Raw genomic sequence first — 144,179 nt, 5'->3', positions numbered from 1 at the left:
GTAAAGGGGCAGTCTTTAGTCCTAACTCTTCAGTTGGCTAGTGTTGGGGCCCAGTTGTACTATTGGTGCACATAATAGAGTCACATCTGCAGGCAGAAAATAAGGCTACTAGATGGCTGTGTGGTCAGTTCCTAAAGGTCTCCTTAGCAGCAGATAGTAAAATCCCACAGCACCCTCACCAGTCGCAGGAATATTGCAGCTTACCATCTGGTTACACACAGTGATTAGTCCACTCTCTGCTCTGCACCTAGGTAACTGTTGGCACATCTGTACTCAGCACTCCAGATCCCATTCAGGCCACCGTTATACAGCAGTGATGGTACACACTGAACAGCGATGTGCACTCTTTGGTCTCTGGAAGCGTTTTCCTGTACTGCTTGAGAAAATGCAGCTCTTTCTCCACCTCCTGGGAAATGCAGTTCAAAAACTCTTTATTATAGAGCAGAGTTTCTCTCCTCTGGACTACAGTTCCCACAGTACAGTGCTGCCTGACTCAGTCTATTAAGCTCTTCCTGCTCAAAGCTCCTTCCTCTTGCTGATATACAGTAGCTGTTCACCACTTTAGCACCGCAGGGCAGCAGCTACAGAGAGCAACTGAAGCCAGTGTTTCTCTCACTCGCATAACTAAGAACCTGGCTACGTGTAGTTAAAAAATGTGAACTGGTTCTGAATATTTTTATAACCTGGAATAGTGAATTAGTAATATAAAAGCCTGAGAATGGCAACTGTGAAAAACGCTGTAATTGCCTTGGAGATCCAGTAAAATGCTGTCTCCAACTTGTTACTATCTGCACATGACAAGTTTGGTATGAGCCTCGTGTGTTGACGCAGTGCTTACGATGTAAACAAGAAGAATCAAAAAGCTTTAGCTCTCAAACATCCAGCAGTTCTACAATACATACCATTCTATAACCTGTCAATTATGAGATTAAATATGCCATGGTAAATAAAAACTAAAGTCACCAAAGTCAACACTCACGTCCCTTCTAGAATGCAGAATGATTGCAGGGGGTGCCATATGATCCTAATTCCTTCTCCAACCAACAATAACAGTGATGGAGTTCAACAAAGATTAAACACTGGGGTCATTAATCAGCTTTACGTGTCAGAAAGCTTTAAACACTTCCCAGCAACCAAAGCTATTTGATCATTCGAGAACAACGAATGCCTGTTAGCTACAAGTTGTTAACATTTCAGAGTAATAGGTCTATAGTAGAAAATAATACTTACACCTAACAGCCATCAAATAGGTCAAGGAATGTGATCTCAAAAAAGTAAAATAAACAAAACAAAAAAACATAAAAAAATAAATTCACTGTGAACCATGGATGCACTCGTTAATAAATTATCCTATTTAAAAATCATACTAAAGTGTTACTAAACCCACAACAGTAAAATCAGTCTGTATATGCAGTAAAGCATGCTTGTTATACCCACTGTGGAACCTAAGGGGTTAATCCTCTGCATTGAGTAAAAAGGCTGTTTGATCCTTTCTTCTCAACAGGAACCAACCAAATTTTGATCCGTGTATGGGCTAGCTGGTGGTACACAAGTCGATCTATTGAACTTGTGTACAACCAGCCTGTAGGATTTTTGCTCAATAATCAGTGCCGCTGGCTATATCCGGCAACACTGATCATTGTATTCTGCCAGTGGGATAGATTCCCCCATTCACATTGAATGGTTTGGATGGAGGAATGGGCCTGTTTTGTTCAACCCACTGGTTGAAAGAAAATAAAGGAATCATGTATGGCTTCCCTTACACCAGCTGCGTTTTTTCCATTTTGGTAAGGTTTTACATAAATTGATAAAAGCAGACAATTACAAGTACCCCGTCAGTGGTAAATGGCTTATCTCAGCCCTCAAACTGCCATTTTTTTGTGGACAGCTTGGTCTGCTAAAAGGAAGTTGGAAAAAAACTACAAACTTACTGGCAGGATCAGCAGAAGCAAATAAAGTCACTACCTCTAATAATTGTTAAGCTCCAAGCTTCATGAGTGATACATTTTTGTTTTTGTGTGAAAAAAAAAAAAAGAAAAGAAAAGAAAAAGGGGGATAATATTTTATTGGGGAGAAATCAAATGGTATGGAAACTATTATGAGGCCTGTAGAAAAAATATTATGAAAGTCCTTCAATTAAAATTAGAGCATTAGTGGTGATGGCTGCACCTGGATATATGGATATGGATGCAATATACAGTAAGGACTGATGGATATTTGTATTTTTTTAAATACATTTCTTTTGTGCATAATGGTCAATATATTTTTGTGTGTATACACACACACAAATAGAATATACTTCTTTGTACGTATATACTGTGACATACAAGGGTGGGCCCTGTATCGTACTTCACACTATTTTTTTCTAGCTCTGAAACTGAACTCCATTTGCCATGGGACATACAGTATAGAAGAGGACAATGGACAGAAACCTCAAAGAGAACCAACCATCCAAATTTACACTTTATAATAATCATCAAAAGAGTTACTTGGCATTTTCTCATTGAACGCCTTGCTTTTCTGCATCCGAGGGTTCTCTGCAACACATCAGAAATCCATGCAGGCACCAGGATTACTACATGACCTAAATACTTGCCATTAGATGCAGAATATTGTAGATATTTAATAATCAGCTTGTGTGTATGGATCAGTGACTTAAAAATTCTGAATTGACAGTCCAACAAGATTTACAAATCAATGGATAGGAAATTAGCTTTAATGAATTACTAACGAAATGTGTGACTAACCTGTATAAGGACTCATTCAGGGATCATTTACACTAGCGGTGTGGGAAGGCAGTAAAACCATGCTGTTGGGCTGCATTTTTACAAAATCTGATCCCCCTTTAGCTGGAAAGGCAGCAACTGAGGGTGTACACATTACGGTAGGAATTATACCCCCTACAGCATTTGGCTGGCACTACCGCCCACCAAATATGACCTATTCAAGTGAATGGGGACCCGCTGCAACCATGCACAATGCACTTGGATTTGGCATGGTAGTCTGGAAATTAAAGGGTTATATCACCTCCTCACTGCCTGTCAAATGCTCTCATAAGAGCAATACGAATGCAGATTGCTCTTCAAAGAGCAAGACAAGTGTAAACAAGGCTTCAGCTAACCATTCATGACCTTATACTGAAGGGTCCATTCACATCAAGTGTGTTGGGACTGCATTGGGCATTTCAGCACAGTCCCACTGAACAAAACGCAAAATGCCTTGTCCCTTGTGTGCCTGGCTCCCGCCAATGTGTTACGGTAATGTGTATGTGGAAAAAGTATGGCAGGCCGTATTTTTGCATAGGGACAGGCGTGTGAATGAGGCCTTACAGGTGTATGCATAGGGACAGGCGTGTGAATGAGGCCTTACAGGTGTATGCATAGGGACAGGCGTGTGAATGAGGCCTTACAGGTGTATGCATAGGGACAGGCGTGTGAATGAGGCCTTACAGGTGTATGCATAGGGACAGGCGTGTGAATGAGGCCTTACAGGTGTATGCATAGGGACAGGCGTGTGAATGAGGCCTTACAGGTGTATGCATAGGGACAGGCGTGTGAATGAGGCCTTACAGGTGTATGCATAGGGACAGGCGTGTGAATGAGGCCTTACAGGTGTATGCATAGGGACAGGCGTGTGAATGAGGCCTTACAGGTGTATGCATAGGGACAGGCGTGTGAATGAGGCCTTACAGGTGTAAGCATAGGGACAGGCGTGTGAATGAGGCCTTACAGGTGTATGCATAGGGACAGGCGTGTGAATGAGGCCTTATAGATGTATACATAGGGTCAGGCGTGAAATGGTTTAAGATACTCAATTTAAATCTACTTTAATCACATATGCCATGGAAAAGGATAATATTGTAGTGGGATATGTTAGAAAATTACCCCACTCTCAAAACTATCCTGTGTGTTGAAAATCTTTTACAACCACAGGTTGGTGTTTTGCCATTTCTGTAAAAATTGCCAAGTATAAACTGCAACCACAGAATGATCATCAGTGAATTTCAGTTCTTAGTCTTCATGCACACTGTATTCTATTGATGCCTTTTCTTCTAAAGAGTTTAACAGCAGCAAAAATGCGGTAAAAAGCTGTGTTTTCGCATGAGCAATCATACATGTTTACGATCCTAGTGTTAAAGTGGTAGTAAATGCTTTTTTGGTACTTTTACGTACAGGGAAGCCTGTAATAAAACGTACCTGTAGGTAATATGAATATCTTCTAATCATGCACAGTTTTTGAGATATTCGCTCTTTTTGAGAGCCGTCGCATGAGCTCTGAAGGAGGGCTCCCATGCGCATGCGCAACAGTGACGTCTTGCAGCTTAGCCAGTGAGATGGCCAGAGCTTGTGAACCCGGAAGAAAGACTGAGTGAAGATGGAAGCCTCTGCAGAGGAGGCAATGTGCTGCTGGAGGGTGTCAGTTTATCATAATGTGCAGCTTTAATACATTGTATTGGTCAGAATGCATTATCGTGGGAATGCACCTACCGTTAATGCGTGTTTAGGTGAACGCAGAAGTGATTTTTTTTCTGCCTCTAAACGCTTATGTGTGCATGGATATATAGGTTACAATGGAGGGGTGTTTAGAGGCAGAAAACAAAAAAAAAACCTCAAACACCTATAAAAAGCAGCATTTTTGAGCTCAAGTGTGCATGAGCCCTTAGTCACTTATCAAAACTCCCAGTATTAAACCACTCAATGACCAAGATATAGTCAACTACTCATTATTTTGCTGTAGTATCCAGATTTGCCAACATTACTTCTGACACAAGCTGAATTAGTGAAAATCAGATAATGTATCCATAATTGGAAGAGTGCTACAGAAAAAGCCTGATAATGTCACTTTCATCAGTTGTGTAGGCTACAAAGGTCTTTCTATTCATGATAAACATGACATTTATGGACAAATTGATGCTTTTACAGATGGAAAGCCATCTGCAAGGATAGCCAGTGATCTGTTGTCACAATTGATGCAATAACTGTCTGTCTGTGTATGGACCAGGGGTGGACTGACCATTTGGGAACTTCCATGAGATGTACCTTTCATAGGCTTTTTTGGGTGTGGGTGAGGACACAGGGGCCCCATGATCCAATATTGCCCGGGGGCCCCATGATCCAATATTGCCTGGGGGCCCCATGAGTTGTTAGTCTGCCCCTGGTATGGACATCCACATCCTGCAGACAAATGACATGAAGTGAATCCGGCGGGATCATGCACACAGGCGATTAGAGATGCATTTATAGATTAGCGTGTTTCTTCATTGGGTATGGTCAGGTGTTTGATTAACTGCACACAGGAACCTGTACAAATCAATGACAGGCTGACACTGCTGGCGGCTGTTGGCATATAATCATACATGGAGTGACCACTTGCGGTTAGGAACACACATGGGGATGAAGTTTACATTCGGGGTCCATGCCTGTCCCTAATTGCAGGTCAACCACAGTGCAAATATATGTGATCATCTGTGCCAGCCGGTCATTAATCTGTCCAGCCTCCTGTCCACAACCGAGCGGAAACACCTGGCCGTGCCCACTGCAGAACTACGCTGATCTTGGCGGAGTGTGGCCCCAACAGTCCATGCGTGTGAACCCCAAGGGTCCTTTCTTCTGATCGGGTCCACCTGTCAGTTTATTAGGTGGATTAGGCAGACCTGAAAGGACGTGCATTTGTTTATGTCTGCTTACCTTTGAGCCCATCCAGGTCCAGACCTAAAATGTGACAGATCATAGATAACCTGATGTACACAAATTCAAGTCCGGCCACCCAAAGATCGAACAAGGGTCTAGAAAAGTCCACTGCCAAAATACAGCAAACACAAGCATAGATGTCCCAGAAATGACACTTGTCCCGTTCTGCCCTGATTCAGCAGGGGATCTGTACATGGATCATGTCCTCCATGAAAAAACCCTGACACCTAAAACACACACACACACACACACACACACACACACACACACACACACACATATATATATATATATACACACACACATTTTATTTTTTTTTCCCAGACAGTGCTGGGAAAGGATTAGAACCTGCCAGTTTTTTTTCTTTTCTTGCCATCGTGTCCCCATTGGAGTGAAATTTTACAGTGGAACAGGAAATAAAGGGGAATGTCTCAATGGGGACACCTGTTCTCATGACAGCTGGCACTGAGGATTTTAAACTCACTTTATATAGATTTCATCTTATATGTTTTGTCTCTAGGACAGGAAGCGAAGGAAAATCTCCCTAAATGGGACACTGACCGCAAAAGCAAACAAAACCGGGTTTTAAGCATTTCATATTCCATTTAAAACTAAAAAGGAAGAAGTTTTGGCTTTCGCTAGACTTCAACAGGTGAACACCTTCTGCAAACAGATCAGGACATCTAAGCGCCCACAGACTTTCTTTGAGTGATTCTAATTTGAACCTAAAACAACAGGACAACGTCAGGTTGTCGCTCGGTGGAAAGGGAAGCCATGGATTAACCCTTTGTGCAGTCACATCTCTTACAAGTACAGCAGCTGTCTTTGTGTCCTGAAAAGCTCCCCACAGGATCAGATCCTCATGTTGTGACTCTGGACCATGGAAATAAATAGGAAAGACACTGAAGTCCTCTTACCTGCCGCTGCCAGGTGCACCTGCTGCTATGACAGATCTTCACCAGGATCCTGAAAGAGGACAGGGGGGCGGGCTTCATCAGGAGGTGGTGACATGGCCCCGCCCACTTCTACAAAGACTGCTGCCTTGTTACAATGTTCTCTGCTGTGAAGCTCGACTTCCAGACTCCACCTCGCTGGCTTTTGTGTTGGAATTTGCTCAGCACGATTCAGATCTATCTCTCCTGTTTAGTTCTTGACATGTCTGAGTTCATCTGAATTGGGAGAGAAAATTGAAAGCACACAGGAGGACGTGTGTGACAAGTGTTTGTGTTGCCCGTAGCAACCAATCAGCTTCCAACGGTCATGTCTGCCATGCAGATTTGAAAATAAAACAAATGCACTTATTGATTGACATGGACCCGGGCTGCATTTTCACAGGCATTTTGCCACACTGCGAACGCAACGGCAACAATTTGACCGCTGTGTGTGGATAACTGTGGCGGCAAAGTCTGTACACTTCAATAGCAGGCTGTCAGTGGCTGAAGCGATTCTTGACTGTTCACACAGCCAGCGGTTATCTGAAGTGATTGCGAATGGACGCACTTTGTGATTCACAGCATTGCAAAAATGGAGTATATAAAAAATTAGTGGGCTGTATACTAAAAAATAATAAACAATAATAAATCAAATAAATACTGCTACATAAAAAATGTACATAAATGAATTGAAATGATATAAGTCCACATTCATATATTAAATAATTAAAAGTCCCAAAATTCAATAACACAGTGTTGTGTGCTAAAGAAATCCTCCAATGAAAAGTGCATAGGTGTCCACAAATGCTTGACACAAAAGAAAAAAACAGCCTCTTACCAGACACTTTGATCTCCAATCAAGAGATCAAACGAGCAGATGGTGTTCAGATCCCACACTTACACCCTAGTTAGCCATATCAAGGAGATGAATGGACAACTGCAGGTTCACTTGAATGAATACATCACATCAGACAGCTCTCCACATCATGCAAGGAAAGGTTTAAGACAGAAGAAGAAAACATCATAGGGTGACCCGATAAACCAGCAAAGAAGTTATTAAAGTATTGCACTTATATAGATAAGGTACATAAAGGCAGTGTAAACATTTAAAACTCCCGCAGGGTCAGACCACCGGCCGGAACAAGGTGACGTCACAGAAAGCTCTGCCCAACACGCGGCTCTCCAAAAATGGCGTCCTCCGGGATTGGAGAACCAATTAATTTATGCACTTTTCTTAAGTAGCAGTATTTATTTGATTTATTATTGTTTATGATTTTTTAGTGTACAGCACACTCATTTTATATATATTTTGTATTTTCTGATGTTCAAGGAAATAGTACCAGCAGTTCACTAATTGTTTCACTATTTATTCAGAATACAGTATATATATATTTTTTATACATTCACATATTGTATTGTCTGGGGTGTAGTGCAGGTTTTTTCCCCTTTTTTCTGTCTTAAAAATGGAGTATGAATGGAGCTTAAGCAATTTTCTTCTTAGCGCACTTTTAGTATATTTATGTTTTTCAGGTACTTATATAGCGCCATCAATTTACGCAGCACTTTTACATATATATTGTACATTCACATCAGTTCCTAACCCTCAAGGGGCGTACAATCTAAGGTCCCTAACTTGCATCCATACATACACATACTAGGGCAAATTTAGACAGGATCCAATTAACCTACCAACATGTCTTTGGAGTGTGGGAGGAGACCAGAGTACCCGGAGGAAACCCACGCAGACACAGGGAGAGCATGCAAACTCCAGGCAGATGGTGCTGTGGTTGGGATTCTAACCAACAACCCTAGTGCTGCCTGGTGGAAATGCTAACCATTTAGCCACTGTGCTAGTATATAAATCTATAATGACCATGATCATCAATATTATACAATATCAGCATTTATAATGGTGGCCACACATGGTGTGATGAAACTGAACAATCAATATCCGATTCAACAAAATGATTGAATCGGATATCAAGGAGCTAGAAACCATAAAAACATCTACAAGGTCAATCAATGGCATTTTTTTGTGCTTTTGTGATTCACTTACGATCGATCTACATAAAAATACACGTGTCCCATATAGGATGTGAAAAACCACCATAGATCGACCCTATTTGGTCATTTTTTTTTTCCTCCACAATGACCTGAGTGATTCAAAAACTGTTGCTATTTGTTGCTCATTGCTCAGCCATGCCATTTTTGTCTCACTCAATATTTCATTTTATGGGTTTGTTTTTTTTAATCGGGCATCGATCATTGTGTTTTATTGCACCGTGTATGGCCACCATAAGGGCTCCTTCACACCATCTCCATGGAGCTGCACTAATCTGCAGAGAATACCGCAGGCTCAATGCAAGGGCTCATAGAAAACCATTGTTATCTATGTACCCCGTTACCCCCATAACATCATGTTGAGGTGTGGTGCACTGCATCATGAATACTTTTTACGCAGTGCAATGCACAGCACTGCAACATCCTGTAGTGCCTAGACTCAAATAAAATGTAATTTTGTGACACCGGCACCCAATCATGACTCATTTAGGGTAATGGAGTCACTTCACAACTGCCCTACCACTGCGTGTAATGTATGCAGCTGCTTTGCGCACGACAACCTGCAGAATATCTAAACATAACCTAAGTTGTCATAGTCAGGCTGGTTTATAAAGTCTAAGGCTCCGTGAACACCTATACAATTTGCATTTTGACCGCTTTGCGGTACTTTTCACAGTTCAGTCTGTGTTTTTCTACATGCGTTTTTCATGCCTTTTGCGTTTTGTACAGCTCCTGTTTTTTTTAAAGTGGAATTTTTTTTTTGTTGCTGGGCAAAATACAAAATGCCGCACAAAAACGTGGCAAAAACGCACTACCATGCATTTCAGCAGATTCTCCATTGAAATCTATGTTAGCAGAAACGCTGCTTTTTGCTTTTACAAGTCCTTGACCCTTTCTAAAAACGCCGCAAATCAAATAGGCATAGAACATCCTGCAGTGCCTAGTGCAGCGCCCAAAGTGCAGTGCGGCGCCCAATCATGACACAACTGCCCTACCACTGTGTGTAATGTATGCAGCTGCTGTGTGCACGACAACCTGTAGAACATCTAAACATAGCCTAAGTTGTCATAGTCAGGCTGGTTTATAAAGTCTAAGGCTCTATGAACACCTATGTAGTTTGCTTTTTGACCGTTTTGCTGTGCTTTTCACAGTTCATTTTGCGTTTTTCTACATGCGTTTTTCACGCCTTTTGTGGTTTGTTCAGCTTTTTTTTTTTTAAAGTGGAATTTTTTTTGTTGCTGGGCAGAATACAAAATGCAAAATGCGGCACAAACATGGCAAAAATGCACTAGCATGAATTTCAGCAGATCTATTGTAGCTAAAATGCTGCTTTTTGCTTTGAAAAAAGTCCTTGACCCTTTCCAAAAACGCAGCAACTCAAAAACGCATAGAACATCCTGCAGTGCCTAGACTAGAATAAAGTGTCATTTTGTGACACCAGCGCCCAATCATGACTTATTTAGGATCATGTGGTCGCTTCACAACTGCCCTATCACTGTGTGTAATGTATGCAGCTGCTCTTTGGTGCTGCAGCCTTTCAAGAGTTACTTCTGGTTCATGCCAGGAATCATACAGGAACACGCTACATGTTCCTCTGGGATTCAGTACGATGCGATTTTCAACCCATTCATGGACTGCTTTTAAAAATGCACTGCAACTGGATGGCATGTTACTGAGGTACCAAGTGATCCAGTGCAGGCAAACGCACTGCATTTGTGATCTGTGTTTGAGGTGTCATTAGGAATCTATTGACACCTGCAGCAGATTGCACACCTCCTGCATTTGGAACGCGGCGTGGGAAACTCACACAGAACATGGCACGTAAACAGGCATCCCAGAGGTAACATATAGCCTGCAACCCACCTGTGAAATGCCTTTGAAAAATGGTTCACTTTTCAGAGGGGTGGCAGCCACAAGTGACAGGTGTTCTTGTGGCCCATAGCAGCCTATGAGCATCCAGCTGTCATTTCTGTAGTGCAGCATTGAAAATAACACAAGCATTGTAACCCATTGATATGGGAACACAAAATCTTCCATCATTGCACTGATATTTTCTAAGCATATTACTATACAAATTAGTGATCCATCCAGGGCGCAGGACAGATCATTACTGACAAAAGTTGATTTGAAAAAAACTGTGCTACCAGGAACCTTCCCTAGTGTTTGGAATCATATGAAATGGAAGTGAAAAAAGCAAAATAGAGCTGCTCATAGGAACAAATCCGCTTCCAACTCTCATTTCTGCAGTGGGGAGGTGGAAAATAACACAATAACCATACACGTATGCAAAGGGCCATCCATGCCTGCAGGAGAAACACAGGTGTTCTGTGCATCCGTGTGCAGGCAGCCCTGTTCATGTCTATTGAGATGCAGCAGCTGCAGGGACACAGTTGATGGTCTAATTTTGACAGCCGTGCAGGTATGGGTGAATGTCCTTAAACGCAGACAGTATGTGAATTGATGCAGCATTTGTAGGGTTAAAATAGGTGCTGATGGGGCATCAATTCTGCTTACACTCCACCTGTCAAACACTCCAGAAAATCAATCCAAACACAGATCACTTTTCAGAGGCACGACAACCTGCAGAACATCTAAACATAGCCTAAGTTGTCATAGTCAGGCTGGTTTATAAAGTCTAAGGCTCCATGCACACCTATGCAGTTTGCTTTTTGACTGTTTTGCGGTGCTTTTCACAGTTCGTTTTGCGTTTTTCTACATGTGTTTTTCACGCCTTTTGCATTTTTATTCAGCTTTTTTTTTTATTAAGTGGAACTTTTTTTATTGCTTGGCAGAATACAAAATGTGGCACAAACGTGGCATAAAACGCACTACCATGCATTTCAGCAGATTCTCCATTGAAATCTATTGTAGCAAAAATGCTGCATTTTGCTTTTAAGAAAGTCCTTGACCCTTCCCAAAAACGCAGCAACTCAAAAAAGCATAGATGTGAACATGTTCCATAGGAAACTATGTTACCCACTTCCTGTCCAGCCCATGTACATAAACGGCTGGAGGAGAGCAGTGCAGGGGCTGGTGGCCATTTATAAACGGCCCCCGCATTGACTGCCTGTGCATGCTTCCTGGGAGCACGCAGCACCACGATCCGGTGCCTGTTGTGTCCGGAGGACACAGCGGAACACTGATCGCTGTACGGGACCTCTGTGTGAGATCCTGATCATCTGATCAGTGATTGGCAATCAGTGATCACATTAATAGTAGTAAGCCAGATGTCACTTCTGACACCATTGCTTACTACTAGTGAAATCTGTGAATGATCACAGAGGTCACATGGTACAAGGTTATTCACAACAGTACCATGTGACAAGCTGTGACCAATCACAGCTCTCACAGTATTTCTCAATGGCTGCAAGAATGCAGCCAGAGAGGAGAAATGATTGCTTTTCCAGCCTTTTTGGATGTAAAAGCAATAAGTGTAAAAAAAAAAAAATTCAAAATCTTCATCACCCCCCCACAAGTAGTACAGTGTCACCATGATGACACTGTACTGCTAGGGTGACAGTATGTTAAAAAAATATATAAATAATATAAAAAAAATAAAAATGTAATGTTATAATTTTGGTTATAAACTAATATGGGTTACTTTTTTTTTACTAAAAGGATAGATGAATACATTTTGGCCAATATTTATGAAGAAAGATTATTTATTTGCAAAATTGTATAAATTTTATAAAAAATTTTAAGAAAAACACTTTTTTTTCAAAAGGTTTGAAATTTTTCATTTATATAGCAAAAAAATAAAAATCCCAATGGTAAATAAATGCCATCAAAATAAAGTTTTATCTGTCTTAAAAAATGCAAAAAAAATCATATGGGTACAGTGTTGCATGACCGCGCAATTGTCATTCAAAGTGTGATAGCACTGAAAGCTGAAAATTGGCCTGAACTGGAAGGGAGTGAAAGTGTCTGGACTTGAAGTGGTTAAATGGACTGTAGTGCATTTCTGCAAAAAGCACTAAAAATGTGTGAATGGAGCCACATACTGAGGGCTCATTCATACCAGGAGACACACCTGCTGATGTGTGTTGTGCACACATGCTGCGATTTGTTGTACAATGCATCTCTGCTTGCTTTTTTTATGTATATTAATGATGAAGGTCCAGGTAATTCTAAGTGTGACAGTGCTTTGGTGTAGGAACAGATTGCAGAAACATGTGACAGATCCTACATACATTGGTGTGAACTAATAGGACATAAGGCAAATTGCATTGTCTATGTGTTAGGACTGTGCTTGCCATTGCTGCCCAACACAGCTCAATGGAGCTGCTGTGAACGAACCCCGAAGAGTTGTTGCAGGAGGAGACCTAAGTGGAAGGAGAATGTGTAAGCAGGAGGGGAGCACATAGGGGTCCATTATGGATACTGCAACAGGCAAAAAACCTATAGCGCCCCATCTGGAGAAATTTCCCATCACTTCCTGTCCTGAGTACGAGGAAATTTTAATAGGTAAAGTTTTTTTACAACCCGTCAAAATATTAAAAATGTATTATTGCATACACACAGCAACATGCTCCTAGTCCTGACTACCCTCGATGTCCATTGTAGTCTAATTGTTTTATGACTGTAGAGGCAGGTGGAGTTGCAATTATCAAACAGGGATGGTCTCATTCCAGTCATGTGTTCTCTTGGCTGTGCAAGAAAGTATGTAATTATACAGATAACAGGACAGTTTATTTAGCAGCCTATTTACGGTCAACATGTGTGATCAGACACGGGGCATAATTTGGTCTCTGGGTGGATCCATAACAAATGGACTGTAACTTCTAAAGTCATAAAGTACAGATAGTACAGAAGAACCATAGGGGTTTATTTACTAAAGCTGGAGAGTCCAACATCAGACTCCCTTCTGCATTGAAACCAATCAGCTTCTAACTCTCCAGCTTTAGTAAATAAACCCCATGCTGTCATCAATCACAATCAGATAGCTCAATGCAGTCTATGGTCTCAAGCTGACCACAGATGGATCTTCTATTTTTTATCAGATAAAAAAAAATTACCCAATTTCCCCATCCACAAAATCAAGGTGGATGAAGAAATCCCCCCCCCCAACTTTGTATTCAAAATGCACTGATTAGCGCTGTAGCCGACTGGCTGCACGCACTGATTGAATGTACATTTTCCAGCATTCCCATTCAAGGGAAGTCAATCTTTAGATCATCTTCTCTCTAGCAGAAACAGCCATAGAGGCAGGGCCAATGCTACCACTAGGCAAACTAGATGGCCAACTAGGTCGCACTGCCATCCTAGGCATGGCCTGAGCCACTGGCTTCCATTCTCTCCACCTTGGCCAGATCTAGGGGTGCGCTGGAGTGGGCTAAGCCTCCCCCAGATTTCAGTTGTGCTCCCCTTTCCATGGATGCTGTGCCTGGTCACTGAGTCCCATCCACTTACTCACGGCTGAGACAAGTCAAGAGTAACCTGGAGCAGTGAAGCCTGCAAAGGAGAAATGACAGGAGAGAGCCGGGAGGTGCGGGCTGTGCTCTCCTCCCCTGTCAGTGCAGCGATCCTCCATAAAGCAGATAACTCAGGATCGCTCTTATATCGGTGTGTTTGAATCATTCTCTAGCTCCCTGTTGCCAAGAGATGAGCAGTCATTGGAGATAGGGGGTGAGGTAATCAAACTGTGTACAGCCCAATCCAAGAGTGATCCTGTGTCATCTGCTGTATGGAGGATCACTCCACTGACAGGAGTGAGAGCACAGCACAACGCGCATCTCTACCTGGTTTTCCGCCTGTAAGTTTGGGGATTGTGGTTACAGTCCAGGGAAACTGTACACAAAAAAGAGGGGGGGGGAAGGGTAACCATCATTGTTGTTGAGATAAGAGGTTTGTGCCGGAGGGGGGATGGGGCTATTTGTGCTGGGAAGGGTAATTTGGAGGGGGTTGCGCTAGGAGGCGGGAGTGGGGGGATGTATGCTAGGAGGGGGAATTTAGGGGAGTGAATTTGTGCTAGGGTGGAGAATCTGAGGGGAAAGAGGATGTGTGCTAGGGAAGGTGAAGTAAAACTACAGGTGAAGTTTGTTTGTTTTTTTTTGGGGGGGGGCAAGTAGTTGGTCTTGCCTAGGGCGCAAAATAGTCCAGTACTGACCCTGCATAGATGTATCGAAATTCTGACGAAAGTCCCTGATGAACTGGCCAAATCTACGGCCAGTTTTACTTTCACTTTATTTAAAGTGGTTGTAAACCCTTACGTATAACCAGTGAAGTGACTGGCCTCAGCTGATACACAGAGGTAAAACAAATCCTCCTGCATAAGTTGTACCTGTTTATCTGCAGATCTCTTTCCCCTACATCCATTCAAAGTGCTGAATTTACATGGGATTTCTCAGCTCTGAAAAGCAGGAGGCGGAGAGCTGAAATTGCATCAGTGAGGAGAGCTCTGATTGGAGGGAATGGACACACCCCTCTTCACACAATACACAGGAATAGAGCTAAAGCTGTCAATCACAGGCTCTGCCCTCCCCTGTCACCTTTCTCCTCTTGGTGTCAGGAAAACTTGTCAGAAGTGACTCATGCTTATAATGCTTATAGCATAGGAACAGGGCAGCAGACATTGCTCTGGATTGAGACAAGTACACACTGTAGAGGGATATGCTTTGTTCGTGTCTGAGGTTTACAACCACTTTGACATAGAACTATAAGCAAAACCTTTTTTTTTCATTTTGTATAGAGTAGGGGAGGGTTATAACCCCTGTAAGATTTTTTTTTTTCCCACCATCATTTTTTTCGCTTTCTGTACCATAGACAAACAGAAAGTGAGAGAGACAATACATGTAATAAATGCACATTTTTTTACCTGCACAAAGGTGCAAAGGTGTACTTATCCTTTAAGGGACCACGTCAAACACAATACCTAAATGGACACATGAGGCTCAATTCCAAATCTAACACACCAGGATAGGGACACTTATTTCCAAAAAAAAGGTCATAGCTATTTTTAGTTGAATCCAATACGATTTGATAATTATAGTCATTTGGATGAAATAAAGATAATTATTCTTGTGGGAGACTAAAGCCGGATGGTCATATGCAGATCGAAATTCAACAGGTTCAGCAGGAACTGGACTAATTTTGATTGATCTATGGGCATACTGGCGGTACTGATGTTGATGTATGTAATCGACTTCAGTACAAGCAGCCAGTCTTTTTTTCCCACACAATTACTGATAGGGACTATAGTTGGCAGCAGTAATCATGGTATTCTGATGGTGGGGAAACCTCCTGCTGTCAGAATACAATAGCACAGCAGGAAGGATTCTCTCATCAACACTGACTGTGTACATGGGGGGATCAAGGATTTTCTTTCCTTCAACCCATGGTTGAAAGAAAGAAAATTGGCTAATGTATGGTCAGTCTAAGTTTAGACTTGAGTCTAAAGCACAGAGCCTCTGAAAAGAAATCTGCATTTTGATGGCTTTTTAGAGATCTTTGACAAGTGATGAGGAGGCAATGTGAAACCTCTTCATAGCCCTTTTTTAACCCCAAAGTTGCTGCCACTGAGTGCATTGCTCATGGTTGCATATGGTTTCACATGAATAGTTTGAATTTGGCAGGCAGCAGCCATAATTTTTTCTTTGGGTGTGAAGCATTGTGACTGCGGCATGCCAACACCCCCTTTGCAGTTTGCGGTTGAGGGGTTGCTAAAAACATGGCTCAACCATGTGTTTTAACCCCCCCAAACTGGAAGTCTAAGGGCCTATTCACACTACCCTAACAGCTGCAGTGGTTTAGTATGCGGCAGCTGTCCGCACTGACTGCAGTTAGTTGGGCAGTAGGGGAATTGTGCATTTTCAGCATAAAGACCCTGTTGCTGCTAAGCTAAACTGTAAGCCCCCCTTCAAATGAAAGGTCTGATCAGGTTTGCCTGTCACTTTTTAGGCAGACCTGATTTAACCCTCCATTCACCCCTATAGAAAGGTGGGAATACACAGACTTGATGTAGTTTGCACAGCCTACCTCTAAACCAATCCGGAATGGAATGGATCCTCCTCTGCCTAGGATTATGGAATCGGAGGAGAGTTGGGTGTAAACAGATAGCGAAGTCCGTTTGCTTCCTACCACTCACAGAGCAGAGCGGGCTGTGTCCATATCCGTTCTACATAAACTGAGCGGACACGGGCATGTCTTTCAACCGCTCTGCTCTGATCAGTAGTGGGTAAGAGGACAGATCCCACAGTTTATATATTATCACATGCAATATCATAGTTACATAGTTAGTCTGGCTGAAAAAAGACAAAAATCCATCCAGTTCAACCGTTGAAAAAAAAAGTTATAATCCCACACCCACAGTTGATCCAGAGGAAGGCAAAAAACCCAGCAAAACATGATCCAATTTGCTCCTGAAAGGGAAAAAATTTCTTTCCTGATTCCCCGAGAGGCAATCGGATATTCCCTGGATCAGATTTACCTATAAATGTTAGTATCCAGTTATATTCTGTGTATCTAAGATCACTAGATCACATGCCAGTCTTTGCAGGAGCACAATCCTACTCCAATAACAGGCAGGGCATGTCCATTTTGTGTTATGCGTCATTATGTACAGGGAAACTCTGGAGTGCTTTGTGTAGAAGATGCTAACTAAACAAGTATCACCAGGGACTGGTCAAAAGGCAAGACTTCTGGCAAGGGAGTAAGTAAACATTACACGGCTTGGCAGGATTCAAAGCATTTTGGCATTCTATCTTAAATGAAAATTCCACCTTTCTGGAAGAAGTGATTTCCTAAGGCAAGTGTTATTAAACCCACAACAGTAAAATCAGTCTGTATATACAGTAAAGCATGCTTGTTATACTCACTGTGGAACCTAAGGGGTTAATCCTCTGCATTGTGTAAAAAGGCTGTTTGATCCTTTCTTCTCTGCCTCTCCTCTTGTTGAAATGACCACCTGATATAGACTGAATAGTAGTCACATACACATGCTCAGTTTGGTGTGTATTGCTAGAGAGGTTTTTTTTTTCTTGGGAGAGTGCATGTGATCAGCACAGGGCCAATCAGCGCTGTCCAGTAGAGGGTCAGAGGTTTCACATCATTATAGAACAGAAAGAAAACTCCTACAAGCTTTAACCAGTGCTCAGCTGAAGTCACAAGACTGCTCTAACTGCTGATGAGAAAAGGTATTTAGCGGTTTATATTTACTAAACTAATTGCACTTCCATGTTGTGTGTACTGTGGGAGACCAGATATAGTGAATGCAGGGTCCTGGGTTTAGTAACACTTTAAGGAGTTTATTTACTAAAGCTGATGAGTGCAAAATCAAGCTGAATTCTGCATAGAAACCAATGAGCTTCTAACTTCAGCTTGTACAATTAAGCTTTGCCAATAAAACCTGGAAGCTGATTGATTTCTATGTAGAAGTGGGCCTGATTTTGCACTCTCCTGCTTTTGTAAATAAACCCCTAAGGGTCCATTTTGCTCTAGTGCAATATGTTAATGCACATTATGTCATGCACTAAAGTGTATGTTACCTCAACACTTCATATTCCTGATATGTGTATGTTGTACCACATGCATGTATTAAAAGACATCCTGTTCTCTTTGCATTGCCTCCTTTGTGTGAAATATTTGATCATGCTGCCAGTCCCACCGCTTTCCTATTTCAAAGTGACCAAGCTAGGCATGGAAGCACATTCATCTTAGTGTGTTCAGTGTTCAGGCTGTGCTGGGAGCCCAGTCTGCCTTTCCTTCAATTGCCAAGACTTGTGTGGCTGCTGTTTCTTCTCCCTCACCACTCTAAGCCTCTTATGTAGCTGAGACCAGAGGCATTTATAATGTTTAAAAAAAATTATATATTTACACACACACCCCCCCTTTTGAAAAGTAAGATTTTAATCAATCTCTCAATGAACACAAGAACAATTTCTAACATTTTGACAAAACTGAGTCTTACAGAACATTTGTTTAGCTCGTTAAAATGAAAGTAAGGTAACTTAGATCACAAATCTTCAGTTTTTCTCAAATTAGTTGATGCAAAAATGAATACACCCCACAACAAAAACTACTACATCTAGTGTTTTATATGACCTCCATGATTTGTAAGGACAGCACCCAGTCTTCTAGGCATGGAATGAACAAGTTGGCAACATACTGCAACATCTATCTTTTTCCATTCTTCAAGAACGACCTCTTTTAGTGCCTGGATGCTGGATGGAGAGTGAGGCTTAAATGGTCCCTTCAGAATTCCCCATAGGTGTTCGATTGGGTTTCAGATCAGGAGACATACTTGGCCACTGAATCACTTTCCCCCTGTTCTTCTTCAGAAATGCAACAGTGGTCTTAGATGTGTGTTTTGGATCATTGTCATGTTGGGAAAGTGCACGAAGACCAAGGGCACGGAATGATGGTAGCATCTTCTCTTTCAATATAGAACAGTACATCTGTGAATTCATGATACCATCAATGAAATGCAGCTCCTGGCACCAGCAGCATGGAACCCCACAGAAGGACACTGCCACCACCATGTTTAACTGTAGGCACCATGCATTTCTCTTTCTACTCCTAACCTTTGCAACGCAATACAGTTTTGAAGCCAACAGTTCCAAAGACATTTATTTTGGTCTCATCACTCCAGAGTACAGAGTCCCAGTAGACTTCTTTTTCAGCATGGGACCTGGAAAATTCTAGGCGGGCGTATTTGTGCATGGGCTTTAGGAGAGGTTTCCTTTGTGGACACCCATGCATGACATTCTTCTGCAGCGTACGCCGTATTGTGTCATGGGAAACAATCACCCCAGTTTCGCTTTCTACTTCTTTAGCTAATTGCAGTGAACTTGCATGCCAATTTTCTTCCACCCTTCTCATCAGAAGATGCTCCTGCCAAGGTTTTAACTTCCGTGGACAGCCTGGATGTGAGATGGTTGCAGTTCCATCTTTGTTAAATTTTTGTATCACTGCTGCTACAGTATTCTGACTAATAAGTAAAGTTTTGCTATTCTTCTTGTAGCCTTCACCTTTCTTGTGTAAAGAAATTATTTTCTTTCTCAGGCCTTGTGACATTTCTCTTCTATGTGGTGCCATTGCTGACAACATGACATGTGAAGGGGTTTTCTTTGTTAACTAACGCCCTTTTATAATCAGCTATATGCTGGACACCTGTTTAAAGAATAATTAGACTCACTTGTAGTTGAATTCTTGTTAAATAGGATTTTGTTTTCTAAAATTTAGCTTTGCTCCAAAGACCCCAGTCGCACTGGTTGCAACTTGGCATGAGATTTGCATGCCATGCGACTTGCAAATTGCATGCCAAGCCGCACCCTATTGCTTGCAATTACAGTGGTTATATCGGTGTGGTTCCAACTTGGTTGGAGCCGCACCAATTTCTAAAGAAGTGCATGCACTACTTTTGGTGCGATTTGCATAGACATCTGTGTCAGATGTCTTGCAAATCGCACCCGAAATTGGCATGTCCCCCGACTTTGAAATCGTGCTATTTCACTGTAAGTTGCTTGATTTCAAAGTCGGGCTTGGTGTTAGATTTTCATTGGGGTGTATTCATTTTTGCAATATGGTCTTGAATGAATTTGTTAGGAAAAATACTTTTTTGTGTGTGAAAATTAACAAATCTTGTTTGCAATCAATGGCCCGCATTTGTGGGAGTATTTTGTAGTATACTGTAGTGTCCCACAGAAGATATTGCTTCTGAAAGGAAAGTAAAGGTTTTCTGACAAATCTGTTGCGGTGTACTCATTTATGCTGGGCACTGTGTATGTATGATATATATACATATACATATATATATATATATATATACACACAAACACATTATACATACACACAAACATTTTGCCTATTTTAAACTGAATGGGTTGCTTTAAAAGATAAGGGTTCACATATACTGTACTTTAAGACAGCCTATTAATTTAGATTTGTCTGCAAATGCACCTGAAGAGCAAAAAAAAAAATACCTGCAACTTTTATTCCTCCACAGCGCATTGACAGTGCATGGTAGCACATTACTATGCACTGTGGTGCTCTCCAGTTCAGGAACCTTGTGGAATGTCATTGGGATGCCAGTCAAAATGAATTGTATAACAACTTGCCAATACACATAACACACAGTACATCAATGCGGTAGTGTGAATACTACCTCAAGGTGCAAGAATTGAAATGCATATAAGGAACACAACCTACATGCTAAGAGCTTAGGTTTTTCATGCAAATATAGCTGTAATGCTCTTAATCCCCCCTCCCCTATTGTCTATAGTCTCAGGACCCAGCAATCCTTTTGCTTACCTGTTTAAAGTGATTGTAATTTGTACACCCTCACCTTAGAGTTCTCAGCTGCATAAGGGAGGGAGGGAGAGAGAGAGAGAGTTATGCAGGCCATAGATGGGTCGAAAATCGGCCGATTTTTCGGCCGAAAATAAAATCGGCCGATTTTCGGATCGTTAGTGGGCGATTTGGTCGGCCGTTTTTCGGTATTTTGGCCGTTTTTTTTTTTCGGTAAAGTTGGAAAAAATCGGCCGATTTTGCCGATCGGCCGATTTTCGCGGCAATTATGCAGGCCATAGATGGGGAGAAAAACTGCAGATTTTTCTTTTAAAAAACGAAAAATTGGTTGTTCAAGTGGCCGACGTTACCATCAATGGTAAAAAAAATCGGCCGATTTTCTACCCGTCTAGAGCCGGCAAAAAGTGTCCCTGCAGAGAGCTCTGCTATTTCTCTGACAGTTCCTTGACATTTATAGAAGTTGCAACAATGTATCTATTTGTTTCCATTTAGGATACAGATGTTTTTATTCGGAAACAAATAGATACAATGTTTCAACCGCTGTAAATGTCAAGGAACTGTCAGAGAACTGTCAGAAATAGCGGAGCTCTCTGCAGAGACACTTTTTGCTGGACTGGAATTCTTCTTATTTTCATCCTACTTCTTCTTCTTCTTCATCCTCATCCTCTTCTTCTTCTTCTTCTTCATCCTCATCCTCTTCTTCTTCTTCTTCTTCTTCATCCTCATCCTCTTCTTCTTCTTCTTCTTCATCCTCATCCTCTTCTTCTTCTTCTTCTTCTTCTTCTTCTTCATCCTCATCCTCTTCTTCTTCTTCTTCATCCTCATCCTCTTCTTCTTCTTCTTCATCCTCATCCTCTTCTTCTTCTTCTTCATCCTCATCCTCTTCTTCTTCTTCTTCTTCATCCTCATCCTCTTCTTCTTCTTCTTCATCCTCATCCTCTTCTTCATCCTCTTCTTCTTCATCATCCCCATCCTCTTCTTCATCTTCATCCTCATCCTCTTCTTCATCCCCATCCTCTTCTTCATACTCATCCTCTTCTTCTTCTTCTTCTTCTTCATCATCCTCATCCTCTTCTTCATCATCATCCTCCTCCTTCTTCCTCATCCTCATCCTCTTCTTCTTCATCATCATCCTCATCCTCTTCTTCTTCTTCATCCTCATCCTCTTCTTCTTCATCATCCTCATCCTCTTCTTCTTCATCCTCTTCTTCCTCTTCTTCTTCTTCATCCTCTTCTTCATCCTCTTCCTCTTCTTCTTTTTCTTCTTTTTGTCTTCCTCTTGCAGGTCACTGCTCATGCGCAGATTTTTTATCTGTAAAAAATCGGCCGATTTGCCCACTAATTGCCGCGAAAATCGGCCGATCGGCAAAATCGGCCGATTTTTTTCCAACTTTACCGAAAAACAAAAACGGCCAAAATACCGAAAAACGGCCGACCAAATCGCCCACTAACGATCCGAAAATCGGCCGATTTTATTTTCGGCCGAAAAATCGGCCGATTTTCGACCCGTCTATGGCCTGCATTAGTGGGCAAATCGGCCGATTTTTTACCGATAAAAAATCTGCGCATGAGCAGTGACCTGCAAGAGGAAGACAAAAAGAAGAAAAAGAAGAAGAGGAAGACGATGATGAAGAAGAAGAGGAAGAAGAAGAGGATGAAGAAGAAGAGGATGAGGATGAAGAGGATGAGGATGAAGAAGAAGAAGAGGATGAGGATGAAGAAGAGGATGAGGATGAAGAAGAGGATGAGGATGATGATGATGAAGAAGAAGAGGATGAGGATGAAGAAGAAGAGGAGAATGAGGATGAAGAAGAAGAAGAGGATGAGGATGATCATGAAGAAGAAGAGGATGAGGATGATCATGAAGAAGAATAGGATGAGGATGCAGAAGAAGAGGATGAGGATGATGAAGAAGAAGAGGATGAAGAAGAAGAAGAAGAGGATGAGGATGATGAAGAAGAGGATGAGGATGAAGAAGAGGATGAGGATGAAGAAGAAGAAGAAGAAGAGGATGAGGATGAAGAAGAAGAAGAAGAAGAAGAGGATGAGGATGAGGATGAGGATGAAGAAGAAGAAGAGGATGAGGATGAGGATGAGGATGAAGAAGAAGAAGAAGAAGAGGATGAGGATGAGGATGAAGAAGAAGAAGAAGAAGAAGTAGGATGAAAATAAGAAGAATTCCAGTCCAGCAAAAAGTGTCTCTGCAGAGAGCTCCGCTATTTCTGACCGTTCTCTGACAGTTCCTTCACATTTACAGCGGTTGAAACATTGTATCTATTTGTTTCCGAATAAAAACATCTGTATCCTAAATGGAAACAAATAGATACATTGTTGCAACTTCTATAAATGTCAAGGAACTGTCAGAGAACTGTCAAAGAAATAGCAGAGCTCTCTGCAGGGACACTTTTTGCCGGCTCTAGACGGGTAGAAAATCTGCCGATTTTTTTTTTACCATTGATGGTAACGTCGGCCACTTGAACAACCGATTTTTCGTTTTTTAAAAGAAAAATCTGCAGTTTTTCTCCCCATCTATGGCCTGCATTAGGTTTCAGGGTTTTTTCATGGAGGACATGATCCATGTACAGATCCCCTGCTGAATCAGGGCAGAACGGGACAAGTGTCATTTCTGGGACATCTATGCTTGTGTTTGCTGTATTTTGGCAGTGGACTTTCCTAGACCCTTGTTCGATCTTTGGGTGGCCGGACTTGAATTTGTGTACATCAGGTTATCTATGATCTGTCACATTTTAGGTCTGGACCTGGATGGGCTCAAAGGTAAGCAGACATAAACAAATGCACGTCCTTTCAGGTCTGCATTTGGGGGGGGGGGGCAGCAGAACACTGAACTGCTGTGTGAGGAGGGGGCTGGGAGTTTCAAGACAAGTCTGATCATTGGAGGAGAGCAGGCTGTGTTCCCAGCATAGCTAGAAAGCTGACCACGCTATTCTCGCATGCCTGGTGTAGTCAGTTTTTAATAGGTAAGCAAAAAGACTGGTAGAAAAACCAAGGATTCACACAAAAAAGCAATACAAAGAGAACAGGATAGTTTTTCATAGGAGTACATGGTAAAGCAGGCACATATCAGAAATATGAAAGGTTTGGTTTCTTATTCTTGAACTCATGTGAAAGTAACTAAACAAAAAAAAGCATAAAAAGAGCAGCAATCCTCTCGGCCACGATGGAGTGTCTCTGCCCTTATCCTTGTCTTTATCTTTCTTTCTGCTCTGCTTTTTTTCCATAGCAACCCCAAATACTGTACATAGTCATCTCTTTACATTTGACTTCAGCTTTTCTCCAGGGTGACACATTCAGGATAGTTAAAACTTGGATGTGATACTTTCTGCACTAATTGAATTCCTTGTCATGTGATAGTAGCTCTGTCCCCCTATGCTTTATGGTGTTGTTATAGTTGCTATTAATATGAGCTTTGTGGATATATACTGAAGCCCTGGTTCACACTGATGCTGTGCGGAATTCGCCACGTTTTCAGTGCGAATTCTGCACTGCATCACAATCGCACCACGTTCATTAGAACGATGCGGGTGTGTATGTTAACAACACCCCAACATCGGTCCGCAAAACGCAGTGCGATGTGTAGAATCGGATTGCATAGGTGTGAATACCTATGCGATCCGATTCTAGTGCGGACCAAAAAAAAGGTCCTGCGCGTTTTTGGTGCGGGTGTGGTGCGAATAGAGCCATACAAAATGTATGGCTTTAATCACACCGCATACAAATCGCATGTGATTTGTACAGGAATGCGGTACGGTTCCTATGCGAATCACATAGGATTTACCGCACTGCTGTAATATGAACCTGGGTTAAAGGATCAGTTCACCTTTCATAACATGTTACACCCATATTCAGGCCCCTGCATTCCCATTATGACAGCTAGCGGGGGATCTTCTCCCCCCCGACAGCTATCACAAATGTTTAAAAAAAAGTATTCTGTGAATGGGAAAATTACATGTCTAGGCAGCCTTTGCAGCTGTTGGCTTGTAGTTTTCAATGAACTACCACAGTGCCGTAGTAGTGTATTGAGCCTTCCTGTCGGTATCTGCTTGCCTGTAAGGGATGTACAAGCAAGCAGATACAGTGACAGGTCAGAGGGAGACCTGCATGGCACCAGTGATCTACTGATTGCTGATGCAATACTACCTTAAAGGCTCCACAAACAAAAAATAAAAAATGCACATTTTTTTACCTTTTTATGTGCATTTATTATTTTTTGTTAAAAGATGAACTTATCCTATAATGTTGATTTATACTAAATGATGTCCTTCAGATTGCTGATAACATTCTTAGTATCTATGTCACTTGTACCTCTAATCTCTGTTCTTTAGACTTCAGATTCAATATAATAAGATTGAACTAAGAAGAGCAGTAAGAATATTGTTTCCACCTCTTCCCTTTAAACCAAACACTTACCGGACATACATGGGTCGAATTCTGAAGGAATTTTCTTTAGAAAATCCTTTCTAAGAATCTTCATTCAAATTTCACTCCATTAGTGGGTCATAGAAGCGACCAATTTTCACGTGACCATCAAATTTGAGTGATTGGGCATGTTGGAAATTTTTGAAAAACAAATGAATTTCGAATCAATGATGGGAGAATCGTGCAAGAAATATAAAAGTGTGACCTGGAAAGAAAAGAAAATTCTTGCCCACGAAAATTCTTTTGTGAGAAGAAATTAAAGGCTTGGTTGGTTGAATTTCAAAATCAATGGTGGCACCATCGCATTACAAAACGCACTACATTTCGGATTTTCTAAAGAAAATTTGTTCTGAATTTGATCCATGTATGGCCTGTATTAGTTCCTTATGTGCAATAAATTAGCCTCAGAACCTGTGTATTTAATATGTGTTTGGTTTTAAAGGGATGAGCTGGCCACCCTAAGTAAGAAACTTTCATACTGGGCTTTTCTCTTCTGATCCCTTCATTTACCTTCATTCACACCTTTAGACTGAAAGAGGCTGGAGGAGATCAGCAGCACTTAAATTCAATGAAGAATGAAAAACAGATGAAAATGATTTTTTTTGTATTTACAGTGCATTTCTGGCCCACTTGTGCATTTCAATGGAAGTGAATGAAGCAAAGCATCAACTCCTGCCGAACCAGGGGCGGACTGACCATTTGGAAACTCGGGCACTGCCCGAGGGCCCGGGGTCAGTAGGGGGTCCCATGAGATGCCCCTGGTACCTTTTTCATAGCCTTTTTTGAGTTTGGGCAAGGACACAGGGGCCCCATGATCCCCTATTGCCCGGGGGCCCCATGAGTTGTCAGTCCACCCCTGTGCCGAACACTGCACTTCTGTCTCACCGGCGATGCAAGGCAGTGCTAACAATGCAGTATTTACACCTACATCCGATCTCTATTTTAACAATCTGAGTGGCGTAGATAGGTATAGGGAATTGGTAAAAATGCGACCCAACCACCTATTTTCAATGCCTGTGTGAAAGGTTCAAGAAACAAATGTAAAAAAAATAAATATTTAATTTAACTTTCTGAAAATGAAAAAAAAAATTGTAATTTGGCAGAATGCAGGGATTCTATTTGTAACCATACTTTCTCAACAGACCCATTTGCTCTTAGAGAACTGAGGAAATTTTACATAGCAAGCGACCATGACAATATATTTACATATGAAAATCAGGGAAATGCTGCTGGGTGTGGACGCTCAGGGTTTGTGTTTTACATAATCTTTGCTATGGGTGTTGAGTTTTCAACCTCTTGTTGTTTCACCAAACAGCAGTCACAGCAGATTAAGCTCTCAGACGTGCTTATGGAATAAACATCACTTTACCTGACGAAGGGGCCACCTGCCCAGGTGAATGATGTCATTGACCTAAAATGGGTGTAAGGTGCAGTTAAGTGAACTCCTGAGCAGGCAGCAGAGGTAAGTGTAGGAGGAGGAAGGATTGATCCTAGAGGATGGGACACGTCACACAGAGCTTCTTAAGTGCTTCACAGTCAACATCTGTCTTGCTGGCATACAGTAAACTTCCTAGAAATAATCTAATGTCTTGTCCCTCATAGATAGCAGAATATGACATGAACACATTATTTACTGTATGAGTCAATGCTTAAAAAGTATTACTTTCATTTAGAATTGTCAATATTAATTGTACCTTGGTGCAGCCCTATGTACTCTGTACATAATCAAGCTGTTTCCTGCTCAGGAACACAATGCAAGCCCATAAATCTTGGTCTGCTAGAAATTCACTGTATGGCTGGATCATTGGGGAGGGTCAGAGCCTCTGTTGGGTTTTTACTGCTGTCTGTCCGCACTGGGGAAATTTTTCTTAATCGCTACCCTACAGGGCACTTATACCCCCTTCATTCCCAGGCCAGTTTTCAGCTTTCACTTTGAATGACAATTGCGCGGTCATGCAACACTGTACCCTGTTGAACTTTCTTCTGGTAGTATTTAATCACCTCTGGGTTTTTTATTTTTTGCTAAACAAACCAAAAATAACTGAAAATTTTGGAAAAAAACACGTTTTTTCTTAGTTTTTGTTATAAAATTTTGTAAATACAGTAAGTGATTTTTCTCCTTCACTGATGTGCGCTAATGAGGCTGCAGTAATGGGCACTGATAGGCTGCACTGATAGGTGGCACTGATGGGCATTGACAGACATCACTGATGGGCACTGAAAGGCAGCACTGATAGGCGGCACTGACTGGCACTGTTAGACGGCACTGATAGGTGGCACTGAAAAGCAGCTTAGATGCGCATTGATATGTGGCATTGATGTGCACTGGTAGGCGGCATTGATGTGGCACTGATGGGCACTGACAGGTGGCACTTCTGGGGCCACACTGATCATCAGGGCACACTGATCATCAGTACCCTGATGATCAGTGTACATATCCCCTCTGAGGGATGCCGATTACCGGCTCTCCTCTCGAGCTGTCAGCATGACAGCTCGTGATGAGAGAAATGCCAATAACTGGCATTTCCCTATTTACATGCGATCAGCTGTGATTGGACACAGCTGATCACATGACCGAGCAGACATCTTTGGCTCTTTCCATTGATCCACTGTGTCCAAGGGACACAGCACACCACCGATCGCCGCGCTGCGCGCTCCCGGAGCCTAGCATGCGCGGTTAGAGTGAGAGGATGTCATATGACATGCTCCCAGAATGAGAGAACCACTTTGCGCCTGTCATTACCTTATATGGCGGGCGGGAGGCAGTTAAAGTCCACTCCAACATACACTTGTGTTAAAATTAATCCTGTTCTCTTTGCATTGCTTCCTTTGTGTGAAACACCTGGTGATCTTGCAAGTGCCCTTGCTTAACTATTGCAAACTGACCACAGTAGGCATGATAACGCATCCATCCCAGTGTGGTCAATTTTCTGGGTGTGCTGGGCACACAGCCTGCCTGTCCTTCAATGGTCAGACTTAGGCTGACACCCCTCCTCCCCTCTGTTCAACTCTTCACTGGGAAGATCAGTGTACTGATGTTTCTCTGCCTCCTGCAGACACACCCCCACTGCAGTCTCCACCCCCGCCTCTCCAAGCCCCTTATGTATCTGAGAACAGAGGTCATATGATCACTTCTAAAAAATAAAAAAAAGAATGAATAGATTTTTATAATGACATATATAACGCACACGTTTTACCTTACATTTCTATTTTAAACTGAATGGGTTGTTTTACCAGGTAAGGGTTCACATATACTTTACCTTGCTGTCCTGGAAACCTCAGGTGAGAAACATTCCAACCGTATGGATATGTGAGGCTACGGTTTGTGTAGAATCTGTGGAATGACTCTTTATTAGTACTTTCCCCCCACTGGGACAATCTTTCTGCAACACAATTTTTACAAAATCAAGCTTGTTATTGGCCCCAAAAAAGGATATCCAAACAGAAGTAACTGCAACCAGTAAGTAAAATAAATTTACATCAGCACAAACTAAAAAAAAAATGATTCTAACAAAATAAAAAAAATATTGCATATATATATATATACATATATTACATATATATACCAACTAATGATACAATATTTGTGTGAGGGCCAGTTCAACCCCACGTTCCTATGTGACTCAGTGTGGTGTGATTTTCAGCCCATTCATTTGAAATTGCTGAAATTGCACCAAAAGAAGTGTATGCACTATGTTTCAAAAACGCATTGCACCAGATTGCATGGTACCGCCATACCATGTGATCTGGTGCAGGCAAATGCACTGCATTTGTGATCTGCGTTTGGTGTGTCATTAGGATTATATTGACATCTGCATCAGATCACACATCCAGTGCGTTTTGAACGCAATGCATGAAATGCAGTTTTTTTGGCACTAGTGTGAACGAACCCTTACCCCTAGTTCAAATATATGCAGCATTGCGGGCTGCGTTTTGTGCAAGCATGAGAGCCCATTCATTTGAAAGGACTCTCGTGCCCTGGGACACGCAGGGAAGAAGTCCCTGCACTTCTTCTGAAAACGCAGCCCGCACGGGAACCTCGATTCCCAGTATGGTTGCGTTTTCCAGTGCGGGCGGCGTGCCATTAGAACCAATGGCACCCACCGGTGGGTCTGCATTCCTCTGTGCAGGTTGTGCGGCTGCACAGATTTTCATGCGGATCCGCAGCGGCACCACCCGCACAAATGTGATCCTATGCAGGCCATAGACGGGTTAAAAATAGGTCAATTTTTCGGCCGAAAAAAAAAATCGTCCGATTTTTGCACTGTTAGTGGGTTAATTAGTCAGCCGTTTTTTGGGGTTTTGGCGCATTTTTTATCAGTAAAGTTGAAAAAAAAAATCGGCCGATTTTCACAACAATCACGGGTAAATCGGCTGATCGTTTTACAGATAAAAAATCTGCGCATGGGAGAATAGGAAGGAGAAGATGGAGGAGAAGGAAAAGAAGAATTCCAGTCCACTATTAAATTTGACATGAAAAAGTTTTGCGGCTGCAACAATGTATCTATTTGTATCCGAATAAAAACATCTGTATCTGAAATGGATACAAATGGATACATTGTTGGAACCACAAGAATTTTAATGTCAAATATAATAGCGGAGCTCTCTGCAAGGGACAGAAGTAATTAAATGCTGGCCATAGACGGGACGAAAATCAGCCGATTTTTTTTTTACTGTTGGTGGTAACATCGGCCTATTGAACGACCGATTTTTTTTTTTTTTTTTTTCTTAAACGGCCAGTTTTCTACCCGTTTATGGCCTGCACTAGCCTTAGTACAAACTCCAAAGGAGGCTCTGACTCTTAACCACTCTGCCCACACCACTCCCTGAAAAAAAAAGTTTTGCCTGGAACAGGTGAAGTACATCTGCTGTCATGGGGTATTTAAATCCTGAGAAACACTGACATAATGGACTGTTGTTGTTGCAAGCAGAGCATTCCTACTATTTAATATGTATTGACTGTATACTTATCTCTCTTTGTGTAGAATGTATTGCGGTTCTGAACAAAACCATCAACAATAAACATTTTAGACATTAAACAAATAATAAACTTCAATTGATTAGATGTATGATCTGTCTGTGGATTCAGGACTTGTGCCAGTTGCACCTGAAAAATACCTTCCTTTCATTACTCAATGCTAGAGACATGACAATACCAATCCATGTTGTCATAAACATTTCATTTATTGTGCAGGTTCCCTGAAATTACACTAGAAATCAGCATAATATTGCCATGTTTGTGGTGACATGCACTGATATTGTCATTACGCCTATTAAAAGAGAGTGACAGCTTGCAAACCTCTATGAATAAAGCAGATCCATTTACAGTGCATTCTGAAAGTATTCAGACCCCCTTCACGTTTTTCAATTTATTTATTTTGCCGTCTGATGTTTCAGTTGTTTAAATTCATTTTTTTTTCTCATTAATTTTCTCATTAATCTACACTCAACACCCCATAATGACAAAGTGAAAACAAAATTCTAGAAATGTTTGCAAATGTATGAAAAAGGAAAAACTGAAATATCACATTGGCATAAGTATTCAGACCCTTTGCAGCAATTGAAATTCAGCTCCCATTTCTCGTGATCATTGCTGAGCTGTTTCTACGCCTTCATTGGAGCTCACCTGTGGTAAATTAATTTGATTGGATGCGATTAATGCAGGCCATACATGGGCCGAATTACAAAAAATTTTATTTAGAAAATCAGAAATTTCATGCGCTTTGTAATCCGATGGTGCCACCATTGATTTTGACGTTCAACCAAACAAGACTTTAATTTCACTCCATGTTGCTACAGAAAATACATTTTGTGGCCAAGTATTTTCTTTTCTTTCCAGGTCACCGCTCATGCTCATTTCTTTTTCAATTACATTTCTTGCACGATTTTCCCATCATTTATTAAAAATGTGTTAGTTTTTCCAGCATGCCTGATTACTCAAATTTGATAGACGCTCGAAAACTGGCCATAGCTGAGGCCCACTACTGGTGCAAAATTCGAACAAATATTCTTAGAAAACATTTTCTAAAGAAAATTCTTCCAGATTTTGACCCATGTATGGCTGGCTTTAGAAAGGCACACACCTCTCTATAAAAGGCCTCACAGCTGACAATGCATACTGTAGCAAAGCAAAAGCCATGAGGTCAAGGTAGATGCCTCTCCTCAGTGCAAAACACATGAAAGCCCACTTGGAGTTTGCAAAAAAGCACATGAAGGACTCTTAGACTGTGAAGAACAAGATTCTCTGGTATGATAAAACCAAGAGTGAACTGTTTGGCCTCAATTCTAAATGTTATGTCTGGAGGAAACCAGGCACAGCTCATCACCTTCCCAATACCACTCCAACAGTGAAGCATGGTGGTGGCAGCATCATGAAGTGGGGTGTTTTTGAGCAGCAGACTGGTCAAGGTTGAGGAAAAGCTGGATGGAAGGAAGTACAAAGATTTCCTCAATGAAAACCTATTCCATAGCGCTCAGGACCGCAGACTGAAGGTTCACCTTCCAACATGACAATGCTCCTAAGCACACAGCCAAGGCAACACCGTAGTGGCTTAGGGACAACTCTGTATATCCTAGAGTGGCCCAACCAGAGCCCTGACTTTAACCCTATTGAACATCTCTGGGGAGACCTGAAAATGGCTGTCCACTAACAATCCCTTTCCAACCTGACTTAGCTTGAGAGGATTTTCAAAGAATAGCAGAAAATCCCCCAATCCAGGTGTGGAAAGCTTGTTTTGTTATACCCAAAAACACTTGAGGCTGTAATTGCTGCCAAAGGTGCTTCAACAAAATTGATCGTAAAGGGATTTTTTAAAAATCCCAAACATGGTATACTCACCTGCTTTGTGCAATGGTTTTGCTCAGAGCAACCCTCGATCCTCTTTTCCTTGGGCACCCCGGCTCCTCTCCCCTGCTGAGTACCCTCATAGGAAGCCACTTGCTATGGGGACACTGTTGCGGACTTGATCCCCAGCTGTGCTATGTGTGTCCATTGACACACATAGCATCCTTCCACACAGACTTTGATTGACAAGAGAAGGAGCTATGGCTTCAACTGCTGCCTCTCTGTCCAATGAGGAGAGACAGCAGAGAGCCTCTGCTCTCAGGCACAGAGTTAGATCGAGATCTGGCTCAGGTAAGTATAAGGGGGCTATGGAAGCAGAACACCGAAAGTTTATTTAACTTAATACATGGAATGCATGGAGGTAAAAAACATTCTGACCTTAGAACCACTTTAAGCTGGTCACACAACAGTAGAACTTGTTTGAATGTTCAAAGAGGAATTCTGAAAAATTGATAGAATTCTATCTTCCTATCATTGAGACAACTAATCTAGTTCCAAAGCCATTACAATTTTGAACAGACCTGTTGCTCGAATAGAATCCCAGATGTATTAAACAGGCTTCTTTTGTACCTAGAACAATATGTGTGATCTTTCCCAAACAAGTACCACCGTTACAATTTTGTTTATGCAAGAAAACTTTTCTACCCTGTGCCTACAGATTTTTTTTTTCTTCACTATGGTCAAAGTCGATAGTCGTAGGAGCATTGGCAGATAGAGATGTGGGAGTTACCACTGCCAAACTGATGTAAAGTGGTTGGAAACCTCTACTAACATGAAAAATGAACACAGCATAACTTTCTGTAGTGTGCACTTGCCTCAATCCAAAACAACTAGGTTAAATTTCTCTCTGCTGTCTCTTCCCTCTGTTATCTGCATGAGTCACTGATAATAGTCTATGTCAACTCTCAGCACCCTGGATGATGATTCGGCCTCCTCTCCAGCACACAACTGAAAGCCTCAGCTGTGTATGTTTCCATATAATAGTGTGTGTGTCCATTCCATTCACTCAGCTCTCCGGATACACTGAAGCTCTGAGCTCTAGCTATGCAGTGCGTGACATCAGATCCCTACCTCCTGCCTGGATTTGTTTCAACCCTGTGTATCCCCCCTTTCCTTATACTTACCTGAGCCCGATCTTAATCCCTTGCTATGCACAAGAGCAGCATCTCTCTGCTCTTTCCCCCCTCACAGGTTCAGAGACAGCAGCGGGAGCCAATGACACAGCCAGTCAGGAGGAAGTGGGGGCGGGACCAAGCCATGCTCAGTCTATGGACTATGGAGCCAGTTCAGGAGCAAGACCAAATGAGTGCCCCCATAGCAATCGGCTTGCTATGGTGGACAACCAGTGGGGTGGGAGGAACCAGGAGCGCAGGCGGGGGGAACTGTGAAGAGGGTTCGAGCTGCTCTGTGCAAAAAACAAAAATAATGGGTTTACAGCCACTTTAACACTGAGCTTCTTAAAGAAACCTGTACTGAAAGGCATATGTAGGATGTTGTTGCTGGCATCCCTTTCTGAAAATGCCAATTATCTGGCTATCATGGGAATTAAAGGTACCATTTTTTTTTTTAAGTAATACATTTCAAGCAGCTCAGCAAACATAGAGCAAATTAAGTATTGGGGAATATTTGGGTACAAACATTTACTTTAGATAGTATTAACCGCTGCTGACTCTGGGTCCTTCCACGCAGCTTCCTGTCAGGAAGCACATTCACTAGGCATCAGTAAACAAAAGGACAGCACAGGCGCAGCGTACTCTCCCTCAACTAGCTTGGAGGAGGAAAAAGCAGGGGTGTGGCTTGCCTTGCGGCTGTGTGCTTGATGGACAACACTGTAGCACACAGCCAGCTGGGAGAGCAGAAGCAAGGGTGGCTCCATCAGATTTTGCAAGGTACAGGAGCCACTCTAAACCTAGAAGGCAACAACAGTACTCAGGAGACCAGGCATTCACCAGGAAAAATAAATTTCAGGTCATCAAGGAGCAAAAGAGAATATACGTTTATATAACAATATTTGAAACCGCAAAATAAGTTTAACTTTAATATCTCTTTAAGGTTTCCAGACTTCCAGTGCCTGCTTGCTTGTTCTAAGTCAGTTACCAGGAATAAATTGAAGTCAATAATTCAGCATAACAAACAGGTAATCCAGTTTTTTTTTTAGAAAGCATTCAGCAGTGGTAGCCCATCTTGAATCAGTACAGGTCCGCTTTATCAGACTACCATTTGTATACTGTAAGAGTTCGGTACATTTTTCTGTTAGTTGCACTTTCATAAAATAAGGAACAATATTGTTTACTTGCGATTTACTGCTCCTGTAACACAGAGTGCCTGTCACAGATGACATTCCCTGATTACAAATGACAGAACCAAGACATTGTGCAATCATTTAATGTTTATGTATATACATACATAAAAAGCAATTGTTAGTTACATTTTAACAGCTGACAGAGTCAGACAGGAAGAAGAAAGTGCAACAGTGAAATCTATGTACATATATAGTACAACATAGGATCATTTGTATGTAGGATCACACTCAGCCATGCGTAAATACTTTAGCTCCACAAAGACTGCATAGACATACACTATATTGCCAAAAATATTGGGACACCCCTCCAAATCATTAGATTCAGGTTTTCCAATCACCTCCATGGCTACAGGTGTGTAAAATCAAGCACCTGGGCATGCAGACTGCTTCTACAAACATTTGTGAAAGAATGGGTTGCTCTCAGGAGCTCAGTGAATTCAAGTGTGGTACCGTGATAGGTTGCCACCTGTATAAGTCCATCCGTGACGTTTCCTTGATACTAAATATTCCACAGTCAACTGTTAGCGGAAAGTGGAAGCAACTGGGAACAGCAACTCAGCCAGGAATTTGTAGGCCACGTGAAATGACAGAGTGGGGTCAGCGCATGCTGAAGCACATAGTGCAAAGAAGTCACCAACTGTCTGCAGAGTCAATAGCTAAAAACCTCCAAACTTCATGTGGCCTTCAGATTAGTACAACAACAGTGGCTAGAGAGCTTCATGGAATGGGTTTCCATGGCCGAGTAGCTGTATCCAAGCCTTACATCACCAAAGCGTCGGATGCAGTGGTGTAAAGCACACCGCCAATGGACTCTAGAACAGTGGAGACTTGTTCATTGGCATGACAAATCACGCTTCTCTGTCTGGCAATCCCATGGATGTGTCTGGGTTTAGCAGTTGCCAGGAGAACAGTACTTACCTGACTGTTTTGTGCCAACTGTAAAGTTTGGTGGAGTAGGGATTCTGGTGTGGGGTTGTTTTTCAGGGGTTGGACTTTGGTCAATTAATTCCAGTCAAGGGAACTCTTAAGGCATCAACATACCAAGACATTTTGGACAATTTCATGCTCCAAACTTTGTGGGAACAGTTTGGGGATGGCCCCTTCCTGTTCCAACATGACTGCGCACCAGTGCACAAAGCAAGGTTCATAAGACATGGATGAGCAAGTTTGGGGTGGTGGAACTTGACTGGCCTGTACAGAGTCCTGACCTCAACCCGATAGAACACCTTTGGGATGAATTAGAGCGGAGACTGCGAGCCAGACCTTCTCATCTGAAATCAGTGCCTGAGCTCACATATGTGCTTCTGGAAGAATGGTCAAACATTCCCATAGACACACTCCTAAACCTTGTGGACAGCCTTCTCAGAAGAGCTGAAGCTGTTATAACTGCAAAGGGTGGGCCAACTCAATATTGAACGCTACAGACTAAGACTGGGATGCCAATAATTTTCATGTGCGTGTAACGACAGGCGTCCCAATACTTTTGGAAATATAGTGTATATTGTACCAGATGTATTTAATAAGACATTGCAAAGAAAAATAATGTTGTGCAAAGTGCAGTACCAAAGGAGGCAATCAAATTCACCTCCCATCAGTTTAAATCAGACGAGGCAATCAAAAGTAATTGCAGGTTTGTGCACTTTGCACACTGGTATTTGCCTTATTAAATAAACGTCAAAACAAAAATTAAATCTGGATATAAATAAACACAAATGCAAGAAATTGAGATGTAGAATTAACAAAATGTGAAAACCTGGTCTTTTCAGGAACATAGGACCTTTAACAAACACTGCTACAATATTGTGGTTTATGGGTTTGCTACACATAAAGGCCCTTTCATGCTGGCGATCAGGTCTGCAGGTCAGTTTTTCAGGTGGACCTGATTGGAAGCTCCATGTAGCACTATGAGCAGTCTGATGTAAACAGACTTGTTCCCATTTACACCCACTTACCACCAAATCTGTCCAGGTCTGGAGGAAAAAAAAAAAAAAAAAAGGACTTTTTATCCAGACTTAGTAGCCTGATGTGAATGGACCCAAGTCTGTTTACATCCAGCTGACCATAGAGCCATCACAGGTCCGCCAGACACAAGCTGAACAGACATTGATCTAAAAAAAACTAACATCCATCCTGATCAGCTCTGATTCTGCAGAAGTACTGCTCACGGTCCCCTGCTGAATGGAGCAGGGGGGATCCATGTGAAAGAGTCCTTATACTAGCCATGCTACTTACCTGTGCTATAACTGTCACTGGCTACAAGAATAGTAGGATCCATGAAAACTGCAAATAATTTGGCACCGTGTGATTGTCTGCACTCACTGTGAGTTATTACCATCTATAGTTCAATTTGCCTATATTCTAGAATGTAAAGCAGGCTCATACAAAACACCTTTCATCCCTACAACCCCCAATCCATACAATTTGAAAAGCCATTTTTTTTTTTTTACATTTTTATTTTATTTCTTTATTTTTTATTTGTTTACCCTGTCCCCCTGCACCATGCTCGCCTAGGTAAGAATTGATATGCATGTCACATACCTCAGGAGGCATCAGCTTCATTAGCCACTTGCCCTCCTGAGGATATACCCCCCTTCATTACCAGGTCATTTTTTGTGTTACGGCGCTGCATTACTTTAACTGACAATTGTGCAGTCATGCAACACTGCACCCAAATGAAATTTATGTCCTTTTTCCCACAAATTGAGCTTTCTTTCAGTGGTATTTGATCACCTGTGTGTTTTTCATTTTTTGTACTATAAGCAAAAAAATCCCGACAATTTTGAGAAAAAAAAAAAAAACTATATATTTTGGACTTTATGCTATTAAACATGTCCAGTAAAAAAAATGTTAAAAATCAAATTTCATCATAAATTTAGGCCAAAATGTATTCTGCGACATGTCTTTGCTAAAAAAAAATTCCAATACATGTAAATTAATTGGTTTACATGAGTTATAGCATTTACAAATGGCGGTATAGATAATGGGATTTTTTCTTTCTACTAGTAATGGCGGTGATCAGCAGCTTTTAGCGGAACTGTGGTGGACATTCTGACATTGGGGGGGAGAACTAACTTGGTGTCACTGACATCTTCAGTGACACCAATACATTGATCAGTGCTAAAGAAAAAAAAAAAAAAAAAACACTGACGCTGTACTAATGGCACTGAGCAGGAAGGGGTTAATGTGAAGGGTGATCAAAGGGTTAACCTTGTGCTGTGTGTTTTACTTGGGGGCGGGGGGTGTGTTCTTCACTATAAGCACACTGATCGGAATGGCTCTACTGTGCACAGCTATCCCGAGCAGTGTGCTCAAGCTGACAGGGAGGAAGATTGTTTGTAAACAAAACAATCTTCCTCCCTGTTGGAGATGCTCGGTAATCACCGGGCACCGGCGGGTAATTATCAGCCGACACCCGGTGATTGACATCTGCGGCCGCGAATGGTGGTGCAGGTAGGGTGCTCGCGCGTGCCCCCTAGCCAGGTGCCACCCTGTAGCAGTATATCTGCTATAGGGCAGTCCTTAAGCGGTTAAAGCAGCAGGAGGAGGTTGGACCTGTCAGTGTCATCCTGAACTAGAAAGAAACAGCCACCTCCCAACATCATCAGAGGAAAATGTCAGCTCAGGACCCAGCGTGCAACAGTGGATCAACCAACCATGGTAGGACAACACAAGATTTACTGGAAGTGCAAATATATTTTTTGAAGTCAACTGCATAGACAGGGTAACGGGGGGAAAAAAAAAAAAAGGGAGGAGTGGAGCTCCTCTTCAAGTGACACCTGCTATTGGCCAATAAATGGTATATTTTAAACTACAAACCTTTTGCATTAAAAGGATAAGTTCATTTTTACCAATAAAATTCACATTTTTTATGCATTTATTATATTTGTTAGGAACCTGTAAAGCATTGACCCATCTGCAGTCATGGGTGTAATGCCACAGTCCTGCAGACTGTGTATCTGTCTGCCCGCACCTCTCATAAAAGGTAGGCAGTTACACTCTGAACTACCTAAAGCGCTCAACAGCGCCCTGGTGGTTCATTGAGAACTAGAAGCCAACAACAGAAAAGGCTGTTGGTAGTTGTAGTTTTCCCATTCACAGAACACTGAATAGATAATGCAGCCAGGTGGGCGGAGCCCCGCACTGTCACTTTTTTCTGGATTGTGAAAGCTGGGGGGAGAAGATCCACCGCTAGTGGTCACAACGAGGGATCGAGGCAGTTCGGGGGCCGGTGAATTTGTAACATGTACTCCCTGAACATGGGTGTAACATGTTACAAAGGGTGAACTTATCCTTTAAGCAATGGCTAACAGTACAAGAATAGCATTCTCATGTTAGTTACAAAGCTTAAGATCGAATGCTGGACATTACTGCCAATTGGTTTTTTCTGGCACAGTAGCAGGTTAGTGGATATGCCCATGTAGGAGAACCCTAATGGAAGTCTGCATACTTTGTAGCTCAAGCTAGTCTGGTATTGCTCCTGGAAATGTGGCGATGCCCACTTACTACAGAGTACCTAAATCTAGGCTAACACATTCTGTACTGTTGTAATATAGAACCTTGGGCCTGATGACCATTCAGTACATAATGTTTTGAGAAATGTATACATTTAAATAATAGTCAGTTCTGTCTCATGGACTACATCACGTGACACAGTACTGAGAGATATTTATAGAGGCGTTCATTACATAGAAACATTGAAAATATTGCAAGTTTTCATTTTTGCAGTACAGTGACATTATTTCCTTGGGGCAATTCCATCTTTCTCTATAGAGATACTAAATGTTACAGAATTTAAATTTCTTGATATGTCTGACTGAACTATGTAGGTCTCAATATTTACTGGCTTCCTGCACAGAAATATGACAGATATATATATCAAATGGTTCTTATCTGTGACACCTGTTAGTGTTTCTATAGTGAGACTGATAGGAAGGTATAAATGTTATCAGCAAGAACCACAATACATGTTTACAATGTTCTTTGAAGTCCCAGAGTTCATTTACTAAAGAATTAACAGTAGAATGGTAAGTTTTAATATCAATGTGTCTCAATGCCTAGTTGAACCCTCTCAATTTATTACTGTATTTCATCCAGGCTGCGAACACAGTAATATGCAGATCTATTTTTTTTTTTTTTTTTACTCCTAAGTGCTAAATTACCCCATGTTGCCAGTACAGTATGTAGGATAGTCAGTGCTTTCATACAAAGCACAGCAGCTCCATCAGTTTGACAAGATCCCGCAACACCTCTCCAATCAACAACACTGCTCAAGGACCAGCACTTAGCAAATTAAAAAGTAGCAAAAGTGTAGCCCATTTATGACGATATCAAGCTAGGAATCATTCTACAAGAACAGAAAGAAACTTGAATGCAGAAGTTAATATAACGCCTTAGAGCTCTAGTGCTCAACATGTGGCCCGAGGGCCGCATACAGCCCTTTGGTATGTGATGTGGGGCTCTCAGACCTCAGCAGTCTGTAGGGAGAATGTTAATTAGGGTAATAGCATTGATCTTGACTAGCCCAGTTTCGTATTGTTGTCTGAATTGCTTGGGAGGACTGTCAGAAACTGCATACAGTATATTGAACATTATGTGCGGCCATTTGGTGATGTTGGGGGCCACATTTGAAGCCCCCTTTAGCTCATAAGTTGACAACCACTGCTTTAGAGACTGCAGTCCTCTACTTTTCAAGGATATGGCTAAAATAAGATGTCGTGAAAAATGTGGAAGTGGAAAAATAATACATTAATGAGCTCCTGACCATCCTGCATGTTTGTGTGAAAATGGTTAACCTATTTGACAGGATAAACTGTAAAGTTAAAACTTATCCCTGAGCCCCTTTTAGACTTATTCACAAATGTATTCATGGTCTGGCAGTTGTAACAGAATAGGACTCCAATATCCCTTCTTGTTGGCTACAAGAGTGGGCCTCCAACTAATGTAGTGGAATGGGGAAAATTCTGCTATTCTAATAACACGGAGCACCTGTACTAAAACAGGCTAAAAAAAAGTTTCCTCTAACTACTTTGTATTCTGACAGTGGCACCTGTTGCTGTCAGAATACACTGATCAGCAGCTGGAGCTTATTGGCTACAGACCGTTTTCCAACAAGTCCGTTCAGCATAGGTTAATTAAACAGTTAACTTCTGTTGAGCATGGGAGTCCACATGCTGATCAAAATCTGTCTGGTCCCTGCTGGACGGGCTGAATTTCAATCAGTGTATTGCCAGTTTAAGCTTTAACAACTACCACTCCCCCCCCCCCCGCCATTTAACAAGTTACTGGGTTATCTCATTGCGTTTACAGAACAAAGCGCATTGGAATCTTAGGCCGGCCATACATGGGTCGATTTTCTAACAATTTGTAGTTCAAAAATCGGACCTAAGAATAATCGGCCGATTTTCGCTCTGTTAGTGGGGCAATGGCACCAGCCGATTTTCATGGTTCCTCCCCATTTCGTTTATCAGGCATGCTGGAAAATTCATGAAAAACTACCAATTTTTTAAATCATTGGTGGCACCATTGGATTACAGAACGAACGATGCTTTCGATGTATGGCTTGCTTTAGTCAAAGTTACAAAAGGGAGTGATAAAAATAGCTTTTTTTTCTAACACTGAAATTTTGAAAAAGGGGTCATAAAACCTAAAGCCGACCCTGTGAATGTAGATGTCTGCAGCTGGTACTATCTGTATCATAAGGAACAAGTAGTTATAAGTATTCTGTAGTAACAAGTAGTTATTATGGCTAACACTATGCTTAGATTTTATCTGAATTTGTTCAGTGGTTTCAACTGACTATTAAAGATATTTTCACAAAGCCCCTTTCCAAAACAGGAGATCTGATCAGGTCCACCAGTCAGTTTTGCAGACGGACCTAATGGAAAGGTTCATTCATTCCTATGGGCAGGCAGGTGTAAATGGACTTGTGTTAGTTTATACCCGCCCACCTATGGGTCTGATCCAGTCCACTTAAAAAACAGAAGATATCCATCCTTTTCTGTTTAGGCGGATCTGATCAGAGGATAGTTGGGTGTAAACAGACAGCAGAGTCTGTTTACTCCCAGCCGCTCATAGAGCAAATACTGAGCAGACATGGGTGTGTCGTCCGCCTGCTCTGATCAGCAGGATATCTGTGAGCTGATTGGAACAGAATCCGTCCATGCATGTGAAAAATGGCCTTAGACAATGAAAAACCCACATGTACCATAGTTTCCGATGATCATTACCCACAAGTAAGGCTAGACATAGACAGCTGGAATCTCAACAGTTTCAGCAGGGACCTGCCGAGATTCAGACCATGTATGTGCAGGCTGAATGTACCCATGTTGATCGATCACATGTAAAATCCAACAGGCCGGTTGTACCAATGTTGATTATAATCACGGTGTTCACACAACACAGTGACTCCGCAGGAGGGATTCCACCATTATTTATTTCAGGTACTTATAAAGCGCCATCAATTTACGCAGCGCTTTTACATATATATTGTACATCAGTCCCTAACCTTCAAGGGGTGTACAATCTAAGGTCCCTAACTCACATTCATACATACACATACTAGGACCAATTTAGAGAGGAACAGATTGTGTTGATGATGGAATCAAAAAATATCTTTCCTGCAACTAGAGGCGAAAATCACTCCATCTATCACAGGCTTTAGGCTAGCCATAGATGGTCTGAAGTTTAGCTGATTCCAACTGAAATTCAAGTCATTTTGTGACCCTGCGAACACCACCAGGCTCAACAAAAGTTGATTTAAATTCGACTGAGCTAGGTAGAAAAGTGTCAGCCAAACAGTTACAGCATCCTATCCAATGCAGTCAGTGTTCATGTATTCAGGCAGCCATGGGTGCTGCAGCTGCCTGAATACAATAGCAATAGAGAGTCCTCCATCCACACTGTTTAGCATAATTGTAAGAAACATTCTTCTTGAGAGTGCATCTGACAAAAGGTGTATAATATTATGCTGTAGATAATACTCTATTGGTTCAACTCGATGGATTTGTCTCTTTTTTCAACCTATCCATGTAACTACAGTCAGGTTCATAAATATTGGGACATTGACACAATTCTAACATTTTTGGCTCTATACACCACCACAATGGATTTGAAATGAAACGAACAAGATGTGCTTTAACTACAGACTGTCAGCTTTAATTTGAGGGTATTTACATCCAAATCAGGTGAACAGTGTAGGAATTACAACAGTTTGCATATGTGCCTCCCACTTGTTAAGGGACCAAAAGTAATGGGACAATTGGCTTCTCAGCTGTTCCATGGCCAGGTGTGTGTTATTCCCTCATTATCCCAATTACAATGAGCAGATAAAATGTCCAGAGTTCATTTCAAGTGTGCTATTTGCATTTGGAATCTGTTGCTGTCAACTCTCAAGATGAGATCCAAAGAGCTGTCACTATCAGTGAAGCAAGCCATCATTAGGCTTAAAAAACAAAACAAACCCATCAGACAGATAGCAAAAACATTAGGCGTGGCCAAAACAACTGTTTGGAACATTCTTAAAAAGAAGGAACGCACCGGTGAGCTCAGGAACACCAAAATACCCGGAAGACCACGGAAAACAACTGTGGTGGATGACCGAAGAATTCTTTCCCTGGTGAAGAAAACACCCTTCACAACAGTTGGCCAGATCAAGAACACTCTCCAGGAGGTAGGTGTATGTGTGTCAAAGTCAACAATCAAGAGAAGACTTCACCAGAGTGAATACAGAGGGTTCATCACAAGATGTAAACCATTGGTGAGCCTCAAAAACAGGAAGGCCAGATTAGAGTTTGCCAAACGACATCTAAAAAAGCCTTCACAGTTCTGGAACAACATCCTATGGACAGATGAGACCAAGATCAACTTGTACCAGAGTGATGGGAAGAGAAGAGTATGGAGAAGGAAAGGAACTGCTCATGATCCTAAGCATACCACCTCATCAGTGAAGCATGGTGGTGGTAGTGTCATGGCGTGGGCATGTATGGCTGCCAATGGAACTGGTTCTCTTGTATTTATTGATGATGTGACTGCTGACAAAAGCAGCAGGATGAATTCTGAAGTGTTTCGGGCAATATTATCTGCTCATAATCAGCCAAATGCTTCAGAACTCATTGGACGCCGCTTCACAGTGCAGATGGACAATGACCCAAAGCATACTGCAAAAGCAACCAAAGAGTTTTCTAAGGGTAAGAAGTGGAATGTTATGCAATGGCCAAGTCAATCACCTGACCTGAATCCGACTGAGCATGCATTTCACTTGCTGAAGACAAAACTGAAGGGAAAATGCCCCAAGAACAAGCAGGAACTGAAGACAGTTGCAGTAGAGGCCTGGCAGAGCATCACCAGGGATGAAACCCAGCTTCTGGTGATGTCTATGCGTTCCAGATTTCAGGCTGTAATTGACTGCAAAGGATTTGCAACCAAGTATTAAAAAGTGAAAGTTTGATTTATGATTATTATTCTGTCCCATTACTTTTGGTCCCTTAACAAGTGGGAGGCACATATGCAAACTGTTGTAATTCCTACACCGTTCACCTGATTTGGATGTAAATACCCTCAAATTAAAGCTGACAGTCTGCAGTTAAAGCACATCCTGTTCATTTCATTTCAAATCTATTGTGGTGGTGTATAGAGCCAAAAATGTTAGAATTGTGTCGATATACCAATATACAGTCAGGTCCATAAATATTGGGACAACAGATCATCTAGTACTAATCTGAAGAAAGCATTTTGCCTGTCTTAATGTAGATGAGTAAATTCCACTTAATGTACAAAATATGAGATTTGGTTATTGCCCCTTTCACACGAGGTGGAAACCAATTTGCTGAGCAGGGGATCTGTCCAGTGATCCCCTACTGATCAGAGTAGAGTGGGTGGGTGACAGGTCCATTGTCCACTCAGTTTATGCAGAGAGGACACAACCTGCTGTGCTCTATGGGCAGTTGGGTTTAAACAAACCGCCTGTCCGTTTACACCGGACTACCCTCCGATCTGACCCACCTAGACAGAGGGAGATGGATCCCCTTCCTTTTTTTTTTTTTAGTGGACTGGATTTGATGTAGATGGGTGTAAACAGACACAAGTGTTTTTACACCCGCCGGTCCATTGGAATACACGGACCATCCAATCAGGTCCGCCTGAAAAACTGACAGACAGACCTGATCGGATCGCCCTTGTCAAAGGGGCCTAAGTGTGCAAATAAAATTTGCTGGAACAAAAGGCATGCCTGATAACTGAAAGAAACAGTCGCTAGTGGTGTGATCAGATGACAGTACAGTTTTCACAGCAAGATACATCATCCTAGAAGCGGAATCACCTGAAACATTCAGGTGTAGTTAAGGCAAATAGCAGTAATTATGCTGACAAATAAATACATAAAACACGCTGTATTGACCATATGCTGGTTTTATGTGACAGTAATTTTATTGGCAAACCACAGCAGCTATGTTTAAATTTGAGGTAGAAAGACAACGTTTTGGGACCAAAAAGGTCCACGGGGTGAAAAAACATTTTGCTTCAATTTCCCTGTATCAACCAATTAGATACATGAAAAAAATATATATATATTGTGTATAGAAGGCAGTATATGTTAGTAAATATAATAGCTGTAATAGTTAAGAAGAACATTAACAACATCAAATAATAAAGCTGTACAAACAAAAATAAATAAAGAAAATAGAAATTTGCATTTTAAGATGCTGATTTTGTACAAAGGTTTTATAATTCCAGTGCTAAAAGAAAAAAAAAACAAAACAAAAAATGGCATAGAGCATTTCTATAAAATAAAAATACAAGGGCCACAATTATCAGCGTCTGAAGGAAGGCTACTTTTAATCTGTGGTAACTCATACCAGCTATTTGGATCCTTTTGTTTTTTTTCCCCACACTGCTTGGACTGGACAGAATCCTGTCTATGTGGGCAATGCATACTGTCAATGATTTCCCCTCAAGCAAAGCTCACTCAAGAAGTGTGTGAAATAGAAAAAGAAGGGTGTTATCCATAGTGGCCATACTTATACAATTTTGGGGCTGGTTCACACCAGATCTGCACTACAACGCAGGGCCGCTGGTGTGTGATGTGTAGCAAGTCTCTGCACAGCAGTATATTGCAACACACTGCAATAAAAGGATGTGTGCATAATGTCATCACAGCTCACACCAACGCAGTGCATTGATGTGAACAGTCCTTATAAAAGCATGGCTCTTTTTTTGTCTTATAGTGCAACACCACCACGACAGCACCCTGCCAAATTGTAACAATACAGCCGGACAGGGCTGTACACTTGGCGCAGCCTCAATGTTCCGATTCACAGCCACGTCATTTTTAACTCGGGGTGCAGAGTTTGACAGGCAGCATCCCCTGCCGAACTCCCCCACTGAGCTCCATGGGGCTGCAAAGCAACCGTAAGCTGAAAGCTCAGCTTGCAGTTACAGAATGGTCTTGCAATGTAAAACTGCTGTTCAGCAATTTAAAAATAAAATTATTAAAAAAACAAATAAAAACAACAAAAAACAAACAAAAAAAAAACCACAGGTGTTCAGGAGATGGCAGTAGCACCTCCTGAACATTTGTCGGCTTCTGCTATACCGCCCTCTGAAAAACAATCCACATACTGATCTGCACATCACTTTTCAGTTGCAGAAAGCAGTACCACAAGTCAGAAAGAAGCCTCGCTTTCTATTCTTCAAGATACCATACACCAGGCCCAGTTATCAATAAATCAAAACTTGTTTCTATAATTATGAAGAAGAGGGCACATATATATTGGTGCCCATCTATGATAAAGACTTTGCATTGACTAACTTTATTACCTTATTTAAAAAATAAAGATTCAGCCCAAATCCAGCCAAAGCTGCAGCACGGAAAGATCAGAACTTCTATCAGGTTTGATCTGTTTTCTGTGCCCCAACTTGAAATATTTCCTCAGGGATTTTATCTCTGTGACACCAGGACATGAAATTTGGAGGGGGGTCACTGGCACAGGGAAGGCACAGACAATAATAAAACCCCCACAGAGGTAACCTTTCTTAGTTCTACTACAAATGTTGTTTTTGTGGCTGTTCGCCGATCGGAGAGATTTCGTATTACTTCCTGTCGCCACAACAGGAAGGAAGGGGAAAATCTCTTTGAGGTTTGGTTCACATCTGTGCTGGTGGTGCAGCTGCAGATCCACATGAAAATCCATGCAGCTGCACCACCTGCACAGAGGAATGCGGACCCGCGGGCGGGTGCCATTAGCTCTCATGGCAAGGCACCGGCAATGGAAAACACAAACGTACTGGGAACCAAGGTTCCCGTGCGGGCTGCGTTTTCATAAGTGCAGGGACTTCTTCCCTGTGTGTCCTGGGGCACGGGAGTCCATTCAAATGAATGGGCTCTTGTGCCTGCGCAAAACGTGGCCCGCATGGCTGCATATATGTGAACCAGGGCTAAAGGGGACACAGGCAACAATAAAACCATGACAGAGGTTTCAATCCTTCCCCATCATTTACAATACCAAATTAAAGTTTTGGCTGGAGTTATGACAAAGTCTAGCTGAAATCGAAGTCATGCTGATCGCACCTTCAATACCTCATTCAGAGTATTCTATGCAAGAAAATCTACATACTTTCCCATCTTAATCAACAACACATATGTTTATGTAAGCCACAGCAGACCTGCAAGGAAAGGGTTTAAACATAATAAAAGTAGTATATTATTGTGCAGAGGTAAAGCTGTGTAACAAATGTAACTGTAATGCATACTTTTTTTATTATCCTGAATTCAAGAAATCACGTAAGGTGGCAACACACTAAACAATAAGAATGTACAATTGTTATAAATCTTCTTTAGATTTACCAAAATCACTTAATGAGGATAAACCTCCCATCCACTATGCAGTGCCTCCCTGCACTACATAGTGGAGATTGTACATTCAGACTGTATAGTGGTCAGCCCAAGACTGAGTTACTAAAGTTGAGAATCTTCACTCAAATATTCGCCTCACTTATCCAATCATGTGAAGTATATTCCCGGTTATTTTATCTGCACATCACTGGGTATGCAGATTGAACAGGAACCTGCTTATCACAAGATAAAATCATTGATGTGAATATTCAGTTTATTGAGTTAGGTTCACACCTAAGCGTTTTGAAGAAACACAGTACAGTCCATTTAACATGATTTCCTATGCGACAGGTTCAAATCTCTGCGTTTTCACCCAGTGCATTTTTTTTGGAAAGGGTCAAGGACTTTTTTGAATGCAAAATGTTGTGTTTTTGGTTCTATAGGCTTCAATGGGAACACTGCAGGAAAGCATGTACTGTGATTTTGCGGCGTTTTTGATGCGTTTTGTGTTTAATTTTTCTTGTTGCTAGGCAAATCTAGCCAGGTGTAAAATGGACTCTGCCTCTGACGTGGTCCTCCCAAACAGAAGAGGACACAGTCCACCTCCATTTATTTTAGTGGGCCTGATCGGAACCCAGAGGTAGGCGGGTATAAATGGACACAAGTCTGTTTACACTCGCCGGTCCACAGGAATGCATGGACCATCCAATCAGGTCTGAAAAACAGACAGGTGTACCTGATCGGATCGCCCATGTGAAAGGGCCCTAAGTAAATCAACTTGTCTTTTCTGCTCTGAGACTCTGACCACTTCAGATGAAGCAAGGTTACAGACTCTGACTTCACATCTCCCACACCACAATGTACCATGCTACAGACAGAGCACGTTTGTGTTGTGATAACACAAGTTACACGTTTTGGCGCATTGAGGAGCCATTTATTTGTTGTAGTGATGTCCAATTTAAGACGTGATGGCAGCCTAGTAAAAATGAATGTGCAACCTTAACCAATGCAGGTTAACATGCACTGATGTAAATAGGCCATTACAAAAATTAAATATTGTTGGAGTACATTTTACTTGCTGTAGTTCTGCAAAACTAAAAATGCACAGTGACTGGAATTGTCAACACTACCACGTCTGTCAGCCTTCTGAAGTCGTTTAACATGCCATACCCTCTTAAAACCCAATCGTAACCTAAGCTTAATAAAAATGATTTTTACTGTATTGTAAAGTATATATAGGCTGATGCAAGGCAAGTATACATAAGACTATCTTTAGGATGTGTCCAACCTGACAACATCCGTGATAGAAAAAAAAAAATATGAACATTATTAAGTGGGTTTTATGAGGCTGGAGAGACATTTTGATTAAGATAATACATTTGTACTAATTAAGCTGCTTTGGGGCATGTTATAGGGACCTTTATACCTACATGCCTAAGGAGCCCTTCTGCCAAGGATTTCCTACATACCACTGCAGGAACCCAACTGTAATCACAATAATGGAATCAAATTCTAGAACTGAATGATTCCACAGAGCCACAGACAGGCAAATATCCCAGAGAATAAAGAGCAGAGAGATATCTACTTATCCTCAAACAAGAAGCCTGAATGCCGGGACTCACAATACTCTCTTAATGGTAATAACGGCAGAAGTTGTACTTAGAAACAAAGATCAGGCCGCTCGCACACTTTATCTGTAGATTTAGCATATATATATAGAACTTGCTGGTTTTAGTAATAGTAAATATGTACCATTAAATTTACCACTAAACTTTTGAACATTTTCTGTGTGAACAAATTAAACACACCTGATCTTACTTAATGAAATGATACCCAATACCTTGTATCCTCCTACTCATTATCAGTTGCATTGCTGTGTTGACTTCTAACACCTTATGATGACCCATTTATTAGCCACAACATATCTCCTTATTATTAACACTGTTATTTCAGAGATTTGTTTGTGGTTAGCTGAATCTGGTCCCAAAAGACCATACAACACAATCTCTAATGGCACCATCTTGTTTAAACTTCACTGGCATTTTCCAATGATGGATAATACAGCCCCCCAAAAAACTGGCCAGGCTGTATTTAGAACACCATTTCACCTCAAAAATATTAAAAACCTATAGGTGATCTTGGTAAAATAACCACTGAATAATAAGGTCCTTATCCAGGTCTTTGGTATCCATATTTTGCTATGGCCATCATGGTGCTTCCAAGCTGTTTGGTTTGGTCACCTCTACCATTAGCAGACTGTTAGGATCCATGGAAAGCTCAGGATGCTGTGGCTGTTGATGGTGGTAGAGTGTTGCCTGCATATCCACATTGATGCAGAACAGTCCAGGTATCAGTTGCCTCTGATATTCCTCCCATTTCTGCATCATGTCCATTAAGGAGGTATTGCTCCTAATCCACCTGGGCAAAGACTCACTGCCTCCAAAGACCAAGGGAACAGGAAGGCTCTGAGATCTCCTGAGCTCCAAATGGTAGTAGAGCCTACAATAAAAAAAAATGTGTGATAATAAGATATTAAAATTGCATTTCCCTTAGAAGTTCTAGATAAAACATGATCCTTTTCAAGGAGGGTCACCTTTCTGAAGGACATATGGACGTATTAGCAGATTTCATCAAAAGATATCTCCTACACTCATTTTATTCTCGTCCCCCATCTCCCCTTTCTTTAGAGATGACTGAATTTGCACTTCTTATTGCTTTTTGGATAATAACACTATATCGACTTTCAATAACAGATTATAAAATTGGATGTTATTGGTGATTGATAAAGGTTTACATTCCACAATAATTTACAATTCTCATGTGATTTAAAAAACTTTATTGAGAAAAAGAGTAAACGCCAGGGTCCATGGGCTTTTGTTCCCATCAGAAATGCCTCTCTCTCCCAAGTCAATGGAAATGCAGATACATCTTGAAGCTGGTGGATGCAAGTCAGAAGGAGGTCAACTAAAGACCAAATGCACCTGTCAGTAAGCGGTAGAGCTCTTGCACAGGGGATACTTGAAACTGTTCACCGTAATTGCTACCATTTATCTTCTGCCCAGAAAGCCCAAGTATAGCGTGTAGTCTGTCATTACAACAAATGGTATCATGTAGGGCTCCATTCACATTTAAGCAGTTCCAGATTGAGATAAAAATTGCCACAAAAAACTTGAAATGTACATCTGGGTGCTATCCAAAGTCATCACAAACACAATGCGATTTTCCCGTGATAGTTGCATGGCAAAACATGAAAGAATCGTGGCAAAAACAATGTGTAAAAATACGCCTGGCTCAGGGCCAAAATTTGTTCCAAATGGGCTGCCCTAGGCGTGACATGCAAAATCATGTAAAAATCGCCCACACAAAATCGCAAGCTCTACGTTAAGTGTGAACAGGGCCTTAATGACAGCCTGTATGCTGCACTGGGGCTACCTGGAAGGAGAAAATATGCCAGGCATTATGCTCAATGGCCTTAAACAGCCTGCATGCAAGACCCATAAATGATCTCAGAAACGTCTCAAACTAATGTGAAATGCAACGCACCGAAACACATACTGCACTTGCGCATTGACACAAGCCGAAAGCCCTTCAACACAGGACCTAAGGAGATTTGTAGATTCCAAATAGCAAGCAGCAGTGGTGTGTATGAACCCACAGCGACCACTCGCAGTTAACTGTTCATTAGTTTGCTCATTCTAAGTTGCTAAAAGGTGATTTTTGATGGCTATTGATGGCTTCCTGATCATGGCTCTCTGCCCTAGATGAGAACAGTATGTGCAGAGAATAAAGCCAATAACATTTTATACAACAATAAACATTTAATATGATGTTGGTCAAATGAAAAACCTGGAGACAAGTTTACTGCCCATATCCTGTCTTAACTATGGGCCCAAAAGAAGACTGCATTCAAATACAAAGAAACTTTTGATGGTTGAACAGATTTGATAATTAATTGTTTGAGATATATCTTGTTTTGATACAAACATATGCATGGACTTCAGTCTGTACTGGCTTTAAGTCAGTTTAGCTGGTCACTGGATTACGGTCAACATCAGGTCATAAAAACACAGCACATTTTACCTATTCTACAAGTAAATCCTTCTGCAGCAGTTGACGTAAGCCCTGTAATTTTATTAAACCCTTCTGTCTTTGATTGCTTTCCCTGCCACATGAAACCTGGGTTTATGGGCTTATAATATCACTGAAATAACATCCCTCCTAAGTGAGACTAATATCAGGAGGATAAAGCTGAGAACGTTTGAGAACTTGGTTCCTGGTTTATTCCTGCACCTTGTACAATGCAAATGTGTGTTTCTCCTACTAGTATTTCATGTAAAAGATAGTCTTATGTTATACACATAGGGGATGTCATCCTAAATAACAGATTATGATATAGTTATTCATGAACATCAGGTCCCTCTAGAGATCACATGCGCCCCCCCCCCACAACAGTTTCTATAACCTAACACTAACTCTCCTTGTAACCCTAACATTCAAGCAACCACTGTCATGTACGATCATGAACTGGGTATGCAGTATATTTTATTCTATATCTATTTTACATTATTGCTTTATTTTATTACAAGTACTTCTATAGCGCTGTCAATTTATGCTGCGCTTTACAAACACACACACACACACACACAGTACAATCACATCATCGTTTTATGCATTGTGTGTAATAAAATTAGTCAGTGTATTCAGTGTTGTAAGATGTCAGGCTTAGAGCGACACCTGCTGTCTATAATATGAAACATCCAAAAGTTTGTAATAATGAGAACATCCAGATGGGAGAAGGGAGTAGTTAAAGCGGACCTCCACCCAAAAGGGCAAGTTCCGCTTTAAGCCTTTGTCCCCCGCTCCCCATTAAAGATTGGCACCTTTGGGGAGCAGGTATCCAAATTTGACAAGATACCCGCTCCCACTTCTGCTGTGATCGCCTAGGCGATTGGAAGCGGACGTCGTCCTCCCCCCCCCGTAGTCTTCTGGGACACGTGACAGGTGCCAGAAGACTATGGGGCCATTTACAAAGCGCAATGCGCAGTGGGCACCAGGCTGTGAAGCCACAAGCTGTCACAGCCGGGTGCCCACACTGAAGATGCCGGCGTGAGGGAGAGAAGACGGCCGATGAAACCAGCCATGGTGAGGACACAGCTGGACCGAGAGACAGGCAAGTGTCTGTATTTTAAAAGTCAGCAGCTACAGTGGGGATCGAAAGTTTGGGCACCCCAGCTAAAAATTTGTATTAATGTGCATAAAGAAGCCAAGGAAAGATGGAAAAATCTCCAAAAGGCATCAAATTACAGATTAGACATTCTTATAATATGTCAACAAAAGTTAGATTTTATTTCCATCATTTACACTTTCAAAATAACCGAAAACAAAAAAATGGCATCTGCAAAAGTTTGGGCACCCTGCAGAATTTATAGCATGCACTGCCCCCTTTGCAAAGCTGAGACCTGCCAGTGTCATGGATTGTTTTCAATCATCATCTGGGAAGACCAGGTGATGTAAATCTCAAAGGTTTTAAATGCCCAGACTCATCTGACCTTGCCCCAACAATCAGCACCATGGGTTCTTCTAAGCAGTTGTCTAGAAAACTGAAACTGAAAATAGTTGACGCTCACAAAGCTGGAGAAGGCTATAAGAAGATAGCAAAGCGTTTTCAGATGTCAATATCCTCTGTTCGGAATGTAATTAAGAAATGGCAGTCATCGGGAACAGTGGAAGTTAAAGCAAGATCTGGAAGACCAAGAAAAATATCAGACAGAACAGCTTGCAGGATTGTGAGAAAAACAATTCAAAACCCCCGTTTGACTGCACGATCCCTCCAGAAAGATCTGGCAGACACTGGAGTTGTGGTACACTATTCCACTATAAAGAGATACTTGTACAAATATGGTCTTCATGGAAGAGTCATCAGAAGAAAACCTCTTCTACGTCCTCACCACAAAAATCATCGTTTGAACTTTGCAAATGAACATATAGACAAGCCTGATGCATTTTGGAAACAAGTTCTGTGGACCGATGAGGTTAAAATTGAACTTTTTGGCCGGAATGAGCAAAGGTATGTTTGGAGAAGAAGGGGCACAGAATTTAATGAAAAGAACCTCTGTCCAACTGTTAAGCATGGGGTTGGATCAATCATGCTTTGGGGTTGTGTTGCAGCCAGTGGCACAGGGAACATCTCACGAGTAGAAGGAAAAATGGATTCAATAAAATTTCAGCAAATTTTGGATGGTAACTTGATGCCATCTGTGAAAAAGCTGAAGTTAAAGAGAGGATGGCTTCTACAAATGGATAATGATCCTAAACACACCTCAAAATCCACGGGGGATTACATCAAGAGGCGTAAACTGAAGGTTTTGCCATGGCCTTCACAATCTCCTGACCTCAACATAATTGAAAATCTATGGATAGACCTTAAAAGAGCAGTGCGTGACAGACAGCCCAGAAATCTCAAAGAACTGGAAGACTTTTGTAAGGAAGAATGGGCAAAGATACCTCAAACAAGAATTGAAAGACTCTTGGCTGGCTACAAAAAGCGTTTACAAGCTGTGATACTTGTCAAAGGGGGCAGTACAAGATATTAACTCTGCAGGGTGCCCAAACTTTTGCAGACGCCATTTTTTTGTTTTCTGTTATTTTGAAAGTGTAAATGATGGAAATAAAATCTAACATTTGTTGACATATTATAAGAATGTCTAATCTGTAATTTGATGCCTTTTGGAGATTTTTCCATCTTTCCTTGGCTTCTTTATGCACATTAATACAAATTTTTAGCGGGGGTGCCCAAACTTTCGATCCCCACTGTACAGTTGCCCTTCTCCTTTGTCGCAGAGTTTGACTGACAGCAGCAGGAGCCATTGGCTACTGCTACGATCAATTTGTCCATTGAGGAGGGACAGAGACGTATTAAGGCAAAAAAACTTCAGCCTTTACAATCACTTTAAGGCTGCTTTCACACGGAGGAGTTTTTGAAGCATTTTTGCGTTAAAAAAAAAAAGCCTGAAAAGCTCAAGAAAACTGCTTCCCTGTGTATGTGAATATATCTCCAAGATTGTAAGCTCCAAGGAGCAGGGCCCTCGAACCCCTCATGTATCGCATTGCATTGTTACTGTACTGTTTCATGTACTGTCTCCCATTATAATGTACAGCGCTGAGAAAACCTTTGGCACTATATAAAATACTGTATAATAATAATAATATCTATGTATGTTTTCACACGGAGACATTTGCGGTGCAGTGTAAACTCCTGCTTGCAGCAGCTTTGAGACATGTTTGGGGAGCTAAAAAAATGCCTCTTCCTATTGAAATGAACGGTAACTGCCTCAAAAACACTCCAAAAACGTTTAAAACCAATCCACAAAACGCACTGCACATGTGCGAAGGTCTGTCAGGGTTCCCACTGACAGCTGAATGTAAAAGAAAGAATTGCCAGCAATTAAAAAACTGCATGGGGTCCCTCCCAAAATACATACCATACTCTTATTTGAGCATGCAGCCTGGGCCACGGGGACAAGGGCCTCTTCCCCACAACCCTGAGCTGTGGTTGAGGGGGTCTGCGGGCAGGGGGGGTTTATTGGAATCTGGAAGCCCCCCTTTAGCAAGGGGGCCCCCAAATCCCCCCCCCATGTGAAATAGTATGGGGTACATGGTACCGCTACCCATTCACGAAAAACCCACCCAAAAAACTAGTGTGAAAAAAGACAGGAGACAGTCTTTGACAAGTCATTTATTAAAAGAAGGAAAATAAAAGAATGTCCCCAAAGTAGATACAACGTCAATCACGATGCCCGCCACTGCCAGGTTAAAAAAAAAAAAAAAAAAAAAAGGCTCCGCTCCGAACGCTGGCTCCTAACCGTCTGACTTCTCTGCTGGCTTGACAGTTCTTAAATATGTAAGGCTCGCTGCCACCTGGTAACATCACCCGCGTGACCCTGCCCCCGTGCAACATCATCGATTGGGGCATGCTGGGTCAATTATGTCATACAGGGGCGGGCTCACATACATGATGGCCTCGCTCTTTACATATTTAAGAACTGTCAAGTCAGTGGAGCCTTCTTTTTTTTTTTTCTTTTTTCCGGTCGTCGGCAGCGGGCATCGTGGTTAACGTTGGATCTACTTCTGGGGGACATTTTTGTTTTCCTTCTTTTAATAAAAGGACTTGTCAAAGACTGTCTTTTTTCACACTACACTTTTTTTGTGAATGGGAAGCGGTACCATGTACTCGATACACATGCACGGGGGGGGGTATCTGGGGGCCCCCTTTGGGGGACTCCAGATTCCGATAAGTCCCCCCTCGCCCGCAGACCCCTACAACCACAGCCCAGGAATGTGGGGAGGAGGCCCTTGTCCCCATGATGCTTTGGGGGGGGTATAGCCTCCTCCACCCCAAAGTACCCCCCCCCCCCATATTGAGGGCATGTGGCCCGGTATGGTTCGGGGGGGTTGCTCGCTCGTCTCCCCCCCCTTTCCTGACTTGCCGGGCTCAGATAAGGGTCTGGTATGGATATTTTGGGGGGGACCCCACGCCGTCTTATTTTTTAATTGCCAGCAATTCTTTCTTTTACAATCAGCTGTCAGTGGGGAGCCCGCTGACAGCTGAAACATGAACACATGCTTTTCACTACTAAAATACTGCATGACTTGATAAAATAACTCATGTAGTATTTTAGTAGCGTTTTTTTTAGTGAATTCAAATGTGCAAATCTGCCCAATTTGAGCTACAAAAGTAAGTCACATGTCCAGGATGTTCCGCTTGAAAAATGCCTCAAAAAACGCTAGTCATTTTTCAAGCGTTTTTGAGGCGAATCAGTGTGAAAGCAGCCCAAGTACTGAAATGGATTATTGGTTTTACTTGTTCATCTAAAAATAAATGTTCATACAGTTTTACACTATGAAAATCTCCTTTTTCAGATCTCCTCTGGGATGGAATGCCTATGTGGCATGCTGGACAAGTACATGGATATATAAAGCAGTGTGGGTTGCCATTATCATTAGCTCAAGCACTTTCCGACCCTACGTTTTCACAAATGGGTCCACATAATCCAGTGACTGAATTTCTGAGGATGACACTTTGGTGAATTGTATAATTTGTCTCCACTCTGAGAATAAGTATGGAAAAATCAGGGATCTTTTTTTTCTATTTTGGTTTGGACAACTCTATGGACTATCAGGATATCATGCACCATGTGGATATGTGATGATTATTGCATTGGGGGAGATATATATATATATATATATATATATATATATATATATATATATATATATATATATATGTTTATTTTATGATTCATAACGATTTTATGCCCAGTATGTATATATAAAATTGCTGATTTTAGTAACACATTAATTTATTTTTCATTGTTAAACTCGCGTGTTAACTCACATACGGCCGTATATATACACACACAATAAGGCTGCAGCAAGCACTTTTAAGTCTGCCAGTCAAACTCATCCATTGAGATCAATGGAACCGCACCATAACTGCAAGCCAAATGCTTGGCCTGCAATATAATAAAAAACAAAACAACACACACACATTTTTTTTTTTAGCTAGGGGTCTTTGTAGTGCAAGGCACTTTATATTTTCCATTTTGTTATTTTTTGTTATCTCACTGATAATAAACCTCAGTTTAGGGGTTGTTTATGCAAGCATGGAACTATTACAATATATACATGTGTATACCTGGCTGATATGTGACTGCCCAGCTTCTTCTTAGCTTTCCTAAGAATATAGCGACATACTTTGCGCGTCTGATCTTTAATCCACCGAATATCCTCGGGCACATCAGGAAGCCATTCCAAAAGTCTAAAATAAAAAAAGAAAAACCTAGAACATTATTAAAGTCAACACCCTGATGTAATGTTTCTTTATCTGCTGTCCAACAAAGTTCAATCAACTTTCAGCTCAATATTCTATAGTGCAGTGCTAGTTCTTCCAGCAGCAACAATACATCAGTTGGATTGTGCCAATATTATTGTAACACAATATCCTCTTTGCCGTAATCAGATTGATTTTCCAAAAGAAAAAGAAAAAGAAAAAAAAAAAAAAAAAAAAAAAAAAAAAGGGAGGTCACACTGAACTGTGTGCCAAATAATTGATCTAGTCTTTTACATATTCCAAACAAGGTTTATGTACATTACAAGAAATTAGGGCTATGTTGCTAGAGCTCTTACGTGCACTTTAGCAAAGCAGTATACATGTTCCTACCATACATAAACGAATTTCTGGTAAATGCTATAAAAGGATATAGGTCTCCAGGGATATATTTAATGCTTCAAAATCTCTGCTGAGGACATTTAGCTGGGCACACCAAAATGTACTTCATAGATCTGCATGTTGGTCTTATTTCTGCCTCCCAGTATAGGGACACCACTCTGTTGCAGCTCTTCTTCCTTCCTGCAGGTGTCAGTATCCAACTATGGAGATACAGTACTTCAATCCCTGCAGCTACACACAAGAGGAATAGTGGCTGCCACAGATACACAAAAATAATGTGGAAATTAGAACAGCCCTAAAAGTGAAGCATAGAGCTCTAGTTAATGAAATTATATTAACGAACTCAATCACCATAGCTTGTTTTGTAGATGTGTGTTTTTCTGTAAGAAAAGGCAACACTTGCATTAAAAATGGTAAAAATTCCAGTCTGATAATTACCTGACTGTGAACGACACTGCAGATTCCAGAGGTAAAGTGTATGGTAGCATCAATGCAGATGCCAAGCGTACAGGCAACAGATTAGATATTGATAGGAATACACTGCGCTTCTCTGTACAGGCCTCCAGTAGTGCTGAAAAGACAGAAAGAATTTGTTCTCTATATAGAAGCAACATCTGCATCACAGTATTACTTGATCGGTAAGTCTGAATTGCCATCTTCGTGTCCAGTCCCATGTGGGAAGGACTGTTTAACCAGTGGTGTTGGAATCAAATCCCCAATTCAGTCTCCTTTAAAAATGTCATCTTATGTATCCACTCATCCTTTTTTAACCCTGTGTGAACTTCACATTAGCTGCTGTTTTAGCATGCAGTCTGGTGTATGTTTTGATAGGCAGTGCAATGAACTGACTCAATGCATTGCACTTACATTTCTTTTGGGAGTGTACAAGGGTAGTAAAGCACAGTAGTGCAACGTGGTGGAGTGACCTGCAGATCCTACCAAATTCTCTGTAGAACAATGCAACATGTCTGCAGTTTTCTACATCGCACATCTTGCCAGCACTGGCGTGTGAATGCGGCACAAAGGAAAACAATAGCAGCAGTTTCAGGAGTTTTGAGTGCAGAAAAACACCAGTCACCATACAGTGTGAACAGTCCCCTTTATAGGTACCATTTTTTTCAGTTTTGCATAGCAGTTATGTACTGTCATGTTGAGTTTTACTGATTATTTTCTTCCGCACCTACCCCCTCCCATTTTATAATTTGTCACACTAGAAGTGACCTATTAATAATGTATAAATCTATGACTCTTTTTGGTAAATTGTAAAGGAGTTTAATGTCATCCTTACCTTGATTGAGTCTCTGAGGGAGATGCTCAAACACATGTGCCTCAGCCTCCTCCACCACAGAGTTTTCTGTAGATTCTTCCTTCACCTCATTGTTCTCCTCATTCTGATTGGGTGGACTGGCAGCAGGTTGCAGGGCAAGATACCCCATAGGCTGTGGTCGGTTAAGTAGTCCTGTTGAAATAAGATACAGTATAATATTACTATGCACTTACAATGGCAACAAAAAACAAGGAATTTTGACTTCCCTGTAAATTCCATTCAGTATCTGGGAGAAGGTACAGGATGCAGGCAAAGTATTCAGAAACCCGGTGACATCCCCAAGCAATAAATAAGAAGGATGGACTACAATTAGGCAAACAGAACGTTGTCAGCAAGCCCAACAACAAGAAGGGTCAACCGATCCAACTTCAAGATGCCCCTGTAAGAACCTTGCGGCCGAAAGCTGCATCTGCAGACAATTTAATGTCCACCTGGTAAAACTTTGAACAGGTATTAACAGAGGAACGGGTGGTGGCCTTACAAAGCTGGACTACAGAGGCCTGGTGCTGGAAAGCCCAGGAAACTCCCACTGATCTGGTAGACTGGTCATGTAAAAGTGAAGATGTGTCCTTTGGAATGTAAGCTCTGTTGATCAGAGTTCTTAACCATTGAGTGATGGTAGACTTGGAAGAAGGGGGTCCCTTGCGAGGTATCCTGAGAACAGGACAAATAGGAAATCAGATTTTCTTATTGAAGCTGTTGCCTTGAGGTAGTGTCCTATGGCCCTGACGACATCCAGATAATGCAGAGAGATTTCCTTTTGATGCTTTGAAGCAGAGCATAGGTATGGTAGAACTAGGTTTTCATTAAGGTGAAAGCCTGATATCACCTTAGGAAGAAAGGATCGTCTTGGATGCAGGGGCACCACTCACAGAATGCTTTGCATTTTTTTTTTAAAAAAAGCAAGTGTTCTCTGATTGAAAGAGGTGGAGAGGAGGACAGGTGACCACTTGAGACTAAGCTCTAAGTGGTTGAGTTTTCTCAACTTTCACAGTAATGGGTGGAGATGCATTTTGATGCTGACCTGTCCACGATGCTGGACCATATATAAAGTCCAAGCTTTGCCTGTCACGGTGGACATACTCCTAAAGGGGTCTTTAGGGACTGGGTTCCATAGGGATGGACCATGGTTCTGGACCTGTAAAGTACCCTGTGAGGGCCCTTGCAGGATCCAGTGCGAGAAGTAACATTACAAGCCGTGCCCATAGTATGGGGTCCAGGTACAGCTCCCAAGGTTTTACCAAGGTGGATCCAGATGTATTGCTTCCATCTGTGGCATTCGAAGACAGTAAGGACTTGAATGAAGAATCCAAAGATAAAATAATAAACCAGTTAAGCAGCATGATTTCTCCACAAGGGAGAAGAGGTCCATCACCTTAGGACATTAGCCCTGGAGGCATGTGCATGAACACTTTGCCAGTGTCCAGTCACCTGAAGGTAAAAACCTATAATCAAGGGAATATTTTGCCTGTGTCATATACTGTACAATTAAGATATAAAAAATTATATCTCATTATAGGAGAAACATGAAAATGTTTGTATAAAAACATAAAAACAAGTAACAAAAAAAAAAAAGAGAAAATATATTATCTTTTTCTTTTGCAAAAACTACTAACCAGTTTAACTTTTTACAATTGTTAAATAAATGTTCTGATATGTGTACTTTTATGCAGATACTATATGAAAAAAATATTCAAGCCCCTTCTGCAGGAAAGCTTGAGCTCGCATCATCAAGCAATAAAGCAAAACACCAGAAGGAAAAATTATAAAAAAAAAAAAAAAATCACCAAGTTTCTCTTTAATGTAGTTTATTGGCCAATTCAATCTTTCGTACCATGTTTCATGTTACACTCATACTTCGGGTATACCATGGAGCCATTCCTCTGCCTCCCTTCCTGGCAGCATTCTGCACATTTTGGAATTTGGTGCAGTTGTGGGTCGCTAAGCCCAGGCAGCCTGACCGAACACCTGCCAATGTGTTGTAATTCAGAGGCTGGCGAGGATGCACTTTGAGAATAAAGCTGGCCATAGAAGGCTGAATCTTGGCCGGTTCAGCATTATGGGCAGGCTGAATGTACCAAAGTTGATCGAATCGATCAACTTGGGTATAACCAGCCTGCTGGATTTACATGCGACTATTGCTAGCGGCTGTTATAGCCGGTAGCAAAAAAAAAAAAAATCACTGTGTTCTCCCGGCGGCCATAGAACACAATGGCTTCATGGGAGAAATTCCTTTATCAACATCCGTGATTGCAGGAAAGAAATTGAGCATTGCATTGGCTCCTGAAAACACGCGGCGTTTTTGCAGCAACTGTGGCGCATTTTTCTGCACGACAAATGTGCCGCAATAGCGCAAACATAATTGTGAGATGACCAACACCCATAAAAGGCTCCGGAAATATTTTTTGGGCGTCGTGCATCCCGCAATTTTGTTTCCGCAATCACAGCATGCTTGTTGTGCGGAAAACGCCCCACGGTTTCAGGTGCCATTAAATTGAATGGCACCTAAACACGCGAATGCACGTTTTCACATTTTTACAGCGCATTTTCAAATCGCGGGCAGAATCGTGGCTATTCCACCCGCGATTTGAAATGCAGAAGTGTGAATGGAGCCTTACTTACCAGTTAACCTGCAGCAAAACCTAATGGACACACGTGTGCGACTAAACCCCTTGTTTTTAATGTGAACTGTTGGACAGGGTCCATTAGGTTTTGTTGCAGGCTAGCTGATAATTTGTGTTGCCCTTTCATCTGCAAAGGCTAGTTATAGGTTGGGGTGGTTTCCATTTGTTTGTACAGTCGGTTGTATTGAGTACAGGGATGTACTGGATACCTTCAGCTTCCATTGTGCCCTTGCTGGGTGTCTTGTGCATCTCTGTACCTTTAAAGAGCAGTGTGCTCCATCCAGGCACACCTGCCCTCAATCTATCTACTGCTATATGTGTTTCAATTTGGAAGACTCTCAAATTATAAAGTTAGGACCACAGTACACTGGGGTGCCTTCATGTGGCTACTGCAGCTTGCATATATTTGCAAAATGTGTGTGATTAAACCCCTTGTTTTTAATGGGAACTGTTAGACAGGGTCCCTTAGAGTTTTTTTGCAGGCTAGCTGGTAAGTGAGCTGGGAATTTGTTTTTGATGGGTATTGTCCTATGTGCTCCTTGCTGCAAAGGCTAGTTATAGGTTGGGGTGGTTGCCATTTGTTTGTACAGTTATGTCTAGATCTGCTCAAATAATGGTGATTGAAGGCTCCTACAATACTCCTAAATGTGTTTGTGTTAGTGTGGAGAAGTCTTTCAAAGTCAGCAAACTGTGATAATAGCATGGATCTTTTTTTACCGAACACCAGAACCGTGCGTATAATCGCTTCAAGTGAGCTGGCTAATTCCAAATTAACTATTAAACCTAAATATTAAATGTGGATCACTCAAGCTGTAATCTACTCATTCATATTTTAGTGTGTTTAATCTCCAACTTTGTTGTTTTTTTTTTTTGTTTGTTTTTTTTTTTAGAGCATGGAAAAGTAAAAAAGACAAATTCCAGGTATGAGACTGCAGTTATTGGAAAAAGCAAAGCATTCTCTGAATGGCGCCCATGTGGAGTGGCTGACCTCCTGTGTTCACAATGCAGCAGGGCTGTTGCCTGACCCTGGACCCAGAGGATAGTGACGATTACTGTAGTTGGAATGCCTACTGCAGTGCTTTCAGCTAACAAAGGGGTCCCACAGGTATGGTATATTCATAATGGGGAAAGAACAAAGAGAGGGCACACAGGCCTAGTGCATTACCATAAAAAATGTTTAATAAAAAATAAAGTAGGTGTTGTACACAAACGACAATATAGTCAAGGCACATTATAAAAGAACAGCTGGGTCAACACCGCGCTGAGTAACAGTCTGCAATAGGGAGTTTAGACATCCAAAAGGCTGACGCGTTTCGAGGACTTGCCTCTTCCTCAGAGCCAACTGACCAAATGTCTGCTCCCTCTTTTATATGCTCACTACTAGTTAAACCAAAGGTCACATGGGCCATCTTGGACACTCCCCTGTGCAGGTGGAGCAGTCACAGGGGCAATCGACATAGCAGTATGGTATATTCATAGTTACATTGGTCCAAGATAAGCCAATGCAAGTTTATAAAAAAAATTACCATACCTGAAATTCTTGTGTTAAACCCCTGTCAGTTTTCCCCCATCTGTGCCACAATAATCAGATTTCCCTTTACTTATGTTGAAACAGGAAATGGCAGGAAATTATTTAAAATGAGGTAGCAGCCACCAGAACAAATGTCTTCATTAGAAGGTTTTCTTCACTTTCAATCCTAGTGGCAGTGGTCACCAGGACAAAAAGACTGGGTCCCAAGTGGGGAGACAGAACGCAATAAAAACCTGGTAAGGGGGTCTACCCTCACCATGCCATCTAAATAAGAATGTTGGCTTTAGATACAATTCAACTATAATTTCCATTTTTTAAATAAATACAAGTTGATAAATACACATAAATGCAACACAGAATTACAAGTGTACATACCATTCCGCTTTAAGAAGTGCAAAGCATCCTTGTAACCCTGCTTACACATGTCCTTGAGCACCTACAAAAGGCAATGGAAATACAAATATTACACACACTATAAAAAGGGATGTATACAAACATTGATAACTTACCATACATTTTGTGTGACTATCAGCACAGGTTGCATTTTTTTTTTTATGATGCCAATCAGTCAATGTGTGCTCTGCATATTGCATGCAAGTATGTACTGACTGTAATAGTATATAATGTCTGTATGCTTTGTAATAAGGAAATGGAAGAAATGGGTTAACCGGGGTTTGTGCCACTGAACTTTTGGCAAGAGAGTGTAGTGTACTATGTGTGTTTGTATTCGGTATGTGGAAATGAAGTAGAAGGCATGGGGTAATAATGGCTGCATACAATACAATGTATGGAGAACAGTGACAGCACATGGACACAAAAATTACTCATCATACAAAACTACCTTTTCAGCATATGAAATGGAGGGAAGACACCAAATATTTGATTTTTATTATTCAAATTAAATTAAATTTGATTTATTTAAATACGGTCGCAATAAAATTCTACTAATTCATATCTGCAATTTAACCAGGCCCATATTCCTAAATATGCTAACTGAAAATAGCACCAACATGTAGAAAAAGCAAACAATGTCCTATCCCCTCCTTATTAAAAACCTGGACAACATTAATGTATATTAATTCCTATTAATGAGACTACAATTATAATGATCCAATTTAACACACCAGCCTTGTTTTGTTGTATTATATGTCTAACCTAATTTGGTTATATACCCATAAACAAGAACCTTACGCTCTTGGAAACTTAACAGCTCTTTACTTGTAAGCTGATAGAACCAGTTCTCAGGACAGCTGGTTATTTAGCTTGCCTTCACTTTACAGTAGAAGCAAAGTCATTAAAATATGGCTAGTAACAAGGCAGAAAGACTTGCATTAACAATTGGTTTTCAGAACATACATTTAGTACCATTTCTGCCAGGCTCTGTTAAATATTATATATAGTATTTATAACCATGATTACGGTTCGGCTTCACAAATATGTAATATATTTAAAAGAATATTTAAATATTTTTTCATTAGTAAACAAGGCTTTTTGTATGTTGTATATAGTGTAATATTTTATAGGTGTTTGCAGATTATGAATAAGTGGAATATAAAATATTGATGTCACATTGGCCTCATGAACCTTTAGCTACTTGGACCATTTTCTGGATGCAGTATGGATAGTATTTACAAACTGTAATTTTCTTTGTACATCACTGGATGGCGATAAAGTGCCCCATATGATAAATATAGTAAGCCCTGGTTCACACTGATGCAGAGTGAATTTGCAGCATTTTCAGTGCAAATTCCGCACCGCATCAGAATCGCACTCCGTTTATTCGAAACGTGTGAATACCTATGTGATCCGATTCTAGTGTGGACCAAAAAAGGGTCCTGTGCGTTTTTGGTGTGGTGCAAAGAGAGCCATACATAATTTATGGCTCCAATCACACCGCACAGAAATCGCATGTGATTTGTACATCAGAAATGCGGTGCGGTTTCTGTGCTAATCACATGCGATATACCGCACATATGTGATCCCAGGCTTAAAGTGTTACTAAACCCAGGACTCTGCATTCACTATATCTGGTCTCCCACAGTACACAGAACATGGAAGCGCAATTATTTTAGTAAATATAAACGGCTAAATACCTTTCCTGATCAGCAGTCTTGTGACTTCAGCAAAGCGCTGGTTAAAGCTTGAGTTTTCTTTCTGCTCTAGGAGAATGCAAAACCCCTGACCCTCTGTCTGGACAGTGCTGAATAGCCCTGTGCTGATCACATGCACCCTCCCAAGAAAAAAAAAAAAAAAAAAAAAAAAAAAACCTCTCTAGCAATACACAAACTAAGCATGTGCATGTGACTACGGAATCAGTTTGTTTCAGGTACTCATTTCAACGAGGAGGGGCAGACAAGACAGGATCAAACAGCCTTTTTACACAATACAGAGGATTAACCCCTTAGGTTCCACAGTGAATATAACAAGTATGCTTTTCTGCATATACAGACTGATTTTACTGTTGCGGGTTTAGTAACACTTTAAAGTGTATAGTTAAAAGCGTAACTAAAGTCAAAACTTTTTTTTTTTAGTTTTGGATAGAGTGGAGAAGGATTAGAACAGCTGTCAATTTTTATTGCTGTCTGTGCCCGTTGGCGAGATTCGCCCTCTCTGTGTCACGTTAACCATTATTACCAAAAGTGTAAGTACTGAAAATGAAAAACCCACACTTTGGGTTGTCACCAGTATAGTAATAAAGGGAAGTTGTCCAATTTTAGAGGGATTTCCTCTCACTTCTGGCTTTGGCCAAGGAACAGGATGTGAAAGAAAATCTACCTAATGGGCAAAAAATCCCACACAAAAACAAACAAACAAAAAACACCTTGCTTACTCTACCCAAAATAAAAAAAAGGCTTTGCCTTTAGTTCTACTTACATTTTATTCAGAATGTCATGTGAAGCAAAAACACTTCATCAGACCCAGATTGTTACTTTCTATGAGGAAAGATAAAAAGTATCCTTTCTTGTGACAGTTGAATAAATCCTGATCTGGCCAAACACTGGCAGTGTGTTTGTTTCTATTTATCATCCAATCACTCAAACCACACATTGATATTAGGTGCCTATTTACCTGGGGCTCTGGAGGGAAGAGGGCTTTTGACAGGCGGTACAGGTTACTGAGGTTAAACTGTATGCTGGTGTTGGTGACTCTGAGTTCATGAATGTTGGTGCAGCCATCGCGGGGACAAATGTCACTTTCACCTGAGAATGGTGAGACGGTGATCGTATTCTTCAGTTCATACTGAGGCAGATTATCAGAAATACCTCCATCCACGTACCTCTAATAAGAGTATCCAGGAAAAAAAAATTTAATTTTCAAGTACACAGGGCCAAGAATACTGCATGTATACCAAAGTAATGCATAAATACAATCACTGTATGCCACTGTGGGGATTTGTATGAATTTTACAAGGACTTTTCTACCATATAGTAAATGTGAACACTTGCCTAAGTCTATTTTTTAACATTAAAGAGGTCCGAACATTTCCTCTCAGTAAATAATGCGAACCTCAGGGGATGGGTTTCTTCAGACATACCTTAATGACAGTCAGAAAGTTCAGCCAAATCTAAATGGGCAGGCTGTGGCATCATCTACAGAACTGCGGTGAACACCTTCAACTTCTGCGGTCACACCTCAGAGAATGAGCTGTCTAGCAGGGGCGGACTGACCATTTGGAAACTCGGGCACTGCCCGAGGGCCCGGGGTCAGTAGGGGGCCCCATGAGATGCCTCTGGTACCTTTTTCATAGGCTTTTTTGAGTTTGGGCAAGGACACAGGGGCCCCATGATCTCCTATTGCCCGGGGGCCCCATAGGTTGTCCGCCCCTGCTGTCTAGCTAGCTGTGGGTGGTAAGAGACCTTGCCATTCACTGATCCACAGCTGGGGTTCACTTTTACTGCAATGTGATAAATTCCCTCAACATAAATGATTTGTAGAACAGACAGGATTATGCTAACGCATGATATGTAAGGACCGTTCCAAAGCTGCTAAGCATCATTGACCTGTTTGGAAGATCAGTTGGATAGCATATAGACCGATACAGGTGGATGCAGCGTTGATTCGATGCTGCATCTGTCCCCCGCAGGCTCCGAAGCTGAGAACTGAGCGATCACACACCACTAACCTTTCAGTTCTCCCTGCCGCTCTGAGTGGAGAGTGGGTTGTTGGTTTTTTCTGACTCTAAACGCCTATGTGTGCATGGATAGATAGGCTGAGGGCTCATGTACACTGTAGCTCCTAAACGGACGTTCAGGAGCTGTTCAGTGGTTTTTTCAGCAGCCCCTGAACTCTCCCTAATGTTTTCCTATGTGTCCATGTACACAGTCGTTTACAGGCAGTTGAGTTTACAGTCGTTTTTTTTAACGCATCAAACTTGCATTCAGGAGTAGATTTTACCGGCGTTACAAACATTATATGTCCAGATCCTTTTTCATCATCAGAAATGCATGCAAAGAGTTTTCCATGTATTCAAATGAAGCTAGCACACCTGCGCAGTCAGTTTCAGGTTTCATGTAAAGGCAAAAAAATAGTAGAACATGCTGCATTATGCTCATGATGGGATCCATAGTGAATTCAACCAGAAAAGACAGCTAATCTCAACACATATTGCTCTCTCTGCTTCTGCTCCCTCCATTTCTCTCAAAATGTCTGAAATAGTTAATTATTTACTATTTTTCAGTGTGTTCTGGGCATTTGGGAAGGTCTCCTGAGGTTAAGTTTTTAAAATGCTTCTAAACGCAAACGTACATAAACGCGGTATGCAAATGCCGCTAAACTGTCCGTTTTTTTAACCTACTTTTGCTAGCAATCAGTTTCCATCATTCAGAAGAGTTTTCCAAACGCCCCGTGTACATGAGCCCTAACAATGAAGGGCGTTTAGAGGCAAAGGAAAAAGAAACAAAAAAACCCAAAACACTCCAAAAAGTGGCGTTTTTAATGGCCTTTGTGCATGAGGCCTAAAATATCTCAGCCAAGGATTAGTAGCATAGATGGGCCTTCTCTACAGCAGCTGCTGTGTGATACAAACTAGACTTACTTATTTAATTATCCACCAGATGCGATGTTAGACCTGGATGGTTGCTTACTGGTGCGGGAGCATTTGAACATCACTATTTATATTAGATCACAGGCACATGCAGTCCTCTTGGACAACTTTGAGATGGTTCCATGTGAAATATACAGGCACTATTGGTGGTAAATAAATAATATCGGTCTATGCCCCTTTTTTTAGAAGGTTGGTTTAGTGTGCTTGTATACCGGCTTACATACGTATCTTTTACTATTCCCATCTGGGCTGGACTCTCTTAACTACAGTTAGGCACACACACACACACACTTTTAGGTTTTTACCTAAACATATTTAAGCTATAGTTATAGAACGGATATGGGCTGTGAAAGTGCACACTCTCAAGTTTAATTTGAGGGTATGTACATCCAAATTGGAGGAAGGGTTTAGGAATTACAGCTCTTAAAAGTAGCCATCCCCCCTTTTTCAAGGGACCAAAAGTAATAGGACTATTGAATATAATCATAAATAAAATGTTCATTTTTAATCATTTTTGTTGAGAATCCTTTACTGGCACTCACTGCCTGAAGTCTGGAACCCATGGACATTACCAAAGACTGGGTTTCCTCCTTTCTGATGCTTTGCCAGGCTCTAACTGCAGCTGTCTTCAGTTGTTCTTTGTGGGTCTTTCTGCCTTTGGTTTTTTGCCTTCAGCAAGTGCAATGCATGCTCAATTGGGTTGAGAACAGGTGATTGATTCGGCCATTGCAGAATATTACACGTCTTTTCCTTCAAAAGCTCCTGGGTTGCTTTTGCAGTGTGTTTTGGATCATTGTCCATCTGTACTGTGAAGCGCTGTCCAATCAACTTTGCTGCATTTGGCTAAATCTGGACTGACAGTATATCTCTATACACTGCAGAATTCATCCAGCTGCTTCTGTCACATGATCAAGGACCCAGTGCCACGCTTGCCCATGCCATCACACTGCCACCACCATGGTTTACAGATGACGTTGTGTGCTTTGGATCATGAGCTGTTCCAAGCCTTCTCCACACTTTTTTCTTCCTGTCATTCTGGTACAGATTAATCTTAGTTTCATCCGTCCAAAGAATGCTTTTCCAGAACTGGTCTGGCTTTTTTTAGATGTTTTTTGGCAAAGTCTAATCTGGATTTTCTATTCTTCAGGCTTATGAATTGTTGGCACCTTGTGGTGAACCCTCTGAATATGCTCTTGTGAAGTCTTCTCTTGATTGTAGACTTTAACAATAATACACCCACCTCCTGCAGAGTGTCCTTCACTTGTCTGGATGTTGTGAATGGGTTTTTCTTTACCATAGAGAGGATCCTGCAATCATCCACCACTGTTGTCTTCCATGGATGTCCATGCCTTTTTATGTTGCGGAGCTCACCAGTGCATTCTTCTTTCCTCAAAATGTACCAAACTGTTGCCTTGGCCACTCCTTATGTTGCCGCTATCTCTCTGATAGATTTGTTTCGTTTTTGAAGCCTTACAATGGCCTGTTTCACTTGCATGGACAGCTCCTTCCAACGCATGATGTAGGTTCACAGCAATAGATTCCAAATGCAAATACCACATTTAGAATCAACTCCAGACCTTTTACCTGTTTAATTGATGTAGAAATAATAAAGGAGTAGCCCACACCTGGCCATGAAACAACTTTTGATTCAATTGTCCAATTACTTTTGGTCCCTTGAAAAAGGGGGGTGGCTATTCTTAAGAGCTGTAATTCCTAAACCCTTCCTCCAATTTGGATGTACATACCCTCAAATTAAACTTGAGAGTGTGCATTTTCAGCCCATATCCATTATAGAACTATAGCTTAAATATGTTTTGGTAAATACCTGAAAAAAATAAATAAAATTGTGCCAGTGTCCAAATATATATATGGACCTAACTCTACATATTACAATACATACTTTTACTAAGCCCTTATGCCAATTGGGCTATACACGTACTATACATTCTTATGTGCCCATTAATTTATATTAGATCTTTCCATATGTGGCCTCCATTATATTCGCTAGTACCCCCCCATTGGCTACTGCTGGGTGGTACTTGTTGGTGGATGGCGCTATGCGACGTCTCTGATGTGTCAGCGGGACAATATCCTCATCCAATTTTTCCATCAATACCTGTTACTTATCACTTCATGTGGTGCAATTTGTAAGTGTTTGAGCAACCAGCTTTTCCTTAGATACTTCCAAAATGATACTATGTTACCTTACTGTTTATGCTTTTCTTATATTTCTAGACATTACATATTTAGACCCTGGAGAAGGAAATGAAAGTTCCGAAATGCGCTGGATTTGTCTGAACAACATCACTGTACAAGTTTGGTTGGGCTGCTTGCCCATTTGATGTGTTATAGACTGTCAGGTTCGATGCACACTGTGTATGCTTTATATGTGATACAGGAATCATTGTAGTACAATCTACTACTCCAAATCTTTTGATTCTTTTTACTATGCCTAGGTCTTACAATAAATATTGTCAATTTATACACTTTCTGCATACTCATTGAGGTTTTTGCATCAAAGTCCCAGGGGAATATTTCCAGTTTTTTCTAGTATATACAGTTGTGTTCAAAGTAATAGCAGTCAGACATCACTAACCTGATCAATCACTGTTTTTGGTAGAAATGATATTTCTACATGGCAAATAATTTACTAGCAGGTGTAGTAGAGTAATAGAAATCCAACAGACCCAACAGTCATGACATGCATGCTGCTGATTCTGTGTAATTGAATCACTAATTGAAAGGGGCATGTTCAAAATAATAGCAGTGTGGAGTTTTATTAGTGAGGTCATTCTTTCTGTAAAAAACAGGTGGCAATTATAGCCCTTATTTAAGGAAGGAAGGCAGCAAATGTTGTACATGCTGGTTACAGTGCATTTCTCGCTGAAATTGAAGAAAATGGGTCATTCCAGACATTGTTCAGAAGAACAGAATACCTTGATTAAAAAGTCGAATGGAGAGGGGAAAACATAAAGAAGTGCAGGAAATGATAGGCTGCTCAGCTAAAAATTATCGCAAATGCTTTAAAATGGCAACCAAAACCTGAAAGACGTGGAAGAAAGCGAAAAACTACCATTCGAATAGCCAAAATGGCAAGGACTCAGCCAACAATCAGCTCCAGAAAGATCAAAGAAGGTGTAAAGTTACCTGTGAGTACTGTTACAATTAGAAGACTCCTATGTGAAGCCAAGCTATCTGCAAGAAGCCCCCGCAAAATCCCATGTTGAAAAAAAAGACGTGCTGAAGAGGTTACAATTTGCAAAAGAGCACATTGACTGGCCTAAAGAGAAATGGCGCAACATTTTGTGCACTGATGAAAGTAAGATTGCTCTTTTTGGGTCTAGTGGCCGGAGACAGTTTGTCAGACAACCCCCAAACACTGAATTCAAGCCACAGTACACTGTGAAGACAGTGAAGCATGGTTGCTCAAGCATCATGATATGGGGATGTTTCTCATACTACTGTGTTGGGCCTATTTATCACATACCAGGGATCATGGATCAGTTTGAATACATCAGAATACTTGAAGAGGTCATGCTGAAGAGGAAATGTCCTTGAAATCGGTGTTCCAACAAGGAAACGACCCCAAACACACCAATAAACGTGCAACATCTTGGTTCCAGACCAACAAGATTGACGTTATGGAGTGGCCAGCCCAATCCCCGGATCTTAATCCAATAGAAAACTTGTGGGGTGACATCAAAAATGCAGTTTCTGAGGCAAAACCAAGAAATAGAGAAAGAACTGTGGAATGTAGTCCAATCATCCTGGGCTGGAATACCTGTTCACAGGTGCCAGAAGTTGGTTGACTCCATGCAACACAGATGTACAGCAGTTCTCAGAAACAGTGCTTATACAACTAAATATTAATTAAGTGATTCAAAGGAAAGCAAAATCTTCAAACATTTTTCAGTTTATATAGTGAATGTTTGAGTTTGTAAAGAAGAATACAAACACTGCTATTTTTTTGAACAGTCTAATATTCACTTTTCTTCAATTTTTTTTTTTAGAGGAACAACACAAAATTTGATCTATTTTTCTTCATGTTTTGATTTGGAATAGAATGTGTAGTGTTCCCAATGCATTTGTGTGTATGAAAATAAAAGCTATTAGAAGGATTTTGAGCTTTATTCACTTTTTTCAACACACTGCTATTATTTTGAACATAACTGTACATAGTGGGACATTGTACCATATGGTTTGTTTTTAAAGCTGTGTGATACAAAAAAGCTGCCTCTTTTCAGGTGACAATAATTAAGACTGACAACACTGAACTCACTTGTCAAATTCCATTTCATCATAGATCCAAGCAGTCAGAAAAAAAAAATGCAGGTATAAGTGCATGTCACTCAGACTACAATCATCATCTGCAGTCATGCAGAAATGTCAGTGATTATGTGGCTTTTAGCATCATCTGCAGTCATGCAGAAATGTCAGTGATTATGTGGCTTTTAGCAGTCATATTGATAGGTGATATTTTCCAATAAACAGAAGATACATGAAGCAATACTGCCTAATACAAAGATGCAAAGTTTACTTACTACTCCTTGTAGGCATGGAGGGATGAGTCCACAATATACAGGAATAAATGTACTGCATACACAGGCCTGAAAGAGAAGAGTATTGTGTTACAAAACTCTGGGTGCCACACATTGCTACAGTATAATGGGCTAAGATTCTCCCCAAGTGTAGCTGCTATTTCACTACTGTCTATAGCTACCCAATCACAAAACTGGTTTGAGCTTTCCTATAGCTGAGCCAAGTCAGTTGTTTACTGGGAACAGATCTGAAGGCTAAAAGGATGTTTTTTTAACCCTGACCTACATACACAATTATGCTTGAATCTGCCAGCCTGCAGTCCTGGGATCACCATTGTTTGCCAGCAATGAAAAACGGTTAAGAATCACATAAATAATTCCATCTCAGCCACTAAACATTTTGTCTGAATTTTCTAAAAGCTGTATACCACCAGATTATTGTCCACAATAAGGGCAGGAATTCACTATAGACTACAGCTTTAACACCATCTAGATTTTTTGTAGGCAACAGTACACATTAGCTAGAATGCACGCACTTCAATCTAAAGAAAACCTGTTTTACGTTAAACCTAATGAGCTTTATGCATATGTTCATGTCCTCTCATTGTTTGTTTTTCATTGTAAAACAAACTTAATTGAAGGAAATACAAACAAAAACTAAATGAGCCAAGACAGCATGGTAAGAACAGGCACTACAAAGAGACTGAACATGCCTGTTTAGTCTTCTCCTAGTCCCCCCCCCCCAGTGTCCTCCCAAACCTAGGTATGGCGAGGATGCAGAAAGAACCCCAAGTCAGAACACAGGTTAATTCCCTTCTCCTTGCATCCTACTAGGAGTTGTGCCCTTCTTACTATCCTAGTATGCCGGGACTCAGATCTAAAGTGACACTTAATATCCTTATTCTTCAAAAATAATTCATACATATCCACTATTTAACCACTTGCCTACAGGGCACTTTTACCCTCTTCGTGCCCAGGCCAATTTTCAGCTTTCAGCGATGTCGCACTTTGAATGACAATTGCACAGCCATGCAACACTGTACCCATATGAAATTTTTATTATTTTTTTTCACACAAATAGAGTTTTATTTTTGTGGTATTTAAATCGCCACGGGGTGTTTTATTTTTCGCACTATAAACAAAAAGAGCAAAAAAAAAAAAAGAAGTTTTTCTTTGTTTCGATTATATAATTTTGCAAACTGGTAATTCTTCTTCTTCACTGATGTGAGTTGATGAGGCTGCACTGATGGGCACTGTTAAGCGGCACTGATGAGGTGGCACTGATGAGGTGGCACTTGTGGGCATTGATGAGGAGGTACTGACGATGTTGCACTGATATGAAGCAATGATGGGCACTGACTGACGGCACTGACTGGTGGCACTGGTCATCAGTGCCAATCTGCTCTGTGACAGCTGACGACTATTAGCAGTACCTTCCTCACACTGTCACAGCAGCGATAACCGGCAACTGTATTTACTCGCTGATCTGCTATGTCATTGGACACTGCTGTTCACATGGTAAAAGGCCGCTGTGATTAGCCTTTTACCTCACCACGTGATCAGCTGTGTCCATAGGACACAGCGATCACAGAGATCGCTGGGTGCGTGCTGCTGGGGTCATGCGGGAGGACGCGTTCTGAGAGGACGTCATATGACGCCCTCCCAGAACTTGACAACTGCGCCTCTAGTCTGTTACCTCAATAGGTTTACCTTAATTATCTATTTACATTCATCCATCTCTGTATACAGTATACATCCATCTTCGCAGATATAAAGTTACCTGTATAAGCTCTTCCTTGGTGTTGAACTGTGTTAGAAGCACATTCTCTCCATCGGACACACGGGTCAGGGATATTCCCAGCCGCCCAGTAGAATTTTCATGTGCATCATCCGGTAGCGTCTTGTACAGGCAGTTCCGAATTATCTTCACCAGATTAAATGATGGATGCAGAGGTCCCAGAAACCGTTTTCTGGCTTCCTTAGAGACCTCAATAATGTTTGCACCAGCTTCCCCTAAAAAGAAAAAAATATATATATATATATATAAAATCACATTAGGGAGGAGTGGAGAACAAAGATGCATATGTAACAATACTTATGCATATGTAGCAATACATTATTATTATTATACAGTATTTATATAGTGCCAAAAGGTTTGCTCAGCGCTGTACATTATAGTGGGGGACAGAACATGAGACAATACAGTAACAAAACAAAACACGAGGGGGTCAAGGGCCCTGCTCTTTCAAGCTTACAATCTAGGAGGGAGGGGATAGTGGTACAGGAGGAAGTGGCTGTGGGGGGCGGAGTGGTAGGATGAGATCGGCTGTTAGGTGAGGGTGGGGTAGGCTTCCCTGAAGAGATGGGTTTTCAGGGTGCGCCTGAAGGTGAAGAGGGTAGGTGACAGTCTGTTGGATTGGGTAGAGAGTTCCAGAGGATGGGGGAAGTCCTGGAGAAGTCCTGCAGTCGGGTGTGGGAGGAGGAGACCAGGGAGCTAGAAAGTAGGAGGTCTTGTGAGGAGCGAAGAGTACGGGTTGGGTGGTATTTGGGTATCAGGTCGGTGAGGTAGTTTGGGGCAGCGTTATGAATGGCATTGTATGTCAATGTTAGTAGTTTATATATAAAAAACAGGTTGCGCTAAAATGTATACAATATATGTATCAAACCAATAATAATCAGTGAGAAAAACAGAAAAGAGATGAATCCGCTCCATGAGGACGTCAATGATGAAATGCGTAGGGCGGAGCCTTTGGATGTGACATCAGCACGCTACTGGTCCGCTTGCACGGCGCATGTGCAAGCTTAGCTGGGCTTGTTTGATTTATTTGAACACATGCTGTCTATACTGGTGTCAATTTGGACACCATGTTTGTAAGCAGGGGCGGACTGACAACTCATGGGGCCCCCGGGCAATTGGGGATCATGGGGCCCCTGTGTCCTTGCCCAAACTCAAAAAAAGCCTATGAAAAAAAAGGTACCAGGGGCATCTCATGGGGCCCCCTACTGACCCCGGGCCTTCGGGCAGTGCCAGAGTTTCCAAATGGTCAGTCCGCCCCTGTTTGTGAGTTTTGTTTATTAAAGAAACAATGCTTTTACTACATACTGCACCATGAGTTTGTCCTTTTCTCTTCCGAGTGGCTGTCTGAGCATCTTCTGTTGAGGATATTTGGCATCTTTTAAGTGGATCTTCAGTTCTGCAGATTATTACTCCTTGGAGCTCATCCTTCAATATTCCTTTTGTTGCTGTCATCTACTGATCATCACTCCCAGAGCAAAAAGCGCTTTATGCTGGTTTATCATATCAGCATATTGCTCTGGTGAGTTTTATTTAACCAATTTTGGTGGTGGATTCACTTGGTGATAATATTGGACACCATTGATTATTTGAACTTTATAATTTTGGACTTTATATTTGTTGCATTTTCTATTTTTTCTCACTGATTATTATTGGTTTGATACATATATTGTATACATTTTAGCACAACCTTTTTGTTATATATTTGGTACACCCTATACACTTTTATAGGTTAGGTTTTGCAGCTTATTGATTTATATATATTTTCCGTGGCGCTGGTTCTATTTATTTTATCTAAATGTTAGTAGTTTGAATTTAATGCGTTGGGCAATCGGAAGCCAGTGGAGGGAATGACAGAGGGGGGTGGCAGAAGTAGAGCGGTTGGTAAGGTAGAGGAGTCTGGCCGCTGATTTCAGGATAGACTGAAGCGGGGATAGCCTGTGTTGGGGTAGGTCGGTGAGAAGGGAATTGCAGTAGTCCAGGTGTGAGATAATAAGGGAGAGAACGAGTTGTTTATTAGTGTCTGGGTTTAGGAACGCACGTATCTTGGAGATGTTGCGGAGGTGGAGCCTACATGAATTGGCCAGCGATTGGACATGGGGTTGGAAGGAAAGGTTTGAGTCCAGGGTGACACCTAGGACTTTGGCTTGTGGGGTGGGATTGATGGTGGCGTTGTTGGTCGTGATGAAGATGATGGGGGGGGGCGGGGGGGGGGGGGGGGGGGACTAGGAGCTCAGTTTTGGAAAGGTTCAATTTTTAAGGAAATGGAGCGACATCCCGTCTGATATGTCGTTCAGTAGGTGGGTGATACGGGCAGAGACTGAAGGGGTGAGGTGAGGGGTGGAGAGGTAAATTTGTGTGTCATCGGCGTAGAGGTGATAGTTGAAGCCGTGGGAGTGTGTTGGTTTGCCGAAGGAGGAGGTGTAGATGGAGAAAAGAAGGGGCCCGAGGACAGAGCCTTGGGGGACCCCAACAGAGAGGAGGAGGTGGTAGCGTTATAGGTAATGCTGAAGGAGCATTGGGATAGATAGGAGGAAAGCCAGCAGAGAGCGGAGTCTCTGATGCCAAGGGAGTGTAGTTTATTAAGGAGGAGGGGGTGATCAACTGTGTCGAAGACCGCGGAGAGGTCGAGGAGTAGGACTGAGTAGTGGCCATTAGCTTTGGCAGTTAGCAGGTCGTTAGTGATTTTGAGTAGGGCGGTTTTGGTGGAGTGTAGGGGATGGAAGCCAGACTGTAGAGCAGGGGTCCTCAAACTACGGCCCACCGAGGACATCTATCCAGCCCACCGGCAGGGGCCTATTTTCCGCGAGGAAGGGACACCAAGTACAGGGGTGGGCAGGTGGCTGCTGTAGCTTATCTGGCTCCGGTCCTAGTCCCACGACGATCCAGTCCAGGAAGCGCTGCTCCTTCATTCACTCCGGCCACTCCCTCGCTCCTGCCGCTCGGCTCCGCCTCCTCACCGGTGATTGGGTGCCAGAACTGTAGCTCAGGAAAGGCACACAGGCGGCCAATCACCTGCGAGAATGCGGAGCCGAGCGGCCCCGCGAACATCGAGTGAGGGAGAGGCCAGAGTGAAGGACAGCTGACAGGTAAGTGTGCCGTGTTGATGGTGCTGCTGCAACCAGGTATGCTGGCTGCAGCAGCACCATGCTGGAGCAGGGGTCAGCAAGTTGTCATTGGTGTCAGTGGGAGGAACAGTGCCCCATCATTGGTGTCACGGATACTAATGATGGGGCATTATTCCTCCCCCTCACTGACACCAATGATGGAGCACTATTCCACCCCCCACTGACACCAACGTTGGGACACTATCCCCCCCACTGACACCACTGACGGGGCACTATTCCCCCCCACTGACACCAAAGACGGGGTACTATTCCTCCCACTGACACCAATGATGGGACACTATTCCTCCCACTGACACCAATGATGGGACACTATTCCTCCCACTGACACCAATGATGGGACACTATTCCTCCCACTGACACCAATGATGGGACACTATTCCTCCCACTGACACCAATGATGGGACACTATTCCTCCCACTGACACCAATGATGGGACACTATTCCTCCCACTGACACCAATGATGGGACACTATCCTCTTCCCCTACTGACACCAATGATGGGACACTATTCCTCCTACTGACACCAATGTTGGGACACTATCCTCTTCCCCTACTGACACCAACAATGGGGCACTATACCTCCCCCCACTGACACTAATGATGGGGCACTATTCCTCCCCGCACTGACACCAATGATGGGGCACTATTCTTCCCCCTACTGATGACAATGATGGGGCACTATTTCACTCCATAAGACACACTTGGGGGGAAATGTCTGTGCGTCTTATGGAGCAACCGGCCCAGTATTCCCACCGCCGTTGTATGTCCGCAGTCTCTAGTCATCTCCTGTACTGTGTCCGCATTTGTTCAAAGTTTTTTTTTTTTTTTTTTTTTTAAACTATAGTCCGGCCCTCCAACGGTCTGAGGGACAGTGAACTGGCCCCCTGTTTAAAAAGTTTGAGGAGCCCTGCTGTAGAGGATCGAAGAGGTTGTTGTCAGTGAGGTGGGAGCTTAGGCGATTGTAGACTAAGCGCTCAAGCAGCTTGGATGTGAATGGTAGCAGGGAGATGGGTCTAAGGTTGTTCAGGTCGGTGGGGTCCAGGGAGGGTTTTTTGAGTATGGGGGTGATGTGCGCGTGCTTTAGGGGGGAGGGGAATACGCCAGTAGAGAGGAAGAGATTGAAGATGTGGGTGAGGGAGCGTAGGATGGAGGAGGAAGGTGACTGGAGGAGTTGTGTGGGGACAGGGCCAAGGGGGTAAGTGGTGAGGCGGGCTTCTGAGAAGACCTTAGTGACCTCCTCAGTGGTAGCAGCGCTGAAAGAGCGGGGTGTTGGGGAGGTTATAGTGTGCGAGATGTTAGGTGTGGGGGGTAGGGGCAGGGCGGTTGCGAGGTCAGAGGAGGGGAGAGTTGATGGGGTAATGGTGGGAGGGAGGCAGATTGAGTATTGGCAATGTCCTTACGGATACATACACTATATTACCAAAAGTACTGGGACACCCTTCCAAATCATCAGATTCAGGTGTTCCAATCACCACCACGTTCCAATCACCACCTCAAGTGTATAAATTCAAGCACATAGACATGCACACTGCTTCTACAAACATTTGTGAAAGAATGGGTCACTCGCAGGAGCTCAGTGAATTCAAGAGTGGTACCTTCATAGGTTGCCACCTGTTCAATAAGCCCATCTGTGAAATTTCCTTGCAGCTAAATATTCCACGGTCAACTGTTAGTTGTATTATAACAAAGTGGAAGCAACTGGAAACAGCAACTCAGCCATGAAGTGGAAGGTCACGTAAAATGACAGAGCGGGGTCAGAGCATGCTGAAGCGCACAGCGCGCAGAAGTCGCCAACTGTCTGCAGAGTCAATCGCTAAAGACCTCCGAACTTCATGTGGCCTTCAGATTAGCACAACAGTGCTTAGAGAGCTTCATGGAATGGGTTTCCATGGTCGAGTAGCTGTATCCAAGCCTTACATCACCAAGCGCAATGCAAAGTGTTGGATGCAGTGGTGTAAAACACACCGCCACTGGACTCTAGATCAGTGGAGACGTGTTCTCTGGAGTGACCAATCATGCTTCTGTGTCTGGCAACCCAATGGATGTGTCTGAGTTTGGCAGTTGCCAGGAGAACGGTACTTGTCTGACTGCATTGTGTCAAGTGTAAAGTTTGGTGGAGGGGGGATTATGGTGTGGGGTTGTTTTTCAGGGGTTGGGCTTGGCCCCTTAGTTTCAGTGAAGAGAACTCTTAAGGAGTCAGCATATCAAGACATTTTGGACAATTTCATGCTCCCAACCCTGTAGGAACAGTTTGAAGATGGCCCCTTCCTGTTCCAACAGGACTACGCACCAGTACACAAAGCAAGGTCCATAAAGACATGAATGAGTAAGTTTGGAGTGGAGGAACTTGATTGGCCTGCACAGTCCTGACCTCAACCCGATAGAACACCTTTGGGGTGAATTAGAGTGGAGACAGAGCCAGGCCTTAACGTTCGACATCAGTGCCTGACCTCACAAATGCGCTTCTGGAAGAATGGTCCAACATTCTCATAGGCACACTCCTAAACCTTGTGGACACCCTTCTCAGAAGAGTTGAAGCTATTCTAGCTGCAAGGGGTGCACCATCTCAATATTGAGCCCTACGGACTAAGACTTGGATGCCATTAAAGTTCATGTGCGTGTAAAGGCAGGCGTCCCAATACTTTTGGCAATATAGTGTATAAGCGGCCTCTCGATGTTAAAGCCCAGCCAAAGAGAGGCTGCGTATGGCCAGCGAGAAGAGGTTAACCGATGGAAACAATCCATTTTCCTTATCAAAACCGTGACTGAACAGATGACGCCAGGTGAAAGGGGCCTAAGGGGAATGTGTATAAAAAGCCTAAGAAAAATATGTTAAAAAACGGCAGATAAACAAATGGAGAAGATGGAAAGGTAAACACTGCTTTAGTTGTAACAGAAGGTAATGTGCGCACACAGCTGTAAAATGGAGGTATAAGAGGCACTATTACTTCAAGGCCCAGGAGCAGTTGCACCTCAGTTGTTGCCTGTAGTTATTCAGAAAGACTCAAAAAAGTAAACTTGCGTTCAGCAGTCGATTTTATCAGTGTTTCAAATGCAAAAATCTTGTAAATGTGGCTAAAATGCGGCAAATTGCGTTTATAATCGTTTGCGTCTGAAAATTTTTTTTAACTCTTCCAGTTCCTGATACTGTCCAGAGCCTTTTCCCATCATGAAAAATGCATGCAAAGGGTTTTCAAGGTACTCAGATAGACAAAACACTGAACACAGGATGTTCCTACCAAGCTTGTCACACATTGTAATGACCAAATCACACCTCAGATCTCTCCCACCCTTAGAAACAAAATATATGTTAATGGACATTCACACCTCAAATTCCTCAGGAAGACCCCCTGGCAGGTAGCCTTAATGACTCACTCCACCAGACACCTTTCCCACCCTTGGAAACAAAAGAAATGTTAATGAGCAACTCACACCTAAGCTAATCTCAACGCATACTGCTGTCTCTGCTTCTACTCTCTGTATTTCTCTGAAACAGTCTGAAATAGTTAATAATTTACCACTTTTCAGTGCATTCTGGGCATTTGGGAGGTTCTAGTGTGCTTATCTTTAAAAGATGCTTCTAAACGCAAATGCACATAACCGTGTTATGCAAACGTGGCTAAACAGACAGTTTTTAACCTATGTTTTCCAGCAGCCAGTTTCCATCGTTCAGAAGTGTGCTGTGTACATGGGGCCTAATAAAAAACAACATTCATCTTTCCTTCACAATTGTTTTCCACTCCCTTATCATATGAGGGCGAGTTCTGGTGATTTTCCTGTATTCCGCCTGTCCTGCAGTCTTGTGGCTTGTAACTCCTCCACGCAGGAGGTAAAACATTCAGTGACTGCAATATGCGATATGCTGACACAACTGAGCAGAGGTTACAAAAAAAAATGTGTGTGTTGTGGAGACCAAATAAAGCAGAGGACGCTTGTCCTGGGAAAACCTTGTGACATTATACAGCATGCCTGGGCTTGTTGAAAACAGTCTATGCTAAAGGCCAGCAATGCACCTCAGTCTGATGTCATGTAACCAAAGTATATTATATGTAGGACTGCTATTGATTCTTTTACCGGTCATATTTTCTGCGTCCTCTATCACCAGCACATGATTCTGTTGGCTCATACTTGAGAACATTCTGGAAACAAGCAGACTCGTGGCAAGCCAATTCTGAACCGTCAGCTGCTATGGAGGTTAAGCAGACAATGGGATTTGTGACAGCAGTGTTGATATATTAAAGGCAAATAGACTGTGCACTTTGCAAGTGCAATTGTTTCGGAGATTAGTAAATGAGGGGAAGCTCTGCCGACTTATATCATCCAATCATGTGCAAGCAAAATGTATTTATTTTTCTTGCATGTGATTGGATATTCTTTGCAAAGTGAAGCTTTACCTCATTTACTAAACGCTGGAGCAATTGCACCTGCAATTGCAAAGTACACAGTCTATTTGCCCTTAGTAAACTGTGGTACAGAAAAAAGTATTATTATTAGAATATATATATTAATTCACCCAAATATGTAGTAAGGGAATGGACTTGCTTCTTTCTACCTAAAATGGCAGCCATGTCATGTAACGTTTGTGATTCGGGTACATGCAATGTATTGCACACGTTTATCCATGGCATAACTATGTACTTCGCATTTCACAACCTTCAGAGGTACTATTGCATTTGATAAACTACCATAATCTTGCTAAGCAGTGAAGTTCTCCTAAAAATGATTTTTAAGGGCTCTTTTGCATTGTCGGCCAGGAGAATGCTAAAAAGAGGTAGCTGAGCTGCGGTTTTACCACCCATCAGAATTCTGACATTACAGCCCGACAGGCTGTACACATGCAGTGACTGAGGCAGCTGAGGCTGCAGTAAGCAATTTTAAAGCGTAGCTCCACACAAAAGGGGAAGTTCCACTTTAAGCCTTTGTCTCCCGCTCCCCATTAAGGATTGGCACCTTTGGGGAGCAGATACCCAAATTTGACAGGTACCTGCTCCCACTTCTGCTGCAATCACCTAGGCGATCAGAAGTGGAAGGTGTCCTCCACCCCTCCCTCCCTGTAGTCTTCTAGGACACGTGACAGGCCATTCACAAAGCGCAGCGCTTCTCGCACATGCGCAGTAGACACTCAGCTGTGAAGCTGCAAACTGTCACAGCCAGGTGCCCACACTGAAGATGCTGGTGCCAGGGAGAGAAGACGGCCGGTGAAACCAGCGGTAGTGAGGACACAGCTGGACCCAGGGACAGGTAAGTGGCTGTATTTTAAAAGTCAGCAGCTACAGTTTTTGTAGCTGCTGACTTTTTTTTTTCCTCAAGTGGAACTCAGCTTTAAGTCTGCCAGTCAAACTTATCAATTGAGATAAATGGAACCGCACCATAACTGCAAGCAAAACGCTTGGCCTGCAATATAACACACACACGTAGTACCTCCTGAACGCCTTCCAACCATGGCTATTCAGCTCTCTGAAGTGGTCCACTGCACATAGCAAATTGCTTTTCAGAGGTCAGTAAGTAATACCACCAGTGTGAAAAAGCCCTAAATGTTTGCAGCTATATACCGGTATTCTATATATAACAGAATACTAATGTCTTGTTTTTTTCACCCAGACTAACTATAGAAGGCCTAATTTGTGGTGATCTCTGAAAAGCAATCTGCAGTGGAATGCTTTTCAGAGCACAGCAAAGGAGTGAGTGTCATCCATTGGGGAGGTGGAACTGCAGCCTCCTGAATGCTTTTTTTTATTCTGACAGTCAAATTGGGATTTTGAATGGGAATACTGCGTCACAAGAGCAAGCCTACCAATTGGCTCTTGGCTGCGGCACAGCCCTAGTCACTTGCACGGGTTGCATTCAAGGCAGCACTGCCCAAAGAATGTAACATCGGGTATCATTGTTTCTCTATGGAGAGGTAAAGCATCATGACCAGGGTACGTGTACAAACCCGTAAGCTTAAGGGTTGGGGGGTGGGGGCGCTAGTAAAATTGAAAGCTCAACCACCTATTTTTACCACTCCCCGATTGCAAGTGTAAGAAAAAAAAAAAAAAAAAAAAAAAAAAAAACTACAAAGAGTTACAATATAATGATGTAGCAGAAAGTTCTCTACTTTGTGCAATCTTGTCAAACTTGACTCAGCCCTATGAAAAACCTCCAAAAATAATATAATAAGACATACCTTAAAGTGTTACTAAACCCAGGACTCTGCATTCACTATATCTGGTCTCCCACAGTACACAAAAAAACATGGAAATGCAATTATTTTAGTAAATATAAACTGCTAAATACCTTTTCTCATCAACAGTATATAGCAGTCTTGTGTCTTCTATCAGTGTCCAGCAGAGCACCGATTAATCTTGTAGGAGGGAGTTTGCATTCTCTGATTATCTTATGAGGCTGTATGACCCCTTACCATCTGTCTGGACAGCGCCGATTGGCCCTGTGCTGTTCACATACACCCTCCCAGAAAAAAAGAAAAAACTCTCTAGCAATACACACCAAACTGAGCATGTGCAGCTTGCCTCCAGGGCTCTGTTCTATCAGCAGATGGATTGGGGATAGTAGAAGAAGGGGAGGATCAGAGAAGACAGGATCAAACATCCTTTTTACACAATGCAGAGGATTAACCCTTTAGGTTCCACAGTGAGTAGAACAAGCATGCTTTACTGCATATACAGACTGTTTTACTGTTGTGGGTTTAGGGACATGTTATATACACATCAATGTCCCTCTCTGCCAATCCCTCCACTGGCTTTCCAATGCCCAACGGATAAAATTCAAAACACTAACAATAACATATAAATCCATTTATAACTCTGCCCCAAATTACATCACCAATCTTGTCTCTAAATATCACCAAGACCATACTCTCCGCTCCTCACAAGACCTCCTACTCTCTAGCTCCCTTATCTCCTCCCATGCTCATCTCCAGGACTTCTCCAGAGCTTCCCCCATCCTCTGGAACTCTCTACCCCAATTTAGCAGACTATCGCCTACTCTGCTCACTTTTAGGAGATCTCTGAAAACCTGTCTCTTCAGGGAAGCCTATCCTGCCCTCAGCTAATAATGGAATCTTCTACTCTTCCAACCAGTCCATCCCCCACAATTACTACCTTTTGTACCATTAGCCCCTCCCTCCTAGATTGTAAGCTCCAAGGAGTAGGGCCCTCCTATCCCTTGTATTGAACTGTATTGTTGCTGTATTGTCTCCCATTGTAATGTACAGTGCTGAGCAAACTGTTGGCGCTATATAAATCCTATATAATAATAATATAAAAATGTCAAACGAAAGACCAAGAGTTAACATTTGTAAATTGTCAGGATTCTAAATTCAGCTCTGGCATGCCCAGTCATCGAAGTTTGTTCCAGGGTACTGGCAGAGCTCCATGTGTGTACAGAGGGCAGGCAGTGATCCAGGCCCAGGCCCTGTGACAGCTTATCACAGTACGAAGGTTACGAAGGAGATCTGAGGATTAAGGATTATGATCCTTCGGAAAAACCCTGTAATGTCAGTTGTACATAACACACACATTGTACCTTCATTCAGAACAGCAGCAATGTGATCAATGTGTATTAAGGAGGCAGCAATTCTGTACAGTATGTCTAATGCAGGCCATAGACAGGCCGAAAAATCGGCCAATTTTTCGTCCGAAAAAAAAAAAATGGATGATTTTTGCACCATTAGTGGGTTAATTGGTTGGCCATTTTTCAGGCTTTTTGCACTTTTTTTTAATCGGCATGTTGGAAAATTTGCGGCCAATTTTGACGATCGGCTGCGATTTTCCTGGCAATGATGGGCAAAATCGGCCAATCGTTTTACCAATAAAAAAAAAAAAGAAGGAAGGGGGAGGAGGAGGGGGAGGAGAAGAAGAAGAAGGAAGAAGGAAGAAGGAAGAAGGAAGAAGGAAGAAGGAAGAAGGAAGAAGGAAGAAGGAAGAAGGAAGAAGGAAGAAGGAAGAAGGAAGAAGAAGGAAGAAGAAGGAAGCAGAAGGAAGAAGAAGGAAGAAGAAGGATTCCAGTCCGCTATTATATTTTATATGAAAAAGGTCTTGCGGTTGCAACAATGTATCAATTTGTATCCGTATAAAACCATCTGTATCCGAAATGGATACAAATGGATACAATTTTGCAACCGCAAGACTTTTTCATGTAAAATATAATAGCGGAGCTCTCTGCAAGGGACAGAATTATGGGGTTAAATGCGAGCCGTAGACGGGAAGAAAATCGGACGATTTTTTTTTACTATTGGTGGTAATGTCGGCCGTTCGAACGACCGATTTTTTTTTTTTTTTTTAAACGGACGATTTTCGACCCGTCTATGGCCTGCATTATTCTGGAAGAGGTCAGTGTGTATAATCGTTCTCCATTCTGGAAGAGGTCAGTGTGTATAATTGTTATCAAAACCATACTACTCTGCATAAAGTTTACACCATAAAGATGGATGTATGACACATACCGGAATAGCGAGCGTTTGGGTCTTAAAGTAAACCCAACCCCGCTCCAGCTCCTGCTGCTGTGTCTCAGCCAATGAGGAGAGAAAGACCTTGGAGAGCCACTGCTCTCGTGCACATTGCTGGATTGGGATCAGGCTTAGGGAAGTATTAGGGATGGCTGACAGAGGAGCTGTACACTGAAGGTTTTTACTTTCATGCATAGAGTGGATGAAGGTTTTAAAAAAAAAAAAAAACCCTTTCAGCCTTTACAACCACTTTAATGGATTGTATTTTAGTTTTTAAATGGGAACTAGGCAAGTTCACGGCAAGAGATTTCAAAACATTCCAGCAGAAAATACTTGTGTAATCCTAAATTAGCCTGAGGTTTCAAATTCTATCACACTTCAAAAACCAGCAGGAATACACTCTGGTCAAGTGTAAATGCTGGCTTGGAGTGTCATCATCGGGGTCCAAGTACATGAGTTCACTTGACAGAGCAAATCCTCAGTCATACATGGTAGCCTTTCAGTCTGGATTATTACCACCACTGCAGCAGTTTCAATACCATGAGTGGCCTGAAAATATTCAGTAACATGCCTCGAAGGGCTCATTCACACCAGATGTGATAAAGTGTGTTTTTATTCTACATCAAAAACACATGGACAGTGTTTAAAATGGATTCCAATGGCCCTAGTTGACACCAAGTCCTAGTTGACACCAAGCTAAGCAACAAGTGAAATCAATCAAGGAACTGCTTAGAAGAACAACACAGTCACTCCCAGCGCTCAGAATGCAGCCACTGCCAGAAGGGGCCAAAAATGGATGACCATAAGTTCCACCGAGAACGCCTAGTGCAGCCCTCCTCATATAGGGGAATCCCGTAGAAACTACAAAGAGAGAGAACAGGAAGGCGCAAACACCTAGTGCATTACCAGCGATTCATTTGTATAAAATTCAATAAATGCCAAGTGAATACTCACAAAAGTATTAGAGAAAAGGACATTAAAGCAGAGTTCCAGCTGGAAAAAAAAAAAAAAAAAAAAAAAAAAGAAAGTCAGCAGTTACAAAACCTGTAGCTGCTGACTTTTAAAATGCAGACACATACCTGTCCTTCGGTCCAGCGGTGTCCTTTCTTGCCGGCACCTTTAGTGTGGGCATCCGGCTGTGACAGCTTGCGGCTTCACAGCTGGGTGCCCACTGCGCATGTGTGAGAGATGCTGCGCTTTGTGAATGGTCCCGTAGAATTCTGGGACATGTCACGTCAAGGGAGGGGGTGTAGGAGGACAACGTCAGCTTCCGATCGCCTAGGCAATCACAGTGGAAGTGGGAGCGGGCACCTGTCACGTGTCCCAGAAGACTACGGGGGGGGGGGGGGGGGTAGGACAACGTCAGCTTCCGATCGCCTAGGCAATCACAGTGGAAGTGGGAGCGGGCACCTGTCAAATTCGGATACCCGTTCCCCAATGTTGCCAATCCTTAATGGGGAGCGGGGGACAAAGGCTTAAAGCAGAAACTTCCCCTTTTGGGTGGAGCTCCGCTTTAAAAAAACACAAGATGCCACAGTGTGGAAACTGAGTGTGAAAATGCAACCCTGCCAAACTGGCGCGTTTCCGGGGGATACCCCCGACTTTAGAGCTGAGCTCTGGAGTACAGCATTGGAACATATATAAAATTATCTACTTTTTAATCCATCTAATATTTTACAAGTGATATTACAATTTTTGACCAATTCATTTTATTCAGTTAAGACGATTATATAGTTACAGAGTTAGTGTGGCTGAAAAAAAAAAAAAAAAAGACAAAAGTCACACACACACACACACGGGTTTCCTTGTACACATGCGTAAGGACGCCGCAGTAAAGGAGGGTTGGAACCTCATTTCCTGTGCATGTGCACAGCAAGGCTCTGCTAGGTCCTGTAGGCAGAGCCCTTTGATGCATATTAGACTTGAATTTGATCCAAAGTGACTAGTATTCTACTAGCCCCTCAACATTTTAAATATTGTGCCCGGAACCTAAAAAAATGCCCCTAGCTTGCATAGTAGTGCTCTAGCCCACCAGCTTCCTATCGACCAGTAAAATCATCTATCACATTTAGTACCCAGTATGGAGATGCAAAAAGGTAGGCTCATGTGTTAATATGTGATAAAAAGAAAAAAAAAAAAAAAAAAAGACCTACATTAAGGGGCCCTTTGAACCATTTGGTGTATATATATATATATATATATATATATATATATATATATATATATATATATATATATATATATATATATATATAGTTCAAAGGGCCCCTTAATGTAGGTCCTTTTTCTTTTTATCACATTAACACATGAGCCTACCTTTTTGCATCTCCATACTGGGTACTATATATACCGTATTTATTCGAGTATAACGCGCACTCGTGTATAATGCGCACCCCTAATTTTCGATTAAAAATCGGTATAAAATTTTTGTTTCACTTTTCCTCGGCTCAGACCAAGCATTGTAATTGACAAACGTTGTTGAACACGTGCGGCCATGATAAAAATCATTTATTGACAAGGTAAACACAATACCGAAATAAAATTACCGGTAACAATATTTATTTAAAATGCTTCAAAGTCAGATTCATCATCATCAGATACACTAAAGAGTTGTTCCCATTCTTCTAGAGTTAATGTATCATCAGTGTCCCAGTTGGCAGGAACATCTGTTTCTCCAGCTTCTTCGCTTTCGCTTTCTTCTGAGTCTGAATTCCACAGCAGGTCGTCTTCTGTGCCGTCCAGTTTATTGCTGATGCCTGTTTTTAAAAAACTCTTGATGATCATTTCTTTTGGCATGTCTTCCCATGATGTTTTAATCCAAGATGTCACGAGAGATAGGCCAGGTTTCTTGAGGTTTCCTTTTGCAGTCAATTCTTTGTCTTCGGATTTCATCCAGGTAATCCACTTTTCCCTGACTCTGTCTTTGAAGGGTTTGTTTAAAACAACATCGAGTGGCTGAAGAATAGAGGTTAGTCCACCTGGAATCACAGCTTGAAATGTCTTTAGACTTTTCAGTTTGTCTTTCACAGTGTCTGTCAGGTGTGAGCGGAACTGGTCCCATACAAGCATGGATTTCTTCAGTAGTGCGCCTGGTCTAGTATTCCAAACTTTATTTAACCATAAAATGATGCCCTTCTCATCCATCCATCCTTTAGGATGACAATGGATCACGACACCTGGTGGAAATTTAACTCCTTTTGGAATAGTCTTTCTTTTAAAAATCACCATTGGTTTAAGTTTAAAACCGTCTGCCATACAGGATAACGCAACCGTAAAATGAGTTTTCTCATGGCCTGTGGTTTTAATCTGGACTGTGTGCTTCCCTTTGCTGTCAATTGTCCTGTTGCCTGGTAGGTCAAAACACATGGGGGTCTCATCCATATTGCCTATCTGTGAAATTTCAAAATGAATCTGCTTGCGTTGTTTGATTATAAAGGTATGGAATGAAGTGATCTTCTCTGCTAAATCATTTGGCAGCTTCTGCGCTATCTTTGTTTTCTGGCGTATTACAAGTCCATGCCTTTTCATAAACTTTTGTGTCCATCCATTAGAGGCTTTGAAGGTTGAATCTTTGCAAAACTTTTGGGCTTGAAGTCTAATGTGGAGTGATGTGACAATGTACCCACTACTTCTTTGGTCAATGATCCATTCATAAAGTTCCTTCTCCATGTCTGGGTACATGGCTTGTCTCCCTCGTTGTGCTTTTTTGCTTTTATTCATATCTTTCAGGACGACTTTCTGTTTTCTCCATTCTCTAACATTCGTCTCTGGTACAGTGAATTCTCGGCTAGCTGCTCGATTTCCGTGAATTTCAGCATGACCAACAACTTTGAGCTTGAATGAAGCGTCATATGCAGAACGTTTTCTCTTGATTCCCTGAGTTGCCATCTAACGGGTACCAGTATATCAATAAATAATATGAACACTGAATATGATTATCAAATGAAGAACACAGCAAAACAGCAATGCTTACCGTAACGCGTGGGTGAGGAAAGGAAATGAAGAAGCGACCATACGAAATGAAGAGGCACAGGGGACGTTTTTTCTTCTTCTTTCTTGTGAGCACATGCGCCCTCAATGGACCGGCCGCCACTGCGTCACCCCACCAGTGCATCTCGCCAGTTCGGGCCGCCCACTGTACGCGACAAGGGGACGTAGAAAAAAAAACCGATCCCCTGCTTAAAGGGGCGGGGCCGACACAGGGGACGTTTTTTTTTTCTTCGCGTACAGTGAGAGCCTGCGCCTGCGCCCTCAATGGATCGGCCGCCACCGCGTCACCCCACACCAACCCTCGTTTATAACGCGCACCCAAACTTTGAGTTCTTTTTTTGGTTGAAAATTTTGCGCGTTATACTCGAATAAATACGGTATATATATATATATATATAGTGCACATGCACCTGGCCAGTCTTCAAGACAGATATCAGTTTATAATCATACAGAGCTCCACAGGTATACTTCCCCAGAAAGACAATGTGGGTGTACATAGCTCCATTCCCCTCCCTCTACCTCTCTTATTTGTGTGCCTCTTTTCTTGCCTAGGCAAGGATGACATTGTGCACATATGTGCTGAAGGGCTCTGCTAGGCACAGAACCTGGTAGAGACCTTCGACACGGGTTTCCATGTGCACATGTGCAAAGACCGCACAGTAAAGGAGTAATGCAGGGCTCTGCTAGGTCCTGAAGGCAGAGCCCTTTGATGAAAATGAGTTGGCACTGGTGGAGGAGGATGGAACCATGTTTAAGGGGACGAAGTTTCTACCACAACACATTGGATTCTCCCTAATAATAACAATAATGATGAGTACATAAAAACGTTAAAAGAATACAGATACTCCCAATATCATTTGCAATGCAACTGACTTACTAAAGGCAAATAAGCTGGGAATTTGTCCTTAGTTTAGTGAATAAGGTGAAGTTCTGCAGACTCTCATCATCCAATCAAAAGCAAAAATATTTTTTTGGTATTTTGATTGCATGTTATTAGTTAATCCTTGCAAAGTTAAATTTCACCTCATTCAATAGGTTTAGGAGAAACTCCCCTGAACAGCCTATTTGCGTTTCGTAAATCAAGCCCAATGTCTTAAATTTAGGCTATTGTAGTTGTATTTTACAAAGTTCTAATATTTACATAAATATGTGAAAAATGCTCTCAGGAGAATGCAGCACATTTGCTTTTTGAATGTCAACACAGTCATATAAAGCGCAGTGTAAACACAGAAGATAGATAAGTCGTTCTTTTTAGTGTAAAGGTTCCCATTGTATGTGACGGAACACGTTCCATAAACATTTCTAGGGAGCGGAGTTCTTGGAAAGTCACTGCCTTTATTGGCCACCAGCCAAGACATGATGTACCAAATACAAACATCCAAAAAGTCAGAAGCCTAGCCATTGCCAGCCTGGCCAATACAAAGTGCCCACACGAATATTGATCTGAATGAAACCTCTAAACACATTATTTCTCAAATATGATGAAATCTCAGATAGATTTAAACCGCTTAAAAACCACAAACGTTAGTCTGACCACAGATAGGTGTCCTATCATTTACAAAATGTTCATATACTGCAGCTCTGGAGATTTTACCTTTTTATATTGGATATGAATACCGCAGATCATACATTAAAGTGTTACCCAGGACCCTGCATTCACTATATCTGGTCTCCCACAGTACACAAAACATGGAAATGCAAATATTTCAGTAAATATAAACTGCTAAATACCTTTTCTTATCAGCAGTCATAGCAGTCTTGTAATGTCTATCAGTGTTCAGCAGAGCACTGGTTAAAGTTTGTAGGAGGAGTTTTCACTCTCCCCTGCTTGACTTATGAGGCTGCAGGACCCCTGACCCTCTGTCTGGACAGCACAGATTGGCCCTGTGCTCATCACATACATCCTCCCAAGAAAAAGAAAAAACTCTCTAGCAATACACACCAAACTGATCCTGTGTAGCTTGCCTCCAGGGCTCTGTTCTATCAGCAGATGGATTGGGGACAGTAGAAGAAGGGTAGGATCAGAGAAGACATGATCAAACATCCTCTCCCAACAAAAAAAAACGGAAACAAAACCTAACAATACACACCAAGCTGAGCATGTGCAGCTTGCCCTCAAGGTTGTCTGCTATCAGAAGATGAATTGTGAACTGTGGAAGAAGATGGGGAGGATCAGAGAAGACAGGATCAAACATCCTTTTTTTCACAATGCAGAGAATAAGCCCCTTAGGTTCCACAGTGAGTATAACAAGCATGCTTTACTGCATTTACAGATTGATTTTACTGTTGTGGGTTTAGTAACACTTTCATGTATATATATATATATATCTGCATTAAAAAAAAAAATAAAAACACATTTATGGTCAATTACAAACACATTATTATGCATGTATGAAACTACAAATTAATGGGATCACAGCAACCAATCAAATCATTTTACATTGTTATGACCTGCCAAAATCTTGTCATTGTCCTGCTCATCAACTATCAATGCTTGACCTTTGATCAAAGGACCTTTTATAAGAAGCAATGTCTAGTGTTTAACCTGTTCTGAGATGTAATAAATGCACAGACTTTCATCTACATGGAGAAAAATAAAATGTATACTCTTGTGCAACACTGAGTCACTATGTAGCATAACGTCAAACATAATTTATTGGCACAATAAACAACGTAAAATGGAACTAAACCATACCTGAGCACCACAAGCTGAGCTCACCCATCCATCCATGTCTGCATGCTTTACGCTGTAGAGAAATACCTTTGAAAACATCCCCTAGCATTTCTAGCTGTGGCCATCTTGAGTAAGGGCAGATGACTCATGTATCATTTACTTCCTAGAATCCATCTTGCCCTTAGCTCAGGCAGGAGGGTGTGCTTAGTGGAGAAAATCCCCTCCTCCAGATGAAAAAAAAAAAGAAAAAATGCCTATTTAGACTCCCGGGATGCATGACATAATTTGGCTTAGACCAGATACAAGGAAGTAACTAACGAAGTGTTACAAAAAGTATTAGGGCTCATTCACAAAAGGAATCGCACAACAATTTGTTGTGTGTTCCTGTGCAATTCACATGCAGTTCTGTGCAATGCGATTTCAGCCCATTCATCTTGAATGGGCTGAAATCTCACTGCAACAAAAGGAGTGCACGCACTACTTTTGGAACTGCACTGCAACCAGATCACATTGTACTTTTGAACCATGCGATCCACGGGACACAGCTGATGACATATCACTACACCGGCCCGTTGCCAGTGTCATGTGACCAATCACAGCAGATCACATGTCAATTGTATACAATGGATGGCTTCCTGTCACACCATCCATTGTATACAATTATGTTGTTAGCTGTGACTGGTCAAGGCAGTCACATGATACAGACAGGGCCAATCACAGCCCATCTGTATCATGTGATCAGCTTTGCCCTATCACAGCTATTCACAACAAAAGACTGACTGAATCAGTTTCATGCAGTAACAATGATTGCAAATATCAATGAAATACATTGGTATTAGCAATCATATGTTAAAAAAAAAAAAAAAACCTGATCACTTGCCCAAAGTAGTTCAATGTTACTATGGTAACATTGTATTGCTTTGGTCACAGTGTGGTGAAAAATAAAATAAAGAGAAAATTTAATAAAAAAGAAAAAAAAATCAAAATACAAAACTTCAATTATTATTTTCACCAAAGAAATGTAGCAGAATATAGTTTTACCTAAATTTATGAAGAAATGTAATTTATTTGCAAAATTTTATAACAGAAATGAAGAAAAAGTGCATTTTTTTTCAAAAGTTTCAGGTGTTTTTTGTTTTATTTAGCAAAAAATAAAAAAACTCAGTGGTGATTAAATACCACCAAAAGAAAGCTATTTGTGTGAAAAAAAAAAATGATAAAAAAAATTTCATATGGGTACAGTGTTGCATAACCGTGCAATTGTCATTCAAAGTGCAACAGCGCTGAAAGCTGAAAAATTGGCCTGGGCAGGAAGGGGGTCTAAGTGCCTGGTATTGAAGTAGTTAACTAAAAAAAAAAAAAAAAAAAAAAAAAAAAAAAAAACACAATAATCATGTGCAAGGAAAATAAAAACAGCATTTTTGCACGATTGGATGATGAAAGTCAGCAAAGGTTCTCTTCCTTCACTACTCTCCGGGGAAAACTCCTTTATGAAGTGCAACATTGCTTATAAAGTGATCAGTCTTTTTGCCTTTAGTAAATCAGCCCCTCTGCTATCCAACTCCTGCAAAAGTTGTCACTTTTTAACGCATTGCAAAGATCAGGTGGTTGTAATGAAGGGGATCAGCATAATTCTTTGTATAATGGCTCCATTATGATCCTCAGCTGAGGGGCATAATCCAGATTTGTGCCCCTCTTAGCAGATAACAAGGTAAAGCCCCTTAAACCAAGCCTGGTAATCTATTCCATGATGTGTCCCAGTGTTGCATGATACCTTGTGAAATTATTGTAATATACTTGCAATTCATTATATTGAAGCTGTGTGACCAATTCATTATAAAACAGGCCTCCACTTGAGACACTCTGCATAACTATATGGTGTATCAAGGGTTTTTTTCCCCATATTCTCCACACAAGTACCAGTAGGAACGCCATGTTCATCGACCAGATATTTGGCATCACTATCCAAATAGGTTATGAAGATAAGAACCATTACTGTGGCTTCTCATTGACAGAATGTCTCATTGTAGAGGTATGTGTTATTATCCTTCTCCCCTACTGCCTACCTCAGGAATTTGGAAGAGCAATGTAACTGAGCTCATATGATCACGAGTAGGAAATAAATACACATAATGACTGTATTATGCAGAACACAGGCAGAAAAGCCAATTTTACATTTTGCAGGGTGTATAGGTAGGACGCTGGTGTTCAGTAGCCTAGAGTAGGCAGGTTAAAAGAAGAGGACTTCTGACTAGTAGCTGTTACCACCAGGACAGTCATGGACCCTCCACACCTGGAACATATGGTTTGGGGTCTTTTGCTTGAAATCCCAGGTCCAGCAAAGCAAAGAGCCAGTGACTGCCAAGGTGAAAAGGCACTCATCATACTGACCACCATTGTGAAGGGACACACCTCAAACTGACCACCATTGTGAAGGGACACACCTCACACGGACCACCACAGTGATGAGGCACTCCTCACACGGATCACCACATGAGGGGACATTCCTCCCACTGACCAGCAATGTGAAGGGGCATTCCACACTGATTGTCATATTATGGGATAATCCTCCCACTGACCACCATTGTGAAGGGGCACTTCTCACAATGACTACCACACGAGGTGGCATTCCTCACATTGACCGCTACCGTGAGGGGGTACTTGTCACACTGACCTCCACATAAGGGGACATTCCTCCCGCTGACCAGTAATGTGAAGGGGCACTCCTCACACGGACCACCACATAAGGGGACATTCTGCCCACTGACCAGCAATGTGAAGGGGCATTCCACACTGATCGTCATATTATGGGACATTCCTCCCACTGGCCAGCAATATGAAGGGGCACTCTTGCTGGATATCTTAGGTCCAGAAAATCTTAGTCCGCTTGCAGGCAGTGCTGAGCCAAGTGATCTTCTGCACAGCACAGCCTGCCTAGTTCCTGTGCTGATGTCATCCAACAGAGCCAGTGACTGCCAAAGTCAAAAGACACTCCTCACACTGACCACCACAGTGAGGGGCACTCCTCACACAGACTACCACATGAGGTGGCATTCCTCACACTGTCCACCACCGTGAGGGGGCACTCAATACATTGACCACCCCATAAGGGGACATTCCTCCTGCTGACCAGCAATATGAAGGGGAATTCCTCACACTGGCCACCATTGTGAGAGGACACACCTCACACTGACCACCAGGGTGAGGGGCACTCTTCACACAGACAACCACATGAGGTGGCATTCCTCACACTATCTGCCACCGTGAGGGGGCACTCAATACATTGACCACCCATAAGGGGACATTCCTCCTGCTGACCAGCAATATGAAGGGGAACTCCTCACACTGCCACGAGGGGACATTCCTTCCACTGCTAATCAATATGAAGGGGCATTCCACGCTGACCGTCATATGAGGGGACATTCCTCCCACTAACCAGCAATGTGAATGGGCACTCCTCACACTGACCACCAAATGAGATTTTACTTCTCCCACTGACAACCAGCATGAAAGTATAACTAAAGGTAAACAATTTTTAAATTTGGATAGAGGGGAGAGGATTTAGAACCTCAGTCAGTTTTTATTGCGGTCTGGGCCACTGTTAAGGAGTTTCACCTTCTCCTGTCCTGGTTACCATTACCACTGAAAGTAAAAGAAAATCCCAAATTTTGGGGTGTTCCCACAAAAGTAATAGAGGGGAAATCTTCTAAACGGGGACAATAGTTCTGGTCACCTGGGGGTCCCCAAGAGATTGCCTTTATTTGCAGGGATTTCCTTTCATTTTCTGTTTTGGTTATGGGACAGGAAGTGAAGGTAAATCTCCCCAATGGGGCAAAAAAAAAACCTGACAGGGGTTATAACCCTCCCTTAGTCTATTCAAAAAAAAAAAAAAAAAGATTTTGTCTTTAGCTCTACTTGAAGGATCACTCCTCCCACCAACCACCAATATAGAAGGGCACTAGACTGATCACCAACAATGTTCTCCTCCACTGACCCTGTGTATGGGATAACTTTTCTGCACATTAAACAATGTTTCCTTTCATGGTTATTAATAACTTCAATTTCCTTGTATAGAGAATGAGGGGTATGAAAATACACTGCATAAATGCATTCTAAAAGGAAATTGGTTCCTTTAACCACTTCAAGTCCGGACACTTTTACGCCCTCCCTGTCCAGGCCAATTTTCAGCTTTCAGTGCTATCACACTTTGAATGACAATTGCACGGTCATGCAATACTGTATCCATATAAATTTTTTAGCATTTTTTGAGACAGACAAAGCTTTATTTTGGTGGTATTTATTCACTACTAGGATTTTTATTTTTTTTTGCTATGTAAATGAAAAAGTCCAAAAATTAAAAAAAAAAAAAAAAAAAAAGTTTTCTTATAAAATTTTGCAAATAAATATTTCATCACATAAATCTTGGCTAAAATTTATTCCGTTCTCTTTTTTAGTAAAAAAATAAATAAATAAAATAACCCAAATTAGTTTATAACCAAAAATTATACATTTTTAAACTTTTTATTTTATATTATGTATTGGTTGTTGTTTTTTTACATACTGTAACTCTAGCAGTACAGTGTCACCATGGTGATACTGTACTACTTGTGGGGGATGAAGATTTTTTTTTTTTTTTTAAACACACTGATTGCTTTTATACCCATAAAGGCTGTAAAAACAATAATTTCTCCTCCTCTCTGGCTGCATTCTTGCACCCATTGAAAACTACTGTGTGAGCTGTGATTGGTCACAGCTTGTCACATGGTACAAGGCTGCTGTGAATAGCCTTGTACCATGTGACCTCTGATCATTCAGATTTCACACATAGTAAGCAATGATGTCAGAAGTGACATCTTGCTTACTACTCTGCATGTGATCACGGATTGGCCAATCAGTGATCACATGATTGGGACCTCGCACAGAGGTCCCGTACGACGATCTGTGTTCCGGATCGCGGTGCTGTGCACTCCCAGGGAGCGCGCACAAGCAGGGGGCGGGGAGGCCGTTTATAAACGGCCACCCGCCCCTGCACTGCCACCGTCTGGCCGTTTATATACAACGACCGGGCAGGAGGTGGTTAAAAAGGTGACCCTAGACTTTAAAAGGAACATTTCCAGTGTGGCTGATTTGAGTGAATTCTCTGTATGTACACCAACATCATCAGCCAGATACTAACCATTGTCAAGGCAAAAACATGCCTAGTTAATTTTACATCTGCTATAGTTCTTCCTTGGGATAAACCTGTCCTGGGGGTCTCAGGTAATATCCAACCTATCAAATGTACAGGCAAAAAACATTTTGTTTTGCCTTCCTCTGGATCAACTGTGGGTATAAGATTGTATATTTGTTTCCCTTTTTATTAGTTGATGGACTTGTGTCTTTTTTCAACCAGACTAGCTATGTACGGTAAGTAGGCACATTTATTTCAGATCATAAAAATCTACATTGATGTCTGCCAACCCCTTTTTGTTTATGGTCACTGTTAAATGCAAGTTAGATTTCTGCTGCATAACAAGTTTCATTGGCATGACAGAGTTAAAGTGCCTTCCGTTTGTTGTCCTGGCAAGTGTGCAAACACATCCATGTACTAGACATTGTGTTCTCAGTGCGGGGTGACAGGAGTCTCCGTGTGTCACAACACGCATGTATCACTCTCTGCCAATGTCACCACAGGGTGACCATTTGTGCCTCAACAGGAAAAGTCTCAGCTCTCTTCAGTGTGGATCTGTCAGCATGCATAAATCAATATACTGTTAAAATTTACAAATCTCTAACCCATGAAATCTTTCATTGTATTCTGGCACAAATGCCATGTAATGGCATTCCAATACCTGGGAAAAGTCTCTTGGCACCCAACCTAAAGGAATCAGTCACTGTGTGTTGCAACTCAATGGAAAAAGCACTGGCTTTGTAAGACATTATCGGTGAGACACAGTATCGGTGCAGTGCCTTTCATTTGCATGTACTGAAGGCTTCCTCTTCTGTTCATGACTTTTATCCTGTATCACATCCTTCACTAATTTCCTGAATATAATATGCTCCAACATTGAACTTCTGTATTATTTGTGGCACATTCTGCTTTCTAAAATGTTTTATTAGGTACTGTATACCCCCTTCCTGCCCAGGCCAATTTTCAGCTTTCAGCGCTGTTGCACTTTATATGGGTACAGTGTTGCATGACTGCGCAATTGTCATTCAATTTTTTTTTTCACACAGCTTTCTTTTGGTGGTATTTAATCACCGCTAGGTGTTTCATGTTTTCTGCTATAAACAAAACAAAAAAAAAGGAGCAAAACATTTGAAAAGAAAAAAAAAGTTCTTCTTTGTTTCTATTATAAAATTTTGCACATAGGTAATTTTTCTCCTTCACTGATGTGCGTGATGAGGCTGCACCGATAGGCAGCACTGATATGCGGCATTGATAGGTGCACTGCTAGGCAACACTTATAGGCGGGCGGCACTGCTGGGCACTGATCATCAGTGCCAATCACTTCTCTAACAATTGCTGGTTATCGGCAGTACTTTCGTCATGCTGTGACAGGCAACTGCATTTACCAGTGATCCACTGTGTCATTGGACACACGTAACGCTGATCACGTGGTAAAAGGGCATCATGATTGGCTGTTTACTGTATCCCGTGATCAGCTGTGTCCATAGGACACAGCAATCACCGGCAGCGCCGGGTGCGTGCTGCTGGGGGCGCGCAGGGGACATGTTCTGGAATGACATCCATGAACAACCATGCTGTAGCCGTCCTTCAGCTATAGCGCGGTAGGGAACTGGTTAATGATGTCTATGTAGTTCCATGTCCAAAGTCACTTGGCAAAGCCAGCAGCATGACATCAATCATCTTGTTAGCTAATTGTAAGGGTGACATTTTGCAACTACTGTCAGCAGGACATTCTTCCCACTGACCACCAATGTATTGTATGATGCATTATCCCAGTGCTCCCTGATGGACTAATCATAGCAGTGGTTACCTGGGACCTGAAAATTATTTCAAGGGTTTCTCTGGGGTAAAACTTTGAGAAAGGTTGCTCTACAGTACTGCCATGGGGTAATTCACAGGTTGCTGGGAAGGACACTAAAAGGCGTAGCGTGAGCTCCTGTTTAACATTTCACCAAGTTTGCAACGCCAATGCCAATATATTATACATATATTATATGTTTAATTTTAAACTTAGATGAATTATTATGGATTATTATGGCTGGCCACTTCCTTATTGTTAACCAAACATGAGTGAACGTATCCAGCTGAATCTGACCAAAGTTACTGCAATTGTTAGATACCATCAAGACTGTAATTTTCAGCAATGTAAGCACTGAAAATCCATATGGCTGAAATGAAAGACTACAGCGAACAACATGTGCAATTTAACTTAAATTGATCCTACTGACAAGAAATGCTCAACAAAAATATCCATGCATCCTAATCACTATCCCACAATCAAAATACATTTGTATTGTGGCGGCGCTGGAGGGGGGAGCAGAGCCATCAAAAACTTTTTCCTCTCCGTTCTGTTCTTTCCCTCCATTTTGTTATATACCCTTTCATATATGACCAAAGTCGCCCAACACTGTACAGATGTTATTCACATAATACGGGGCACTTGACAAATTTGCTTTGAATCTGGGAGCTAGCTAAAAAAGTTAGGAACCATTTTTTTTTTGCTAGCGCAGTATAAGTTCTCAGCACCCAGGGCAAGGAAACTGTTGGGCACAAGCGTCACGCAATGCGATTTGCCGCACCACAATCACTGCAAAACCGCACCACATTTTAGACGCCATTGAAAATAATGGCACTAAGCCTGAATTCTGTGATTGCAGCTATTCTGCCACAATTCCAAAATGCCCAGTTGTGAATGGAGCCGCCTAGATTCACATGACAGGCTAGACATTATGTGTTCCTATTGAGGGTGTTCACACAGATGAGATCGACATGCATTGTATTTTGAGTGACATTATGAAAAAGGGTCCTGTGTGAGTTTGTAGCGGTACTTTCCAGGCTCACAAGTGAGAGTGACAAGCAGAGATAAGTGTTCACATAGGATTGCTATTGACAGGAGTTTTTGCATTGAAGTCTATAGGAGGCGAATTTGCATTGAAGTCTACTGGGGAGGCAGTGTGTGGATCCAGGTGCCAGGACACAATTTCTAGTCGCTATGGTGACCTGGGATTTGTCGAATCCTGACACAATATATGCACTATATCTAATAGGATATTCTCATTTATTATGTTCTCCCTGTGCCTGCGTGGGTTTCCTCCAGGTACTCCTGTTTCCTCCCACACTCCAAAGACATGCTGGTAGGTGAATCGTCTCCTGTCTACATTGGCCCTAGTATGTGTATGTATGAATGCGAGTTAGAGACCTTAGATCGTACGCTCCTTGTGGGTTAGGGACTGGTGTGAATGTACAATAGATATGTAAAGTTCAGTAAATTGACGGCGCTATAGAAGTACCTGTAATAAATAAAATAAATAGTAATTACCATTATGTAACCAATAAGAATGGGACTTGTACAGTTGTAACATTAATGCTTAATGCCTTTAATGTGCCTCTAATGTCACTTACTTTGGAATAATAAAAACATTGAAACTAAATTGCTTGAGTATACTAAATTTAATTTCCAAACGCAGAAAGGTTTCTTCACAGTAAGAGCTGTGAAAATGTGGAATAGACTCAAGAGTTGGTTCTGGCCAGCTCAGTGGATTGCTTTAAAAAAAAAAAAAAAAAAAAAAAAAAAAAAAAGCCTGGATTCTTTCGTAGATACACAGAATATAACTGGATACTAACATTTATAGGTAAAGTTGATCCAGGGAATATACAATTGCCTCTCGGGGATCAGGAAGGAATTTTTTTCCCTGCAGAAGCAAATTGGATCATGCTTTGCTGTTTTTTTTGCCTTCCTCTGCATCAACTGTGGGTATAGGATTATAACTTTTTTTTTTTATGGTTGAACTGGATGGACTTTTGTCTTTTTTCAGCCAGACTAACTATGTACCTATACTACAACTTCTGATTAATTGTGTCCTATCTATCCTATCAACAAGCTAAAAAAAAATTTCCAGCACCTGCAATTCAATGCAATTGAATTGGAGCATTTGGCATTAATCCTGCAACAGACGGACTAAAAAGGCACATGAGCTTGCATCTATTGCCTCTCATGGTTCCGAATGAAGTCAATTGATCCTGTGAACTAGGATACAGAACATGCTGCAGATAGTTCAGCGACAGTGCTCAGCCTTGTAATGCAGCACCTCAGGCTGTAGCAAAGGAATGGGGAGGGGATACAGAGAGGTTACTTGAGTTTAATGACCGTCAGTTACCTTGCAGGCAGTGGAGTGAGCAGGCCTCCATCCTGGCCACACAACAATGGCTCACATGAAGCTCAAAACACCGGTTATGTTACATTTACCTCCAGAGTGGAGGCTGCTGATCTTATCAAGTACCTTGTAGAAAACTTGTAGTAATAGGTTTCCTTTATTACTGAAGCATGCTAGGTTATATATTACAGTAAAAGCTTTCTAAAAGCAGAACTAAACTTATCTCCTCTCCAACAGCACGGGCCCCTCGCTGACATTGGAATCTTCTTCCCAAATGCCAGTCTTCTGGTATCTCCATTGGTCGGGTTGAGTTGATGTAACTCCACCGAGACAGTGGCGGCGATGCAAGCTGACCTGCCCACGTGCAGCACAGTTTACATGCTAGAGAAGACAGTAAGTGGGCAGGTAGGTGTACTTTATCGCAGAAGAGACAACGCATGTCTCTGCCTGTTGGCAGACTGCTCTAAAACGCCTTTAGTTCCACTTTAAAGCCTCTTTCACATTTGTGGCTGGGGCAGTAAAAACAGGCGGTTGAACCCCCCACCACTTACCTAAAGCCTACCATACAGCCTGTGGGGTTGCTCACATGCCGTGGCCAAGAAGCTTTTTCGCAGACAAATTCAATGAGGCATACTGAGATGAGAGGTGGGACCACCTTCCAAACTCATCCATTCAAGTCAATATGTTTTATAGGGACTAGTGTTTCACACTGCATTTTTGATGTACAGTCCTATATGTCCAGATCATATTTGTATACATCCCCTACATGGTGGTGTTTCCAATATGCCTGTGCTGTATATACATAAGACCTTGTGTCGTTGTCTTTACAGCACAGCTACATATATGATCGGTCATGACGTCCTTTTATCATTGTTTTTTGTTTTATGTTAGTTCTTTTTGGTATTGTCTCATCTTGTGGTGATGGCCAACTGTGGTCTTTACCTTAATGCCTAAACGTGCAAATCTTGAAATAAATCATTTTTTGAGGACTTTTTGGGTATCACTTTCTGTCCATTATGTAACCACTTTTTACTTGTGAATTCTTTTTTCACACCCCCTTTTTTTGCCCTATTACAAGCCAAATGCTTGGCTCGCAGTTTCGGCACATTAGTCCCATTCAAAGTTCAGCATTCAGAGGATGAACAAGAATGAATTTAGCCTACCAGAGCTACATGGAGATGTTGTAAGGCTGCATGAGAACTTGATTACTGTTGTCAGTCACGCAGAGCAACTGTTAATAGACTTCTGTGTCCAGTGATGTGTCCATCACTGACAGGTTCGAATAACAGAAGCTGGAGAACAGCAATAGGTAAAGAGAAAATCTTCCAAAGTCAGGTTAATTCCCCTTTTAGACAATTGTCCCCATTAGAAGATTTGCCCTCATTTTCATTCTTGGTGACAATTATAACCAGTACAGAGAGGTAAATCTCCCCAATGGGGCCACAGACTGCAATAACACTTGACAAAAGTTCCCCACGTGATCAAAAAAACAAGGTTTTGCCAGAGACATGTTTTGTCAGTCAGACTCTAGCTGCAATTTTCCAGAGAATATCTAACATTCTGCCAAAACTTTGCTACAGTACTGCTTTGACCTTGAAGAAGGGGACACTCCCCGAAAGCTTGTCCTCAAAAATCGTATGTTAGTGCAAATAAAAAAGTATCACGGACCAGGGGCGGACTGACAACTCATGGGGCCCCAGGGCAATATGGGATCATGGGGCCCCTGTGTCCTTGCTCAAACTCAAAAAAGCCTATGAAAAAGGTACCAGGGGCATCTCATGGGGCCCCCTATTGACCCCGGGCCCTCGGGCAGTGCCCGAGTTTCCAAATGGTCAGTCCGCCCCTGTCACGGACAGTACTGAATTGTTTCTGTCCCAGGGAATATCAAAAGGAAATACAACTGACCACATTTCTTTCCTACAGCTTTGATACTCTGAGCCCACTACTACTGTCTGACCAATATAAAAACAGAACGAGGGGCTACAGGGGTTGTCCTGCTGCTGTCTACTGACACAAATCCAAAAGTCCTTCCCGTTGCTGTCAAATTAGGAAAGTGTAGCAAATGTATAGCTAAAAAATATTTTATTTGTTTTTAGTAGCGTGGGAACAAGTTATACCTTTTAATTTGTCCTCTTGACAACTGTCACTAAGAGCTCAATAATACCAGGGAGGCGTGTTAACGTGTTGGTTAAGGCAGCCCATTTATTTGAATGGGCTGCCTAATGCACCACAAATGGTACATGCACCATTTCTGGCAGAGAAACACACTGCAGAATAGCATTTTCATCATGTGTTGGTGTGTCATTCAGAACGAATGGCACTACATCTCACCAATGCATGTAATGTGCGTTACAAAGACACAAAGTGATGGGAAATCCTAAAATTTACAGTTGTCATCAGAACAAAAAGGTGAGAAGAAATCTTAGGGGACACTTGTTCTGGTGAAAAATGTCTAAATCCTCATGCACACTGGACATTTTTACAGCTGCTGTTTACTGGCTGTAGAAAAAAAAAAAATGCCAAAAACTCCCCACCATGTTATCCTATATGTCCATGCACATAGACTGTAATCAACGTTTTTTCTGGCAGGGGCGTTTTTTGGCTGGAAAACCCCCCCAGAACTAGTGGGTTTCTAGAGCGTTTTTTTTACCTATAAAAACGCTCTAACATTGAAAAACACGGCAAATCGCAGAAAACCGGGTTTTTTTTAACTTTTTTTCAAGAAAGAAAAAAATTATTTTTTTGGTTAAAAAAAAAACAAAAAACAAAAACACAACACAAAAACATGGCTAAACGCTAATGCAAAAATGCTGACAAACTCACGTTTTTATGAGACTTTACACAGCTAACGTTACCAGCCTTATTAAAACGCCCCGTGTGCATGGAGCCTAAGAGTGGAATTCCTTTCATTTTGGAGAAGTTTCTTCTCTTCTCTGGCTGTGCCGCTATAACAGGTAAAGGGAATTTTTCCCAAAGGGGATCAGACAACAAAATATTAAGTGACAGAAGTTCTAATGCAGAACTGTGCCCTGCAGCACTTAAAGCAGAGTTCCATTTACCCTGTCAAAAAATAAAGTCAGCAGCTACAAAAACTGTAGCTGCTGACTTTTAAAAAACAGCCACTTACCTGTCCCTTGGTCCCATGGTGTGTCCCCCGCAGCCCATTTCACCAGCCGTCCTGTATTCCAGGAGGCTGGCATCTTCAGTGTGAGCACCCGGCTGTGCAGCTTGCAGCTTCACAGCCGGGTACCCACTGCGCATGCGCGAGTAGCGCTGCGCTTCGTGAATGGTCCTGTAGTCTTCTGGGACCTGTCACGTGTCCCAAAAGACTACAGGGAGGACACCTTCTGCTTCCGATCGCCTAGGCGATCGGACCGGAAGTGGGAGTGGGTACCTGTCAAATTCAGGTACCTGTTCCCCCCCCTACCTCCCAAAGGTGCCAATCCTTAATGGGGAGCAGTCCTTAATGTGGAACTTTCCCTTTTGGGTGGAGCTCTGCTTTAATTATAAATGCATCTGAACTTACATTTTGTCTTAGTCCCTCCATAAAGTCCCTCAAACACCTCTTACTAGGATAGAAAAGCAACAATGCTGCACTGCTCCTGCATTCAGAGCAGAGTTGCCACCCTCATGTAGACTTTGTCTGCTTGGTGATAGAATTTAATCTCTGAAACACTGTTATAGTAGCCATTATATGTCCTGAATTTATACTTCTGTGGTATCCTTGTCTGTTGATTAATCTAGAAAGCAGTTTAATCTGCAACTACTTCCATTCCTGTGCTGCTTAACTAGGCAATGCAAACTGCAACAGTCCACAGCAACCAGCCAGCTTCTGTTTTTGAAATCAGAGATGTGTAAGGGTGGCTGCATTTTGCACATGACTCTTAGCCGACTAAATAATCTTGCAGGGAAATAGCTTGATCTACACTTATGAGAACTCTGTTGTGCTGAAGTGTGCCAAAGTTCAATGGGACGCGGGCGGAAGTGGCTTCAAGTTTACAGTTTATTTCCTTCCTCTATTTGTAACAAAAGCTAAGCAAAATGATCTTTCCTTTCAAAGCATTCCTTTTAAATTTTTCAGTCAAAAGAAGTGTCCTGCAATTCTTACACAGTCAGTCAAAGGCATTAAAGCCTAAGTGCAGCAAAAATCAATAACAGAAAATCGGCACAAGGGACATCACTTACAGTAACAGCATACGTCCCTTGTGCCGATTCCTCTTCTGTCAGTAGTAATCCTCCAGCTTCTATGAGTGAAACAGGCTCTACGAATGGAGGACAGGCATTTATGGACCCTCCATTTATAGATCCTGTTTCCTTCATGGAAGCTGTATTGAACTGCTCCTATCCTTAGGACTCAGTCCCTGAAATGTACATTTCACCCTCTTAAAAGCAGAGTTCCACCCAAATGGGGAAGTTCCGCTTTAAAGATTGGTGCCCCCGCTCCCCATTAAGAAATTAACAGGTACCCGTTCCCACTTCCGCTGCGATCGCCTAGGCGATCGAAAACGGAAGTTGTCCTCCTACCCTCCCTCCCTGAAGTATTGTGGGACACGTGACAGGTCCCAGAAGACGACGGGGCCATTCAGGAAGCACAGCACTACTCGTGCATGCGCAGGGGGACAGGTAAGTGGCTGTTTTTTAAAAGTCAGCAGCTACAGTTTTTGTAGCTGCTGACTTATTTTTTTTTTTTTACAGAGTGAGTGGAACTCTTCTTTAAAGTGGAACCTGCTAGATCAATCCAGGCTTGCCCTTTTTGCAGGTATACTTATGTAAAACATTAAAAAAACTGTACTGTTTAAAATCCAGTAATACACTGTCTCACCCTGCTCTGCACATGCTCAGTCGCTCTCTATTTGTGGCACGGTGCTGAAAATGTAGAGGCTGATCTGCTGAAAGCCTAAGGATTTACTTCTGCTCAGGGGCTCATGAATTCAGCAAAAGGGCAGCCTCCAGCAAAAAACAAAAAAAAACAAAAAAACACAGGAGCAATGCTGGAGGCAATTTACAGCACATACTAATTTTGGTAGCATAATCATTACATAATCCTAAAGAACATTTTTTATTAAGTTTGCTATAACAACCCCTAAACCAGCACAATAAGGTCTGGTCAGATCTGACCCAGACAAATCAACAAAGCAGCACACAGACCACAGACACGAGTATTAGACTCCCGTAATTAGTGGTGCATCAAAACCGAAACTGAAACCGAAATGTCTGCGTAAGTAGGGGTGGGGAGGCGCAATTTTTTTTTTTGTTTTTTTTTTTACTTTTATTATTTTTAACTGTATTGCTGTCAAATAGGGGACCATAGTCCCCCTATGTGATAGCATATAAGTGACCGGGTAACGTCACAGCCTAACCCAACCCATTTGTTTACATCAGCAGTAGGGTGAATGACAGCTCCTTCTCGGAGCTATAAAATGAAGGGGAAAGAAAAGCCGGCAGTTGCATTTAAAAACTGGCAATAACATTTAGTGGTGGCAAGTGAGGGAGCCTGTCTGTATACACTGCTCCCTCACTGTATACACTGCTTACCTTCTCTCCTGCTCCCCCCCTTCACATCTGCAGTACACACAGCCCACCCAAACAGTCAGCCCACCCCTGATTGGGGCCTGGGTCTCCCATTATCGGCACCTGTATCAGCTCACCTTTTCTTATCGGCAAAATGCTGATAGGGCTATTTTCAGCTGATATTTTTTGACCGCTGGAATTTCGGTGCATCCCTACCTGTAATAAATGGAACTCTTATCAGTGAAATAAAGGCTCTACCTGTATGAAATCATTCTGTTCTTCTATTATCATTGTATTATATGATTTGATGGATTCCCACTCCCTTCCTGATATTGTAACTCTCCTTATTCTTTTCTCTTTCATGTATTATTTATTAACCAGAACCAATAAGATCAGAGTGAACAAATAATACCTGGGGATCCTACCATGAAGGTGTTTAAGGCAACATGGTGACAACGCTGTCTCCCAATTGTTATCCCGTGTCACCTTGTCATATAGGTTTCTGACCATCATTAGGAGTGACCATTCCAACACCAGGAGTGCAGCCTTAGTTCAATCTTCTATCTTGGAATAGGTCACCACATTACATGGGACTTTTTCTCTAATGCTGAAGACATTTCATAACTTATCCAATCTACTTCTTCAGTTAATTCCTCAGAATATAAAGTGGCTTGGACAAACTACAAAACATCTTCAAGCAGTCCAGGTGAATGTGACCAACTACTTCTAGATAGATCATGGCCTGGATAAAAGGGGAACCTTCACAGATAAAGTCCAATGTCCTCACCAATAGGAAACCCGGGCCTGAGAAAGGTCATTCAGCCATTGCTGCAGTCCATGTAGACAGGAAGACGCTTCAAAGATGTTGCATGAGATCAGAACACAACAAAAGGATCAAAACAAGGATTGTATTAAATTCATGTTTGCAATAAAAACAAACATGGCAACTGTTTAAAATACATGATGCTTTAGCAAACACTTTTATTAGAAAATGTTTTTCAGTTAGGGTTTACATGTACTTGAAGGCCAGCTGTTTGGCTAGGAACTGATCTATCTATTCTAAATACTGAAAAGCTCGACTGTTTCTTCTTGCTTAGAACGATCATAGCTATGCAAGTCACCTGCTGTCTAGGAACAACAGGTATTAGGTTACAGGCAGGTGACAACCGAGATTTCTGTTTCTAGTTACCACCTGTTCATCCTCTAATTGTAGGCACCCATCCTTCAGTCACAGTGAAAAGGGCATGTACTTCACTATGCAGCTGATATGTAATCTTCAGGACAGCAGCTTTCTGGGGCCCAGAGCAAAGTCTGGCCATTCTCATTTATCATGCTGTGTCATGGAGCAATATACAGTGGCACAAGAGATAAAGGGGCCCTAAGAAGAGATTCAGATAAACACATAATGCCTGCAACACCTGGACAGCAACAGCTCAGGATACCTCGAAATACATATATAAAAAAAAAAAAAGAAAATCTATCTAAAAACAAAACCTTTTCTTGCTTTGGACAGGAGTAGGAAAGGCATTTATTGTTGTTTCCAAACAAAACTCTCTTTCCATTGTGCTAATTTAATAAAGGAGCTGGGAACCTTACACAGTAAAATGTGTGAATATTCACATAAAAAGGTAAGTTCACCTCGAAACACATTTCCCAAAGTGGGCTACATGCTTCAAAATGTCCCCGATCTAGTAAAATGCTGTTCCATTCTCCAAATAAATGCTCACCTCTTCAGCCGTTTAAACCACTGTCCTCCCCAATCCATCCTGCAGATGGCAGAATGCACTCAGGGTTGAATGCATGGCTCTAAAAAAACCCACAAATGAGCACTCCAGATCTCCCTACCCACGCATGCGCAGTCTGCCCTCTTTTTTCTCTCTTGAATTTTGCAAGAGTAAAGGAGAGATGATTGCACATGCATGGGTGAGGAGGGAAACTGAGAGGATTTCCAGGACTGCATTCAGCACTGGGTATGTCCTGCTATTTGCAGGATGGAATTTTCAGGAAATCGGTATAAAGGTGAACTTACCCTTTTCGCAACGCAAATGTTCACTTTTATAGATTTACTTTCACATGATTACATATTTTAATGTGAACCTAAATGTAAAAGATTAAAAAATAGACTGAACAAAGAAATGGAGCCCAAAAGGCATTAATGGGCTGCAGTCAAAACTTGGCCTTCATAGGGTGCATTTGCCTCGCTGACCTCACAAGACTGGGGGGTCTGGGAGCACTGAGGAAGAGGATAAATCCTTGAAATGTGTCAGCCTGTCGATGTTCCATCATTTCTTTACTTCTTGATGTTTTGCGATAGGTTTGTGCTGTACTCATGAGATGAATTTGTACCTTTTATGACTCTGAGTATAATACTTACCCTTTTAAAGTAAATATATTTTTAACCGCCTCCCACCCGCCATATAAGGAAATGACGGGCGCAAGGCGGTTCTCTTGTCCTCCCACTCGCGTACGCGCCCCCGGGGACACAGCGGATCACCGATCAACGGAAAGAGACATCGGCTCTGTCATGTGATCAGCTGTATGCAATCACAGCTGATCGCATGTAAATAAGGAAATGCCGGTTATTGGTATTCCTCTCCTCACAAGCGGTCATCAGTAATCAGCATTACTCAGGTAATCAGCATTACTCAGGTAATCAGCATTACTCAGAGGGGACATGAACACTGATCATCAGGGCACTGATGATCAGTGTGCCCTGATGATCAGTGTAGCCCCATCAGTGCCACCTGTCAGTGTCCATCAATGCCACCTACCTGTGCCCATCAATGCCACATATCAGTGCCCATCTGAGCTGCCTTTCAGTGCCACCTATCAGTGCCAGTCAGTGCTGCCTATCAATGCCAATCAGTGCCAGTCAGTCACGCCTATCAGTGCCACCTATCAGTGTCATATATGAGTGCTGCTTTTCAGTGCCACCTACCAGTGCAGCCTATCAATGCCCATCACTGCAGCCTCGTTAGCGCGCGCACACACACACACACACACACACACACACACACACACATATATACACACACACACACACACACACACACACACACACACACACACACACACTTTAACAGCAAACTGCAAGAAATATATATTTTTTATTTTGCCAAAACTACTAAAAACACATTTAGAGCGGATGTAAACCATGACTGAATGATGCTTATTTTGTTACAGCAATTTGTATGATAAAGGCAATGCTTTTTTGTAATATTTGTTTTAACTTTTTTTTTTCTTCTTTTGTTGAATCCCAGTGCTGCTGAGCTTGTAAATTCCCTTCACAACCACTTCCTACCTAAATGCGATCTAGGCTTATCCAAATAATTATTATTTTGTTTAAATAAAATGATATTGCCAGATTACAGCCAATGACTTATGCCCCGTACCCACGATAAGAAAATTGTACGAAATATTTTGCAGAACCACTGATAGAAAGATTTTCTCTTCGTTGATGAGCAGGAGGTTTTAACCGATAACAATATTGTGAACAAAAAAAATCTGGTTTAACAACAGTGAAATATTTTGTCGTTTTGCATATGAACAACCGATTTTCTATGCAGTGGTATGACGGTCCTACGAAAAAAAAAAAAATCTATCACGCATGAGTGTAAACAGAAGATGACTCGGATGTTTATGTCCAAGGAATCTTCGTAAATACGAACGAAAAATCCAAATGTTAAAAGTAGATTGGCCTAATGAGATAATGAAACCAGAATTCTGCATAATATATTTTATGTATCACTATTTATGTATATAGGTAATGTAATAATATATAATTATACTCATTGCTGTTAATTGTTGTGTATATCGCTCGTTCTGGCCGGAAGGGCGTGGCTACAAGGTCACATGCACACTGCATCACTTCCACTTGTACGGAAGACGTCAACACTACGTATTGCCTGACGAACAATTTTTTGTAGACTGGTTAATGTGGGCCACAATTTTGACTAACAAACGAATGCCTCTCAGTGGTCAGATGACCGATCGGTCGATTTTCTAATCGTGTATTACCACCTTAAGGCTAAGTTCACATTGTTGCTTGCCATGAACACATACACAATCGCGCACGTTCCTGACATGCTAGAGAAACACAATGTTGTTTCACAGACAGAAGGGGCACCATTAACTTTTAATGGCACCCCTCCCCCCCCACATCAGCAAAACGTCTGCACTGTGCAATTCTGTGCAGTGCAATTTTCAAAAAGGGTTGGGGACTGCTTTCCTTGAGTCTCTGTGGGTAGGGCAGTGCACTACAATGAATGGGCTGCCCTATCTGCAGAAAGTAGCCTGCAAAAGTGTTGACCGGTCCTTGCAAAGATCCATCACAGTCCGATGTTTCTACCACCTTCGTACAGACACACACATGAATCTTAGCCAGTTAGACAAAAGGCATTTAACCTGCCAGTATGCTTTTGCTTATGGAAGGAACAACAAACAAGTAAAAGAACGCATAAACCCCAAATATGGAACGTCCCTTGTAGGAACTGAAACTGGACTAAGTAGCACAAGGCAAGAGTCCTATCCACTATGACACAATGACAAAGCAGACAACAGTTCACCTGAAATGTGCTGATCTGAATGAACTTTGAATTAATATCCAGCTTCAAAGTCCTGTTTAAACCTTGCTTACAGTGCTTCTTATCATAATCCGCTAAGATTAAAGTTGAACTCCCTTCGGGATTAATAATGTATTCAGAATTTGAACTCTGGTAATGATTTTATTTAAATGTACATTTGTGCAGCTTTGTTACATGTAATTCTCTATATCTCACATCCGGAGAGCTACAATCAGCACTGGGCTCTCCTGGGTGCTGCTCAAGCAATATGCTATCTCTATACGGAACGCAGGGAGTCACTTGCTTGCCATCTCCACCATTGAGATAACATTTAATTTTTTCAATCAATACAAGGTGTTCTCCGACTGAACAAGGTGGAGAAGAGGAGCAGATGATGTTACAAAAAAAACAAACAAAAAAAAAACACAAAAAACAAACCACACAGTTCTGCTTTAAAATGCAGTACATTTCACCCATCTTGCACAACTAGAAAAATTAATGCTCAGGATCACTTATTACTTTAAAGCGGAGGTCCACCAAAAGGGGCAGTTCTGCTTTAAGGACTGCTCCCCCGCTCCCCATTAAGGATTGGCACCTTTGGGGGGCGGGGGGGGGGAGCGGGTACCCGAAATTGACAGGTACCCGCTCCCACTTCCGGTGGCAATTAGAAGCGAAAGGTGTCCTTCCTCCCTGTAGTCTTTTGGGACAGGTGAAAGGTCCCAGAAGACTACAGGACCATTTAGGAAGTGCAGCACTACTCGCGCATGCGCAGTGGGTACCCAGCTGTGAAGCTATCACAGACGGGCGCCCGCACTGAAGATGCCGTCCTTCTGGAATACAGGATGGCCAGTGAAACGGGCTGCAGGGGACACACCAAGGGACAGGCAAGTGGCTGTTTTTTAAGTCAGCAGCTACAGTTTTTGTAGCTGCCAACTTTTATTTTTTGACTGGGTAAGTCGAACTTCGCTTTAAATGGTCATTTCACCCAAAACTGATTTTTAGTTTTTTTTCTTTGGAAGATGCTGGAGATACAAACCACTAGAAAATTAAACCGTCTGTTGTGGACATTATGAGGGATTTGCACTGTAGAAGGTTCTACTTAAAATTTAGGACAGGAACCGAGTCGGGAGTTACACAAGGAGACCTTATTGTAGAGTATCCAGGACATAAAACCTAATCCACCAGGATCCACTTGTCATAAATTAATGTTGGAAGGACTTTTAATCACTTATGGCCTTATGCACACTGGGTGCTTAGCATTTATACATGACATCCCGGCATTTAGGTGAATGCAGAAGGCACAGTTGCACCATGCAACTCTGCTGCCAAAACCCTGATAAACTTTATAAGAGGCTGCAACTGGACTAGAGTTTAGGGCATGATGCGCTTAGGGACAAATGCTGGTAATACAGGCAGTCTGTTATCCAGGTATTCGTTCCTGGGTGCAAACGTCGCCAAAACATTAATACCACTGGGTGCACTATAAAGCCCCATTCAGCTCCCACAGCTTTCAGGTGCTCAATAGAGTTTAACAGGTTGCTAGCAGCGGGGCTGGAAGGTGCACCTGTGTCTTCTGCCCGCACCTAAAACATTGAACGCCCAGTGTGCATGAGGCTTATAAATGTAAACGGATCTATTTTGAACTGTATACATTTTTCTTCTGTGGCCTATTCCTAGCCATTAAAATGCAAATCACCTGGCCATTTATTCAGTATAATCAATTTTCCTTCTGCCATGATAGAATACTTTACTGTACTTGTCAATGTGAGTAGGAGGGGGTGGGGGGAATGGCAGAAAAGATAATTAGTTAATATTTTAGGAGAAGCTATTGATATTTTGCTTTTAGCTTTAGTTTTCAATAGCAGAACTGTCTATTTCTACAAGAATAGAGTATAGGTACAGCACCAATACCATGGGCTGGTACCAGCTATTATTGGGCTTTCACAAAACACTACATGGTTACATTTTTAGTTTTCAATTGTAGACTAAAAACTTGACTATTTATGGTATATTGATACAAAAAGTTAAAAGCACAAATAGTCATTAGCAATGTATACTGTTCACTGTGCTTTTATGAATGAATTAATTCACAGCCATCCCATAGGACCATAAATATTACAGTAGAGATTATGAACAAAACTGCAGATGTCACTTTGGGATTGATTTACTAAAACTGGAGAGTGCAAAATCTGATGCAGCTGTGCATAGAAACCAATCATCTTATAACCTCAGCTTGTTCAAGTAACTGCTTCCTGACCGCCGTATAGCAGAAATTCTGCTACAGGGCGGCACGGGTGTGCAAAATCACGTATATATGTGATTTTGCATTTCCGGGAAGGGGGTACACACAAGGAGCGCGTGTCCTACCTGCGCTACCATTCGCAGCCGTGGTTGTCAACCACCAGGTCCCAGCTGGTGATTACTCGCCGGCACCCGGTGATTGCTGGGCATCTCCGACGGGGAGAACGGTTTGTAAACATCATCAATGTAGGGTCCATTGCCACATGACATCAAGGAATAGTCCACTGCTGGAGCGTAGGGGAGCACCACCTGCTACAGGAGCAGGGGATTAAGTAGGTAAAACTGCCCCCCCCCCCCCCCCATCTCCTAGACGCAAATGAGCATTTAACCTGTGTAGTGGATTTTTATTTTTCCCACAGTTGGGCATTCGGTATATTCTATTCAAGGGCCCCTGCAGCTATTTGCATATAATCGGTCATGCAGTGTTTACATGGGGATGATCAGCCGGGATACAGACTGCTCCCTGCCTGCAACTGATCACACGGTAAATCACAAATTAACACTTGCAAATACAGCCTAAATCAAATGGCAACAATCCCAGTTAAATCCACTTTAATATCAGGCAGAGGCACTAACAAACATGAAAAAGTCCAAGGAGAATGCTTATGTACTGTAACTACATTTACCAGTGTGAGATGGAAAGACAGCAATAAACAAGAACAGTGACAGCAGATCACAAATACTCATTCATGTCAATAATCATATAAATCAGCATCAAAGGATGAATTTACAGTAAAATAACTGACTAATCAATTATGTCAAATGAATATACTAAAGGTAAAATATCTGAGTAGATTTTAAAAACCAGAAGAGTCTAGCAAGTAAATGCTGAGAAGACACAAATGCTCGCTCTTTGTAATGTTACACATATACGCTGTATATAGATCTGCTTAGCCAAGCAGCCAGAAAAAGTCACTGGACAGCCTGTGTTTTGTTTGCAATAGATACACACATAGAATAGGTGATGTGAAAATATAAATGAGTGCATGTGCGATAGATAGATAGATAGATAGATAGATAGATAGATAGATAGATAGGATACTAGGCTGCATAGCCTATAGAACCAGTGTAACAGTCAGTAATAAAAACAAGTTGTGTGACCACTTTGTGTGGATTGAACAATATGAATAAATAAATGAGTGAATAAATAAAAATAATAAACAAATGACCCTTAATGATCATATTACATATATCCTGTGAATAGTCCAGTGTAAAAAACAGTGAATCACAAATAATATTTGGAATTAGTTATAGTGAATCTAAAACACATGAACTAAACAATAAAAATAGTCCACAAATCTTCTAATAAGACACCACCACTCCTTTGGGGGGGGGGGGGGGGGGGATTAGACAGGTACCTGCTCCCAATTGCGATCAGAAGTGGAAGCTGTCCTCCCCCTGCCTCCCTGTAGTCTTCTCGGATACGTGACAGGTCCAAGAAGACTATGGGGCCATTCACAAAGTGCGTACGCAGTAGGCACCCGCAAGCTGTCATAGCCGGGCGCCCACACCGAAGATGCAGGTGCCAGGTAGAGAAGACGGCCGGTGAAACCAGCGTTGGTGAGGACACCGCTGGACCAAGGGACAGGTAGGTGGCTGTATTTTAAAGGTCAGCAGCTACAGTTTTTGTAGCTGCTGACTTTTTTTTTTTCAGGTGAAACTCTGCTTTAAGCAGTGCGTTTTGTGATAGGGTCTTAGCAGTGGTGATGATACAAACTCCAATCTTGAGGAAGTCATAGATGACAAAATTCACGCTGTCAGGTGGAACTCCGCTTTAATCAAACACTGTACATTTAAAGTATGTGACATAGACACGTTTGCATGATTTCTCTGCAGGACTGCACCATTTTTGCTACAATATCACTACACACTGGTGGTTTCTTTTTAGCGGAGTAGTGGACTATTTTTATTGTTTATTTAGTTCATGCATTTTGGATTCACTATATTTAATTCAAAATATCTATTTGTGGTTCATGGTTTTACACTGGATTATTCACAGGATATGTAATATGATCATTAGGGGTCTTTAGTTTATTAACATTTATTTCTATTGTTCACTCCACACAATGTGGTAACTTAACAAGGTCACAGGACTTGTATTTGTTTATTGCTGTGGACTTTTGTCATTCAGTAACTGCAGCTCAATTACTGTATTTAATTGGGCCCAATTGGTGAAGATTCCTTTAATCCTTTTGTATTCCTAACAGTCAGTAAATTAAACGCATTTGATAAAATTAGCCAGTGGACCTCAACTGCAAACAAAACAAACATGAAAGAGCTTTACTGCTGCATACAATATATGTTATATTGTACTCAGTGTTTTATCCTGTAAATATTTCACAATTGCAACATAATATTTACAAAGCAGCACATGGGATAAGAAGTGGTTATCACACACTATATACATGAGTGCAGAGCCCAGACACAGTAGATTATGGCTCTTCCTTGTTTGACCTCTGAAAGTTGTTTACAACAATTAGCTTCATCTTGGGAAAGGAGCTTAAGACACCAGCTATGGGGCTTCTGGATTTTACAACAAGAACAAGTCTACAACTTGGCAGGCTATCATCCAAACTTACTGAAGTCACTGGAATCAACATTCAACCACTGTACAGGGATAGCAGTGCTAGAATGTGTGACTATCAAAAACAGGGAGACAGACAGAGAGAGGAGAGAGAGAGACAGACAGAGAGAGAGAGGAGAGAGACAGACAGAGAGAGAGAGGAGAGAGACAGACAGAGAGAGAGAGGAGAGAGACAGACAGAGAGAGAGAGGAGAGAGACAGACAGAGAGAGAGAGGAGAGAGACAGACAGAGAGAGGAGAGAGACAGACAGAGAGAGAGAGGAGAGAGACAGACAGAGAGAGAGAGAGGAGAGAGACAGACAGAGAGAGAGAGGAGAGAGACAGAGGAGAGAGACAGAGGAGAGACAGAGGAGAGACAGAGGAGAGAGAGAGGAGAGAGAGAGGAGAGAGAGAGGAGAGAGAGAGGAGAGAGAGACACCAGAGAAATAGAAAGAAAAAGGAAAAAGGAGGAAAAAAATATGGAGAGATGGAGGGGAAAAAACAGACATGGAGTGATAGGAGGGGGAACAGAGAGAGATGGAAGTATATAAAGTGGGGGGGGGGGGGGGGGAGAGAAAGAAAAGATAAAAGAAAAAGAGAGAGATGAGAGAAATACAGCAACGGAAGAGAGGGATTGGACAGACATAGGACTGTCAGACTTTAACAGTAGCCAAAACAAAAATCACCCAGACAGTTATAGAACACACAGACAATAGTCACTGTAGAAAGCACAGACATGGCTGTAGAACACACACACACACGACTGTAGTAGAACACACACACACACACACAGGTTTGTCGCAGAACACACACACACACAGGTAGAACACACATACGACTGTAGTAGAAGACACACACACACACACACACACACACACAGACAGGTTTGTCGCAGAACACACACACACACACACACACACGTTTGTCGCAGAACACACAGACAGGTTTGTCGCAGAACACACACAGACAGGTTTGTCGCAGAACACACACAGACACACACACAGGTTTGTCGCAGAACACACACACACAGTTTTGTCGCAGAACACACACACACACACACACACACACACAGACAGGTTTGTCGCAGAACACACACACACAGGTTTGTCGCAGAACACACACACACACACACACACACACACACACAGGTTTGTCGCAGAACACACAGACAGGTTTGTCGCAGAACACACACACACACACAGACAGGTTTGTCGCAGAATACACACACACACACAGACAGGTTTGTCGCAGAATACACACACACACACAGACAGGTTTGTCGCAGAACACACACACACACACACAGACAGGTTTGTCGCAGAACACACACACACACACACACACACACACACAGACAGGTTTGTCGCAGAACACACACACACACACACACACACACAGACAGGTTTGTCGCAGAACACACACACACACACACACACAGACAGGTTTGTCGCAGAACACACACACACACACACACACACACAGACAGGTTTGTCGCAGAACACACACACACAGATTTGTCGCAGAACACACACACAGACAGGTTTGTCGCAGAACACACACACAGACAGGTTTGTCGCAGAACACACACAGACAGACAGGTTTGTCGCAGAACACACACAGGTTTGTCGCAGAACACACACACACACAGGTTTGTCGCAGAACACACACACACACAGGTTTGTCGCAGAACACACACACACAGGTTTGTCGCAGAACACACACACACACACACACACACACAGACACAGACAGGTTTGTCGCAGAACACACACACACAGGTTTGTCGCAGAACACACACACACACACAGACAGGTTTGTCGCAGAACACACACACACACAGACAGGTTTGTCGCAGAACACACACACACACAGACAGGTTTGTCGCAGAATACACACACACACAGACAGGTTTGTCGCAGAACACACACACACACAGGTTTGTCGCAGAACACACACACACACACACAGACAGGTTTGTCGCAGAACACACACACACACACAGACAGGTTTGTCGCAGAACACACACACACACAGACAGGTTTGTCGCAGAACACACACACACAGATTTGTCGCAGAACACACACACACAGGTTTGTCGCAGAACACACACACAGACAGGTTTGTCGCAGAACACACACAGACAGACAGGTTTGTCGCAGAACACACACAGACAGACAGGTTTGTCGCAGAACACACACAGGTTTGTCGCAGAACACACACAGGTTTGTCGCAGAACACACACAGACAGACAGGTTTGTCGCAGAACACACACAGACAGACAGGTTTGTCGCAGAACACACACAGACAGACAGGTTTGTCGCAGAACACACACAGGTTTGTCGCAGAACACACACACACAGGTTTGTCGCAGAACACACACACACAGGTTTGTCGCAGAACACACACACACACACACAGGTTTGTCGCAGAACACACACACACACACACAGGTTTGTCGCAGAACACACACACACACACACAGACAGGTTTGTCGCAGAACACACACACACAGATTTGTCGCAGAACACACACACACAGATTTGTCGCAGAACACACACACAGACAGGTTTGTCGCAGAACACACACACAGACAGGTTTGTCGCAGAACACACACAGACAGACAGGTTTGTCGCAGAACACACACAGACAGACAGGTTTGTCGCAGAACACACACAGACAGACAGGTTTGTCGCAGAACACACACAGACAGACAGGTTTGTCGCAGAACACACACAGGTTTGTCGCAGAACACACACAGGTTTGTCGCAGAACACACACACACAGGTTTGTCGCAGAACACACACACAGACAGGTTTGTCGCAGAACACACACAGACAGACAGGTTTGTCGCAGAACACACACAGACAGACAGGTTTGTCGCAGAACACACACAGACAGACAGGTTTGTCGCAGAACACACACAGGTTTGTCGCAGAACACACACAGGTTTGTCGCAGAACACACACACACAGGTTTGTCGCAGAACACACACACACAGGTTTGTCGCAGAACACACACACACACACAGGTTTGTCGCAGAACACACACACACAGATTTGTCGCAGAACACACACACACAGATTTGTCGCAGAACACACACACACAGACAGGTTTGTCGCAGAACACACACAGGTTTGTCGCAGAACACACACACACACACACACAGGTTTGTCGCAGAACACACACACACAGGTTTGTCGCAGAACACACACACACACACACAGGTTTGTCGCAGAACACACACACACACACACAGGTTTGTCGCAGAACACACACACACACACAGGTTTGTCGCAGAACACACACACACACACAGACAGGTTTGTCGCAGAACACACACACACACAGACAGGTTTGTCGCAGAACACACACACACACAGACAGGTTTGTCGCAGAACACACACACACACACACACAGACAGGTTTGTCGCAGAACACACACACACACAGACAGGTTTGTCGCAGAACACACACACACAGACAGGTTTGTCGCAGAACACACACAGGTTTGTCGCAGAACACACACAGACAGGTTTGTCGCAGAACACACACACACACACAGGTTTGTCGCAGAACACACACAGACAGGTTTGTCGCAGAACACACACACACAGACAGGTTTGTCGCAGAACACACACACACAGACAGGTTTGTCGCAGAACACACACACACACACAGACAGACGTCCATACCCAGACAGGCTCCGCTGACCAGGGCGGTCGCAGTCAGGGCTCCAGCAGAGGCTCCATAGATGTTTCTGGCATTTTCCACCAGGAAAGGTGTGTGCTCCTTCAGACAGCTGGCGACTCCGACGTGATAGATCCCCAGGAATCCGCAGCCAGCGAAGGAGATGTTCCAGTGAGTGTCCAGAGGGAACATGTCCGACACCCCGGATCCCTCCGATCTGCTGAGAGAAGATTAGAGATCACATCCCTGATCCGCCCGGACACCCCCGTCCTCCTCCCCGGTCACAGAGTGATCCCTCCCTGCGGTACACCGCCTGCTCTCCCCCGGTTAGTCCCAGCATGACATCTACCTGTGAAGGTTGTCCTGGGCCCGCTGATCACAGTCCCCGTCCGTCCTCTCCGGTCCCCCTGTCCTTATTCTTCCTTCCCATTCCGGCGATTTTATTATGGGCGGCTACACAGACGGCTCTTCGCCGTCACACCGAGCTACAGCCAATCAGCTGCCTCCAATCGGTGGAGATGTCACAGCCGAAAAACAAGTCGGCAGCCAATGGAAGGCCGTGCAGGAGATACACCCTCATGTGTGGGCGGGGTCTGGTCTGCTCAGGACTTCCTATGTGTCCCCGGAGAGTGCGGGGAGCTGTAGTCGCCTGTAACTTGTGTCCCACATGCCGTCATCGTGCCATGGCCTCTCATTCACAGAAAACACCCGGTGACTTGTGGTCTGGCCACTTATTACCCCTCACTGCCACACACATTACCTGGAGCTCCAATATACTGCAGATATTCCAAAAGAAGAATAACTTGGATTATATGGATGGAGTTTGGGAGAGTTCTTCCATCTGTGTCCCCATAGAGTAGATTTCCCTCTCTTCCTGTTCTATTGCCAAAACAGGAAGTGAAATCCAGAGTGAGGGAATTCCTGAATGTGACTGGAACTGGTGTCTACGGTGGAGGATTTCCCTCTCTTCCAGTTCCATTGACCCCCAGGGACTAGCTCAGGTGTGTTCAGAGACTAGTCTGTACCCACCTGAACTATCCCACCAGGAAGCTGCCACTGATCACCGCCAATCCTAAGTGGCAAGGCGTTCCCCGCCCTGCGTTCTCATGCCTCGGCTGCTTATGATTGGCAGTGAGCATTAACAGCTTCCTGGCAGGATAGCCCAGGAGGGTTCAGGCTGGCATATGAGGCATGGAGGTAAAAAACCCTAGAACCACTTGCCTACAGGGCACTTATACCCCCTTCTTTACCAGGCCAGCTTTCAGCGCTGTTGCACTTTGAATGACAACTGCGCAGTCATGCAACATTGCACCCATATGACATTTTTATCATTCTTTTCTCACAAATAGAGATTTCTTTTGATGGTATTTACTCACCGCTGAGTGTTTTATTTTTTGTGCTATAAACAAAAAAAGAGTAAAAAATGTAAAAAAAAAAATTTTCTTTGTTTCTATTATAAAATTTTGCAAACAGGTAATTTTTCTACTTCACTGATGTGCTTTGATGAGGCTGCACTGATAGGCAGTACTGATGGGCACTGATAGGTGGCACTAATGAGGTGGCATGGATGGGTGGCACTGATAGGCACTGATGAGCTGGCAAAGCTGATGGTTACTGATAGTCGGCACTGATAGGCGGCACTTCTGGGCACTGACTGGCACAACTGCTGGGCACTGACTGGCGCAACTGCTGGGCACTGACTGGCAACACTGCTGGGCACAGGTGGGTGGCACTGCTGGGCACAGGTGGGCAGCACTGATGGGCACTTGTGGGCGGAACTGGTGGGTGGCACTGCTGGGAACCGATCATCAGGGCACTGATGATGGGTACTAATAGTCAGCACTGACTGACGCAACTGCTGAGTTGATAGCGTCGTTCACTGACCCCCTTTCGGGGAGGACAGGTGGTGAATTAACCTAAACGCATTCAGTTCCTTCTTGGGCACCACCCCCAAGGGAGAAACAACCAGATCTGAAAACGGAGCGCAAGAAAACGGGCCACCCATGCGTCCCAACTCCACTTCCTTACGCAACTTAGCCGAAACCACATCCGCATGCTGCAAGGCCGACCGCAAGTTCCGAGCTAAGGGGGGGTCGAAGTCAAATTACACGGGATGCGGAAACCGTTCGAAAAACCTGCCGCTAGCAGCACAGCGGCTGCCCGATCAGGATATCTATTTAGGAAAGGCTGCATCCCTTCCCCCCTCTCCGGCGTCGTCCCTCTTACCCGCATGCTCTCCTGGAAGGCCTCTACCCCGCTTGAAACAGCACGACAAAGGATGGGAGCCACTGCAACCGGAACATTCGTGCTTAAAATGGCAGGACCCTCCGAAACGACAAGCACCCTATTGTAATTGCCAGCAGAAACCCCTACGCTTTGAGGCTGATTGTCCCAGGGAGAACGAACCACCGGCCGCGTCCTGAAAAAACAGACCAGGGGCCCTTGCCGGAGTCATGAGCCGCATCCAAAGGCCAATGTCCTTATGGTCCCAACGCAACGACGGGCGAACAGCCCGTCGCTGCCGAAACTGCTCATCGTACCGGAGCCATGCGCTACCCCCGTAAACCCTGTGAGCCTCGCTAATAGCGTCAAGGTAACAAAACAGTGCCGAGCAATGCTCAGGAGCCTTCTCCCCAATGACACTGGCCATGATTGCGAACGCCTGCAACCAATTCGCAAAGGTATGCGGGATAAAACGAAAATGCCACTTCTCTGCTTCCTCCCACCTGTCCTCGTCAACCCGTGACCCATCAAAAATAAATTGCTCCAAGGGTAAGAGCGTGAATATCTCTACATGCTCACCTCTCCAAATCTTCTCATGTACCTCTGACTGTAAGTACGCACCCAAAGGGCCCTCGAAGCACACATACACTTCGCACTTGGCCGAGTCCGCCAAGCCAACAGGCCCGGACACCCCCGCACCCTCACCCAAAACCGTGGAGGGGGCCGCGGAACCCAGAGCACCCCTCTCCGCCGTAACCACCCCTGGCCCAGAACCAGGAGGAGAAGAAACCCCTTGGCCCCGCTTCCCACCGTCCTGCCCTAGGACCCCGAACACTTCCCCACCAGCTGGCGGGAGCCACGCAGACGCAGGCCCAGGGCCCCCACTACCGCCCCACTCAAGTCGCCGCAACAAATCCCGCAGACCGGAAATCAAATCGCAGAGACCCCCACCTATACCTGATGGGGGAACGCCAACATCCCTCACCGCAGAGGCCGCGCCCCAAGGGGCAGCCTGACCTCCCCCCAACAGGTCCCGTAGCGCAGAAGAAAAGGAGACATTAACAGGTAACTCACCAGGCTGCCCAGGAGATGTCCCATCAGCCGCATGACCAAACTCCACCGACGCCGAGCGGCCAGCCGTCTCCCCCACATCGGGTTCCGACAGCTCGCCCTCCGATCTCTCTTCGTCCTCTCGAAGGCTGGATGGCCTCCCGGTCCCAGGAGCCACGGGTCCCGCAGGTCTGTGTCGCTCCCGACTCCGCCTCCCGGCACCAGCCACGCTCACTGCCGTACCTGGGCTCCGCCCAGCCTTGCTCTTCCCTCTGTGTTTCTTTGGAGCCGCAGCTCCAGGCTTCCCAGGGGGCCCGCTGGCCGCAGCAGGAAACAGCCAGGCAGCTGCAACGGTGCGCCTCCCCCGCTTGTCTCCCTCCCTGACAGGCACCTCGTCAGCGGAGGAGCTGTTGACTTCCCGTCCTCCTTGCCGCACGGGCGGGGAGGAGGGGCTTCCTCTGCGTGAGACCCCGCCCACCGAGCTCCGCTGTTGACGGGGATTACTCCTGGCTTCCCCGCGAGCAGAGGCAAGAGAGCGCCCTGCCAGTGGGGCCAGAGGGTCCCGAGCGGGGCTCCCACTGTGACGCTGAGCTCTGGGGGGGGGGGCCCGGACTAAAGCGCTCCGGAGCCTAGACCTCCGAGCACGTGGGCGCTCCCGCCCCCCTCGTCGCTGGTGACAAGCCCGGGTCTCGCAGCAGGTCAGAGACACGCTTCTGCAGCCAATCTGTCCCTCTAACCGCGGCAGCCTTCCGCAACTGAGCCAAAAGTCCCTCCATAGCTGCTGCCCCGATGAAGGCAGCCTCTACAGTACCCACTGGTGTGCAAGCTCCAAGCTCTCTCTCCTATGTCCAGCTCCGACTGACACCCCTCACCAGAACACCCCACCCTAAGGTGAAGCAGACCCCACCTACACTCTCCCTCTACCAACCAGATCCCCCACTATTATTACAAACCCCCTAGTACTATCATTAACCCTTTCAAGTCTTCCTTCCCACTCTGGGCCTAGTCATGCCTGCCCTGCGCTAATTCTTTTTCTTCTACGGGCATTTCTTTTCTAAAGAAAGCTATTTAAGTGACAGATTGGCTTTGAAGTATAACTGCACCAAGTTACTGAGTGCCCTGCATTACACTTACATTCATTTGAAAAAGTAAGTACACTCCATGTTGACTTCTTGAATATATCTGAATGGGCAAGGCTGTAATTAAGGTTGTAAACATGCCCACCTAATCTGGAACACCTGATTTTAATTTCATACATCGGAAGTGTTAAAGTGGTGATAAATGTAAGGGTGTATATACTTTGGTCACATGCAGTTTTGTTTATTTAGATTATGAAAATAAATAAATTATATCAATTTTATGTGTCATTCATTCAAGTATGTCTCCGTTATCTGTAGACACTGTTTCAAAGAAGATTAATGTTTGTAACAAAGAACAAAAACAAAAGCGCACCAACTTTGCACATTACCTCAGTGAGTAAAGGGTGAATTTATTAAACTGAGATGTATACTCACAAAAAGTAGCAATATTAAAAGCATATAAAATCCAACATCAGTGCACTAGGCTAGCAGACACGTGCGGGTCCCATCGAGAGGAGAGACTCTCAGGATGAAACTAACGCGTTTCAAAGGGTGATCCCTTCTTCCTCAGAGCTCGATTAATGTTTGCCTATTTAAATGTTAAAAAAGTTAACAATTTTCATGGGTTGGTAGCCATCACTCCCCAAATTGCAGAGCCGCCTTTCAAAATGCCAGGCACACAAATGCACACTGAACACTCATTCATTGCTGTAGATATCGGTGTACAAGCTCATCAGTACTTGATAATACAGTAACGTGTTTTTTTGGGACTTTCTATTGGCGCTGTTGTCTTGCAAAAATGATTTTATTTTATAGGTATAAATCTTTAAAAACTAGAAATTTTGTTCTAGAATTTTCACCATTTCTAACCCTGAAATTATCTAGTATAAATGGCCCAATACGTGCCACATCCCTATTTAATTTAGACTAAACATAGCATTTGACATGGTGGGATTTTTCAGGCACAGCACTATTATTTTCTTAAAAACATCCACTTTATTAGTACAAAAATTGATTCAAATTATAACATTTCCATCAATTTAGTGTCTAAAACCACATTGAATTTGCACTACATCTCAAATACAATATGAGTTACAGATTCAGATTCTCAAAAGCTCGACGCTCTTCTTGGATTTAATCCACTTTATCAGGAGCTAGGGATGAATATCACTGAATGAGCCCATATGGAAAAGGGGACAAAAAAGGACTGTTGGAGGCCCAGGCAAGGAGGCAAACCTGAAGGCTAGAGTCCCAACTAAACTGCAGCGAGCCTGAGGTCGCTGTAAAACAATCTGATTTGGTCGTACACGATGTTCATCAAATGAGTGAAGAGACAATATATTGTTAGGGTTATCTAATGAACTTCCAATCTCCCCTTGAGGCTGTCTCAATATCCTTCCCAAAGAATATAAGTCAGAACTCACTGGTGCCTGATAGCCATAAGGTAAAGGTCATCATCAGTGGGACCCTCCTCAATGTCCGATGCCTCTGTCTTCCACCAAAAAAATGGGTCCCATTTTTTTGGTGGAAGACAGAGACATCGGACATTGAGGAGGGTGCACTCAGGGTGCTGTTTTTTTATTTTTAGGGCACACACCACACACTCAAATTCCACAACTGATTAGAAAGTAGTGTCAGAAGAACAGTTGTCCATGTTCAACTGGACATCAATATGAATTAAGTTCTGCACCTGTTTCTATAGCAAGGTTGCTGTGTGGTTTAAATGGTCACTGATAAAGTTTTAGACTGTTGTGCCAAACAACCAGAGAGCACATGTAGCTAGGTGCTTGGCTAAAGACCGATAGTGATTTAGGACACTGTGCGGCAGTGCTCTCTGTACTCCCAATGGACTTCAGTTGGTTGGGTTAACACTACCTTGCCTCCATTCACCAGGGGGTGCTGACAAGCAGAAGGAATTCAAGAGACTTGATGTTTGACAGCACTGAATCATGGGAGATGATGTATGGGAAATAAACTTTACTATGGCAGTCTATGGACCATTGGACTACAATTCCCAATGCAAGCTGGGTATAAGGGGGGAGTTGTATTACCTCAGGCTAAATACTGAGGAACTTTCTCTTTACTGCGAGGAGACCGCAGTGGGAACCTTGCTGCTCCTGTGTGCATATCAATCTGCCACAAGTCTGCGACAGTGTGCTGAGGACCCACAGCACTCCAGATAGATTCAAAAGTGAGCTGATATCTGAACAGAGAGATTCCTGTTACTGTATCACTGGGAATGGTGAAAGGACACTGCTGCCATTAAACTGTTGCTGCTAGCAGGGTCTCAGCACATAGGGACTGGCCATCTAAATAGCAGCACTATTTACTGCATGCAGACTTTACTGGGACTGTACTCATATGTTCCACGGTAAAGACTGGTCCCTAACGCTAGCCGGCTGAAGAACTAAGGCCAAAGACTGCTCACTCATATAGCTAACTCACAAGAACATTATCCAATATCCATAGTAAGAGGTACCTCTTAGGGCGTTTTACATTTCATTGCTGCCATATGAAGTGAACTTCAAAGTGGATATAGCTTACTGTTTACTGTTATCTCAGTATTGGTTTCCATTGCTGTTACCATTTTCTAATGCTATTACGTATTGCTAGTTTTGTGGATTACCAGGTTTACTGCTGCTTTTAGCCTAGTGAACATATTGTCTAGTGAACTGTGGTTGACCTAATCCTTTACTTTATTTATGTGCATGCTGCCATTTACTGCAACCTGTGACAATCTATATTGGGTTCTTTTACCACTAATCAGTCTAATGTTTGTTTTTTTGATATGGAACATTAGTTGCGTGCAGGGTATCTATATTTGTGCTCCCAGTAGCCATGCAGTATCCATTTGCTTAACCTGGTGTGTCAGAACGGTTGTGATTATTCCCTGTTTATTTCCATCGAAGCAGAAGAACATAGAACCCAATCTACCAAGCGGCTCCTGCGAAGGTAGCGCTACGCACACTATGAAAACTCTCTCTCATAATTTACTGTGGACTGAGGAAGTCTGCACAATTAATATTCTAAAATAAATTATTGCTGTAGGTAAGGCTCATTAGTATCTGGTTTATGACCTGGTTTATGTAACCAAGTAAATTATTAATGGTGCAGGTGTGTAATGACAATCATTCTATTATCTGTGGGCCACACAGATGCCTTCACCATAAAAGTGCCATATGTCTGCTGTTTACATTACCACCTGACAAACACATTTGCAGGATGGTCGAGCATATTTGCTGGTGTAATCAGAGCTGAAATGGCAATAATGATGTCTTGTAATCTAGCTTCCACAAAGGAAATCATGATTGCTGCATTAATTTTCACCTTGGTCTAGTGGCTGTATGACAGACTGCTTATTTAAGCAAATTAAAGAGAGTCATAAAAATCAGCACAAGTTATAACCTGATTGTGCTTTAGACACGTGTGGTTATTTGCTGCTGAAATGAGTTTCTGAACATAGTGCCCATTTATCATGTCAAGTTTTCCTCTCCATCTGTTTTGGATGGTCCTCTCAGCATTGGTCATGATACCCGTATTGAGGGTGGCACCTTCCATTGTAGGATTCCAAGGAGCCATCCTTGTGTACGGTACCCAACAGCCACCTAGATGTGTCTGTAGAAGGAGATAAACTGTTAAGAAGCCACTTCCCTGCTCCACATTCTTTCTGCTGTGCTGCCCCTTCTAGACAGTGCATGAGAGATACTTAGAGTGTACACTCCCTTTCCTGGAAGTTGGGGAAAGCAGCACTCTGAGACCTGGAGACCGGAGACAATGTGCAGATAACTTGGTAAATCTTTGTACACACAAATCAAGCTAATCATGAAAATGGCAGAGTTTAATGGGGCTTTGTTAGTGTATTAATGTGAAAAATAGCATTTAATACCACTTTAATTATACAGGTGAAACGCGAAAAATTAGAATATCGTGCAAAAGTTCATTTATTTCAATAATGCAACTTAAAAGGTGAAACTAATATATGAGATAGACTCATTACATGCTAAGCAAGATAGTTCAAGCCGTGATTTGTCATAATTGTGATGATTATGGCTTACAGCTCATGAAAACCCCAAATCCACAATCTCAGAAAATTAGAATATTACATGCAATCAATAAAACAAGGATTGTACATAGAACAATATCGGACCTCTGAAAAGTATAAGCATGCATATGTACTCAGTACTTGGTTTGGGCCCCTTTTGCAGCAATTACTGCCTCAATGCAGCGTGGCATGGAAGCTATGAGCCTGTGGCACTACTGAGGTGTTATGGAAGACCAAGATGCTTCAATAGCGGCCGTCAGCTCTTCTGCATTGTTCGGTCTCATGTCTCTCATCTTTCTCTTGGCAATGCCCTATGGATTCTCTATGGGGTTCAGGTCAGGTGAGTTTGCTGGCCAATCAAGCACAGTAATCCCACGGTCATTGAACCAGGTTTTGGTGCTTTTGGCAGTGTGGGCAGGTGCCAAGTCCTGCTGGAAAATGAAGTCAGCATCCCCATAAAGCTCGTCTGTGGAAGGAAGCATGAAGTGCTCCAAAATCTCCTGGTAGATGGCTGTGTTGACCCTGGACTTAATGAAGCACAGTGGACCAACACCAGCAGATGACATGGCTCCCAAATCAACACAGACTGTGGAAACTTCACACTGGACTTCAAGCATCTTGCAGTGTGTGCCTCTCCATTCTTCCTCCATACTCTGGGTCCTTGGTTTCCAAATGAGATATAAAAGTTGCTCTCATCAGAAAATAGGACTTTGGACCACTCAGCAACAGACCAGGTCTGTTTTCCTTTAGCCCAGGTAAGATGCTTCTGACGTTGTTTTTTGTTCAGGAGTGGCTTGACAAGAGGAATACGACATTTGAAGCCCATGTCCAGGATCCGTCTGTGTGTGGTGGCTCTTGATGCACTGACTCCAGCCTCAGTCCACTCCTTGTGAAAGTCCCCAACACTTTTGAATGGCCTTTTCCTGACAATCCTCTCCAGGCTGCGGCCATCCCTGCTGCTTGTGCACGTTTTTTTTCCACACTTTTCCCTTCCACATCACTTTCTATTAATGTGCTTTGATACAGCACTTTGGGAACATCCAACTTATTTTGCAATTAGCTTTTGAGGCTTTCCCTCCTTATGGAGGGTCTCAATTATGTTTTTTTGCATAACTGTCAGGTCAGCAGTCATTCCCATGATTGTGATTCCTACTGAACCAGACCGAGGGACCATTTAAAGGCTGGGGAACCCTTTGCAGGTGTTATGTCTTAATTAGCGGATTAGAGTGGGACACTTTGAGCCTAGAGTATTGCACCTTTTCACAATATTCTAATTTTCTGAGATTGCGGATTTGGGGCTTTCATGAGCTGTAAGCCATAATCATCACAATTATGACAAATCACGGCTTAAACTATCTTGCTTTGCATGTAATGAGTCTATCTCATATATCAGTTTCACCTTTTAAGTTGCATTACTAAAATAAATGAACTTTTGCACGATATTCTAATTTTTCGAGTTTCACCTGTATAGTAGGATAAACAATTACATTATATAACTAGTACTTGGAAATCTCAAAAGATGGAATGTATCCAAAATTGTAAACATCAGTATATTTATATTTACCATAAAAATACTCAGACACTCACAGCTTTTTCGATGGCTTATTATCTGGGTAAAAATATTACCTCCATCCAAATTTGTTGTTTCCCAAGTAGCAAAATGCTTTCTCAGGGAAAACTGGCACTGAAAGAAGGCATTCTGGTGAGATTTGGGATCCTCAGCTTTATCGGATCCCGCAGGGACATCACCAACAAGTAGACTGTAAGCTAGGATCTTCTGTAAATGTCATTTACTTATTTTTGTTTAGCTTTAGCCCTGGTTCACACCAGTGTGGCTTTGAAATCATGCTACTTCAACACGATTTCAAAGCCGCCGATCGGTGCGTCAATACAAATCGCAATGAAATCACAGAAAAGTATTGCAGAAACCTTTTTTCAAAGTGGCTGCAACTTGAGTCCCAATGATTTAAATGGTTCCATTGCCACAAATATAGTGCGACTTGTCATGTGATTTTGTACTATCAAATCGCATGACAAATCAAACTAGTGTGAACCAGGGATTAGCTTTGCAATTTTAGATGGAATGTTAATTGGTTGGGGTTTAGGTGATTAATATAAAGTCCATATTAATCAACTGTCTAAACAATAACTGTACCTTGTGGAACCTCTAGATTTCAACCTACAGGTGAAGGAGCCAAAGCTACAGCTACTGGATCTGGGTTTGCATTCAGCACTCGTGTGTACAAATAGGGAACCACTCTGGTAATAACCTTAGTCCCCAATTACAGTTCCGAGACCTGACTTAAAAGAGAAGTATGGGCTGTGATGGGAGTCACTTTGGGTGGGGCGCCCATGGACCCCAGCTCACTTTGGAGAGGTGGGGAGACCCCTGTCTCAGCTCCCCATATCCCTCTTATGTGTAAATCACCCTGTGCCTGTTAGGGGTACAGGATGATCTGTCCTAATATTGTGTGGGGGTTGTCTCAGACTGTGTAGACATGTTTAGGAGATAGGTGGGGTGGGGGGTTGTTGATTGTTTAATGCTATGTGGCTGCATCCCATTGTTCTCTTGTGTGTCTTGCTTGGGAGCAAACTATTATGGGATGTATGTGTTTATGTGTATTACCCTGTTTCCCCGAAAATAAGACAGTGTCTTATATTAATTTTTGCTCCCAAAGATGTGCTAGGTCTTATTTTCAGGGGATGTCTTATTTTTCCATGAAGAAGAATACGGTACACATTTATTGTTAAATGAAAATAAAGGAAATTACCATTTTAGTAACCCCTTTTGATCCTCCTGTGTCATTTTGATTGCCCCCTCTGATCCTCCTGTGTCATTTTGATTGCCCCCTCTGATCCTTCTGTGTCATTTTGATTGCCCCCTCTGATCCTCCTGTGTCATTTTAAGTGATCCCCCTCCCCCCACCCCTGTGCCACTGAACACCTTCACCAGACATCCCCCCCACCCCTTTATCAGACATTTCCCCCCTGGGGCCTGCCTGGGGACTGTCACTGGGCTGGCTGGGGCCTGGACCTGGGCTGGAGCAGGGTCTGCCACTGACTGAGAACCTTCAGTTGTCATGAGGGCGGTGTCACCAGAGACAGACCAGCACTCACCACCTTCACCGCGTCCTGTCCGCTCTGATCCTCCTGTTCTTCTACAAGCATCTCTCTCCCGCTCACTCCGACCTCCGCTCCGCCTCCACACAGCAGTGACGTCACTGGTTGCTAGACGCCAGTCGGGGCGGCCCTAGCAACCAGTTTACGGTAAATTAACTTTCATTAGGAGACAGAGCCTAGGGGGGCCTTATTTTCGGGGGGATGCCTTATATTTCACCCAGAAGGAAACCTGTAAGTAGGTCTTATTTTCGGAGGATGTCTTATTTTCGGGGAACCACAGTAGTTTAGTGGGGGAGAGTGTCTCCAGCAGCCTTTCCTCCTGATGGGACTGTCCGTTGGTGTGAAGTTTGAATACCTGTGGTGTGTATCTTATTGCTAAATGTAGATTGCCACCGCCGTTTGTCATTATGCAGGGAGGGGGGATTGTCCCCTGATTGTATATATCTTGTATCTGTGTTCAAATTTAGTAGTCTACCTCTGGTTTACTTCAAATCAGGTATTGTATGGATCAGATAGCCAGATTAGCCAGATTCACTGGTCTCGTGTTCCAGAGCCTGAGAAGCAGCTTCTGGATGGAGATACCCAGTCGTGGGTGTCTGGGGTCCGTTACATGGGCTTTTTTTTCCCTCAGTTATACTATACTTAGTTATACTTACCTAGGTGGATGGAGCATCGGTTCCATGTTCCATCTGTCCCTCACTGGTTCTAATTGTGAGAACTCAGCAATCACATGGCCGCTGATCACTGAGTTCTCACAGCCGCTCTGAGCAGAGAGTGGTGACTGTTAGTCACCGCTGTCTGCTCTTCCCCCCAGTGCTCACTGGAGTGCTGGGCTGTGGAGGGGGAGGGAGTGGCTGGCTCAGGCTCTCAGTGGCTCGCTGTGAGGCTGAGCCAGGTGCCACTCCAAACTCCAGGGTGGATCCCTACTTTGAAGTCAGGATCTTTCCCCAGCCTGGACCGGCTGAGTGACGTCAGCCTGACTTCAGCGGGGCTTCAGCCTACTGTCAGCTGAAAATGGGTCACAGAAGTGCAGAACGAACTGATCCACAGAAGTACAGCCAAAAGAGCTTTTGTCCGTACGTCTCCTTTAAATAGATACAAAGTACAGTAGATGTAATCTAGACAGATATAGTAAAAAAAAAGCAAACAAAATTGAGTATTGTTTTAACCTCTCCCTACACTTTTTCAAGCTGGTGATTGGGTCCTAGGATGTGGATCAGTCCAAGCTGTGATGTGAAATAAAGGACTATGAAATAAAGTGTGTTCTGTGATGTGAAGGGATCAAGATGTTGGAAGGGGGGGAGACTGTGATCTGAAAGGGAAACTGAGGTCACTGAAGGGGCTGTGTTGTAAAGGGGTCTAAAATGTTGGGAGGAGGCCTATGATCAGAAGGGAGTGCTGTGAGGAAAGAGGTGGTCTGTGATGTGAAGGGGAGGGGGGACTGTAAAGGAAGGGGTGGATGGGTATGTGAAGGGGGGACTGTAAGGAAAGGGGGGGACTGTGATCTGAAGGGGGAACTGAGGACACTGATGTAAAGGGGGCTGTGTTGTAAAGGGGACTAAAATGTTGGGAGGGGAGCTATGATCAGAAGGGAGTGCTGAGAGGAAAGGGGTGGACTGTGATGTGAAGGGGGGACTCTGAGGAAAGGGCGGGGGGCTGTGATCTGGAGTGGGAACTGAGGACACTGATGTAAAGTGGGAAGGCTGTGATGTGAAGGATCATAGCACAAACATGAGATTCGGAGCTCTGTTGGAAGAAAAGTATACTGATTTTAATTCAATACCCGTTTTGGATCAAGCTTTATGATACACACCATTAGGGGTGTAACATGAAACATGATCAACGTTCACAGCCCCCCCCCAAACCCAAACCAGCACCTTCCACTTAGAGCAGTGGTTCTCAACCTTTCTAATGCCGCGACCCCTTAATACAGTTCCTCATGTTGTGGTGACCCCCAACCATAAAATTATTTTCGTTGCTACTTCATAACTGTAATTTTGCAGTGGGAGGAATAGTGCCTCATCATTGGTGTCAGTGGGAGGAATAGTGTCCCATCATTGATATCAGTGGGAGGAATAGTGCCCCATCACTGATGTCAATGGGAGGAATAGTGCCCCATCATTGGTATCAGTGGTAGGAATAGTGCCCCCATCATTGGTGTCAGTGGTAGGAATAGTGCCCCATCATTGGTGCCAGTGGTAGGAATAGTGCCCCATCATAGGTGTCAGTGGGGGGAATAGTGCCCCATCATTGGTGTCAGTGGGAGGAATAGTGCCCCATCATTGGTGTCAGTGGGAGGAATAGTGCCCCATCATTGGTGTCAGTGGGAGGAATAGTGCCCCATCGTTGGTGTCAGTGGGGGGAGGAATAGTGCCCCATCGTTGGTGTCAATGGGAGGAATAGTGCCCCATCATAGGTGTCAGTGGGGGGAATAGTGCCCCATCATTGGTGTCAGTGGGGGGAATAGTGCCCCATCATTGGTGTCAGTGGGGGGAATAGTGCCCCATCATTGGTGTCAGTGGGGGGAATAGTGCCCCATCATTGGTGTCAGTGGGGGGAATAGTGCCCCATCATTGGTGTCAGTGGGGGGAATAGTGCCCCATCATTGGTGTCAGTGGGGGGAATAGTGCCCCATCATTGGTGTCAGTGGGGGGAATAGTGCCCCATCATTGGTGTCAGTGGGAGGAATAGTGCCCCATCACTGGTGTCAGTGGGAGGAATAGTGTCCCATCACTGGTGTCAGTGGGAGGAATAGTGCCCCATCACTGGTGTCAGTGGGAGGAATAGTGCCCCATCATTGGTGTCAGTGGGGGGAATACGGCCCCATTATTGGTGTCAGTGGGGGGAATAGTGCCCCATCATTGGTGTCAGTGGGAGGAATAGTGCCCCATCATTGGTATCAGTGGGAGGAATAGTGCCCCCATCATTGGTGTCAGTGGGAGGAATAGTGCCCCATCGTTGGCATCAGGGGGAGCAATAGTGCCCCAACATTGGCGTCAGTGGGAGGAATAGTGCCCCATCGTTGGTATCAGAGGGAAGTATAGTGCCCCATCGTTGGTGTCAGTGGAAGGAATAGTGCCCCATCGTTGGTGTCAGTGGGAGGAATAGTGCCCCATCGTTGGTGTCAGTGGGAGGAATAGTGCCCCATCGTTGGTGTCAGTGGGAGGAATAGTGCCCCATCATTGGTGTCAGTGGGGGGAGGAATAGTGCCCCATCATTGGTGTCAGTGGGGGGAGGAATAGTGCCCCATCGTTGGTGTCAGTGGGGGGAGGAATAGTGCCCCATCGTTGGTGTCAGTGGGGGGAGGAATGGTGCCCCATCATAGGTGTCAGTGGGGGGAATAGTGACCCATCATTGGTGTCAGTGGGGGGAATAGTGCCCCATCATTGGTGTCAGTGGGGGGAATAGTGCCCCATCATTGGTGTCAGTGGGGGGAATAGTGCCCCATCATTGGTGTCAGTGGGAGGAATAGTGCCCCATCACTGGTGTCAGTGGGAGGAATAGTGTCCCATCACTGGTGTCAGTGGGAGGAAAAGTGCCCCATCATTGGTGTCAGTGGGAGGAATAGTGCCCCATCACTGGTGTCAGTGGGAGGAATAGTGCCCCATCATTGGTGTCAGTGGGGGGAATACGGCCCCATTATTGGTGTCAGTGGGAGGAATAGTGCCCCATCATTGGTGTCAGTGGGAGGAATAGTGCCCCATCATTGGTATCAGTGGGAGGAATAGTGCCCCATCATTGGTGTCAGTGGGAGGAATAGTGCCCCATCGTTGGCATCAGGGGGAGCAATAGTGCCCCATCGTTGGTATCAGTGGGAGGAATAGTGCCCCATCGTTGGTGTCAGTGGGAGGAATAGTGCCCCATCGTTGGTGTCAGTGGGAGGAATAGTGCCCCATCGTTGGTGTCAGTGGGAGGAATAGTGCCCCATCGTTGGTGTCAGTGGGAGGAATAGTGCCCCATCGTTGGTGTCAGTGGGGGGAGGAATAGTGCCCCATCATTGGTAATAGTGACACCAATGATTGGGAACTATTCCTCCCACTGACACCAATGATACTTACCTTGCTGACCCCTGCTCCAGCCTGGGCTCGCTCGCTCCCTCCCTCTCCCATGGTACAAACACTTACCGGTCAGATGTCTTCCTTCTCCGGCCGCTTTCCTCCTCTTCACTCGCTCGTGCTTCGCGGTGCCGCTCGGCTCCTCCTTTCCAAGCTCCACCTCCTCGCCGGTGATTGGCCGCCTGTGTGCCTCTCTTGAGCTACAGTTCCGGCGGCCAATCACCGACGAGGAAGGATTGATCCCGGGGGTGTGTCCAGATGACAGGGACGGCATGTCATCCCGCCCACACCTGCAGACGGATCAAGGAGCGGTGTCTTGGTTCCTAAGGCCATCGGAAATATGTGTTTTCCAATGGTCTTAGGCGACCCCTGGGAAAGTGTCGTTCGACCCCCAGGTTGAGAACCGCTGACTTAGAGGATCGCAGAGTTCTTCTCCCTGCAGCATTCATTTTTTAAATTGGCGCTGCTGTGCGGTCATTCATTTGCAGGAAGTTGTGAATGAAAAAACAACTATTGTGATAGACAACTTCTAGTTCTTAATAAAGCACAACTGCCATGACATCACTTTACTTATATCCCATTGATACATTGTCAAGCTTCATAGCTGAAGGTCCATACTACAGTATGGACCAGGGCCTGGAAGAAGACTCTGCAGGAGCCAGATCATCACGGATCACAGTCGCAATACTTTGCAGGCGCAAATGCACAAAAATAATAAATGTACATGAGCCTGGTAAAAACACGGTAAGTTTTATTTTGTTCAGCCCAGCAGGCTGGACAAGGAGGTCTCTCCACTAACTATTCAATGTTAGTACACAATCTTCCCGCTGTGCTATTGTGTTCTGACAGGAGGACCGCCCTCCACCTCCCCATCCCCAGAACACACTGGTCAGCACTCGCAGCCATTGGCTGAAAGGACAGATCGGATGCCAATTGGCTGCTGGTTTTCCAACATGCTCGTTCATCAGAAGCCAGTCGTGAGATTGGTTTCTGTCAAACATGGGCCAAAAGTCAGCCAGTATCCCCTGTACCAGCTGATTTGGGTCAATATATGGCCCATGTACAGGGCTTTACTCTGTATTTGTAGAAACATCATACTGCTGCAGAACCAATAAAATCCCCCCCCCCCCAACATATCTTTTCTCTGCAGAATTCTCTTGTGAGCCCAGGCCGCAATGATGTTGCACCTTTAGCACTGCACCTTTATTCAATAGCAGGCCGCAATGATGTCGCACCCTTAGCACTGCACCTTTATTCAATAGCAGGCCGCAATGATGTCGCACCCTTAGCACTGCACCTTTATTCAATAGCAGGCCGCAATGATGTCGCACCCTTAGCACTGCACCTTTATTCAATAGCAGGCCGCAATGATGTCGCACCCTCAGCACTGCACCTTTATTCAATAGCAGGCCGCAATGATGTCGCACCCTCAGCACTGCACCTTTATTCAATAGCAGGCCGCAATGATGTCGCACCCTCAGCACTGCACCTTTATTCAATAGCAGGCCGCAATGATGTCGCACCCTTAGCACTGCACCTTTATTCAATAGCAGGCCGCAATGATGTCGCACCTTTAGCACTGCACCTTTATTCAATAGCAGGCCGCAATGATGTCGCACCCTTAGCACTGCACCTTTATTCAATAGCAGGCCGCAATGATGTCGCACCTTTAGCACTGCACCTTTATTCAATAGCAGGCCGCAATGATGTCGCACCTTTAGCACTGCACCTTTATTCAATAGCAGGCCGCAATGATGTCGCACCTTCAGTGGGTGTGTCCTTGGCGCCCTGGATTCACTAGAGGTGGGCTAAATGATGCTAGCCTGATTTCTTTGCCGTGTGTGTGGCCTTCTTTGAAGCATTAGTAATTTAAAGCCCAATTCAAGGCTTGGGTACTGCCTGCCTGGATGGCAGCCCATTTAAGGGCTTATTTAGATGGTTGCCGAGATCCTCCATGCTGTGCCACCTTTTGCTGCATATGCAACACCCTATGAGCTGTGTGCAGGCAGCCCAAAGAAATGGATCCATGTAGCCATTCCTGCCCACGTCATGTTTTGACATGTGACTGTGTCTGTGCAGCCACTGCATCTGCATCCATTTCTATGGCCTGCCTGCACACAGCTCCCAGGTGGATGCAGATGCAGCAAAAGAGGCTCAGCATGGAAGACAGGCCTCAAAGCCCATCTAACAAAAAAGCCCTAAAGCAATTTATCACCTTTAGAAAAAATTTAACATAACTTTTATTCTGCAGGAAGCGACACCATAATGATGTGGTGACACTCTCTGAGGCATTCTCTTGTTATTCCATCCTTGGGAGGGAAGAGTCCTGATGCCCTTCACTTACAGGAAGTGGCTTGAATCATCCAGACTCGCAACACTGGGATGGTGACCAATTAAGTGTGAAGGAGACAGTGCCGGAGGTCATGTGAATACAATATAGAACTGGAGCTGCTTTTGATTTTCCAGAATTGTGAGTTTTATTTTTATTGCCCAACTGGAATTAGATTTTAGGTTGTGATTACACTATTGTTACATATTTAGTCTTGCTGAAAAAAAGACAAAAGTCCATCCAGTTCAACCATTGTGTTCAGTAATAATAATTACTGTGTGTTGCTTTCCTGAAAAAGAATCAAGTTTGGTTTTGGTCGCATTGGCAGCCCATTCTAAAATAACATGCATCAACACAATACAAATGTGTAAACACTAATAAAAACAGAGTGCAGCGCTAAAAAATAAATGCAAAAGAGAATAGTCCGTGATTAATGAATGGATATATATAAGTGAGTCCCAAGGAATAGCTGATGAAGGCCAGGAAACAATGGAAAGAGTGCGCACTCACCGGACGCGCATGGAAAATGCGCATAAAATGAATATCCCCTGGAATCCTTATAGGAAATGAAGAGAGTAAGCTCCAACTCTGTGGATCATTCAGCCTGGGAAGGTATAAGAGAAGTCCAGAGATCCCCTTAAGGATGGTATGGTAATCAGCCAGGATCCAAAGCTCCGTCCCTCCGGTGGTAGTAGGTGCACACTACAGGAATCCCTAAGTTAAAATGGCCGCCGGGCTATCTCGTGGCTCCGGGCGGGAGATGACGTCATGCTCTGTCGGTTCCTCCTAGAGGAGGGACGGAGCTTTGGATCCTGGCTGATTACCATTGTAAACTGATGACAAAATGGGAACGCCCATGTGAAAAAGGTGTTATACTTCCTCATATGGCGTTACAGCTCAATGCTATCTTTTCTGCCAAAAAAAACTTCCCACTTTCATTTTTAAATTGATAATTTTCTTCTTTGAGCCCAAATCTAGGTGGAGTGTGTTAATAAAATTTTTAGACATGTGTGTATTAATTTGCTATAGCTGGTTATAAATTGCTACATACCTGTTGAAATCTATAAGAATCCGTGACCAGTTGCAGATGATTTTTGGTCATATGGCTCACAAAACTGAATATTTCAATAAAACAGCAGAGGTTAGTAGTATGTGCTTTAATGCCGGGAGGGATGTTAACATATGACCTTCTGTGGTACATGCACACTGAACTAATTCCAAGCCATATAAATGTTATTACAATCTGTATCTTTAAGATTTACTGTTGATCCTTTCCATAGCAATATTGGAATTTAAAGCCTCAGCCCAAAGGTTTAAGAGAATAAAGCAGAATGTGACCTTCCTTCCAAACCCCAAAAGCCTCTTGTACATCAGCTATTCTTTCCAAATCAACCTCCTAAAGCAAATCTGAAATAATGTAGGTTGCCATTGCCAACTGAAAATTTTAATTGCCTGGCTGTCACACCAATCCTCAAGATACCACACATTCCAAGTCACTGACCCTGCACAAGTTTTCAAATGAAAAGGTAACTGGTCTGGAAAATACTGAAGCCATGTAATTATCAACTTTGAAAGCTCAGCAATGGTAGTCCCCATATATCACACAAAACCTGTACTGCTAGATATTCTGAAAATTCTAATTGTCTGTAGCTTCAATCAGTTCTGAAATACTGACCTAAAACAATCATGTAATCAGAAATCCTGATCTGCATACTTGTTCCTGGGCAGCAGCTCAGAGCTCTATTGGATCATCATAAGAGCCATCCAATTAGCATTAGAGAGGTCAGCAATGTCTGTCTACATACACAGAACTCAAAACTTTCAGTATAAGTGCTCATGTACAGCGCTGAGCGAACTTTCAGCGCTTTATAAATACTGTATAGTAATAATAATGTACACTGCAGCTGATAAACTGACGTTCAGGAGCTTTTCTGCATTTTTTTCAGCAGCCCCTGAACTCTCCCTAATGTTTTCCTATGTGTCCATGTACACATAGTCGTTTACATGCAGTTGAGTTTACAGTCGTTTTTTTGAACGCACCAAACTTGCGCTCAGGAGTAGATTTTATCAGCATTTCAAACGCCAAATGCTTGTAAATGCGGCTAACCGTGTTTATAAGCGTTTGTGTTTAGAAGCGTTTTTTAACTGTTCCATGTCCAGAGCCTTCTTTCATCATCAGAAATGCATGCAAAGTGTTTTCCATGTATTCAAATGGACCTAGTGCACTAGTGCAATCAGTTCCAGGTTTTGCATGAAGGAAAAAATGGTAGAACATGCTGCATTATGCTCATGATGGGATCCATAGTGAATACAACCAGAAAAGACAGGTCATCTCAACATATAACGCTCTCTCTGCTTCTGCTCTATTTCTCTCAAAATGTCTGAAACAGTTAATTTTTTACTGTTTTTCAGTGCATTCTGGGCATTTTGGAAGGCCTACTGATGTTATCTTTAAAAAACGCTTCTAAACGCAAACGCTCATAAACGCGGTATGCAAACGCAGCAAAACAGATTTTTTTTAACCTACGTTTTCCAGCAGTCAGTTTCCTTCGTTGAGAAGTTTTCCAAACGTCCTGTATACATGGAGCCTACTTCTGCTAACTCCATTCTATGTACAACAAATGGTGTGCAAATCTGATTAGAGAGGCCTGTCCCCTGCCTGCATTCTGCAGAAGCCTTTTTGTGGGAAAGCAGTGGCCCTTCTGCATAGCACCAACACGCCTCCTACTGCTGAGTCAGAGCTATAGCGCTTCGATCAGCAAAACCTATGCTCTGTACTGAATGGAGCACTTTAGCTATGGGGCATGTCAGAACTCTGCAGAGAAACTACTGCTTCCACTAAGAGAGTAAGGCTCCATGTACACTGCAGCTGTTAAACTCACGTTCAGGAGCTTTTCTGTGCTTTTTTCAGCAGCCCCTGAACTTTCCCTAATGTTTTCCTATGTGTCCATGTACACTCTGTCATTTACAGTCGTTTACAGGCAGTTGAATTTACAGTCATTTTTTTTAACGCACCAAACTTGCGTTCAGGAGTAGATTTTATCAGCATTTCAAACGCCAAATGCTTGCTAACTGCATTTATAACTGTTTGCGTTTGGAAATTTTTTTTAATTCTTCCATTTCCAGATGCTGTCCAGAGCCTTTTTTCATCATGAAAAATGTATGGAAAGCGTTTTCCTGGTACTGAAATGGACCTGGTACACCATACTTTGAGGTTTTGCATGAAAGAAAATATGTTAGACACTGCTGCAATTCTTTCTGCACAGAAATGAGCTGGAACACATCCAAACACCAAAAAAAAAAGACAGCTAATCTCAACAAATACCGCTCTCACTGCTTCTGCTCTCTTTTTCTCTCAAAATGTCTAAAATAGTAAATTTTTTACTGTATTTATGGATACATTCACAAGCCTCATGTCGATCACTGAAGCACTTCTAGAAAAAAAGTGTCAAACTGCTCAGGTGTGAACTGAACCTTAAACTACGGGCATGCCCACACCAGCAGCTTATACAGCGACTGCTGATTTCTGCTGTGTAAGGAGTGGTGCTGATTAGACAGTGCCTCAGAAGACACCGAAGCCATGGGATTGGCATGGCAGCCAGGTAACAAGCATTTCCACCTGCAATAGCTGTCTCCATACTTCATCATTTTAGATTTTTAAAGTCTTGCACAAGTTACCTTTTGTCAGGAAGTGTCCTTTCACTTCTAAACAGCAAGCTGCCATTGTTAACCACTTTAGTTTGCACACGCCAGCCAATTGCCTGTCTCTCAAGTCTGGTTTTAGTGTTTTTAGTCAGTAGCTCAGGACCAGCATAGATCAAAACTTTCTAATCTGCGTAATTGCTCTGCATCTGTGAAAAAGTAATGAAGACAGTGAGGTAACAAAACAACCAGGTAACTAGCATTTAGAGAGCAGTTCAGAAATGGAACATCTCTCATAAAGAAAGCCCTATTTTCAGATTCCAAAAGTCAAAGCCTTGGGGGGGATTCTCAAGCTTTTGTAATAAGGGGAAATCATGCAAGACATGGAGGAAATTAAAAAGTAAGCTTGCTTTGGGTGAAAAATGCACAAGTGAAATCAGTTTAGGTATCTTGTGAATACCGAAAGTACACTGCTCAAAAAAATTAAAGGAACACTTTTTAACCTCCCTAGCAGTCTGATTATGTCCATATTTCTGTGCTCAAAGCGGTACAATTTTTTGCATGGAAATATGTATTTTTTTTTGTAGGCCTGTAATTTTTAGGAATAACTCACTGAAATCTGTCCAAACAAGAGTCTAGTAAACATCCCGGGTATGTTACAATTTGAAACACGAAATCATAAATTATAATTTAATAATCATAAAAAAATGATAATATAATAATAAATTTAATTCAGTAATATAATCAAACCAAAAACACTGAAATTTGAAATATAGCGCCAAGTTCGCACATCATTGAGCAAAGTCGCAAAATCGCTAAATCGTTTTCAGTGTCTGATGACGAATTTCCCCAAGAATCATTATCACTCAATTCTGCAAGTGATTGTAATTCACTATCGCTGTTCTCTAGCTGGTCTAAAAGCGCTTTTGACCTAAAGGGACACTTTTTGGACACCATGGACGTTTCTCAGTTTCCAGGTAGAAAGAACAGTAAAAATGCAGGCAGGGCACAGGACAATGCACTAGGGACAAAGGTGTCCATTTATGAACCAGCAGTAGAAAATCGCTGCTCAGTTCTCTGGCATTCTCGGAGAACACAGTTCTCCTGTGAATGCCTTTTATGAAGAAGTTCTCCGAACGAAGGGAGAACGGTCTCCAAACGCTGGAAAACAGCTGATTTTACTATAATCTCGTGAGATTACAGTAAAAGATCAGTTTACTAAGCAGAGGTAAATTATCTCTGCTTAGTTTGCGGTCCCTCCGATTCTCCAGCTCTGGGCTGGAGAATCTGGAGGGAGAACACAGATCTCCAGTGAAGGGCTGAACATGTTCTCCTGAGTGTCATAAACTGTGAATGACCAGAGAATAGCTGCGATCCTCTGAATCGCAGCTATTCTGTGTCTTAAATGGACACCAAAATGTATGTGAAATGGTTTGATACAGTAATATTTTACTATGTGATTTTAGTGTATTTAGTGAATGTCACTTTTTGTCATTTTCAAATTTCCCACCAGTTCCGTCCCCCGTATGTCCCGACGCTCGCAGGGAACGGAACCCAGATGACAGGATTACAGGGGACACTGCAGGAGGGACATCGTGGGAGCGCAGGACAAGGTAAGTGAACAACAGATGCTGGAGCAGTGCCGCATGGTAAGCCGAGTGTAGCTCGGGGGTTACCGCTTGTGGTACTGAAACTTTACCCTGAGCTACACTCGGTAATACCGCCAGGGAGGTTTATCAGAGTATAGCATCGAGTCAATTAAACTCATGGGATATTGATCTGGTCAGTTAAGTAGCAGAGGCGGTTGTTAATCAGTTTCAGCTGCTTTAGTGTCAATAAAATTAACAACAGTTGCACTAGATGGGCAACAATGAGACAACCCCCAAAACAGGAATGGTTTTACAGGTAAAGGCCACTGACATTTTATTCCCTACTCATCTTTTCTGACTGTTTTTCACCAGTTTTGAATTTGGCTAGGGTCAGTGTCACTGCTGGTAGCATGAGGTGATACCTGGACCCTATAGAGGTTGC

At 42.8% G+C, this 144,179-nt stretch overlaps 1 protein-coding gene across 2 annotated transcripts; it reads right to left on the bottom strand.

Moving 5' to 3' along the window:
• Nucleotides 1-44,909: 44,909 nt before the first annotated feature.
• Nucleotides 44,910-121,081, bottom strand: PNPLA2 (patatin like domain 2, triacylglycerol lipase). 2 transcript variants are annotated; one of them, XM_089653554.1, is made up of 10 exons: nucleotides 120,958-121,081; nucleotides 120,614-120,828; nucleotides 74,408-74,640; nucleotides 72,631-72,696; nucleotides 66,115-66,324; nucleotides 63,421-63,481; nucleotides 58,852-59,022; nucleotides 58,002-58,134; nucleotides 57,030-57,152; nucleotides 44,910-49,834 (listed from the first exon to the last, which is right to left on the bottom strand). In XM_089653554.1, the coding sequence occupies exons 2-10, from the start codon at nucleotides 120,798-120,800 to the stop codon at nucleotides 49,543-49,545; spliced, it is 1,476 nt and encodes a 491-aa protein (XP_089509680.1). In that variant the 5' UTR covers nucleotides 120,801-120,828; nucleotides 120,958-121,081; the 3' UTR covers nucleotides 44,910-49,542. The 2 variants fall into 2 exon arrangements, with proteins under 2 accessions (XP_089509680.1, XP_089509681.1); XM_089653555.1 differs by having other exon boundaries at nucleotides 120,614-120,825; nucleotides 120,958-121,060.
• Nucleotides 121,082-144,179: the final 23,098 nt, after the last annotated feature.

This window comes from Staurois parvus, unplaced genomic scaffold (genome assembly GCF_062004578.1).
Source record: "Staurois parvus isolate SC_StPar_1 unplaced genomic scaffold, SC_StPar_1.0 ptg000715l, whole genome shotgun sequence".
NCBI classification, from domain to species: domain Eukaryota; kingdom Metazoa; phylum Chordata; class Amphibia; order Anura; family Ranidae; genus Staurois; species Staurois parvus.
The sequence above is the reverse complement of the archived record's forward strand: the minus strand, read 5'-3'. Positions and strand labels throughout refer to the sequence as shown.

Excerpts from the sequence above, each read along its gene's own strand:
- PNPLA2 (XM_089653554.1), bottom strand. The coding sequence starts at position 120,800 with ATGTTCCCTCTGGACACTCACTGGAACATCTCCTTCGCTGGCTGCGGA. Across the intron at positions 74,641-120,613 it reads GGTCAGCGGAGCCTGTCTGG|GGGAAGCTGGTGCAAACATT; the intron begins GTATGGACGTCT and ends TTTTCTTTTTAG. Across the intron at positions 66,325-72,630 it reads CTCCATGCCTACAAGGAGTA|AGGTACGTGGATGGAGGTAT; the intron begins GTAAGTAAACTT and ends TACTCTTATTAG.